Source organism: Mauremys reevesii, linkage group 1, assembly GCF_016161935.1.
Source record: "Mauremys reevesii isolate NIE-2019 linkage group 1, ASM1616193v1, whole genome shotgun sequence".
NCBI lineage: Eukaryota > Metazoa > Chordata > Testudines > Geoemydidae > Mauremys > Mauremys reevesii.
The window spans coordinates 270,917,674-271,059,572 of record NC_052623.1 but is presented as its reverse complement, the minus strand read 5'-3'; the positions used below and the strand labels follow the sequence as shown (position 1 = coordinate 271,059,572).

At 50.3% G+C, this 141,899-nt stretch overlaps 3 protein-coding genes across 7 annotated transcripts; 1 reads left to right on the top strand and 2 right to left on the bottom strand.

Moving 5' to 3' along the window:
- Positions 1–35,804: 35,804 nt before the first annotated feature.
- On the top strand, positions 35,805–63,363 carry SHISA8 (shisa family member 8). Of its 2 annotated transcripts, none has more exons than XM_039523477.1 (4): positions 35,805–36,367; positions 57,791–57,918; positions 60,284–60,433; positions 60,984–63,363. In XM_039523477.1, exons 1-4 carry the CDS (start codon positions 35,805–35,807, stop codon positions 61,364–61,366), a joined length of 1,224 nt encoding a protein of 407 aa, XP_039379411.1. In that variant the 3' UTR covers positions 61,367–63,363. The 2 variants fall into 2 exon arrangements, with proteins under 2 accessions (XP_039379411.1, XP_039379403.1); XM_039523469.1 differs by having other exon boundaries at positions 60,263–60,433.
- Positions 63,364–75,883: 12,520 nt separating this feature from the next.
- Positions 75,884–111,323, bottom strand: SREBF2 (sterol regulatory element binding transcription factor 2). 2 transcript variants are annotated; one of them, XM_039491517.1, is made up of 19 exons: positions 111,257–111,323; positions 105,450–105,833; positions 104,146–104,327; positions 98,996–99,136; positions 97,533–97,754; positions 96,043–96,157; positions 95,661–95,842; positions 94,635–94,827; positions 93,573–93,754; positions 92,153–92,426; positions 90,313–90,482; positions 88,623–88,791; positions 87,856–87,976; positions 85,367–85,476; positions 84,318–84,450; positions 83,111–83,279; positions 81,265–81,450; positions 79,891–80,002; positions 75,884–79,045 (listed from the first exon to the last, which is right to left on the bottom strand). In XM_039491517.1, the coding sequence occupies exons 2-19, from the start codon at positions 105,829–105,831 to the stop codon at positions 78,825–78,827; spliced, it is 3,264 nt and encodes a 1,087-aa protein (XP_039347451.1). In that variant the 5' UTR covers positions 105,832–105,833; positions 111,257–111,323; the 3' UTR covers positions 75,884–78,824. The 2 variants fall into 2 exon arrangements, with proteins under 2 accessions (XP_039347451.1, XP_039347444.1); XM_039491510.1 differs by lacking the exon at positions 111,257–111,323 and adding an exon at positions 111,050–111,205.
- Positions 111,324–121,852: 10,529 nt separating this feature from the next.
- On the bottom strand, positions 121,853–137,379 carry CCDC134 (coiled-coil domain containing 134). Of its 3 annotated transcripts, none has more exons than XM_039506960.1 (7): positions 137,147–137,379; positions 131,404–131,516; positions 128,865–128,986; positions 128,349–128,433; positions 126,537–126,718; positions 126,204–126,275; positions 121,853–124,279 (listed from the first exon to the last, which is right to left on the bottom strand). In XM_039506960.1, exons 2-7 carry the CDS (start codon positions 131,504–131,506, stop codon positions 124,154–124,156), a joined length of 690 nt encoding a protein of 229 aa, XP_039362894.1. In that variant the 5' UTR covers positions 131,507–131,516; positions 137,147–137,379; the 3' UTR covers positions 121,853–124,153. The 3 variants fall into 3 exon arrangements, with proteins under 3 accessions (XP_039362894.1, XP_039362910.1, XP_039362903.1); XM_039506976.1 differs by lacking the exon at positions 137,147–137,379 and adding an exon at positions 136,739–136,897; XM_039506969.1 differs by lacking the exon at positions 137,147–137,379 and adding an exon at positions 134,658–134,678.
- Between the last annotated feature and the right edge of the window lie 4,520 nt (positions 137,380–141,899).

Genomic DNA, 141,899 nt, shown 5'->3' with positions numbered 1-141,899 from the left:
AAAATCAAAGCACATGAGTGAATCTGATCCTAAAAGTTAAAATTAAAAAAAGAAGAGCGATTTCAGTTTGATACTACATATCTTTAACTCATTAGAAATATTCCACGGTAACATTCTTTTTGGGTTTCTTATTTACTGTTCATATATTAAGTGGTTAATAATTAATTAAAAAAAACAAGGAAACAACCTGAACTCTGCCCTGTAGTGATACTATAAAGAGGGGAAAAATGGGGTGGGGGGGTGGGATCAGTTTAGTCTAATCTGAGACCTTATGCACTAATCACAATCACATGGTTATTGCATGATGTCACTAGAGAGCAGAGTTAAGGATATTTGGGAGCCCAGACTGTGTTTTTCTCATCTTAATGTGATTGGCTCTCTTAAGTATACCCTTAACTCTGAATTTCCTGGGTTTATAACTTGGTTTGGGGATGATTACAAGACCCCCGTAAATGTGTTTTACCTAAATTACTCATAAATTCTCTCAACCTTCACTCCATCTTACTGCAGCATCTGTCTGGGAATAGCATTAAATGTCAGGCACTGAAATGCTGGCAATGGCAAGCGCTGGGGGCTCTGGCCCTGATGGTAGGCAGAGCGGGGATGGTCCTAGTCGTGTTTTGCTTTTTGAATCTCTGCTGTCAGGTGGATCCTACATTCTAGCTCTTCCAGAGCAGTGGGGGACTGATCCTGTCCCTGCTGAGGGGCTGGAGCTAGTGCCTCTTTCCCCTAGGGTTCTGCTGGCTCCCGCGTGGGTGTTGCAAGACCTGCAGGATGCATAGTTAGTTTCCCAACGCTGCCTGGTTGTTGTTTCTGCCTGGTTGGCTCTGACTGTGTGGCACTCCACGTGCTCAGCGTATAGGGGGTGTGTGTTTATATATGTGCGGTTGTGTGTGTTCCTTTTGCCACAGGCAACATCGGAAACTGGCTCCAGTGACTTGGAAAGAAGCATGACATTCTCCGGGAGGATTTGTTGGGCGCCGGGGGAAGGGAGCCCCTCTCTGCCCCCACCCCACGTCTCGAGCCCCTCCTCCCTGCTCTCCCCTGCCGTCCCAAGTTCCCATCCAAACACCACGCAGGCTCCACACAAGATCCAAAATGGCAACTGGAACAACAGTAAAGAGAAGCCCCCCTCTCCAAAGTGGCAGGTCTCCGTGTGCACCAAACGGGTTCTGACAGCTCGCCGAGGAGAGAGATCCCGTTGCCTGGTAACGGCAACAGGGCCACAGCAGCCAGTCGGAAGACAGGAGCCACCAGCCTTCCCCATTGCTCTGGAGCATCCCCCCAAGGGCATGGGTGGCTTTACATGGGGGTGAAGGAGGATTCCCCAATGGACAAGGCTCATTTCTGTGGTACACCCTCTCCTCCCCATCAGAAGCACTCAGCCCCACATCTAGAACCTTCCACAATCCCCTCTGCAAAATGGACCCAACTTCTCTGTATCACCTGGGGTCCACTCACAACCTCTGAGGGGCACAGACCGCGCTTCCTGTGTTTGTGCAGCACCTGGCATATGGTGGCTGCTGCTGGAATACGAACAATAGACACCCACCACCACTAACAACAACAACAAAAAGTATCTTGGCTTTCCAAGAACGCTTCTCACCTTCTGACTCCATGTGCTACTGCCCCACCAGCGCCCAGGCCTAGGGTGACCAGACAGCAAGTGTGAAAAATTGGGATGGGGTTGGGGGGTAATAGGAGCCCATATTAAAAAAAAAGCCCCAAATATCAGGACTGTCCCTATAAAATTGGGACATCTGGTCACCCTACCCAGGCCTGACCCCTTCCTAGCCGCCAGAAACCTCCCAGAAATCCCCTCCAGCCGATGTCCCTGCTATAGCATCACTCATCATGTTCCCAGTCACCCCTTTCAACTGCTGACCTGTCCTGCTACCCTCTGCCCCCCAGCCCCAGGCACCCAGTCACAACCCTGCCCTCCGTCCAGCTGTGGAATGTATGTAGCCATTAACTCCAGAGTGCCAGACCTGGCTTTATAATTCACCCACCTCCAGCTGAGAACTAGAGTATCCTAATGGTCCACTACCCCTTCCAGATTCACCATCTGCTGCTGCTCTCCCTGAGATACTAGGGAGAGGAACATCTTGAATGGGTGGGGCACCATTTCCCTGTCAGAAGCCAAAAGTACCCTCCTTTTGGATGGTAGCAAATGTCCCCTCTGGATCCTGGAATCGGGTGTCCAGACTCTTCTGGGCTGGGATAGGATGACAGTTTAATTTAGTTGAGCAGATTCAGCTTATACTGACAAAAAGCCTGGTCTACAGGGGGGAGCCCAGGGCTGGGCACCAGGGACTCCAGAGTTCTAATCCTGCAGCTGCCACTGATTCCGTGTGACCCTGGGCAAGTCACTTAAACACTCTGTGCCTCAGTTTCCTTATCTGCAGAATGGAGGTAACACGACTGACCTCACTGGGTGAATGTCTGTGACATGCTACTGAAATAGTGAGTATTACTGCTGGAGCAGGGATGTTCTATGGACAGGAAACCCCTGTCTAGCTGAGGTTTGTACATAGGGCCTAACCCCGTGGTCCTTCAGCCCGAATCTCTAACCATGTGCTCAGTTGCAGAGCAGCTGTGCACAGGCGCTACAAGAGGATACATTTCTGCCCATGTAACAACATGCTGCTCTTCTGCTTTAACTTGGGGATTGGGGTGGGAGCGCTGTTTTTGGAGAGTTCTCAGCTCCTCCAGTCCTAGCAGGAAGTGGTGGAAGAAAGGTATCGGGGGGTGCTGGCTGTTGGGGAGAGCTCCCTGAACGAGGCACTGTCAGGAATGGCACAGGAGCACTAGATGGGAGGGTGGGAGGGAGCGCTCGCTGTAGGAGGCACTGGAAATAGGGCATGAGCACTGGAAGTGGGAGCTACCAGACCCCTCCAGCCCCAGCCGGCATTGCTCCCCGTGGCTTAGTTGGGAACAGGCTGTGGGAGGCATTTTCACACTACTGCTATCTCCCTCCGTCACTGATCCCTGCTCTAAATGGGTCAAGAGGCAATAGAGATGCTGCAGCTCTGACTGTCTCTCGGAGCACATTTACCCATCGTGTTGACTTTCGCTCCTTCTCTCCTTTGTCACTGCTGATTTGCTCTAGTGTTGCCATGGACCCAGGCCGTTAGAGACACCAGAGCCATCTCCCCTGGATGGGCAGTGTCAGCAGCAATTAACTTCTAATTAAAAGGCCAGTCTCTGAGCAGCCACTGCAGAGCAGCCTGTCCCCTGTGAGCCCTGGCAAGGGACATGGCAGCCACTATGCAGAGAGCGGCTGCCAGCTGAGCTGGGCTCAGTGCCCCCCTCCCCCCAGCTTCGGCAGGTGCAGGCACAGTTTCAGCTCCTCTGCTAAAGCCTCTGTCTGTGAACTTTGCATGAGTCCTAGGTTCAAATCTCAGGCATAGGCATGCGGGAGACACACCACACTGGCAGTGAGTCTAACTGCCTGCCTGGGAGGTGGGGGGAGAAAGGAGCCCCCTAATAACTGGTTATGTCTGCTATTCTGATGCATGGATTGGTGCACACGGGGAAGACAGCAAAATGACTGTCTGCTTAAGGCGCTCATGGGTCCGGGTAAAAATATGTCTACCCATCCACTTCACAGCCTCCGTGAGCTGTGCCTGGATCCCACTAGAAATACATGCATGGTCTTAGCTAGATGGCAGAGCATAGCAGAGCCTATGTCAAACAATACTGCAGCATTTTACATTAACCAACAGGTAATGATCTTACCGAAGTACAGATTCACTCATCCAAATGGATCCCCAAGCGCTTTGCTCACTGACTGTGCCGACTCACTGGATCTATAAGGCTCACCTCACCCACTACTAAAATGCAGCTTCTTCGAGGATGAAACACATGGGAACTGTTTAACAGTGCACAACTCCACCCAGCTGTTTAGGACAAGAAGTGAAGAAGAATCCTAATGGCCCTGCAGGGTGAATTTAGGAAGTCAGAAAATAATTACCCACGTGGGACTTGATTTTATCTAGAGCTCCATGTGTTACGGCCCTACTCCTGCAAAGATCCCCGTGGGATTTTAATGCCCATGAGTGGTCAAGTATTCATTTTCACATCTTATCTGAGAAACAGCACCTCAGCCCCCCCCCACACACACACACAGACACATCAAATGGGGGCATTGGTCCAATATTGAGTCAGAGGGAAAAGAGAACCACCTACTGAGTCATCAGCATTATCCTCCCATCTATGTACTGGAGCTCTGATAAGAAAAGGGTGATTTGAGGACAGATGGACATGTGGCTCTCAAACTGTGGTCCACAGAGCTCTCCCAGGTGGTGCACAGACCTGTTTTGGTAAAATAGAGGAGGAAGCACCTGACAGTCTCCGAGCAGTGACACTAAGGGTGATCCACATCAGGACTTTTTGGCTTCGCCAACTCTAAATAACAAACCTCTCTCTGCCCGCTGAGTGGGAGCATCAGCTCTCTCATGGACTAGCGTTTCTTTGGTGTAAATTCAACTGTGATCACATTTGCAGATGACACTCAATTTGGAGGGGACAGAACCAAAGTGCAGAGTGACCTTGAGAGATTAGCACAATGGGAGCTGCAAGCATCAAGGGGAGATTTGGTCCCAATAAATGTGACATCTTACACCCAGGGAGAGGAAACAAACAGCACAGAGACAAACTGGGGGAGGGGGGGGCATAACTAGGCAGCTGCCGCCCCCATCACATTAAAGGGAGTTCATTTTCATCTTGTCTCCTTAAATCTGTCCTAATGCTACATTTCCATGTAAGCAAGCAGTACAGTTGCCCGAGGGAAGATGTGAGGTTAGGATCGGATTGGCTGGTTGGAAGAGGTCCATGAGAGCTCTAGCTTGAGAACCACAGTGCTTCACACACACAAGCTGTATTTTGGAGATACAAACCCGTAAGCTGGTTCCCAGCCGTCTTGGAAAGACCATTGCTTAAAGCCTCTTTCCAGTCACTCCAACAGGCCCGAAAGGGGAAGTATCCCGCAGCCACGAGCAAAGCAAGCAGCTGCTGGGGGCCTACAGTTCTGGGGACCCTGCAGCAAATGGAAGCTCCGTAGCTAATGCACTGGGCAGATCTCCCTCTCTGGCAGCAGCATCGGTTGGAGAAGAAACAATCAACTGGCAGCAGATCCTCCTCCAGCAGCAAAACGATGGGGGGGGGGGAATTGGCTCATGGCATCATCATCCTCTGGCAGTTTGGGGCCCCACAAATTTCAAGACTGGGCTGCCTCAGGACAGACACCCATCACCCTGAGGGAGAGTGGGGGAAAGGGATGGATTTGGGGATTTTAGCAAGCAGCCCAGGATGTCCCTCTTACCTCATGTGGCAGCACTTCCTTCACCCCACCAATGCCCTTGTTAAAGCCAAACCCAAGGGACCAGGCAGCGAAGAGAAGGAAGGTGAGCCTGGCATCTGCTGAGCAGCAACCCACATTCCCACTGTATTGTCTGTTTTCCTTTTTCCTGGCAGCCGGTGTCACAGCGTGTTCGTCTCCCCAGTCACAGGTGGAGGATAATGAGCCCTGACAGCACAGACAACCTGCCAAATCCCTCCGAGGAGGCATCTCTCTCTCTCTCCTTGTTTGTGATGTGTGGGCTCAGGAAGGTGAGCGTGAGCAGGGTAGGGGGGCAGGCAGGAGCTCACAACCATCCCTGCTCCTCTCCTGCCCGTTAATAGCTCTGACAGTGCATCTCGATCCTAAACTGCTCCCCTGCTATTCCAATGCTAGGCTTGCCACACGGTCCTGCATCTCCACCCTGCCCTACAGCATCCTCCTGTTATTCTAGTCCTCCCCTGCAGCTCTGCTAATGCCCCTCGTTTCTGGCCTGCAGCATCACCTCTGCTGTCCCAGCCCTGGACTTCCCCCACTCACTCTGCCAGTGCACAACCACCCTAAACCATCCTCCGCAACACCCCTGCTCTTTTATTCCTGTCTTTCCCTACCCCCTCACAGCTCTGCCAATGCAGTGCAGTCCCGACCCGTGGCATCTTCTGCTACTGCAGGCCTGGACTCCCCCCACACAGCTCTGCCAATGTGTCTCATTCCTGCTCTTCTAGTCAGGAGGCCCCACCCGATTGTAGGGCCAAAATCTGCTCTCGTTTCCACTAAGCTACTCATGTAATTAAGATCAGAATCTGGTTCCCAGTATACTGCCAGGGAGGGGGAGTTGGCAGGAAGTTGGCACAGTTTAGCCCCTAGGACCATGTCTCTTTTCCCCTTAGTGTCTGCCTGTCCTCTGTAGAGCGGGGAATAGCTTTGGGGAGGCGTGTTAATGTTAAAACCTGTGAACACCGGGTGAAAAAACAACACATAAATCCCAAATCAATTAAAGCACCACATTTTTGTCAGTTCATTTGCAGGTTTACACTCCCCTCCCCCCCCAACCTGAGCTAAGGCTGCTGCTAAGTTCCAGTGTGGAAAAGGAGAGGTAAAGGGATGTTAAAGACCTCACAACTAATCAGAACGTCCTCTCCTGCGGGCAGGGGCTGAGCCTGGAGTAAGCTGTGAACTTCCTCCAGCACCACCTGCCCTAAGCACTCAAAAATCATGAGCCAGGCCCCCCAAAATCAAGAGATTGGCTTAAAAATCATGAGGTATTTTTAATATAAGAGGCTTGGGGTTCTTTTTATTTGTCTTCTGGTTTCTGAGCCTTTGGGGTTCACTTGGGTCCCATTTTCAAGCTTTTATCTGCAACTGTGAGGGCTGCAAACCTGCTTCCTTTGAATGAAAACTCAGATTCTCCTGCAATCTCTTGCTTCCAGCAGCTGGGGCTTTAGGAAAAAACATCAAACATCATGATGAATTGTGAGAGCCGGCAACACTGTCCCTCACAGCTCTTGCACCTTTCCTTACAGGAACTTCTTCTAGGCCTGATGTCGACTGTGCAGAACTCAAACCTGATGCTGCTCGCTAGATGGTTTCTTATATTGCCTCCTGTTGGGCGAGGCCTGGACTGCAGCACTGAGCTGTGAACTGCCCTGCACTGGCCTTGCTGGGAGAGGTACCCCTACAGCCAATGTCCCTGCAGCATTCCCTACAGCACCTGGTACTGGACCTGGCACGGCTGTGAAGGGCTCATAGCCAGTGCTGCCAGTGATTCTTGCTGAAAACATCTGGTGCTCCAGCAACTGTGAATTCCACAACACTCCACGTCCTTGTGCCATTCCCCTCTCTCCCCCATTTCCTGTTGGGAGCAGCTGGGATTGCAGTAGCTGCTCCCCGAAGCCCAGCACTCCTGCACCATCTCCTATTTTGACTTTAAGGGGTTGTCACTTGTGCCATCTCACCATACTGGGAAACTCACACTGGGCTTTTTCCCCCTCAGCCAGTAACAAATTCTGCTCCCTCTCAGTGGAGTCTTTTTGTTTTCTCCTTTCGAAGGAGGGACCAAAAAACAAAAAAGTGTCTCAAGAGCCTCCAAACAGCTTCATCCCATTAAGCCTCCCATTCAAAAGCCACTGAAGCTGTATTGTGTGAGTGTGTGTGTGGCGGGGGGGGACGACAGGCAGGAGGGGAAGCTGCATTAGACAGGGAGCGAGCTCACTGCAGCCTGCTGTGCCGTCTTGTCCCCCCGAGGTAAAAGAATCAGAAGAAAAACGCAATGAGAAAACGTCTCTTGCAATGATGTGGAAGACGGCAGAGGGGCCGGTCAGGTGTTGCTAATTTTTGTCTTTATCAAGCCAGCAGAGAAAATGAATTTACCTTGTTCACCAAAGCGTGTGCTCTCCCCCCAGCCCCAGGTCTCCTCCCCTGCACAGCGGCTTCCCCTCACCCACCAAGCCCTGCCACCGGCTGACTGGGGGAGCCTAAGCAGGCGTCTCCATAGGCAGGAGGGCTGGAAGGCCCCTGAGTTGGCTAGAAAAGGAATATGGAAAGAGAGACTAGCTAAGAAAATACCCCACCAGGGCTACCTGTCTGAGGTAACCCCCAGGCACTCCTCACTTGGGCATCACAGGGTAACAGCACTTTCCACTACTGTCGCCCCTTCCATCTCAGGATCGCAAATGGTTGTACAGAGATTAATTAAAGCCCGACAGCCCACACTGTGAAGTATTGTTATCACCATCTTACAGGCAGGGGCGGCTCTAGGCACCAGCTAACCAAGCTGTTGCCTGGGGTGGAGCTCCGCAGTCATGCCTGCTGCCTGGGGCAGCCTATTTTCTAGAGCCGCCCCTGCTTACAGGTGGGGAAACTGAAGCAAAACAAAGGCGAAGGCCCACATTTTCAACTGTGTCCCCTTAATGTAGGGTTCCTCCATTATTGGGTGCCCAATTTAAGGTATTCAGGGGCTTGATTTTTCAAGAGGTGCTGAGCTGTTGTGTGTGTGCTCAGCACCTCTGAAAAGTAGGGGTTAGGGAGCCTCAGGCTGGACACCCGAAAGCTAAGGCAATAGGCATTTTTGCAAGGGTTGCCCTAAGTGATTTGCCTACGGTCCCCCAGGAAGCCTGAGGCCAGACTAGAGCTCTCATCTTCTTACAGTCAGCCCTGTGCTTTAGTCACTAGACATCACTCCCTTCCGTGCACTAATATGGACATGGTTTGTGTCAGGGTGGGAGAGGGGGCGAGATCTAGGTTAGGCCCAACATTTAAGTTTTCTTTTTAAAAAAATGTTTTATGCACCTGCAAGGAATAAAAATGTTTTCATTATGTTCTTGTAAATAACAAATGTTTTTCTTTCTGTTTTGGGTTTAAATGTTGCCCTCCAGTGTCAGACAGCAAAACACAACAACACAGTGTGTGAGAACCGGAAAGGAAACCAGCCAGAAACTGAAACAAAGCTGTCTGCTTCCAGCATCCAAGCTAAAGCCTTGAGCCTACAGTGAACTCAATGCAGGTCCATCTCTGCACCCAGGCCGAGCCACACTGAAACCAATGAGCCCCACACTGAATTCACTGCAGGATCAGCGTCAGCATGAAGCGGCGTAGCCAGTTTTTGCTATTTTATCATGAAGGTCAGAGTATATTGGGTGTTTTTCTTAAAACCCCAGTGCCTGGAGTCAGGAGAATCTGAGCTTTCATTTCACACCTGCTGATTTCTAGACTTCATGCTTGCAACGAAAAACTGGAAAATATCACCCAAGTGTAACGTAAAGGCTCAAAAACCCAAGGCAAAGAAAAAGAGTAAAAAATTATTATTTTTAAAAAGGCTCATGGTTTTAAGCCAGGTTCATGACTTCTGAGTGTTTAGGGCTGATAGCGCTGATGAAGTACAATAAAAGGCACAAAACCCATCATTACTGAAAAGTAAATACATTTTAAAATTACTTCATTTTAAGAAGCTCTCTTTATAGTAAAACAAATCAGTGCATTTTAAAACCAGGTAGCTACAGACCGCCAGCATGGCCCGTGGTCTGCCACCATCCTTAGGGCACCTATGTTCTAGCCCTCCTGCTCAGCCACTGATCAGCAGGGTGACCTTAGACAAATCACGTCCCCAGTCGCTCCATCCATTTTTGGTCTTGTCTGTTTAGACTGTAAACTCTTTGGGGCTGGGCCCCTCTCTTACTATGTGTTTGGGCAGTGCCTTGCTCAGTAGGATCAGACACAGCTGCAGCCTTTAGGCACTACTGTAATGCAATTTTTTTTTTTAAACTCGACAGCGTCACTGCAGCATGCTACAGGACTGTGACACGACCAAGTGGCAAGACCAAGCCAATGCACTTCATACTGTGCATCATGACATTGGTTCATGGGGCAAGGACGTGACAGTCCCTTTCCAAGTAGCACTGCTGAGACCCTGCCCAAGCATATTGTACTCAGCTCTGGGAAGCTCAGTACCAATTGTTGGGCAGTGGTGGGGGGGAGGGATGGGAATTCATAGGAGAGCGAGGATGAAGAGCAAAGGGGAAATTTGAGAGAACAATCAGGGAAACCCGAATACTGAGAATAGGACCCAGTGGAAGCCATATCAGTTTAAATGAAACAGCCATGGAGAGCATGGGAAACAACCCTGCACTGGGTGCGGGGTGGACCAGGTGATCTAATTGATCTTTTCTGGCACTAACTATAACTGGCTGACTGCCGCACCCCGTCCAATAGATACTATCGCAGGCTGTTTGCCATAGACTGCAATGTCATTTTGGACCTTTTTTTCTTTTTAGCTTTGATGCGAATGGGGCAGATCCTCAACTGGTGTAAAGTGTCATCACTCCATTGTGGTGTGGTGATAATTTATACCAGCTGAGGATCTGCCCCAGTGAATCTTAGCACTGGTGAAAGCTCTGGAGAGGGAAGTCTCCTGTTTATCTCCAGACCAGTTGCAGCACAGGTCATTAAACAATTAACCACTGGAACAATTTACCAAGACTGGTTGTGGATCCTCCGCCACTGGCAATTTTTAGGTCAAGATTGTATTTTGTTTTTTAAGTTGTGCTTTAGTTCAAAAGGAACTATGGTGGGGAAGTTCTCTGGCCTGTGTTAGAGATGGTCAGACCAGATCATCACAGTGCCTCCTTCTGTACCTCTGCTGTGCCCTGGAGAGGGCAGAATAGCATTCACTCTCCTTGGCCTATTCCAGCCTCAGCCTCTCCGTTGAGCTCACCAATCACGGGGCCAGCTGGTGCCAGCTGGAGGGGGAACAGGGTGTTTGTTGGATGCTGCAGGTCAGACATTCTGGCTGCCTCTAAAATCTTCCTACAGATTCAGCTGGGAAGAGGCTCTTCACTTCCCATCTCACACAAGGTTATGCCGAGTGGAATGGCAGCTGTGCTCCTGCAACCCTGCAAGCGGCTCTTTGGCAGTGGTGAGTGAAGTGGTTGCTGTGTATTTTTGCGGCGCCTTAGGATGAAAGATGCCATGGAAATGGAAGTTAGCATTAGGGAGGTGGGAAGGATAGTGGGGCGGATGTGAAAGGGGAGAAGATGTATCCAGAATCTCACAGGCTCCCGTTTCTCCCCCTCCCACAGTTCTATGGGAGCTGGCAATGGTTCCCTGTGGCCATTTTGGAAGAAACAAAGTGGAGCTGCCTTAGTACATTAACCAAAGTGTTTCTCAAACTACACTTCCATTAGTTCTATCCTCACCCAACTGATTTCTCCCTGCTCTGCATTCCCTCTCCTGGGGCCTGCTCCACAGAGCCTGAGTTTAAGGCAGCTGTGATGACTTGGGGACTCTGTCTGTACAATTTACGAATTCTGTGTGAGATTGTGAACTCTGTATATGTCTGTGTCAGACTACAGACTCCATTTTGATCGTAAGACTGGTCTTTACCTTCCTACTGTCCTTTGACCTCCATCTTGAACTAAAATGCCAGAGGGGTGCTGGCACTGGGTCAACAAAAGAGGATCATTGACTTAAAGTGCTCTCCCACTGAAATGGAATAACTCTAAACGATAGGAGCCCCTGCCCAGGAGAACTGGTTTAGCAGTGGAGAAGTTGCTAGCAATGGAGTCACCTGGTAGGGGTGTCAGATCACTGAGGAGGCTGAGTACATCACCTGACAAAGGGGGCTACAAGTTATAAACGGACTCTTTACTGGGTGGAGGGGAGGGGAGATTTTTCTCCATCTCAAGAGGAGAAAGACGCAACCCCTGATGAGGCAGGGGACCCTTCCTACTTTCCTGAACACAGATGGTCCTCAAGGGAAGGGTGAGCTAGTAAGGGGCATTGCATGTAGGATGTCTGTTGTTTTCTAAATGATCTGTACTTTCTTGTGCTTTCTCGGCTAAGTAACGGAGCAATGCTGTTAGATCCCATACAAGTATGTGTGTGTGATGTGCTTTACACTTCCCATGGGTCTCCTGAGAGAGTTAAACGGTAACCCAGGAGGCTCACACCTTAGGGGTTGAAGGGGCATCCTTGGAGAGGGAGTGTTTTAAGTACAGGGGAGTCTTGAATGGTCAAAACTGAGTCCAGGAGCTAGGCAACTGGACAGCAGGTTCCCACCCTCATGAAGGGGTGTTAGCCAGAGGTCCATGCTCCAAGATTGTGCCTCAGGACCACAGTAGGGTGACCAGATAGCAAGTGTGAAAAATTGGGACATGGGGTTGGGGGTAATAGGCACCTATATAAGACAAAGCCCCAATATCAGGACTGTCCCTAGAAAATCAGGACATCTGGTCACCCTAGATCCCAGACTGGGGCAGTGGCTGGGCTCCATTCAGGCTCCAGAGGGTTAAATCACTCAGGGACCTAGCATCGGGGTTTCCTCACAGCAGTCTATTGAGTGGCCAGGAGGGGGACTCAGTTGGGATCTGTGACAGCAGGTTATTCCTTTTATACATCTTAAAAGCCAGTTCTGCAGCCGGCCTGCAGCTTCTCCACCAGCAGCTGGTGTGTTCACCTTAGGAACAATAGCCAAAGGATGTAAACTTCACAGGGGGGAGAGGAATTGTTCAGGATGGTCCAAGGGGGTATAATTATGAGATGAAACTCAGGCTGAATATCGGGGAACACTTCCTGCAAGGTCTATTAGATTGTGAAGTAATCTCCCATGACAAGTGATGGAGGGGCATTTAAAGACAAGGCCTTGGAGAATGTATTGGAGACACCAATCCAGATTTGGCCGGCGTAGCTGTCTTTCTCGTCTCCAATTCCTGTGCTTCTAGTTCATTTTTAATAATCCTTTTATTAACACTAACATTATCCAGCATTATATAAGAGCATGCAGAGTGGATTTAACATTCACATCCACATTCATCACATCAGTGGCCCAGTGCGTAGGCGTTCCCAGAGCAGGGCACGTGCAGAAATGCACTACACATGAACAGCTGATCACAGGAGCTAGAGAGAGACCAGCCCTATCAGATCTTCCAGTCCATGCCAGCCAAAGCAGGATTGTTCCCTATGGTACATTTCTATAGTGTTTTGTCCATTCTAGTTTGAGACTATTCCACAGCCAGACACATCTCACCATCAGGAAATGTTTACTGCCTTTCACCCTAACTTTTCCCTTTCATCATTTCATCCTCCTGCTCTTCATTATATCCGTATACCACATTAAATAATCCCCCCCTCCTTCATGTTTACATCCGTCAGAGATTTGCAGACTGTTATCACAGCCCTTCTTTGTTCTCAGCGCTTAGCCAAGCTGTACACATGTAGCTCTTTTAATCTCTTCTTGGAAGTCAAACCCTCCATCCCGGCTGACAATTCTACGCTGCTCTTCTTTGAATTCTCTCCAGTTTGTCAATATCTTTCTGGTAACACAATGCCCAGAATGGAATGAGACATTCCCTCAAATGCATATTCCACCTTCCATGAGGTGGCACCTCTGCGTATGCAGTGAAGAACTGCATCTGCCGTAGTGGCAGGGGCGGCTGAAGGCCCCAGCACACCAAGCGCATGCTTGGGGCGGCAAGCCGCGGGGGGTGCTCTGCCGGCGCCACGAGGGCGACAGGCTGCCTTCGGCGGCTTGCCTGCGGCGGGTCCGCTGGTCCCATGGCTTCGAAGGACCTCCCACAGGCACGCCTGCGGGAGGTCCGCCGAAGCCGCGGGACCAGCGGACCCTCCGCAGGCAAGCTGCCGAAGGCAGCCTGCCTGCCGTGCTTGGGGCGGCAAAATGCCTAGAGCCGCCCCTGCGTAGTGGCTATATGCTATTGGAAGCTGCTATCTAATTTGCTGTCCACACTTACCCCTAGATTTCGATGAGCATCCCCAGGTTTCTCCTATGCCTCAATCAACATGACTGTTGGACTGTTTTTCCCCAGTGATATTAGCTTAATTTTTTCCTAGCTGAATATTATTTTATTTTCTCCTTAGGTTCCTACATTTCTCTGTTGTTATTTATTTGAATTATAGTCACACCAAGAGGCCCTAAGGAAGGCCAGGACCTGCTATGTTGGGCCCTTTGTACTAGAACTGAGCGAATAATTAGTTTTTCAGTTCAGTGGTGGAACTGAAAAATCTGAAGACAAATTTGGTTAATTTTGGACCAAAACAGAAATGTTTCAGTTTTTCTTGACAAAGCAAAAACGAAAGTGATTTGCTTGAGTCCAAGGAAACATTTCAAATGTCACCAAAAGGGACGTTTGCAGAACAAAACACTGATATTTTTAAAATAAAATGTTTCAACATTTCCAATTATTTTTCCAGATAAAATTATTCGTGGAATCTGATGTGAATTCACAAATAGTTTGGAGCCTTGAAAAATGCACTTTTGGGCAAAATTTCTATTCACTGAACCAATTTTGCTAAGCTCTGTTTCATATATACACAGTGAGAGACAGTCTCTGCTCCAGAGAGTTTACAATCTGAAGAGACAGAGGGAAAAGAAGGAAGTGAAGGGGAAGTTAGGGCAACAAATCACAACCAGACACTGATTGAGCCAGGAATAGAACCTAGCTCTCCAGAGTCCGCCTCTGTTTCCCTGCCCACTAGACTACACTGCCTTTCTAGCTCTGAGTTTTCTATTCTATATAGGCTTTATATCATGCTCATCTCCATAGTATCCAGTGGTGCATTAAGCGACAGGACTGCACATCTGTCATGTATTGTTTGTTCTCTCATCCTCTCCCCAGCAGGAGATGTACATGCAGCAGAATGTCTTGTTTTGGTAGTGTGTGGGGTTTTTTTTTAATTGACTTATGTAAATAATATACCTGTGGCTGTGTGTTGATGTTGGAGAAGGTGAGGTCAAAGCAATGTGCCTTGCATTTGGAGCAGAGGAAAGTGAGGTTTGTGATGGTCTTTAGTTCCTGTGGGAGTTCATTCCACAGTCTTGGATTAGCCCTGGAGAAAGTTCTTTCTCCCTCACAGATGAGCTTTACTCTTATTGCTGAGAGTTCTGTTGTGCCAGAGGAGCAAAGCTGTCAACCAAGGTCTTTGTCCCGCAGCTTTAGATGATCTTCTAGACATCCTGGGCCCAGGCCATGGAGCACTTTGAACATAAGGACCAAGATCTTGAACTTGATTTGCTAGTCAGCGGGAAGCCAGCGTAGAGAGCAGAGGGCAGGTGTGATGTTCTCACAATAGCCTGTGTTGCTGAGGACATGCGCTGCAGTGTTCGGTACTAGATGGAGTTTCCTAAGTGCCTAAGGCTTCGTATGTTGTGTTGCTGTAATCCAGTCAGGACGTGGCAAAGGCATGAATAGCTGAGGCCAGGTCTTCATCCACCAGCACGGGACAGAGTTTCCTGGCCAAGCGGAGGTGGTAGAAAGCATTACTTGCAGATGCTGCTGTGTGACTGCTCAGTGTAGGCGAGGAATCTAAGAGCACTCCTGGATTATGGACTCTGTAGGCCCCTGTGTCTTATTTCTCTGAGGTGACTGGCATTTGAAACTCCTCTCAGTTCAGTGTCATCTATGAATGTAACTAATGTGCCGTGTTCCAGACAATTAACGAAGGTGTCACGTGAGACCTGTGCTAAAACTGAGCCCTGCAGTACCCTGCTAGACACCACTCCCCAGCTCAATACTGGCCATGAGTAGGCAGGAACTAGGTTTTACATCTTCTATGAAAGGCAGCACCTCCACAGCACAGCAAGCTGGGCCTGGATTAGCAGTGACTCAGAGGAGAGTCCCCTTACTGAATCACCACTTTGGTTTCCCTAATAATTCTCCCAACCAAAGGCTGACCAGGCCTCAACTTGCTTAACTTGCGAACTGACACAGTCCAGTGGGAGGGTCTGTCTGTACTAGGGTGACCAGACAGCAAGTGTGAAAAATCGGGATTGGGGTGGGAGGTAATAGGAGCCTATATAAGAAAAAGACCCCAAAATCGGAACTGTCCCTATAAAATCGGGACATCTGGTGACCCTAGTCTGTACCCAGCCCTCCTGTACAGAAGCCCCCTCCCTCCCCTGTGATTCATAAAGCCAAAGGAAAGTAAGACACAAAACAACAAATGCCTCCCACAGCTGAGAGTGGCCCTTCATGAGCCAAGGGCAAACAGAGCCTGGGCTGGGTAGCAAAACAGAGAAGGAGACAGCTCTGGGTGTGCATGGCACAGAGCAGGGAGAGGCAAAGCATTGTGGGCCATGTGCACAGCCGATTTAAGCTGGGGCTGGTGGCAGGTTAAGGCACCGATGGAGGCATCTGTCACATTCCACCATGCAGCCAGGCAGAAAAGTAACACGTAACAGGCATCCAGGCCACTCAAGCTTTGTAAGAGTCATTGGGGCTGCAGAACAAAGGATTCCCCACCCAGATCCCGTCACTCTTCCCGGCAGGGTTCTGCTTGCTCTCGCTCTCCTACAACACGGCAGGGGCAGCCGTGTCGCCCCACGTGCCATAGCCACCTCTGCCTGGCGTGCCACAGAGCTGGGGGCTCATCACACTCACTGCTTATGCTACCCAAGTGCCTTATCGAGCTCCTAAGTGCACACGGTTCTGGCTCCAAATGAGCTTGGCACAGCTTCTCTTCCTGAAGAGAGGCTCTGCCTCCTGCTGCCGGTCTGCCACAGCGAAGGCACGCCACACACTGTTCCGGCCCATATGCTCTCATCCGAGCGACTCTGCCTAGCCAGACACAAGCGCTCAGAAAATCACCACCCAGCAATGCAAAACGTCTCTCCGCTGCAGCTGTTTCCCCAGTCCCCAAGCCTGGCAAATCTCAGCATGGGGACCGGTCGTTTCTGTACCAGCGGGAACGCTGCTGTTTAACTGCCGTGACTCTCACTTACGTGAACAGGGTGAAACCGATCGCAAGATGTAGAGTCAGAAAAGACTGCTCTTCCTCTTGTGGCAGTTCCCCTCTCTCTGCATGGGGCTACTTGTTAGGATCCAGTCTGCAGTGCCCAGATGGGCAAGTCCCAGTGAGTGCAGGGGACAGCAGACATTTGAGGGGCTCAGACCTTCCTGTCTTTTCTGGCTGGTTTTATACCTATTTTTTATATTCCCAGTAATGCTGAGTGCCCTAAGATCAGGGCCCTGTTGTGCTATGGGCTGTACAAACCTAGAGTGAGAGTTTCTGCCCCAAGAAAGCTTGCAGTCTAATAGACAAGGCAAAGGGTGGGAGGGAAAGCAGAGAGGTGACATGTCTTGCCCATAGCCACAGCAAGGATCAGAACCCATTCTTTGAAGTGCCTGGCCAGCACCCTCTCTGGGAACAAAGCCCTGCTATACAAATTCCTTCCTGTGCAGGCTGTTGCCTTCACTGGGTCTGTGTGCACTCGGTCAGTGTGAGAGGCAGCCCCTCGGAGCTAGCTTTTGCCTTCTGGGTGTCCTTCAGCAGCCCCAGCTCACCTTGTTTTCATCCCACCCAGCATGAGCTGTAGATTCTGGGGGAGGATGACGCAGACGGTTGTCACAGGGATTGCTGTCCCCCCACCCCTTGGTCTGAGGCCCCCGTACTTGAACACTTCAATCAGATCCAGCAGCTGCCTCTGTGCTGGGCCCCTTGTGTCACTGCCGGCTGCCTCTCCATTGCATCCAGCTATGTAGCTTCAGCATCTTGCAGTACCACATGGCAGCCTTGGAGATGGCCTGGCATCGGGTCCAGCACAGAGACAGCTGCTGGGCCAGAGGGCAGCTGAAAAGAGGATGGGCAGAGGGGCTATCCATCAGCTGGCTCTAGAGAAACTGGGGCAAATCTCTGGCTTCATGAGAGCCAGCCAGATCATGGAGACTGACCTGTTCTAAAAACAAAAACACACGGACCGGTCCCACTAACCCGGTTCAACTGGTCTGGATACCCTGCACCACAGTGCTGTACTGAGGGGGTATACGAAGCACAGCCGCCCCATTCTGCACCGCCAGCCCCACACAATAATTCTCCGAGGGAAGGAGAGTGAAGAGTAACTTCTCCGAGTGAAAAGGCCTGGGGAGTTGCAGGTCTGCAGAACGTAATGAAACGAGGCCTATTAAACCTCACGCTTCAGGGCATAAACCAATCACCAGCTGGAGGCAGGAGGAAATGTCCCCCCGTGGTACCACCATGCACAATGAGGTGAGGAAGATCAGGTTTTCGCCTCCCATCGACGCTTCAGGAACAGACGGCTGAGAAATACAGGATACCAGCATAGATGGACCATTGGTCTCTTCTGCTGTTGCAATCTCTGTTTCAATGACATAGCTGGAATTGGCCAAGACTCACAGCACAACAGTTGCATCGCTACACTGGCAAAACACACCCCGGGGTCTTTAATGGCCACCAGTGGTCAAGACCTTGGTTATAGGGTTCCTCTGGAAGATGTCCCTTCCCGCAGCACAGCACTGCGGGACTGACTCACTATTGATGCAGAGAGGAGAACATCCCCTACTGGACCATCCTGCACTGCCCTGGGGATCCTTGGGCCTAGCCTGGCCCTGCTTCACCTGAAAGACATAACAAGCACAGGCCAACGTGGCGTCATTGAGTGGCAACGGAGCAGGGGTCGGAAGGCAGGGAAACGGAAGGACTGCAGGAAACACGGGAGGTCTCCTCGGCTCTGTCTGGGAGTTTTCCCACCTGGGCAAGTGCTGAATTCCACCATCCTGACTAGGAATTGCACAGGCGCTCCGAGGGAGAGGCAAGGCTGGCCTGGTGCCTGCCTGACCCTCTCTTGTGTGGGCTCCAGTGTACCTGCAGCAGCCTTCCCCCAGGCCCCTGAGACTCGAGGTGGGGCACTGTTATTCGCTTCCTCCTTGTGCTCTCTCCTTTTGGAGGTCTCTTGCCCTGAATTATTCAGCATTTCTTAACAGCTCCAGCTGCTGACATTCACAGGAGTGTTTTAGCACTTGGTCTTTTTCAGGAGCTCCGGTGCTTGGAGCTAGGATTTTTGTGTTGGGAGGGGAATGGGGAACAGACTCCTCTTCCCGCCTCCAGCAAAGGTATCTTATTGGCAGAGCTCCAGCAACTGGCTTCCCACTGCCCAACAACTCACGTGCCGCTGACTGATCCGGCCGGCAGTGGTAGGGGGGACAGCAGCCCCTTGCACACCCAAATGCACGTGAGTCTTGCTGTGTCATCCTTTGGAGCCCAGGCTGTGGGTCAGGTGGGCAGCTGAGCAGTGGCAACTCCTCTGCAGAAATGGGTGCGGTGGCGGTTTGACTGCCTGAGGTGTTCCGTCTGCACTGGGAATGAGGGTGAGATCCCATGAGGGGCTGAGTGGTCTCAGGTCCCATTGAAGGCCCTGGTTCTGCTCCCATTGACTTCAGTGGGAGCAGAATTAAGTCTCAGTCCAGCCCTTCACGCCAGATGCTCAGCACCTCCCAGGATCAGTAAGGACCTCAGCAGTTGTCCCTTTTACACTCTTTGGGATGTGAGAGCATTGCACCACTCAGGATGGGACCCAAAGAAGCCAGAGTCTGTGCTGCATTGCTGTGCAGGGCATCAGCCAGTGCAGGGGTTAGCTGGGGATGTGGGTTCAATTCCCTGCTCTGACACAGGCTTCCTGTGTGACCTCACCTTGGGCAAGTCATTCTGTGCGACAGAGTTATTAGCAGCCCCTACTTCACAGGGGTGTTGTGAGGGGCTCAGATACCCCAGCAATGAGGGCCAGATCAGGGCCTTCAATTGAGGTGGGTGGGGCATTTGTGGAGGCAGTGTCAGGACATTACAGCAGCTACGGCTGTAGGTGAAGTGATGGTCAGTCTAAGCCTCTTCCTGTCTTCACATTTTCTGAAAGCCAGTTCTGTTGGGTGGGACTGAAAAGCCGTTTTGCATTGTGCCCTGTGTGACATTTCCAGACCCTTTGGCGTAAAGTGCTATCTCCTGATCGAAGCAACCACGTAAACGGGGCTAAACCCTGCTGGCAGCTCCGCTGCTGTCTACTCCAGTCACTCCCCTGGCTTCTGTCTGGTCCCTTGGGATTTACACCTGTGACAGAGAGCACGGTTAGCCCAGCAGTGCCGGAGTGAGCTGCGTAGCTGTGGCTTTGTGCTGCTATTGCTCCATGGAGCCCACAATGGAGTTATTTCTGCTGCACCATATATTCCTGCCACACACACACACACACCGCTCTCTCCCTGCTAGGTGCTCATATAGCACAGAACAAAAGGGGGCTTTTGTTGCTGTTTATCTTTATAATTTGATCCAAAGTCTTCTCAGGGCTGGTGCACACTAAGAAGCGGGGTCGAACTAGGGTACGCAAATTCAGCTACGTGAATAGCGTAGCTGAATTCAAAGTACCCTAGTTCGAACTACTCACCCGTCCAGACGCCGCGGAATCGAAGTCCGTGGCTCCAAGGTCGACTTCGCCACCGCCGTTTGCAGTGGTGGAGTACCGGAGTCGACCGCGGCGCTTCCGGAGTTCGAACTATCGCGTCCACATTAGACGCGATAGTTCGAACTCCGAGAAGTCGAACTCACCGCGTCGACCCGGCTGGTAAGTGTAGACTAGCCCTTAGACTCTTCAATGTAAGGGGATAAGTTTGGGACGCTGCTTCCTCCAGAAAAAGAGTGGTGCCATGGAGACCTTGCCAGGACTCGGCGGGGCATGGACTCCAGCAGCCCTCGGAAGGAATGCAGGAGACTGCACTGTCTGCTTGTGTCTGAGCACTGAGACACTTGCACAGGAAACGTGGGGGAGCAGCATAACTTAGCCATGCAGCGAGTTGCCCCGAGGTGCTGTGATGCCACCGCCGTCTGAGCATAAAGGTCAGTACCCAAGATCATGCACCTATTTGCATTTATCTTACTCCCATGTTCCGACTAGGCCACCCCTGCTTCCCCTCTAGTGACCAGAGGTGCGTCTGCCACACTTGCATGACCGGTGACTTGTGGCTGCATGCGGGGTATGCTCTCCAGGCACTCTCACCTGGAGCGCTTAACATATCCTAGTGTAATCCTGGACACCACCAGTGAACATGGGCCCTTTGGAATATTTGGGATTATAAATAATACTGTGAAATGTAAACTTAATATGCTACAAGCCCAATTGTGCCTCTGGTGGTCTCACGCAGCTCCGAATGACTTCAGCAGGAGCTGCACAGATGTATCTGCGGGCAAGACGGGTTCCTGCATTTGCCATGTGGATTTAAGGTTATTGGGCTAGATTCTGATCTCAGATCCAGCAGTGTAAATCCAGAATAACTCCACTGGTTTGAGGGGATTTTCTGCAGCTGTAACTAAAAGATCAGAATCTGGCCTCCTCTGGGAACCTTAAATCTTGCATTTCCTGACTTTGAGGTATTTAAAATTGTAATCTTACTGTTAAATGAACCTCAGTTTCTGTATTTCATCTCATTAACATACGGGTTTAGAAATCCTACATCAGGGCACCTCCACAACCAGAACACAAAACCCGGCAAGAGGAATAACGGCCTTGTGGTTAAGGCAATGGAGTGAGCCTTGGGAGACCTAGGTGTGATTCCTGCTTCTGCCACAGACTTCCTGTGTGACCTTGGACAAGTCACCTAACTGCTCCGGGCTGCAGCTGTCCAGTGTGGCTGCTAATACTTCCTGCATTTGTCCTGTCAACCTAGTTCATAAGTTCTTTACGACAAGGGCTCTCTCTTCCTGCATGTTTGTGGAGCACCTAGCAGAATGGGGCTCCGATCTTGGCCTCGATGCACTACTGTAATATAAATAACACGAATGGATCCAGGGTAACTAGGAAAAAGCTACATTTTAAGTCTGACTTGGAAAATCACCACTAGTGCAAACATCATTCCTCTGATATGGAGCCAAAAGCAGGAAACACCTCTCCTTCTTTACACCAGTCTTACTCCGTGCAACTCTGACTTGCACTTACACCAGTGTAAGGAACACACATGGCACAGATGTTCCCTTTGGCGTGACCAGGAATGTAGATGTGGAGCGCAAATTAGAGAGAAAAAAAATCCCAGTGCATCACAGTTTCTAAAAAGAAGGGGTGAGGGGGCTCCCTTTTACAGACATCCAGCCAGCCAATAGCTATAAAATCCCTATTAATAGCTGCTCTCTAATTGCCCTACCTGTAAAGAGTTAAAAAGTCTCACTGCTATGCAAAGGTAAAAGGAAGTGAGTGGGCACCTGGCCAAAAGAGCCAGTGGGAAGGCTAGAACTTTTTAAAATTGAAACAAGACTCCTCTTTTGTCTGTCTGTATTGTTCTCCTGGAGAGCAGCGACAGAGCTGGAACTATGCTGTAAGAGCTTGCGCCAGGTATGAAAAATAATCAAATCATACCTAGAAACTACTCATTTAGAACCCCAGATATGTAACAGGAAATGTTTAGGAAGCTGCAATTAGGTTTGTCTCTTTTATTTCTTTATGGCTTGTGGATTCCTCTGCGCTAACCCCAGGTGCATTTGTTTTGCTTGTAACCTTTAAACTGGACCTCAAGAGCGCTATCTTGATTCTTAATCCTTGTAAGTGTTTTTTTTTTATCTAGAAAAAAGCCTAAGTTCCAGATGTTTTTTCTTTCTTTTGTTTTTAATAAAATTTACCTTTTTTAAGAACAGGATTGGATTTTGTGTCCTAAGAGGTTTGTGTACCTGTTGTTTAATTAGCTGGTGGCAACAGCTGATTTCCTTTGTTTTCTTTCTCAGCTCTTCCCTGGAGGGGGCGTGAAAGGCTTGAAGGTACCCCACAGGAAGGAATTCCCAGGTGCGCCTTCCTGGGTTCTCAAAGGGGTTTTTGCACTTGGGTGGTGGCAGCATCTACCCATCCAAGGTCAGAGAGAAGCTGTAACCTTGGGAGTTTAATACCAGCCTGGAGTAGTCAGTATTAATTTTTAGAATCTTTGCGGGTCCCCACCTTCTGCACTCGAAGCGCCAGAGTGGGGAATCAGCCTTCACACTATGCCATCCATTAAATGGATCTTATAAGACTATAATAGTACCATCTGGTGACTCCTAATGCTTCTGAGAGAAGAAAAAAAATTATCAAGTTTACTATTATCATAGACTTCACCTTTGCTGAACACCACTTTTTAATATTTAAAAAAAACATTGTACCCAAGTATACCTTCAGAAAACTATTTGACTTCAAATTGCATTATTCAGAGGTTAACTCTGTCTCAAATGTTGGTAGAGTTGGATTTCCCAGGTGATTTTGCTATACAACCATCACAGGTAAAATGATTGTCCATGTCTTTTAGGTGGCAACCGAAAGTTTGGTTTGTGGCAACCAAACTTCAGGTGCGGTCAGAGGTAGTGTGAAGTCCTCCTGGAGAACAAATCTGCCTTGTGGGCTGAACAGAGACCTTCTTGAATAAAAATTAGAGCCAACTGGGTTAAAGTTAAATTCCTCCTCTGTCCGTTGGTACCAGATGGGCTTTGAAAGTGCCGGCTGCCTCTGACCATCAGGGTTCTGCACGTGCACCCTCTCTCTCCTTCCTGGAGAAGAGGTATGGCTCTGCAGTTCCTAGTGTTGTATCTGTCTGTCAGGCTTCTCTAGCCTTCAACTTTTCCTGAGCTTTATCTGGACTGATGACTTCTGGTTTTCACTGACAAAGCGAATTAGGAGTTTGGCAGAAGATCCCATGCCATCAGTCGGTGTGCTCCGTAACTCCAGCAGAGCAAAGCATTGGGCTCCTTGGCTCTGTTCTATCTGGCCCAGTAAGCAGTATTTTATCTGTCCCAGTAAGCAGTTCGCAGTCTGTGCTGCTGTTTCTGTTTGCCCGTTGGATTGTGACTAATGGGAGCTTGATATGCTTTGACAAAAATCACGACTACGGGCAAGCTGTTGGAATTCTCATGAGTGGGGCAAGGCAGGGCCCATCTGATAGCAACTCCGCAGATATTCCTTGCCAGGCAAAGAGGCTTCTGTGCTTGACAATCATTGGGGAGGGTTTTGTTTCTCAGTGTCTCTAGTTCACTACCACCACCTAGTTTTCACTATCCAGTGGGGAAAGATCTGCTGCCCCCTTTAGTCACAGTCAGGATGGTATGTCCTGGATTAGGAGCTCCTTCAAATTTGAGGTGTGATGCTGGAGGCAAACTGGCCAGCTTGAAAGCACTGTTTGATTTGTGCGTTCGTGCCACAATACATGTGGCTATGCACTTCTCCACTCTCAAGTGTCCCCAGTGGATGGCCCAACTCCTGGCACCACAAGTCTTTCACATGTAAAGAGCCGCTCATCCCCAGCCGTTAGCTCCTCATGCAATGTTTTAAATGCATCACCATTATTTGTAGCACCTCGCCACCCCAACTGAGATCAGGGCCCCATTGTGGTAGGTGCTGTACAAAGACAGTCCACAGCCTGAAGAACTTCCAGTCACAATAGACAAGACAAACAGGAACAGACGAAAGGTGGTAGAAAGACAAGCGGAAGGCACCAGACAAACAACAAATCAGTGAACTCGGCAGAAGTTCAGAGCGGGCGAGCTGCAATTTCTCCTCGCTTTATTCACCACCTCCCCCTCTGCTGTAACGCTCCACCCCGCCCCCCATCGCCCCGCATGGCTCAGCCACAGCACTGGCCTTCCTTCCAGCCCAGCCCACAGGAACGGATGCCGCTGCAGTTGGGGAGAGCAGGGGAAGAAAGAAATGGAAATAAAACCCTCACAACCTGGCCCACAGTGTCGAAAGGCTGGCTTGTGCCAGCGTCTCCCTGCCAGGGGAGGGAGGAGGTGACTCTGTGCTTATTCCTTGGGAAGGGGGTGGATGGCCCCTGTGGCAGGTCCCTGCCCTCTCATGTGTCTGTTGACAGCGGTGGTTCCCAGCTGCTTTGCTTCATGATCTTATGCTGGTGCTGGCAACACACAGTTCTCTTTTGGCTGGGCAATGACGATTGTTTCCAGCAACGCAGCTCACTGAGGCTCTTACTTAGCTGCAGCCCTTAGTTTGGTTGATTTTCTTGTCTGACTCGGTTTAACCAGCTGTGACTAAAAGGACTAAGGCCTCGAATGACTCCTCCATATTGTCATGCCCTGCCACAAAGGATCTGCTTACAGTGTCAGCGATTGGTATTGCCTCCTCTAGCCTGCGTTTAACCACAGGATCATATTTCTGCAGGTACAACATCACTCTTCTGTAGCCTTGGTGGTGCAGCCACATATTGATTATGTTGTTTAGCCAGTTAGTCGACTATACCTGTGGTTTGTTATGAAAAATATTCAAGAGACCAAATAACTAAAGTATCAGAGGGGTAACCGTGTTAGTCTGGAGCTGTAAAAGCAGCCAAGAGTCCTGTGGCACTGTAACCGGGTCCTTTCCTGGGCCGCCCCCCTTGCTGAGCTCTGTGCTCCCTCAATAAAGCACTGTGAGGCTTTTCTTTCACTGCAGCACCCGTGGCTTTTATTTACAAACAGTTCCCACCACCAGCGATACTATGTACAAACTTACAAGGCTTTTTGTCTCCTCTTTACAGGACGGGTCTCCCTTTAGCCTGGAGACTACCCCTTCCCTGGCCATTCCCCCCTTTGCACTGGCTGCTAGCCAGCCTTTATAGCTCTTCAACAAGCAGGCCCCCCAGGTGCGGCCAGTTCCAAAGGCCAGGCACCAGCATTTTCCCCAGCCCCAATCTAGTTCTCCTGATTGGGGCTGGCTGAGCAGGGGCTAATTAGGGGCTTTTGCACCAGCACCCTGCTACAGGCACCTTATAGACTAACAGACGTATTGGAGCATGAGCTTTCGTGGGTGAATACCCACTTCGTCGCATGCATGTCATCCGACGACATGCATGCGACGAAGTGGGTATTCACCCATGAAAGCTCATGCTCCAATATGTCTGTTAGTCTATAAGGTGCCACAGGACTCTTTGAAAATAACTAAAGTTAGCCAACTTCTTGTCTAAGACAAACTAGCACAATATAAAAGGGAGACCTATATACCCCTCCTTTTGGGCAGCAATCCTCATCTCCCAGTATGTTCACCTCACACAGTAGGTGTGCTTTGGAGATACGTCCCCAGAACCACTTGTATTTACAAGGCGATTGCTTACAAATTAGGTGATGTATAAAGTGTTTTCTAAGATCCAACCCCTTAGTTTGTACCAGTTCCTTAACTTGTTCTGTACCATTCTTATTGTTTTCGATACTAGAGTTCCAGGTACTGGTCTGCGAAGGTACCGCCCCAGCTTTCATTGGGGCAGAATATTAATTTGATCTTTGACCATTTTCCTATTGGCTTATGCCAAATGTTGAGTTTTCCTGTTCCAAGGCATTGTGGGATATACTAGTGAACAAGAGTGAACAGCATTTTGGGAAAAACAACACATTTCAGTTGGCAGAACTGCCCAATACCTACAATATTCACATCATATGCTTAAATTGTGGTGCAAGTTATATGTATAATATATACGCTGGCTAACACACATGAGGAATTATTAGCATGATGGCCTCTAATGCATATGGCCAGAGTCCACTGTAATGCTTCTCCTGTGCACCTATTCATGAAAGGACTCACACAAGACAACTGCACACACTGCTTTTTCAGTCTGTGCACACTTTATTTGCATGCAAGTGAGAGTCTTGAATGCACGAACCACCGGCTTTCCTTCATGCAGTAGCACAGCCCCTCCAAGCTGGATGTAAAAGCTAGAATTGACGCGTTTTGACTTATATCACAGTACGCCTGAACTGGTGATTAGTTGCCTCATTCTGGTAAACACAGAACCATGCTGGGCATCTCGTTAGGGCACAGGCCAGATTCTGGTTGTGGTTCCCTGACTTTGAGCTGGTTCTGTGCTGACACCAGCCTCAACCTACTTTGGAGCAGGGGTTCCAAACAGGAGCAATACATGAGCTTGTTGGAAGTGGGATGCCAAAAAACGTAAACATCTTTCAGTCTCAAACAAACACTTGGCTCATGCACTGTGGCAGGCCAGAAAATGCCTCAGAATCAAAATGCGCTTTCCTGGTTCCTTTCAGCCATACTGGTGGCTAACACTCACCAACCCTACTGGCATCGTTTTATTAAGCGGTGTGCCGTGCGCTGTGGCTGTGCAGATGGGCACTGTCCTCTTCTCCAGCATCCAGCTGGCTTTCTGCTAGTCCTACCTTCAGCTTGCCCCGAGCCAGACAGTTTGCGCTACTGAGGCAGACGTGCATAGTTCTGTGTAATTCTCCCAGAGCCCCCCTCACCTGAAAAAACCACACTACTGCATTGATAAAAACCTGCAATGTTTAAAAAGGATGTTATAAGCCAATGTTTTAGGGTTCCTTAGGTACTTATGTTGCTACAGAGTCCAGAAATACTTAAAATAAATATACAAAGTAGAAGATATTTGCATGTGGTATTTCAAACATCCATTTTTTTTTGAAGAAAAAGAAGGTGGAATGTGAAGCAATAAGATTGAGCAACCACAGCTTCAGAGCATCCATATCAGTGACTGCACAGTCTCCAGATAGAAACATTAATTCTGTGATACGCTCATCTATGGGTCTACTTGGACCTTGTATTTGTATAACGTGCAAACAATTGGGTTAGCTTAGGTGGATATATGAATCAAATATAGTCTGCTGTGCCTGCAGGTCATTTTTCTCCTCTTCAGACTTCAGGGGACCCTTGAAGACAAGTGCTTCCTGCTGCGTGAACTTCATCCAGCCTTCAGGAAGGTTCTTTCTTTCCCAGTTCCTCATGGGCAACTAGACTCCAGTAAGCTCTCTAACTTTGGTCAATTCCTTTCTTAGGCTGCTTCTGCACTCACAGGCCTTCTGAGCTCTGGAATGTTTTTACTTCATACACAACTGTGAGCAGCATCTCTGCACCTAAGAGATTATTCAGGTTGGCACTCAGGCAGGGAACAAACTTTACTGGTGACTAACTTCTAGAAAGTATTGTATGTATCACAACTAACAACAAGCTCGTCTCCGAGATCTAACTGCCTCTACATTCAGTTAATCAGACCTTGTAAGACTATACACAATAGTGCCATCTGGTAACTGCTAATAATATTACATGTAATTTTTTTGTCATTTTGTGAAGGCGGCGAGAGTAGAGTTAATTTGCAAAACGGATCTCAGGCAGGGCTTCAGCGGGAACTGGGTGATCTGACTGGTTAAAGCAGGGGTAGGCAACCTATGGCACATGTGCCGAAGGCGGCACGCAAGCTGATTTTCAGCGGCACTCACACTGCCTGGATCCTGGCCACTGGTCCGGGGAGATCTGCATTTTAATTTAATTTTAAATGAAGCTTCTTAAACATTTTGAAAACCTTATTTATTTTACATACAACAATAGTTTAGTTATATATTATAGACTTATAGAAAGAGACCTTCTAAAACCGTTAAAATGTATTAACAGCACACACAACCTTAAATTAGAGTGAATAAATGAAGACTCGGCACATTACTTCTGAAAAGTTGCTGACCCCTGGGTTAAAGGGTTTGACTGCTGCTGAGATTTATAGTAACTTGGGCTGAAATCCTCTCAGTTCTAACAAGCAACATTGGCCCTTGTCAGTACTTGGATGGGAGAACTAAGGGTGCTGCAGGAAGTGATGTGGGTGACTCAGTAAGGGGCACTCTGCCTGCAGGGTCAGTCAGCCATGAACCAGTGCTCCTGTATAGCACTTGCAGGGGCTGCTAGAGGTGCCATCTTCTTCAGGGGTCAAAAAAATTAGCCCCTGACCTCTTGTGATCTGGTGACAGCGCCTCCCTTCCCCCCTCCCCGCTAGACACTGCAGTGTCTTTATCTGAAGTCCAGTTGGACAGTAGGTAATCAGTCACAGGTGCACTGGATCCTGCTCCCTCTTAAAAGGGCCAGTCATCCTGTAATAAGGAGTCACCTCTAGGAGGGGGTTGAATCTCTATGACCCGTTCAATGGTTTGTTTCTCTGTTGTTGTTATTATTAGTATGTATGTTACAGTAGTGCCTGGAGGCTCTGGGGGCTCCATTGTGCTGGGCACTGTAAAACTTGGTAAGAGACAGTCCCTGCCCTGAGAAACTAATGCCACGTCGATACTACAAACTCTTGCCAATGCAAATTATGTCAGTACAAAGCCACCACAGTTAGTATTTCGCTTGTGAGCGTGCATATTTGGCTCCTTGCATCAGTGCTGCAGGTACTCACCAGGAGTGCTTGTGTCAATGCACAGTGCAGTGCATCATGGGTAGGGATCCCAGTGTGCAACCCGCCACCATCCAGTGCACTGGCTTTTGGGAAGTTTTGGCAGCGCATGGTGGGGCAGAAATGAGTTGTGTAGGGGTGTCTGGGAGCAAGGGGTCAACTTCCCAGGGTGCAACTGTCTTCATCCTATAATGTCAGCTATAGCCCATCATTTTTGCACCTTTTTAAAAAAAAAATCCTATGAACCTGTGTGGCCCTCCTCACTGCTCGCCATCTCTGACAGAAGCATGGAGCCTGCACAGCTCTGCACTATTTTAAGTTCTGCAAGCACAGGATGCACAATCCTCCAGTATTTGCAGAGCTGCAAGAAGAGAACCAAATCAGCAGGGAACATGGTCGTTTCATGGAGAACAGATGGCTGGGGTACACAGCGAGAACCAGTTCACGGTTGTTGGTGGTGTTCACGGAGCAGCTGCAGAGGGTGGAGTGCCATTTCTGGGCCTGAGAAATCGGGGGACCATTGTAATGCAAGTGTGTAGGGCTATTAATTGTCTCCTGATATGCAGGACTGTGGCTCTCATCAATGTGCAGGACATAGAGGCTAGATTTGCAGCAATGCAATTGCCGAACTGCGGTGGTACAACAAGCAGCACACATATCCCTATTTTGGCACTAGACCACCTTGCCACAGGGTATGTCAACAGAAAGGTCTGCTTTTCTATGGTTATGCCAGTGCCGGTGGATCATCAGGGATACTTCACTGACATCAGTGTTGGCTCATCAGGGAAGGTGCATAACACTCACATCTTTCAGAACACAGGACTGTTCAGAAAGCTACAAGCAGGGCTCTTTCTCAACCAATGGATTACCATTGGTGATGTTGAAATGCCAGTAGTGATCTTGAGGGACCCAGCCTACCCCTTGCTCCTTGGCTCATGAAGCCACCTCAACTGCACCAAACAAAGATTCACCGACCAGCTCAACAGGTGTAGAATGACAGTTGAATGTGCTTTTGGTAGTCTGAAGGGATGCTGGCATTGTTTACTCATAAGAGTGGATCTCAATGGAAAAAAACATCCCAATGGCTATAGCTGCCTGCTGTGTCCTGCATCATATCTGTGAAGCAAAGTTGCTGCCGGGGTGCAGGTGGAGCAGCTGTCTGCTGTGTTTGAACACAGGGGCTATTAGAAGAGCTCAGTGGATCAAGGAGGCTTTGAAAGAGCACTTTAACAGTGAGGCGCAGTGATGCATTGTGATGTACTGTGCTCTACGTTGTCCTGCTGTTTCAGAGCCTGTTAGAAATTGTGCAGTGCTTGGTGTACATCTCTGAATATAACACTGACAATGCACCTACTAACTGTGTGGTGCTTGCTGTACGTTTATGATTATTACACCGTTCTTCACTGATCCTACGAGTCGTCGCGCTATACAACAGCAAGGAAGCGGGTGCTTTCAGAACTGCTAGGCGCTCTGCAGCATATGTTGTGAACTAATAAAGATGAATTATTTTCCAAATAATAGAATTTTATTGAGCAACAAAACCAGTGCAAATTAACATCTGTGCACTTTAAAAGCAAATACACTAAAAACTTAATGAAGGAATGGAACAGAACTTAACTAGGGGAAAGAACATGTCTTTCCATTTTAGCTACACAGACAGCAACCGTGGCTTTCACAGGTCAGTGTATATAAAGCTGGGGTTGTCCTCTAATGTCCTCGCACCCGGGGGTGGAGTGGGAGGGCTAGAGATGCGGTTCCTGATGCCATGTGGAATGTTGAGAGGGGCCAGGGAGGTGCTGGAAATAGGGTTGCCATCATTGTATTTCAAAAATATACAGAATTGTTTTCTTAGCATGGGGGAGGAGTACCCTGCACCCAGGGGGGCTCCCGATGTCACAAAGGATGGGGAGCACTAATCATGGGGCAGATGAGGAAACCTTCTGCTCCCTGCAGCAGTCTTGGCTGCCGGGACCCAGCTCTGGAAGTGAACAGGGCAGCACTGCAGGGGCGGGGGAGGGAGGGGAGTGGAAAGATGCACCCCTGAGTATTGGTCCCCTGCTGGACAGGGCCCCCTGCTGACTCCAGCTCTTGAGCATGGCCCCATCTGCTTTCCCTGGGCAGGCTCCATCTGGCAGAGCAAGTGGATGGGGCCGTGTGCCCTGGAACTGCACCGAAGGGCCAGGGACAGGGACAGGAAGGGGCTCTGTCTGGCAGGGGGGTCAGCACTCCTGGGGTATAACCTTCCATTCCCTGCTCACAGAGTCTCTGCCAACATCCCTAGCAGAGGAGCATAACTGCTGGTTGGTGGCTGCTGCAGTAGTGGGGGAGTGAGGCAGGCAGGGAGCCTGGTCCTCGCAGCCGAAACCACCTGCACAGAGCTCTGTTTGCTTCCCCTGACGGACAGACCCCCCTCCGGACTCCAGCCTTTCAGTATGGCCTCATCAGGTCTTGATGCCCTCCTGATAACCTTTTCAACCCCCCCACCCCCATGAGGCCATGCCCCACAGTTTGTGAACCTTTGCACTACAGGTAAATCATGGGACCAATTCTAAATTGTCTAATTTTACAAACTTTATATAATTGGAAAGTGAGGTAATAATAAAACTGGCTTTGCATAATGAGAATATGTTTAACACGTTGAAATACGGGCTAAAAGGCATCCTGTACGACAGGCAATTTTCTATTTAAATAAGTGTAAGCAGGGTTTGAATGAGCTCTCCCCTGACATCTAGTGATGAGCTGGGGAAGAACACTTCAGGAGCCAACCTTGTTTACATGGACACACTCACCCTGCCTAGGTGCTCAGCATGATGGGGTTGTTGGATCACAAGTCACTTTCTTATTGGGGGCAGGGGTAATAAAGGGTCATTATCCTTGTTGTGTGAACCAAGAGGTGGGCAGAACTGTGCTTAGCATGCCCTGACTGAGGGGTTCACCCTCAACTGAACTGCGCTTGCTAGTTAGGGGACAGAGGTGCCAAACTCCAGTAGAGTTGAGGAAGGGTGGGGGATGAGTACGTGTATCTGGACAATGGAGCAAGTAAGATGCCTTCTCGCCTTCCTCACCCGTACCAGGGTGGGAGGTGAACTTGCACAGATGCACCTCTGAACTCCGGGTCTTCACTGACCAAGAACAACCACTGTGAGTGGGGCACATTGGAGGGTGGAGGGAGGGGCATGTTAAAGGAATTTTTGGGTTTTGGACTTAAGAACCTGATGCAAAAGGACACTGCCCAACATGTTCTTGGGTGCCGGTTTTGTTCATGGTTTAATGCTTCTGAATCCTGCATGTGGCATTTTCCCAAGTTAATGCTGAGTTACTTTCCCCCTTTTTATTATGTTTCTTTTCTAGGCTCAGACTCTGTGCTTGTGAGAGGGGAAGTGTTGCCTCTAGAGGTGCCCAAGGGATGATGTGTGATTGTCCCAGGGCACTGGGTGGGGCTACAGATAGTTCTTTGTTGCACTGTTGAAAAGGAACTCCTAGATATTGAACCTAGCCCTTGTTGCTGCTGACTTCAACTGGCAGAAGGGTTACATAAGGGACATCCCTTGTAATACAGGACTGTTGGCAACCCTAGCTGTAGTAGAGTTCCCCATGGACTGCAAGGGGACATGAGCCCATGCTGTTGAACCTGGAGGTCTACAAGAGTCTGCAGCATCTGTGTCAAGTATCAGAGGGGTAGCCGTGTTAGTCTGGATCTGTAAAAGCAACAAAGAGTCCTGTGGCACCTTATAGACTAACAGACGTTTTGCAGCATGAGCTTTCGTGGGTGAATACCCACTTCTTCGGATGCGAGCTCATGCTGCAAAACGTTTGTTAGTCTATAAGGTGCCACAGGATTCTTTGTTGCTTTTGCAGCATCTGTGTTTGTTTCTGAAGAAGCCTCATTATGTCCTGGTGCATCTCCCTCTCCTCTTCCTGCTGGGACTCCTGGACCTTTCTCCTGTGTGCTCTTTCCTTCTCCAAGCTGTCTTCAGTGTTCACTCTCCAGGCCCTTTGCTCATAGCCTGATGCAGCACTGGCTTGCAGGATCTTAGTGAACATGTCATCCTCAGTCTTCTTCTTTCTTCTCATCTGGCTCAGGCGTTCCATGGGTGTGGCGGGGGAACCCCTCAGGACCGCAACAGCAGCAGTTGCAGATACCACACCCAGAGGTACCATTGTCAGTATAGTCACACTGGAAAGTGAAAGTTAAGATTGAGAACTCCCTTCCCTCAGTCCCCCATTTTAAACAAGACGTGCTTATTGTTGTTCTGCTTCTGAGTGCTTGTGCATGGTGCCACTCACAACATCAGCCATGGTGAGAATGGCCTGTCAGGGGTGAGGAAAATGAGGGAACTGTGCCGTTGCATGACACTATGAATATAGGGCCCTGGCACTGAATACGGGCACCATTTTCCACAGGTAGTCGTGGTTTTGGCTGCTATCTCATGCCTGAGGGTGACAAAGGCACAGAGAGCACAGCTGCTGCAGATGTCCCAAAGCTGCCCAGGCCTGTATGCTGCTAGTCTGTGCTCTGCAATGGTGCCTGCCAAAGTGATCACTGACCGGCATGGGAACATGTCCCACCGCAGAGGAAGAAATAAGGCTGCCGTCCCTAGAAACCTTCGGGAGGGGATTGCAGAGTAGCTCCAGGGAAGTTTCATGGAGATCTCTCAGGAGGATTCAGGGGACATACCTGTGTGCATGAGCGGCTCCTCATGCCCCCACCTCACTGTACAGGGGAATGAGCAGCAGCCAACGCCACCTCTCTCCATCATTCCTAGTATGAGTAAGTGCCTGAAAAGTCGATAGCTGTGTCCTGCAAGGTCAGGGGCGCCATCAGTACATCACTGCAATGGGAAATACATTTACACACTTACATTGGGCTCCTTCTCCTGCATCGGGCTCACCTGTGCTCAGCTGCCGGAACTGACTGGCCTGCAGTGCAGTCCTAAACAGGTCCTGGCAGGTGACCTAGCTGGATCACCACCCCCCGTTTGCACGGCCCCCATTGTCCTCTTCCATCTCCTCCTTGTCCTTGCTGTTCACGCTGGGGTGTGTGACTGGAGCTCCTTGCAGGTATCCATGGTGGTGTGTGGGGTGGTTATGCACATTGCACCAGAGGCTAATATATTTGCTTTATGTGTTGCTGGAAGGTGTTCAGCCCAGAGTGGTGGGCACCATGTAAGAGCTGGTTGAGCGTCCAATAAAGGGCATTTGGTCATCAGCCACCTGAGTCTGGACTGGAACCATGTAGAGGCGGACGGCTCCATGTCACATGCCACATGCTCAACCTCTGGAGCCAGCGCAGCCCCCTTGGCCCATTAACTAGGGCCAAGATTTTCAGAACCAAGAGCCTCTACTTCGGTGACTCAGTATGGACGTAGATTCCAAAATAAGGGACCTGCTTTCGCAACTCCCGGCAGCGCCCACTGAACTCAGCACTTCACTGGGTGCTCAGAACTCCTGGCAAGCAGCCCATTTATCTAGGTGCCTATATCTGGACTTGGGAGCCTAATGTCATGCACCCCTGTTTGATGGCTGGTTGTATGGGCAAGGCTGGGGGGATGTGTTGATCCTGCAGTCCTCCCGCTGGCAAAACTCCCCACTGAAGTCAATAGGGAGCTTTGCCCAAGTTGGAGCTGCAAAAGCTTGCGCCAGAGGGTTATTCTTATAAACGGTGTCATGTATTAGCCTTCCAAGCTCCTCAGAGCGGTGCCCTCCCCCCGCACCCGCCCACCTGGTTGGAAGGTCTAACTTCAGGTGGGTGGGGATAAGGGTGATGGTGACAGCACTGTATGGGCACCTTAGGAAATGCACTGCAGTCATGGGCCCAGACATGCTGGCCTGAAACCGGGTTACTGCAGGGCTGGGGCTCTCACTGTAGTGGGCTCTTATGGGGTGGTAGTGCTTTGCCAGAGGAGGGAGAGTGTGTGTGTGTGGAGGGGGGGTAGCCCTGCAGAGAAAGAGAGAGAGAGAGAGAGAGAGTGTGTGTGTGTGTGTGTGTGTGTGTGTGTGTGTGTGTGTGTGTGTGTGTGTGTGTGTGTGTGTGTAGGGGGGGTAACCCTGCAGTGTGTGTGTGTAGCGGGGGGTAGCCCTGCAGAGGTCCAGGCACTTTCAATCCCTCCCTTGACAGGTGTGTGTTTGTGGGTGTCTGTATTGTTCATGCCACTTGTGCACCAGTGCCTGTGGCTACAGTCGACAAGGAGCCGCTAGTGTCCTCTTGTATCCCCTCTGGCCTGGTGACAGCCTGGCTCTGGCTGCCAGCCAAGGCTCTGCACGAGGACAGTGGCTGTGCAGCTAGAGGACTTGGCTAAGGTTCTTCCCTGGTTTCCTTTGGTAACTGTCAGACAATTGTGGCGCAGGAGCCCGCTCAGTTTAGGAAGGAATAAGGGCTATTTCGCCTTCTTTCCCCTTCCTTGATCTCCCTCCCGCGCTCTCAGTTGCTCCCTCCCTCGCTCCCTCCCTCTCTGGTGTGAAGGTTGTGTGTGTGTGTTGTTTTTTTCAGAAAGCTCAGTGTCTCCGAGGAAGGGGGAGAGAGACAGAGCTGCGCTGGCTGCCTCCAGGATCCTCTCCCAGCTTCTAGCCCCCGAGATGGGAACAGCCCTCGCCGTTTCCAGGGCAGCCTTTCGACTGACACTACAGAGATACAAAATTCACTCCTGAAGGACAAGGAGCAGAGGGGGGTCTGCAGCTCCTGCCTCCTTGCACCCAGGTTCTCGCTAGGAATTTCAGGGGTTGCCCTGCTGCCAGGCTGACACTCCCCATACTGTTGTTTTATCTTTAATATTTTCCTCTTCTCCTTTTTTTTCCTTCCCCTGCCCCACACCCCACCCTAAGCCCTTGGCTCAGCCGATGGTTCGTTCTAGTTGTGGGGTTTGCTGGGGGGAGCTGTTTAGTGAGGTGGGGGTGACTCGTCTTTTCCCGCCGGCTGACGGAGTGATACAGCTTGTGTCCTAGCATCTGGCTGGGAATTTTTGAACACCCTCCTGGCTGTGTCTCCGGAGGAGAGGAGCTTTTCTCCCTCGAGAAGGCGGGTGAGGCGCTAACCAGCCTCCGTCCCCATTGACGAGGCGACTGCGATGGCAAGCGGGAGTGGCGCACGGATGGAGCGGGGTTACGTCTTCGGAGTCTGTTGCCTGGTTCTGTTGGACCCAGGGCGGGTTTGGACCAGAGCGCCCAGCACCCAGGATCCTGAGCTGGAGGGACAGGTGGAGAGTCATGGTAACACCAGCTGGGCTCCCACCTTGGAGGACACCGTGGTGGCCCCTACTGAGGCTGTGCCAGGTGGGGACAGGTGCCGTGGTTACTACGATGTCATGGGGCAATGGGACCCTCCATTCAGTTGCAACTCAGGGATCTACCGGTACTGCTGTGGCACCTGCGGGTACCGCTTCTGCTGCCAGTTCAACCATGGGCGGCTGGACCAAAGTGGATGCTCCAATTACGACACCCCCAACTGGGTCAACACGGGCCAGCCGCCGGCCCGGGTGGATGAGACCCCCGAGGATCCTACCCGAGACAAGACCAACATGATTGTATATATCATCTGTGGCGTGGTGGCCATCATGGTGCTGGTGGGCATCTTCACCAAGCTGGGCCTGGAGAAATCACGGAGCCCCCCCACGGAGATGACCATGTCCAGGTAAAAGGGACCTCACTCCTTCCCTTCCTCTCTGTCTCTGTCCCAGCTCCCTCTGTCTCCCTCCACAGCAGATAGATGATACTTCCAGACTTCCCTCTTGGCTGCATTTTCACCTTCCCTTCCAGAGGGCAAGACCCAGTCCAACCCCAGATCCCCACAGTGACCTGCCACCCCTCAAACCCTCCTTGATGTGGCTCTGGACCCCGAGAAGAGAATTTACAGGGGAGCCAGGTGTCTGAAACACCGAGGCGGGAGAGGAATGAGTTGAGGGGGTAGAAATCAGAGCTGTTGGGTGAAGCTGAGCAACGGGAAATTTAGGCTGGAGATCAGGAACCCTTTCCTACCAGTGAGGCCTGCTGGACTATGGAATAGTCCCCCAAAGGGTGTCGGGGGATGGAAGCCCCATCACTTGGGTCATTTAACAGTGGACTGGTCAGATCCTGGGAACAGTCCTCAGGGGATGGACAAGGTGTGTCCTACGCTAACCGGTCTTCTCCAGCCCTGATTTCTGTGATTCTGAGTGTAAGGCTCATAGTTTTGCCATATTTTTGGGGGCATTTCAGAGTTAGAGTCTATACAGGACGATTACTTACAATGAACGTCTTAGCTTTCCTGCAGCATCCTGCTTTGGGAGAGACCTCGCGGAGCAGCTTCATTAGTTTCTGTCTTGTCAAAGGGTGTGTGTGTGTGTGTGTGTGTGTGTGTGTATGTGTTTACCATATGACCCTCTCCCCTCCTTGCCAGCAGGTTGCCAGAGAACCGCAGCATTATCCCGACTGGTTTTGATCGTGCTGTGGGCAGAAAGTTCAGCCAGGGCACCTCCTCTCTCCGGCGGGGTGGCTTTGCTACCATGTGGGTGCCAGGAGGGAGTAGGCAGCCAGCTAAAGGGATGGGTGGGGGAACGAGGGATCAGGATGGCACTGCTGGGACTCTGCTCAACCTCTGTGTCTCCTCTCTTTTGTCCAGCAAGTCTGAGAGGCTGGACTTCCCAGCAGTGAGAGAGTAACAGGGACCGGGAAGGTTACAGGATTCCCTCCCGCCCCCGCCCCTGCTTTCTCCCTCTTTCCTTCTCTCTCACTCTCTCATCGTCTCTGTATTGCTGTCTGTCCCTCCCTCCCTGTGTGTGCCGCCTGCTCTCTCTTTTCTTCTCTGGTGTGCGCTCTCTTAATATGCGCTCTCTTAATATGTCAGTTCTTCACTTCAAATAAATGTTGTTCTTGTTGTGTTCCCAGAAGCCGACTAAGGAATTGCTCAGGGCCCCAAGCAGCTTGGGGGGGGACAATTCACATTTTATTATGTGTTCGAGAGGGCCCCCCAAAATATTCTGCTTAGGGCCCCCAATGGGCTAGCATCGCCTCTGCGTGTCCCCCCGACCCATCCCCACTACACACAAACACGCGCTTCCTTTTTTATTAGCTCTCTGCACTCAGCCTCCCTCTCCCCGTCCCGGAACGTCTCGCCCTCCCGCCCCCCGCAGCACTCTGGGAAGGTTCAGTCCCAGCTCGGGGCAGAGGTACGTCACCCCCAGCCACGCCACTTTGCCCCAGCGATGGCCCCCAGAGGTCCTACGTCCTTTCAAGCACGTTCAGTTGTTATCAGTTTTCTGTCAGGGCAGTGGGTGGTTCAGGGGCTTGTCCATGAGGAAAGGCAGCGTGTGTGTGTGTGTGTGTGTGTGTGTGTGTGTGTGTGTGTGTGTGTGCGTAGGCAGGTGTGGGGAGACAGTGGCACCTGAGATGCCAGCTTCTTAAAATGCCAGGGCCTCCCCTCCTCATAGCCTCCTGCTATGGCAGGACAGGAGAACATGAGACCTCACCTGACTCATGACGCTAGTGGAGCTGGGGGGGTGGGGGCAGCCAGCGAGGTGTCATGGTGCTTCGGTGGGGGGACAGATTCAAGGCGAGAGTGTGTCACCCACTGACAGACTCACTGGGGCAGCCAGAGAGTCCAGCTCACATGGCTGGGGGAACTCGCTCAGCCTTGTGCCTGCAACCAGCTGCTCCACTGACCCCTGTTGAGTGGCAGGCGGGGAGAGAGCCGCTAACGAGCTGCAGCCAGGAGGAGTGACTCCAGAGCCAAACTCCTTAGGAAAGTCCTGACTTCCATGCACCAGGTCTCTAGGGCTGGCTGGCATGTTGTGATGCCACAGACTGGGGCTATGCCAAGTGCCCAGCGCTGGCCACAGGGTGCCTGACACAAAGCAGGTGTGTTGTGCCATTCGGAGTGGTCCCCTGACGCCGCACTCTGAACGGTCCCGCGCTGGGATCATGGAATTGGTGCTATCTCTCAGGGGCACCGCAAATGCTGCCTTGGCCCCTCGTGGGGGCCGGATCCTCCACTGGTGTCAATGTACACCATCCTGAGGAGCAGGCATGTGGTCTTTAAAAGCCCCACGGCACTTTTTGCCAGAGAATGGGGGTTAAAACTGGCATCTCAGTCAAATCCACCCTAGGTAACTGCAGTGCACCTCCCAAATTCCTGCTCACATTTCAAAGGAGAGGATTATCCTAATTTATCCAGCCTATGGCATGGCTGGATTGTTCTGCTGGGTGAGCATAGCCATGGCATTCCACCCCAGAGATGGTTGCATTTCCTGGCCGTGTGAGTGATCCCCAAACATTCATTCTGTACAGCACTTTGCTATGAAAAGGAAACCAGTAATGTAGCCTCTTGCTATTCATATATCTTGGCTCTGGCTTTGGTCACCAGTGTGGTGAGTTGGGTTGGGGTTTTGTCCTAGGTCCTTGTAGACAAAGCCCTATGTGGTGACATTGTCTCCTAGGGGCTGTCAAACAGCTGATGGGGACTGTTGCTCCAAGGGCAGCAGAGGGCCCCCCAGCTGGAACACCATGGAGTGGTGCAAGACAGAGGTGAGGCACAATGGCAAAGGGCCTGCAATAAAAATGCGTGCTTTATGCCAGGATGGAGGGGCATTGGCACAGCGCTTGGCGGGGGGCTAGCACTGGAGTAGCTGGGTGATGGGGGTCAGGATGGAGGGGCACTGGCAGTGCTGGGGTGCTGGGAGTGGATGCGTTGGCAGTGCTGGGGGGGCTCGGAGTGGAGTAGCTGGGTGCTGGGGGTCAGGGCGGGGGGCCGTTGGCAGTGCTGGGCAGGGCTGGGAGTGGAGTGCCAGGTACTGAGGGTCAGGATGGGGGCATTGGCAGTGCAGGGGCTGGAGGAGTGCCAGGTGCTGGAGGTCAGGACGGGCGGGGCATTGGCAGTGCTGGGGTCAGGGCAGGGGGGCGTTGGCAGTGCTAGGGGGCTGGGAGTGGAGTGCTGGGTGCTGGGGGTCAGGGTTGGGGGGCGTTGGCAGTACTGGGAGGCTGGGAGTGGAGGGTCGTTGGCAGGGCTGGGGGTCAGGACGGGGGGAGCTTTGGCAGTGCTGGGGGTCAGGGAAGGGGGGATTTAGCAGTGCTGGGGGACTGGGAATGGAGGGTCATTGGCAGTGCTGGGGGTCAGGACAGAGGGTGTTGTCAGCGGGGAGGAAGGGCAGCAGCAGCACAATCGACACAGATTTGTTGCTTTTACTTTTTTGCAGCTTCTCTCTTAGGCTGATTTATTTTTTTTAGCGAGTTTTATGCTACGCAGTGAGGTGCTAACAAGAGCCAGTGGAGCCAGGCAGGGCGCAAGGTTCCCATGCAGAGCTCTGCCAATGCACCTCAGTGCTGCCCCCGAGCTGCCCCTCCTAAGCCAGCCATGGAGGCTCCACATGTAGCCCTGCCAGTGCCCAGGACTCGTCATCTCCAGCACCTCCTGTTAGCCCAGCCTTCCCCTACCCTGACCGACGGCAACCACAGCTCTGCCAGGGCATCTCCCTCCGGATCAGCAGCACCAGAGATCCCTTGGTCGCAGAACACAGCACTTGTGCAGAAGTAAGGAAGTTGGATGATCTAAAACAAAGGGGGAGAGGACGATAGGGACAAGAGGGATGGGGAAAGGCACAGACAGAGGGGAGGGGGAGAGGGCAGGGGACAAAGAGGGCGGAGCGTAGACATGATTCCATCAAGCACCTGGGTGAGTTTCTAATCGGTGAGGTGCATGTTCTAGCTTGCAGATTGTCGGCCAGGGGGGATAGATCTGGTGATGACTCCGTTATATGGGGCCGTGTTAGGGGGTCTATTAGAAAGGCAGCGCCTGAGGAAATGCCTGCCCAGGACAGATAATGACCAGGAGAGAATCTCAAAATATCTACATCCCCTGAAATGGCTGGGCCTTAGCACTCGTCCCCATTGCTTTGTTATACAATTTTGTAGCAGCTAAATGCCCTGAGTTTGGTCTCCAAACGGGTAGCAGCCTCTGCTCTCCCGTCGCTGGCAGCCACTGAGTCAGCACTGGGAGAAGCCCCACCTCCCGCCAGTCACTGACATGAAAGCTCCGCCCCCCCAAGGGCTGACTCAGCCGAGCAGCTGGGTGTGACGGGTGTAGAGGAGAAGGCTGGGGTGGGTGGCAGGGTGATTACAGAATCCCTTGAAAGGCAGCTGCCACTCAGGGCTGGGATGGGGGAGGAGGAATGAGAGCGCAGAGGAGGCGATGACAGGAACAGATGAAGGCAAGATTCAGCCCCATGCTCCGAGGGGACTCACTCTTCCAGGAGAGTAGCAAACAGCAGTGCCATGCACGGTGATCGCTAGTAGCCAGCTGCCTGCTGAGCTGGGGGCTGCCTGACTTTGGCAGAGGGCTCAGGAGGAAGCCAAGTGTCCATCTGGGAGCAGGCAGGACTAGGAGGCCCAACATTTTGGTGAATCCAGGTTCAATTAAGTCTCAGTCCGTCTATGAGATGAAGCCTAGTCCTCTCTGTCTCTGTGTCTGCCTCCATCCCTTCCACCTCCTCCCTGTTCCTCGTTTGCCTGGCAGGTCTACCGAATCGATTCAAACTCCCCCAGCCTCCCTCCGCCCCAACTCCTCTGCCACTAGCCTGCTCCTGGGAAGTGCTCTCTGCACTCTTGGGGTGTGCATGCGCCCAAGAGTGCGTGTGTGCGCGTATGCGCACGCTTGTTTTCCTGGCTGGGACAACTGGAGGAAGGACGTTACATCCCCAGGGATGCTGCGATGACTCCTGGCATAACACACCTCTCTCAGCTCCGCTGGCGCGTACCCAGAAGGCCTGTTGCCTTTTCTGCGACGGGAGGGTTTGGTGGGGCTGGGGCGGGGTATGAAGACTGTGTTGTGTGAGCAAGGGGAATGTTCTAACCCTGCTCTCTCCAAGAGAAACCAATGAGAAAAGAGGGGAGGGAAAATATTGTCTGGTGGCCATTAGCTATAGTTCCTCTCTGGCCAGCAATGTGAGCTCCCTCCCGGCAGTGCCTACCTACACGCTTGAACTAGGACTCAATTGGTGCCCTACCAACCTCATCAGCAAGATCCCCAGGAGCTGTCGGCTGCCAGATCTAGCTGCTGGAATCTCAGTAACATCTGCTTTTCCCTCGCCTGGTCCTGGCCATGCCTGGGGCTGTGCTTAGTCATATGATGTCAGGGTGGGGGGTAAGTTCCCATTTCATGTGTGTGGGTAATAGGAAGAGAGATAGACTTTCCATGAAACTGGTAGTGCCTAGCAGTGATACACAGATACACCAGTACCCCAAAAGCTTAGCCCACTGTTGGGAATCACGTCTTCTTAGGCCAATAATGAGAACCAACAGGTCTTTCTTCAGGACACGTGTGGTTGGGTTCCATTTATTCTCCTGCATTTCTTGCCATCAGGGATTAACGTGTGAGCTGTCCTCTTGGCAGATTGTGTTAACCAGAGGAAACCTGTTTTTTTACTCTCCAATTATAACCAATCTCCTATTGCGTTTCTGGCTGCACTTTTCCCCCCACCTCCTTCTCCATGCACTCCCTATCCGTGGCCCCACAAAGTTGCGAGACCTCCTGGTCAACCTCCTCCTCGCCCTGGCAAAAATGGCCATCTACATGACCAGGGAGAGGCGGTTGGCCAATGGAGACTCCTGCGACTGTGGGGCTTGTTTCCGATCCTTAGTCCGTTCACGTCTCCGGGCGGAGTTCCTCTGGGTGGCGTCCGCTGGCTCCCTTGACACCTTCGAGGAGCAGTGGGCGCTGTCCGGGGTTCTCTGCTCTGTGTCCCCGTCAGGCTCCCTTCTTATGAACCTTTGACCGCACTCCTGTCCCTGTTCTTTTATTAGTTGTCCCCCGCAATTAGTGGGTTTCTGAGGCCCTGTGGAACCTCCCCTTAGGCTGGGGGGGGATCCGTTAGCATGGGGCGGGCTCTGCCCACCCCGTTTCCCAGAAACCCAATAGATACTTGTAGCCTGGATTCTGTGGTGCCAGATCTGAGCATTCGATTTTTTTCCCTTCGCTAGTGCAAGTCACAGCGCTCCCTGTTTAACCAAGCTGGTAATGTATTCTGCTCCCCCTCAGGTCTAGCTCCCCATAAACATACGTTCCAATCACATGGGACGGTACTTTGAAATATGTGGGTCATCACTGAACAGATCTCTTCCCCAGAAGCTGCGTATTTTTGGACATGAGCATATGGAGTGGGAAAAGGCAGGTTTTTCTTGCATGCCTTTGCACTTCTTCCATGTGACAAAAGTAGGACCCCACACCAGCCCATTCTCCGTATGGAGTATGGTAGCTAATCTCTGGCCACCTACCAGAGCACTTAATGGCTGTTGCTGTGCTGAGCACGCATGTTCTTTCTGAACTTCACAGCAAAAGCAGGTGAACTTGCATCCTCTGGCTTCTACCACGTGAGCTAAAAGACTCTCTCTGTTAGCAGCATAGGCTCTATGACACACACTTGAGGAGTTCTGACACTCTCCAGCAGAGGGCAGTAGCATGGGTACGCTCTATCCAGTTTATTATGAAATATATTGTCTATGATCCTGATAGTTTCCTTTGACACAAAATGTCCTGGAAAGGCGAAAGCTGTGCTTATACAGTGCTAATAGCAGGGAGATGTTACGCGCCAGCATTCTCCACTGAAATGCACTGGAGACTTATGTGCATGCAGAGGCAGGAGTGGGGCGTGTCTCACAACATATGCAAGTGCACAGAAGCAGTAATGCAACTGTGACAAATCCAGGTGGCCTGGTGATGCAGGCCAGCAACCCCAGCAGCAAGAGGTGTCGAAGCTGGTAACCTGTGCCCGGACAGATGGCCTCTAACAAGACCGCACCAGAGGGGGAAGATAACAACAGATGCATTAGCTGCCTGGGCCAGGAGAGGATGCATGAAGTGTCTGTGCAGCGGTAGCACAGGGTCTGCGCTGATTTCAGAAATCTCTTGATGTAGAGGGAGCAATGGCCTCAGTGTCAAAATGTGTCACAGTCCTGACTCTGGTACAATGGGGTCTGCGCTGCACGAGGAAAGCAGAGGACAGCCCATGGGTCTGAAGAGATCATAGAATCATAGAGTATCAGAGTTGGAAGGGACCTCAGGAGGTCATCTAATCCAGATTCTAGAAGACAGTGCCACTGACTGCAACAACGATCACATGGTTCATGCTTGGCAGAGGTTGTGGGTAGCCTCTTCTGGAGAGGATGTTGGCCGCAATCACTGTAAAAACAGGCAGCATGTGATCGGAAACACACTCAGCGTATCTGTGCACCCTCACTACAGCCCCTGCAGGCTATTGGTGGAGGCTCCCCATGGCTCCCGCTTTAACTGGTCTTGTTTTACACTGGTGTTGCTCAGTGGAGTGCCATGTGATCGACACTCAGGTGAGAGAAGAATCAGGCTCCTGGGTGAAGAGCTGCAGCAGAAGTCTTTAAATCCCACATGTTGAAGAGGGAGCAGGCAGTGCAGGCAGGCAGGATGGCCTGGTCTCAATCTGCATGCAGCAGGCCTAGGTTCCAGTGGGCTGGATCCATGCTCGTGCTCGCCACAAACACGCAGGGTGATGGAACATCACTGCCTTCTTTGTGTAGCTGGCGCAAAGGGTGGCTGGTAGCACCTTGTACCCTTTACGGTATGTACTGGCCGTGTATCATGGCAGCCAGTCAGGCTCACTTCATATTGACGCAGTGGTTCCTGGAGCACTTCCAAGGTGGTCTCTGTCACAATGGCAGAAATTCCACCCGTCAGTAAGTGAATTGTGGCCTAGTCCTGCTGTCATAAGCTTCTAGAAGCTTTTTTGATCAAGTGACATTATAAAAGTCAGCTCTGCTCGGCGCTCTGTGGGGCTGCTTTACGTCTGTCTGGGGCGGGTGTTTCTTTGGTGTGGATTCAGCTGCGATGGGACTTGCGGCTGAAAGCATGGTCAGAGCGGGGACAAAGCCCCAGGAGGCAGAACCAAACTGCAGCGAGATCTGGGGAGATTGGAGCAGGGCTGGGGAGGTTGCAGGCTACGAGGAAAGGGTTGGTCCTAGGATCTCTAAAGTCCTAGATCTGGGGGGAGAGAACAAACTGGCAGAGAAGTACAGGGTTGGGGGAGATGTATTATTTCCTTATTTGCATTATGATAGTACCAGGGACCCCAGTCAGGATCAGGATGTGCTCGGTGCTGTACAGAAAAAGAGGGACCGATTGCGCTGCCTTTATTTGCGCTTGTACCTTCCTGCACCGTGGTGGTCCCCTGAAGCCAATAGAGCAAGGTACTCTCTGGTGTGAGGAAGGGCATCACACCTGACCCAGAAGTAAATACAGCCCGTGCCCCTAACAGCTTCCAGTCGACATCTCCAAGCCCGCCACCTTGCCTCACATGGGCTAAGACCCTGTTCTGCTAGGAACACTATTAGCGGCGGTGGTGCTACTCGCTGAGAGTAAGGACAGCAGCATCGTAGCCTTCTGCAAGTGCAGAAACCTGAGCAGCAGCTGCCTTGTCACATTAAAGGGAGTTCCTTTTCATCTTACCTCCTTAAATCTGTCCTAAAGCAACCAAGCAGTAGAAGAGAAGGGTGGAAGCTGCAGAGAAGGGGGCCTGAATGGCTATTGGGAGATATGCATGACAAGATTGGAGTGGTCACACCACAGACTAAAGTGCTGTATTAGAAGATCCTTTCCCTCTTGCATGCACCTGGCTGATGCTGCTGTGAACTCCACTGACCTCAATGGAGGCGTTTACTCCTGGGGGAATTCTGTGCCACTGCGCATGTGCAGAATTTATGTCCCCCACAGATTTCTTTGCTTCCCTACAGAAAAATGACTTTCTGACAAGGATGCAAAGGGAAGCCACAAGAGCTGTCATGCGACCCTCCCAAGCAGTATGTTCTGGGGGCCCAGGAAGAGAGGTAAATCACTGTGGGTTGGGGGCAGGACTGGGGAAGACCCAGCTGGTGGCTCCTACCCTGTGCCGGGCTCAGCTGCTAGTCCCAGCTGGGCTGGGGAGGATGGGACTTCCTCTTCCCTTGCACAGCATCTGGGGCCGGGTCAGACCCACCCCCAGATTTCTGCCCCAGCTGAAGGAAACTCTGCAAGCCCCCCCCTCTGCCTCCCCTGGGCAACTGAACAGTAATCCCCAACTCTGTGCAGCCAGTGGCCTGTGCTCACCAATGCCATGCTGGAGCCTCCACATTTATTTGACAAATAAAATTTGCAGAATTTTAAAATATAGTGCGCAGAATTTTTATTTTTTTGGTGCAGAATTTTTAATTTTTTGGCACAGAATGCGCTCAGGAGTAGGAGTTGTGCCTCACTGGCCCTGGAGTGAGAGCAGGATCGGGCCCTTTCTCTTTATCTCTCTCCACCTCCCGCTTCTGTCTGTCCGTCTCTCTCCATAAGTGTGGGATGGGTGCACCAAATACTGCCCCTCTGCTCCTTTCCAAAGGCCAAAAGGGGCAGCCTGCTATTTCCAGGTGTGAATTTAGCCCCTGGCGTTTGCGGTGATAACAGACCCAGGGCTGTGGGGAGCTGGGCGAAGGGGGTAGAATTCTGCTCATTTGTTTGATTTGCAGAGCAAGGTCCCAGTGGGAAGGGACAAAAATGAGCTTTTTAATCCTTTCTGGCTAAGTTGAACGCTCACCTGAATGAGTCAGTAGAGGAGTCAGGACTCTGACACATTTCGACACTGAGGCCATGGCAACTTGCTCCCTCTGGATTGAAGGAATCTTTGAAACCTGCCCAGAGAGCGAGGAGCCCCTACAGCCAGTGAAAAGAACAGAACAGAGGTGCTCTGGGGCTAGTGCATTCTGGTGTAGCTGAAAGTCTTAGCAGGAATCCTAGTCCCATTGTTTCACAGCGGTTGCTGAGCCATTGCCCCGATATGGGACAGCTTGAGAATGCTAGACAAGGTTATGGCTCTTTGACATCCGTCATGTCTCCTTAGATCTGCCCTAATAGCATATTTCCTATCGTGTAGCACAGCAGTACCGTTGCCTCAGGGAAGGGACCTGTCTGATTGGTAGGGAGATGGTCACGTGAATTGGGAGGCAGTGGATATGCGACTCAGGAGACCTGGGCCTGGCTCAGCCACTGATCAGCAATGTGGCCTGGGCAAATCTGCTTCCCTTGCCAGTCCTTCAATTATAAACTCTTTGGAGCAGGGACTGTCTCAGAGGGTACCTCTGGCTCTGCGGGCTGGAGGTGTCATTTCCAGTCCAGTTAGTCACATGTGCACTAGCTTTGATCAAACTAGTACACTAAAAATAGAAGGGTGGTCATGGGCGGCAGGACAGCACAGCTGCCTTAGGAAGTACCTAGGGTCCCGGGTGGGACTTCTCGGGGCAGACAGCCCAGGCCGCTGCAGCTATATTTCTATGTTTAGCTTGCTAGCTCAGTTGGACCTCGTGTGCTGTGTCTACACCAGGAGTGGGCAAACTATGGCCCACGGGCCACATCCGGCCCACCAGCCAATTTAATCCGGTCCGCGAGCTCCCACTGGGGAGCAGGGTCACCAGCTGCTCCAAGCACCTGTGCTGTAGCTCCATGCAGCTCCCGGAAGAAGCGGCATGTCCCCACTCTGGCTCCTACGTTTAGGGGCAGCCAGGGGGCTCCGCGCAGTGTACTCACCCCAAGCTCCACCCCCAGAGCTCCCATTGGTCGGGAGCTGTGGCCAATGGGAGCTGCAGGAGCGGTGCCTACGGACATAGGAGCCAGAGGGAGGACATGCCGCTGCTTCCAGGAGCTGCCTGAGGAAAGCGCTGCCTGGAGCCTGCACCCCTGAGCCTCTCCTGCGCCCCAACCCTCTGCCCCAGCCCTGATCCTCCTCCCATCCTCCGAACCCCTCAGTCCCAGCCTGAAGCACCCTCCTGCACCCCAAACCCCACATCCCCAGCCTCACCCCAGAGCCTGCACCCCCAGCCAGAGCCCTCACACACACACCCCACACTCCAACCCCCTGCCCCAGCCCAGAACCCTGAACTCCTCATTTCTGGCCCCACACCAGAGCCCGCACCCCCAGCCAGAGCACTGAGCCCCTCCTGGACCCCAACCCCAATTTCATGAGCATTCATGGCCCACCATACAATTTCCATACCGAGATGTGGCCCTCGAGACAAAAAGTTTGCCCACACGTGGTCTACATAATGGGGCCCTGATCTTGGATCTAGATAGTTCCTGTCTAACATTAAGGAGTGTTAAACAAGGTTCATGGTTTGGTGTGCACAAATATCCACTTGCTTAGTACTATGGAAAACACATTAATGAAAATCTTAACTTTTTATTAAAGGGACAAAAACAATGAAAGCATCCGAGATGTAAAGCATTAAGTGAGGCTTTCATTTTAACAGCATCCCTTGTTCCCTTTCTCTTCGGCTAGACAGAGTTTTTAGAAGGAAACCCCCCTTGTTTGACAGTCTCTGAGGTGGTGTCAAAGATGATAATAACTGTCCTTTTTGGGGAAAAGAGAAGAAGTTAGTTGAGATGAGCTGGACCTATTGTCGTTGCTGTTGTTCGATTCCTTTTTATTCAGGTGGCATTTGGGATTCAGTTGGAGCCAGTAGAGGTGGCGATTGTCATTTGGGTCCCTCTATCTGGCCTGCTCTGGTCAGGACATCTCTCAGGGTTAGGACGAAGAAGATCAAGGGTCACACAAGATGATAGCGGTGGCAGCCATCATGGGGAAGCTCACTCCAATAGCCTCTGTCTGTTTTGTTTTTCTATATTTCCCCACACTAAATCTCTTTCTTTAAGGACCCAAAAAGGGAGTGATGGGTGGAATAGCCCATCCCCCTCTTACTTTGTTCACTAATTCGGCTGAATGTTTTACCCACCAGTTTTGGTTAATTGATTTCTGGACCCACACTTTCTTGTTTGCCAGGCATGATCTTAACACAGTCCTTGAGTTATATCAGTAGACCTTTTTGGTTGGACTAATTCCGTAGCACTATCGTGTCTGCGTACACCAGTCATTCTGTCTGCGTTTCATACCTTTTCCCCCATCAGCATGTGTTGGGACAGGTTATTGTGACATCTTAGGAACCTTCACACACTTTTTACAGTTGAGCTTACAATTAGGGTAAATTTGCAGGCCCAATTATCACAGTGGACCTCTATTTGCTACCAGAATACAAATAATAGTCTAGCAGCAACAACGCATTCATAACACTCCAATATCATGATCCTGACCTGCCTCTCCCCCTATTTCAGTCCAAGGGCCAAACCTCCTCCTCCCACTGCTTTGCCAGGTCTCCTCAATCCTTACCATTAGCACCCCCTGCTATTCCAGGCCCAGTCTAGCCAATGCACCTTGATCTTGATCTACAACCTCTCCTGCCACTCCTGTAGTGGGCCTCTCTTCAGCGGCTGATTGCCATTCTTGATGAATTATGTGGTCCATATGTGGTGGTGATGATGGCTGCTTTATTGTTTGTATTGGGGCAGTGCCTAGGAGTCCCAGTTATGGACCTCAACCCCAGTGTGCCAGGTGCTGTACAAACAGAGCAAGACAGTCCCTGCCCCAAAGAGCTTACAATCTAAGTCATGCTGACACAGTTCCACTGGAGACTAAGCTGAGACTCCGAAGCTTATCTCACGTGTTGCTTTAGCTAATGATTTGAACTTCAGTGTGGGAGGCCAGTTCAGTAACCCAACTTGGCCCTGAGGTAGGTACCCTGCAGCACCCCCACTGAGCTGCCACATTTCTACTCACTCAGTGATTCACTGGTTTCCCCTCTCCTCCTTCCCAGTCACCAGTCTGAGACCTTCAGCTTCCCTCTGAGTGCAGAGGTGAAGAATTCATCCTGGCTTTGGGCAATGTCACCCGTCACTTTCACTAATTTGCTTCTCCGCTTCTTGGATGGCCACACTGTCTCCTTCACCCTGCTCTGGGTCCTCTTGCTGATGGGTTGGAAAAGAATTGCCAGTGGGTCCCTCCAGAGATGGGCCTCAACTGCAGTCGGGGTTGGATCCAAAGTATCCAGAAGCTGGGGGTTAGTCAGACCTGGGAGCTTGGTTGGATCATCAGGCTCTAGCTCTCCAGCTTGATCTCTCCGTCTTTACTAACATACTTCCATCATTGCACATGCCTGGCGATCGTTTTAGGGTTGCTGAAGAACACTGGGCAGTGTATGTTTGTTGTCAGAGGGCTGTTGCTGAGTGATAGGCCGTGACACTTTTGTTACTGTAGGGTTTTTTCTGAGCACTGGTTTGTGCACATGGGTTTCTGATTTCTGGCTTGCTAACAACCCCGGGGGTGCTCACACCAGTCTGTCATTGGAGGGATTCTCATTGGGTTGGGTTACGCTCATTGGTTGCTTGTTTGGGCTGTTCACAATGCCCTATTGAAGGGGGTTTTGCTAGTGTAAGACATGCCCACTCAGTGGTGGTTAGGCCACATAAAAGTTGATAGCCCGTCCTGTAGCAAGCTTAGCAGCCCTGGGTCTTAGCTCAAGCAGTAGAGGCTTGTGCATTACGCTCCAGAGGTTCCACACTCAAGCCCTGCTGCTAATGACCCCCTCAGCGTTACACTAGCAGTGCACGGCACACACAGATTTGTTGTGGTGTTGCTCTAGTGCAGTGCTTCTCAACCCTTCCAGACTACTGTGCCCCTTTCACGAGTCTGATTTGTCTTACATACCCACAAGTTTCACCTCACTTAAAAATGACTTGCTTACAAAATCAGATATAAGAACACAGCAACACCGTTACTGATAATTGCTGACTTTCTCATTTTTACCATATAATTATAAAATAAATCAACTGGAATATAAATCTTGTACTTACATTTCAGTGTATAGTATAAACTATACTATAGTATAAACTATAGTATAAATAGAGCAGTATAAACAAGTCATTGTCTGTATGAAATTTTAGTTTGTACTGACTTTGCTAGGGCTTTTTATGTAGCCTATTGTAAAACTAGGCAAATCTCTAGATGAGCTGCGGTACCCCCAGGAAGACCTGTGTGTATCCCCAGGGGTACATGTGCCCCTGACTGAGAACCATTGCTCTAGACAGTGACTGTGGAGGTTGGTGAAATCTAATATTTTTGGATACTTTAACGAGTTTGTCACACTGTCTCTATCTAAGAGTTCTCTTGGCTATTGTAGCAGTTCCTGGTATATTCTTTGTGTTGGTTGGGAGTGGGGGAGGTTTGCTTGAAGCTGTGAGCTTCGATTGTTGTTGTAGGGTTGCTTATGCACATAGAGCTTTGCAAACTTTCATTGTGTTTATAGGGTTGCTGCTTACTGTTGGTCTTTGCACTCTGTTTTTATTATAGCATAGATTCTTATTGACAACTGTCTACACTGTTTTGATATTGTAAGGTTGCTTTGGATTGCTGGTATTGATGTTCTTTTTATTTCAAGGGGAAAAGTCACGTATAAAGAATTACCAGACTTCACAAAGAGGCCCAAGAAAATGTAGGTCAAATAACATTGAACTTCCTGATGCAACAGGCCCGTTTGAGTGCCGATAAAGGAAGTTGCCTCGGGTAGTATGGTCTTCAGTGACAGAGATGTCCTTCCACTGCCAGAGACAAAAGATAAAAGCCTAGCCTACCAGTTTCCAGCCTGCTGAAACTGACTCATAGCTATGGCTGTAAAAAGGTGAAAAATTAGTATTTTCAGTGGGGGGGACACAGAGTGAGGAGGAGTGTGAATCAGTTCCTATAAAAGAAAACCAAGTTCAAATCCTCACCCCAAAATACAAATCAAACCAAAACTCTGTGGTGCCTTCAAGATCCCTCTTGGATTGGGGGGCGGGGGAGGAAGAGGGCTAAAGCTACTTCCCTTTGGGATTGCCTCAGCCCCTGAGCTGTATTAATGTGTCCTGTCCTAGATCTTTGAGGATCTGGATGAGGTGGAAGTAATTATTGTTGATGATCTGCTGATTTAGAACGAAACCAATCCCGCAGCATGCCAGAGATCAAACTGGAACAAATGCCAGGTCAGGCTGAGTGAGGGCAGTTATGTGGGACATGGACTCAGCAACAAAGACTGGACCCAAGAAAAGTGGAGTCAATTGTGCAAATAGAAAGACTCCAAATCAAGGAGCACTTATGGAGCTTCGTGGCCATGTTAGTCAACCTAAGCAAATTATCCCTCATTTGTCACAGGCAGAATGCTCTTGGAGACTAATACAGAATGGTACAGCAATGGCTGGCAAAAGAAAAATGTTGAGGAATTAAACAAAGGTTGCCATCAAAAGACCAGCACTGAAATATTCTGAGATTAACAAAAAGCCCAAGATCTCAGTTGGTGCGAATTCTCAGAGAATGATACAAGATGATCACCCAATGGCAATTGCTTTCTAAGCACTGTCCCCAGTGGCTACTATTAGAGTTAGCTTATGATGTTCACCAAGTTGCAGCGCTGGTAGAGGCATAAGGTCCTGGGAACAGCCCTTCCACATTCCTGCACTGGGATCTGGAACAACCAGCGCTGGCCTCAGAGAATCCATCTCTGGTTTACTGCAGCACTGTGAATGCTAGTCCAGGACAGGTTTGGTGAAAGCTGTGAGATTGCAGTGCAGGTGAAACAGTGTGCTCATGGTTATGTGGACACAGTACTGAGTCTGAGTTCTTTGGCCTCCGGGACACAATTAAGGAGATATCCCAGAATGCTTTTAACTAAAATTACTCCTTTGTTTTGTTATGCAGCCTGTCTTTTTTGTTAGTAACCTCCATTTTGGAGCTAGGATATTCTTTTGTTTTAGGAGCTGCTAATCAGCTCCTGTTTGCTGTGATCAATCTGTGAACAATCAAATGAGATCCTCCCTGTCCCTGTGAACAGCTCTGTGGAGCTCCTCCGTTGCCGCTGCTGCTATCTAAAAACAAACATAGCTCCTGTTTGCTGTGATCATCTGTACCTGGCTGTAAACAATCAAATGAGAGGCAGGCAGGGAACAGGGGAGTCAGTGCAGCTGTTTGCAATTAAGAGTTAAGACTAAGGGGTCGGAAACATGTTCTGATTTTTCAAGGCAGGAAGCTAAACACAGTGTTGGCTCCAAAACTCCCCCCTCTCTTTCCCTCCGCTCCCTGTCATACTAGACCCCACTCCACCTCCCTCTTTTGAAAAGCACGTTGTGGCCACTTGAATGCTGGGATAGCTGCCCATAATGCATCACTCCCAACAGCGCTGGAAATGCTGCAAATGTGGCCACACACCAGCGCTGGTAGCTGTGAGTGTGGCCACACACCAGCGCTGCTCCTACACAGCTGGATGACCAGCGCTGCAAACTACCAGCGCTGCAAACTGTAAGTGTAGCCAAGCCCTTAGAGTTAGCTTATGATGTTCACCAATCGCTGACAGGGGCCTGAGTGAAACATAAAGGTCCTGGGAACAGCCCTTCCATATTCCAGACTGGGATCTGGAACAACTGACAAAGGGACTGGCCTCAGAGAATCCATCTCTGGTTTTACATTCAGCACTGTGAATGCTAGTCCAGGACTTTAGAGGTTTGGTGAAAGCTGTGAGAATTCCCTTGCAGTGCAGGGGAAACTAGTGTAAAGTTCATGGTTATGTACTTCAGTACTGAGTCTGAGTTCTTTGTCCAGATGCCAAGACACAATTAAACGTGATACAGGAATGACCCGTGTATAGAAGCTGTGACAAAGTAGGCTATGTCTGTATCAAATTGCAAACTCCATTTTGGATGGTAACCTCCATTTTGGAGTAGGATATCCTTTTGTTTTAGGAGCTGAACCCGGGTCTCACCTTGTCCAGGGTCAGGTTATTATGCTGCATCCCACACACTGCCCTTCCCAGGAGCAGTGTGGTGGGGCCTTGCTGAAAGACTGTGACTAAGAAGCCATCACAAAACAAACTAGAGTCATCAGCTCTGTCTCTCAACTAGTGGCCATCCATGTGGAACACAAGCTCACTACACAGAAGGGAAAGGGGCTGGAGATTCTCCGCCTGGGAACATGGGCACAAGGGGTCAGAGATGGTATTTGAGGAGGATGATCTCTGTGAGGGGGGCTGGCCACTGCCACATGCCAGGAGACCAGGCTGGAGAGAGAGAAGGCAGAAGGCACTCTGCCTGTCCTGAGATGCTGACCAGACTTTGGCCTCACAGAAAGGGTGAGAGCAGACTAGGATGGATATGTCTCAGAACTCTTATTTTGCAAAGCTCTGTAACTCTTTAGTGCTTTGCTTGCTTGCTTGCCATGTTGTCCCTGAAAGGGTTAATCAAGAAGCTCAGAGGACTCACAGCAAGGTGGAATGTTAGAAAAGTGTCTCTGAGCAACTGGAGGCTCAGGAGGGCTGGGGCACTGGTTCTGGGGTCTAAGGTGGCTGGGCTGCAGAGTCTACTTCACAAGGAAGGGTAGCAGTGTGATGCTGTATGAAATCTGGGGACACTTTAGACTATTATGAAGACCAATATTGTAAAATGTAAATAAGTTGTGCTAGATATGTCAAGTGAGGTATCTGCAAAAATGTTATAATTTGCCCAGTACAGTAATTCCTCACTTAACATTGTAGTTATGTTCCTGAAAAATGCGACTTTAAGCGAAACGATGTTAAGCAAATCCAATTTCCCCATAAGAATTAATGTAAATGTGGGGGTTAGGTTCCAGGGAAATTTCTTTCACCAGACAAAAGACTATATATATATATATATACACACACAGTATAAGTTTTAAACAAACAATTTAATACTGGTACACAGTGATGATGATTGTGAAGTTTGGTTGAGGTGAAGGAGTCAGAGGGTGGGATATTTCCCAGGGAATGCCTTACTGCTAAATGAACTAGCAATTGGCTGAGCCCTCAAGGGTTAACTTTCACACTCTACTGTACAAGGCAGCAGGAAAGGAGGGACGGCAGACAGAGACACACACCCTGTGTGTGTGTGTGAGTGAGAGAGAGAGAGATGCGCATTTCCCCCTTAAGTATGAAGTGGGGTCAGAAGTACACTGCCTTGTTAATTAGATCAGAAAGCTGAGACCAGACCGCAGCTGCAGCTGCTGCTGCCTGGAAGCTCCCTCTGTCGTGTGTCTCCCCTACTCTATAGAAGATGGGGTAAGCGGGGTGCAGGAGCAGGGGGGAGGGGGACACCCTGACATTAGCCCCTCTCTTCCTCCCCCCCCCCCACAGCAAGCAGGAGTCTCGGGGAGCAACTCCAAGGCAGAGGCCAGGAGCAGCATATGGCAGTCGGGGGAGAGACAGCTGCAATTGATAGCCTGCTGGGAACTTAGGGGGGTGGGGAGCTGATAGCGGGCTCCACCCTGGTTCCAAGCCCCCACCAGCTAGCTCCACTGGGCTGCTCTCCCTGCAAGCAGTGGACAAAGCAGGTGGCTGCCAAACGATGTTAGAAGGGAGCATCGCAGAACTTTAACCGAGCATGTTCCCTAATTGATCAGCAACATAACAACGAAACAACATTAACCGGGATGACTTCAAGTGAGGAGTTACTGTATGCTAATCTTTTTATTATGAGTTATAGATATGTAGGGTGTATCTGTATTTCAAACTTGTGCTGTGCATCTGGATGACACCCCCAGGCAGATTGGCATCAGCACTGCCTAGTCTGCTTGATGGCCCATCAAGGGACATCAGCTGCACAATGAACCCATTGGAAGGGTCAGAGATACACCTTATGACTCAGCAAGGCATGCAGGGGTGTGCCTACAGACAGGCCATGGGCTGGGCAGCTTGTGTTTGAAATACAAGCGGCCTGGTAAAAGACTATAAAAGGCAGCTTCATCTTCTTCATTTTGTCTTCAGTCCTGTCTCTTGTCTTCATTCCCGCTTCTTACCTCTGGAGTAACCTTCCTACACAGGAAGCTCTGAACAAAGCTGTGGATGTGTCCAGAGGCACTTACAACCCAGCAAACTCACCAATACTGCTAAGAAACAGCTATATGGACTCTGAATCTTTGTTTGTATGTGTCTGTTTTACCATTTAACATCTCGCTACTTATTCTTTCTTTTTTCTTTATAATAAGCCTTTAGTTTTAGATGCTTAAGGACTGGCTGGCAGCGTGGTATTTTGGGTAAGAGCCAAACTCATATTGACCTGGTAACACGACTGACCCTTTGGGGTCAGAAGAACATTTTGTATGTGTGAGCCAAGTTTAAAATAACTTCTCACTGTACTGGACCTATGTGCTGACTGGGAGCCAGAGAACTGGAATGAAATAAAGGGGGCTGTGAGATTTATTTTTTTGCTTCTTGATAACCAGTGTGTGGAGCAGAAGCACCATTTGTGACTGGTTGGGGAGTTTAACTTCAGTGTTACCCACCAGTCTTGGGAATATCTGCTCTCCCTTTTGCAGCCTGCCCTGACCTTGGCATTTCCAGTGAGGGCTGCCCTGGGCACACAGGGTCACAGACAGATACCTGGGAGTGAGTCTGAGAAACCCAGAGCTAGGACCAATGACCAGGCTCTGCCCAGACCTGATTGGCTTAGGAGCTTGTGGGATCCAATGGTTGGGTCCACTCACAACAGACTGGTGTCTGTCCAGATGGGGGGACAGGGACAGGTTGTGACAGAAGCATCCTCAGTGGAATATGTGATAAATATGGAGTAAAAGGAGCGAATCTGTGCTCAGAAGGAAAGTGGGGGCAGGGGTGGAGAATGATCGTACGGATTGGAGGCAGAAAAAAATCTATCTGGACGCTCCTTGCGTGGTCTTTCCTTGCAGGACAGGCTTGGGTTTTATGCTAATTTTTATGCAAATGGCACCATGGGTATCTGATCCTGGGACTTGCTGTCCCTGGCTGTTCTGGTTTCTGAGCGTATATGTTGCTCTGGGAGCTTCCGTGCACCATGGAATTTCTGGGATGTCTTCAGACATGAATGTTAAACAAATGATGCTTATGTAATGTTCTTTAATGTCATTATTAATAAAGGGATGATTAAAAATGGACAGAACAGCCAAGAAAGGTCACATCTGGCTCATCCACATCCCTGCTGATGCCGGATCTTTCCCTACAGTCTCTTCTGCAGGGCTTTCTCCACATCCGTTTGAAATGACTCAAGCCCTGGGGTTTCCATTGCTTCCCTCAGCAGACAATTCCGCACTTTGGTAGTTCTAGCTCTTGGGAAACCTCTCCTGTTATTCAGCCAGAGTTTTCTGCCTCTGTTTCACCCCATTACACCTAGTTATACACCTTTGGTTCACCTGGAACAATTCCTCTCCCTCGCTGCTTTGACACCCATTAGGTATTGTGCCCCCAAGCCCATAACCATGGCCAAGCCTCATGTCTTTCTTTATTTTAATCTAGTCATGCAAATGGGTCTCTCCAGCTTCTGGATGTGCAGGACGGGGAAGAGGGCAGTGTGATGAGCACAAAGATTTCACTAGTTCATTCTCCTGCCCCCTGACCCCACCCCCTTTAACATTAGCAACAACTGACGATTTACTAGGAGGCAGGGGCCTCCCTTGTAATATTGACAAAGTGCCCCACAGTGTTCACGCTTTTCAAGAGGAAGTGGATCATGCTACAAGGCTGAGCATGCTGGGGGGGCGTGGCTAGGTGGGGTTGGCCTTTCCTTCTAGCCTTGGCTAGCACAGAGTTCAGATCCCACCTTGGTTGGCAGGTGAGTTTGGTGTTTGGCCACCATGGCTTTTGGTTTGTTCGGCCATTGTTGCATAGGACTGGAAAGCGGCTGTGTAAGAGGCACTGGGAGACCCATGTAGTGGCCCAGCACTGGAATAGCAGCGGGATCTACGGGCAGAGTGGAGGTGCATTGGCATTGCTATATTGAGCCCTAGGCTGGAATAACCAGGGTTTCTGTGGGGAGGTCTACACTACAGAATTACTTCAGTATAATGTGACTAATCCACCCCTTGAGCGACGTAGTTACACCAACCTAGAGTGCTGGTGCAGACAGCGCTATCATGGCAGGACAGCTTCTCCCACCAACACAGCTACCGCCTCTCAGGGAGGTGGATTAACTACGCCGACGGGAGAGCTCTCCCCCGTCGGCGTCATCCATCTTCATTAAAACACTGCAGCAGTGCAGCTGCACCAATGCAGCATATGAAGTGTAGGCCTGCCCTCTGGGTCTGAACTGAGGTGCATTGGCAGAGTGATAGCATGTCTGCACCAAGTGGCTGTGTCACACACCCGTGAGGCAGGGAGATGTGGAGACTCCCCTCACGTGACGCTGCTTTCCTGCTTTCCTTTCTGCCTTCTCCAGAACGCTCACAGACTTACTGAAACAGCCGGGCCATGGCCCCTCGGACCACATGACTGACGGCCACGTGGGCAGCATCCAGGTCCAGATGGGTGACGGGCTTGCCCGGAGCTCCCCCAGAAATGGCACAGGTAAGAGCATCGCCTCCTGTCCCCCTCACAGTCCCAGCTGTGCTGGGCAGGGACCGGGTTGTGGGCAGCAGAGGGTCTCCCGGGCTCCTTCCATTTCTGTGAATGAAGTTTGAGGGGGGCAGGATGGGAGCTGATTTGGATGTGTGGCGGCTGCGGCTGCCCCTGCCGTGGGGTGGCAGATTTCGAGGCTTGCATAAGTTGCATGTGTGCCTTCTGCCCCTTCTCCAGTGCACTCCCTGCTGCCTCTGGGGGGGAGGCTCCCCCTCCGGGCTGACAGTCCCCTGCTTGCTTCTCTGAAAGATCGGAAATGACATTTGCCCTGGCAGCAGTCAGCATGTGTTTGCAGCTCACAGGTCAGAGCACAGTGCAGTCATCCGGCTAGGACAAGCTGCAGGAGCCCCCAAGGCTGGGGGTTACTAGCTGCACCCGGACTAGCGGGTGGGAGCATGGAGGAGGGAGGAAAACTATCCTAGCTGTGAGGTGTGTTAGGTGGTGGAACAGTCCCGTGGTGCTGGGGAAAGGCCCATCACTTGGGTTCTTTAAAGCTGGGCTGTGCAAAGCACTGCAGAATACGGTGTAGGTCAGCGTCCGGCACTGCCAGAGTGTACCCGGGGTGGGTGGGATCCATTCTATATCTCATCCTTCTAGAGCAGGGATTTCCCCCCCTCAGAGCTGGAGCTAGTCCCAGTGCTGGTGAATGGCGACAGTGAGGTCATCTAGCGTGTGGAGGGGGGATGTCCTCACAGGGGATCTGCTTTTGGGGTGGGTGTGGGGAAGTGTTTCTCCTCTGCTGAAGGATGGGCTGATCGCTATCCCATGCTGTCCCCTTGGCACTCCCCTGGATGGTAGCAATGGGAGGATTGGTGGGGCCAGGAGTCACTGGTACCACTGCGGTCCCCAGCTGTGTAACACAGGGAAATCGGCTGCTAATCCAATGGTTTTAAGTTTGGTTCAGCTCTGCTCTGCCCAGGGAAGATGGGGAGGACTCTGTTTTCTCTTTCATTTGGCAGTGACACTTATTAAAGGGGGCCAGGGGAATTTGCATTGAAACGCTTTGATCTGAAGTTACCACTGGTGAATGTCTCCCAACCAAGAGCCTGGAGACTGAAGTCTAACAGGTGGATGGGCAGCCACTCTCCTAGCTTTGCACTCACATGGCCCACAGCAAGGGACTGTTGCTAGGAGTGACGGGAGGTCAGGTCCTGTGGCCCATTCAGCCACTGGTCTCTCTGCTGAGGGGGCCAGCTAGTGCTGCCGGGAATGGCGGTGTCAGGGCTGTGGGTGTCCCAATGGAATGGGAACTCGCCCTTCACACCAGCCACCCAACAGCTGTCGGTTACAAAGGGCTTTTGGCCTCTCCTGATCTGGGGACAGAGTGTCACCAGAGCCACAGCCATGGAAGGTTCCCTGAGCAATCCTCCCAGGTGTCCAGTCCCACGAGGCAGGTGGTGATGTTTGCTCTCAGCACAGATGTCTGACTGCTCAGGGGAGACTGTGGGGACGCATGGGGGAAGGGTGTCCAAACCTGAGGCCAGGGTGGGGGAAGGGTGAGCTTGTTAACATTAAAATGCATTTTTATGCAGCTAAATGCAAATATATATAACTAGAACCAAGGAAGGCAGGCCAGCCACTCTATCTTGGAAATCAGTGACTCGCAAAAGGAGTGAGGAGTCCACGTGAGCCCCCGGTGCGATGCTGTGGCAAAAAGAGCTATTACGCTCCTTTGGTGTATAAACGGGGTGGGATGAGTTTACCTCTGTGTATGTCCCTGGTGAGACTGACTCTGGCATACCGCATCCAGTTCTGGGGTCGGCAGTTTAAAAAGAATGTTTAAAAGTTGGAGAAGGTGCAGAAAAGAGCAACAACCAAGGATTGACAGGCGGGAGGAGATGTCTTGCAGTGAGCCACTTAACGAGTGCCATCTGCGTAGCCTCGCCAAAAGAAGATGTAACTTGATTAGTGCACAAGCACCTTCACAGGGAGAACACACGGGCTTTTTAATGTGGTGGAGAAAGATATAACAAGAACCAATGGCTAGACGCTGAAGCCAGACAAATTCAGATTAAAATTAAGGCACAGATTTTTATCAGTGAGGGGGAATGAAACCATTGGGACAATCTACCAAGGGAAGTGGTTGATTCTCAGGCTCTTGCTGCTTTCAGATCAATACTGGAGGCCTCTCTCGAAGCTGTGCTGTAGCCATGCACATGTTCCTGGGCTCAGTACTGGGGTAGCCAAGTGAAATGGAGTGACCTGTGGTGAACAGGAGGACAGGCTAGATGATCTAATGGTCCTCTCTGGCCTTAGACTCTGACTCTCTGACCCCTTAAACCTTCCCTCCCAGAATCTTTCTTTGCATTTCCAGACAATATGCACTTGAATAATGCTGTGGTCAGCACCCCCATCACCCCCCAAATGGGGCTGCCACGTGCTCACAGCAACCGGCTGCAGATGACGAGCACCATGCCCCACCAAGCTCCGGACTACGCCAAGTATGCCACGCTCAAGGCCGTAGGTATGTGCTGCCACCGCATCGCTGGCCCAGGGGCTGGACAGGGCTGCTTCACCAGCAGGTGCTTCCTCTGTCTTTGCTTCAGCTCCTCCCTCCCCTGATCCCATGGCAGGAGTGACTGTGATTTCCCCAAGGCCAGAGGGAAGGAAATGGGACACCATTGCTGCTGTTAGGGAGAGCAGCGCAGCCCCCTCTTCTGGCAGTTCTGCAGGCCTGGAGAGAGAGGCAGAGCCTGCAAGTGTCTTGTGTGCTGAGTTCGAGCAAAGCTTCGCTCAGGGGTGGGGGTTCAGCACAGGCGTCAGTGAAGGAAAGGGGCCTGGAGCAGGCTGAGCAAGGGAAGCTGCTGCATTCATGGAGCAGGGGCCAGAGATTGAGATGGCCAAGGTTCTTTCCCTCGCAGCAGAGCTGAAGCCCAGGTAGGGAGAGGCGGGGCCATGCATGGCGGAGAGCCATCCTGGCAGGCAGAGACGTGGAAGGCTCCTGTACAGCTCAGGAAGGTGTGTGTGTTCCCTGTCTGTCTGACTTCCTCCCTTTGCTTTGCTTTCCCCTGCAGAGAGCGCGCCCGAAGAATTCTACAAGCGGTTTCCCATGGTGGACATGCCTCCGCCTGGTCCTCTGTCCTTCCCACCCATGGGGCTGCATCAGAAAGACGTGCCTCCCCTGCACGACAGCTGCGCCTTGGTTGGCTTGGCTACACCCGGGCAGAAGGCCAAAGTGGTGAAAACCAACGCCCACCCACTGGTGGCCAGCCCTGCCTTCAAGGGAGGCTGGGACCCCAGCCATCACCACCCCCCTGATGTCCGCCGACAGATCTATGCCAACAAGCGCCAGTTCAGCGTCGAGAAGCTGCCGGAGGTCTTCAGCCAGACGCCCACCCACTATGTCCAGCCCTCGCGGCCCTTCTCCACCAATAGCAAGACTGAGGTCACTGTCTAAAAAGAACCTCCATCTTTTCTTTTTATGTCCCAGCAGCCTCTGGTGCTAACGGTCTTGCCAGCCCAGACCACCAGCTAGCGAAGTACCAGAGGTGCTTCCCCATTATAGCTGATGGCACTAGGCTGGGTGTCAGGAGGGGCGAGGAAGGTGGGGGAAATACCCACCAGCACAGGTGCCCACACCTCCTGAGAGTACGCGGATAACGTGCATGGTGAAACAGGCATGCATGTTGCCCTGTGATTGATGCACGGCTGTTGTTTCCAGTTCACCTGTCCATCACATCACACTTGTACCAGAACGGTCAATGTTGACAGGAGCAAGGGGAAAGGCACCCCCTCCCCACCTCCCCCCCGAGAGGAAGGACAACAGGTGGGAGATGTGAGACAAGCAATTGCAATAACCATTAAGGCCCATTGGGTTCGCACGTGTAACCCGTCCCCTCCCTCTGCCCCGCCACGTGGGTTTTAAACAAGGGCCCACAACCACCAGTCATGCCAGTATAAATGAACTGTACAAAAGGGCAGCTGGCAAGGGCTCACAAGGAGTTTGACGGTTCCCTTCACTGCCAGCTCAGCTCGCTCCCCTGCACACGCTAGGCACCAGCGCTGAGTGGGGGTGGGGATTTTTCTTACACCCATTTTTGAATGTTTCGAATGAAGGCCTAGCTGACCCTACAGTTCTTGTTGCATTTAGCTCCCGCAGGCCAGGGCTGTGGGTCAGTAGGTGAATGCAGGGCTGCCCCTGCTGGATGCACAGTAGCAAAATATAGGTCCTATGTAAACAGTGACTGCTGGCTGAGGTTGCAGGGGGTGCTGACCATTATTTTTAGTTTCTGTGGGACATTTCTGCCAGCAGGGGCAAGGCTGAGCACTGGCTTTGGCAGCTCAGGTCGGGGCTGATGGGGGGATACTGGTTTAAAGGGGGTGCAAAGCTGTCTCAGTGAGTAGGCTCCATGGCCTGGCTGCATCGCATTTTCCATGGAGCCTTTCTGGCTGCAGCTACTGCCCAGCACCAGGCCCTGACGGTTGCTCCTGCCAGGTTACAGCCCAGCAGAGCGTGTGGGGCTTGGGATGGAGTTGTGGCTCCAGAGCAGAGCCTGACCTCTCCCACCGCGCTGGGTGTGATGGCCATAGGTGTCATGCGCTTCACTCCTTCCCCCTCAACCTTGGGTCGTTTCCCCCCACGCCCCTGCCCCGGGCCCAGCCGTGTTCCCCTCTCCACTCGTACAAGTTCCACAGCAGGCAGCAGTGCCAAGCTGGCCGCTGGGCTTGCTGCTAGCGCTGGAGCTGCTGGGCTTCAGTCACACCCCTACCAGCTGTTATTGCACACGCCGGCTACCTGGGTCACAGCCTCACCCAGCAGCCACTGCCCAGCCCCATGGAACTGTATCCAGAGGGTCTCGGGCTGGGTCAGCCCATGTCTCCCTGACCATGTTCAACCACTCATTGTGGTCCACCATGGAGGTGGTCAATCTCCTTTGTGCCCAAGCCATTTAGACCCACCCCCGGCATAGGTTTGAAAAGCCACGGCAGCTGTCAGCCTGGGGAAACAGCCACATTGCTCGTCCCTTTGCAGGGGCTGGGCTTTTCTAGTCACCTGTGTGTGTGTCACTCACTTGCTGCCCTTGTCGATCTTTGTTTCCTTAATTCTGCTCCGTTCCTTTTCAAAGGGGCTTTGTACCACGGCCACGTGTGTGGCTAATGTCTGCCCGGTGGAGTGCTAGTGCCATTCCCCTGAGCAGTCCCTCTCTGCAGCTGTATTTCTACTACCTGGGCAAGAAGCACATGCTTGGCCATTGGCAGGGCCAAACCACAGATACAGCTTGCAGGGTGGGCACAGGTGACGCTGCTGAGGTCAGGTGTGAACGGGGGACCTTCAGCACCAGAATAATAAGCCACTAATGCTTGAGCTAGAGGACAGCGCCTCTGATGAGCAGCAACACCTCTTAGCTGGACCAGCTACTAAAGGTAGTGGGGAGGGATAGCTCAGTGGTTTGAGCATTGCCCTGCTAAACGCAGGCTTGTGAGCTCAATCCCTGAGAGGGCCACTTAGGGATCTGGGGCAAAAATCAGTACTTGGTCCTGCTAGTGAAGGCAGGGGGCTGGACTCAATGACTTTTCAAGGTCTCTTCCAGTTCCAGGAGATGGGTTTATCTCCAGTTACTATTTTTTTATTTTATTTTGTTTAAGGTGAACATGCCACACTCGGTTACCTTTTTACCCCCATCACTCCCCCCCACCCCTTCATCTGTCCACAAGGCAACAGCGAGCTGCAGAGAGACAAGCGGGAAGGAAAATGGAACAAAATGTTCTATTAGTCCCGGCTTGCCTCCCCCCCTGCTGATTTGATGTTCACACAAAGTTTAGGGCCTTGCAGGAGCTGACAAAGAGCTGCCAGTTTTCCTTCCTGCTGAGCTCTGGTTGCTGCACGGTGGCACATGCCCTTTGCACAATGCACTGAACAGCCTCCAATAGGCATGGACCTCTGCTCAATCCTGCGGGGGGCGGAGGCGTGTTAGCACCATGGGCTGCATCCTCTGGCACCAGCCCATGCGGTGGGCCCATGTGCACCCCCAATGACAGCCAGTGCAGACCCCCACCAAGGGCTGCATACCCACTTCATGCTGAGGCCAGGCCAGGTTCCCACCTTCCTCCCCTTGGTGAACTAGGGCTTCCATATTGTTTCTGATGCCTGGATATTAAGTGACTTTAGGCCTTGTGCCAGCCCAAGCCCTGCAGTGGGTGAGGCTGGGCTTAGCCCTGCAGCGCAGGCGACCACACCACACTCTCCCTCCCAGCCCAAACTGGCCTGTTTTGTAAACCAAGGGGCTTTGCCGCATCAAGGCCCCTTTGGCTCTTGGCCTCTGCTGAGGCTGCGAACAAGGAGGCCAATCAGTGCCAATTGCCAGGTGTGTGAGGCAGAGCGCGCTGCAGCCACCTGGCCCCTCCGGCAGATGCTGGAATAAAGCCACCACGCAGCAATCAGCTGGCAAAGCTGCCAAGTGGGGGCTGGGGGTTGGACTGACACCCCAAAGGGGAAAGACTCTTCTCCCCCCATTCTCTTCATTCCAGCCCTGAGTCCTTTGAGCCGCTGGACCCCTTAGCAATAAATACCACCCCCAGACGCCTGAGCCGTGCAACTGGCTGTGACGGGGCAACGCGAGAGAGGGCTGGGTAGGACAGCCCGGCCACAGACAGCCAGAGCAGAACCAGGGCACTGGCTGCACGAGGGGCAGGGCCGCATGCCAGGACCACGGCCACGGGGGCTCAACCCTTGTGTCCTGCCAGCCCTGGGTCATTTTTGTTTGTAAGTCCTACTTTCTGCCCCCGCCTCCTACAGAAATAAAAGTGCCCCTGTTGCCAGCCTGAGTGTGTGTCCAGTGGCTGTTGTGCATGTGCAGACCTGTGCTCCCAGGTCGGGGGGTGTTCGCAGCGTTTCTGAGGGCCTCTCTTTCAGCTAGACACATCCAGCCGCCCCTTTGCCTCTGGCAGCGTTAGGCCCCAGGGCTCAGGAAGAGCTACACCAGCATTGAAGCCTTGTGGGCTTTCGTAAGGGGCTGAACAGGACTTCCCTGCCCCACAAGGGCTTGTGACATAGGGCCACGCGGCCTCCCCTCCACCCTACTGGCTTGGGGGCGGAGGCACATAAGTAACTGCAGCCCTTCAGCCCAGCTGTGCTTCATTCAGCGTCTCTCAGCACCAGGCACCAGCCCGTCACAGCAGCACGTGAGCAGCCTGAGGCTGAGGGGTAATGGAGCTGGGTCAGTGGGTGGGGTTGGGACACTTCCCCCACACTGATTGCTGTGGGGAAGTGAGACCATGTCAGTGACTAAGGGTAGAGCTGTCCCCACTGAGAGCCTGCGCTGCCCCCCCCCCCCCATTGTGTACAGGGAGGGTGGTGCATGCCCAGCCTATTAGGAAGGTTGTGGCATGGGTCAAGGCAGAGATTTGCACTCTGGTCTCCCATAGGGCAAGGGAGTCGTGGGCCTTATGCTGTTCCCAGCAGCAGAAAGTTTGAAGAAGGGCGCATTGGGCCTTTGTCTCAGCCCTGGGACGGAAGAAGGCGAGTAGGCCAGGAAGCCCCATCCCCCAGAGCCCTGCCCAGAGGAGCGCTATGGGTCTGGGTGGCAATCAACGCCCGACTTCCCCCAGCACCGGCTGCTTTACACACCCCATAACTCTGCTTCCCCAGTGCAGCACGTGCTCAGCTGAGAGAGCTCCCACCCACTTGGGGCACCCAGGATTAATCATGTCCCCTAGAGGGTGGGTCTGTTCTTTCTCCGCTTGTGACAAATGGAGCAACGCCCGCAGGGAAAGCATTCTGCATTTTAAACACATTCCTGCCAGCGCCAGCAGCCCTTGAACAGATGCCTTCAAAGTCCCCACCCCCACACCGCAGCCAGCCATGGCCACATCAGCCCCCCTCCGAAGGAGCTCTGACCATGGGTAGGAGCCGACGCTTGGTCAAGCTGCAGCAGCTTTAAGTTCCAAACACAGAGAAGGGCAAACGCGGGTTTGCGGCTAATGGGAATGGACGGAGCAGTGCAGAGTTTGTATGTCCTGGTCGCGTTGTGCAGGAGGTCAGACTAGACGATCATAATGGGCCCTTCTGACCTTAAAGTCTATGAGTCACACAGGTGCAGCTACACTTATCACATAGCCCCACTTCAGCCACGCCCGCACCTAGCCCTCCAGGGCCCTTGGCCACACCTGGCCCCTGGATACTGTCAATCTGAGCAAGGTGTTTCCAGCTGATTGGCTGGGGGCAGGTTCCTGCTACGAGGTCCAAGCAGCAGCCAGGCACACGACAGCATGCAAGGGTCAGGGGCCAGCTGGCTGCAAATAGTGTAGTCAGCTATTCCGGCGCTGTATCAAACCCCGTGTGCTTTTCAGTCCCCATCTCCCGCTCCAGCGGGGCCGGCTGGCGGGAGCAGGAGCGGTGGGGTGACAGCAGCGACAGATTGGCTGGACTCAGGAGCCATCCTTAGCAACGTGGGAGGATGCAGCCTCTGCTCGGTGCCATATGTAAAGCTACACAGGCTACAGCAGGACATGGAGCAGCTGTGAATGTTCATCTCAGGCCCAGCTCACCCCTGAGGCCAGCACCAGCTTGGAGCCCAACCCCTGGCCATAGGACCAGCTCACACCCTGCCCCACGGCCAGCCCAGCACCTGCTCACGCCCTGCCCCACGGCCAGCCCAGCACCTGCTCACGCCCTGCCCTGCCGCCATGCGGGCCCCTTGCCTGGGCCCCTGAGATCACAGGCATCTAAGGCCCAGCTCCTGCCTCTACCAGGGACAGCCTGAGCCCAGCTCACACCCCGAGCCAGGCCTAGCCCAGTGCCAGCCTGGCACTAGCTCACCCCCACCACAGCCTGACTGGTCCTATTGGACCTGGGGTCCCTCACTCCTCGCCCTCCAACCAGCAGCTGCCCCTGCCTTTGTTAACACACCGGTTCTCCAGGGAGGAGACAGCCGCTTGGGCCCTTTGCAGCACAACAGCTTCCTCGTAAACCATGGCAGGTACAGAGCGCCTGACCCTGGGGCACCTGGGAGCACTTCACCCGCCCTGGCTGAGCCCTTCACGATGCTCTGCAAGGGACAGTCAGACCCACTTGTGGCAGGCAAGAAGTTACGTGCTACGGTCACGCAGTGAATCACTCTCAGGACGGGAATAGAGCCCTGCTCCCCCCACTAGGCTGCAGAGCCTTTGATGGAGAAAAGGCCCGGGGGGTGGGGGGGATTCTTCAACTCCCCGCCCCCACGGTTTGTGAGAGGCATCGGTATTGCACCGTGCCATACAAAGCATGTCCCAGGAGCAAGGAGCCATGGGGAAGGTACGTGCTGCTCCAATCAGTCATTTCTCCCTCCTTCCCCATCCGTCCCCTGCCAATTTGTGGTGGCAGAAATCAAAGGCTGGCATTGGCACCGGGCCAGCGCAGCGTTCAGGCCTCCCAGGAGCGGCTCAGTGCCCCTCACCCACACGTACCAGCTGCCAGGCAACTGCTACCCTGAGGGTGACAGCAGGCCCCTGCCCCATCAGCTCTCTCAGGGCAGCTGCACCTTGCTGGTGGTTTCCTGCACAGCTGAGACGAGGGAGCAGCAATGAATCACCCCCCACCCACCCCCGCCAAAAAAAATCCCAGCAACAAAACCGAAGTCAGAGCGCTGCAAGCGCCCAGAGCAGCCTGTCCTCATTCTAACATCTTACACCAGGGAGTCCCCCCGGAGTATTAATCTTTAATAGCGGAACAGGCGCAGACCCTCCGAACAAAGAGCGACACTCCGCCAACCTGATTTCGCTTCCTGAGCGGGGGAAAGGGGGTGGGGGGGCTCTCAGTGGAATCTCACAAGAACGCTCCCGTCATTTTTTAATGAGAACGGCTTACAGTTCAACGGCGCTTTCCATCCCACAGTGCCCGACCCACTGTGCAGAGTAGGCCGGCATCCCGAGATGCAGCCACCTCTGGGGGAGCAGGCTGCCGCCCTGTCCTGTGGGTGACGCTGCACAGCACTTTGGAGCAGGAAGTGAGGTCTCCAAGAGAGGTTAGCTGAGGGGCTCTAGGCAGACAATGGAATTATCAGAGCGAGGGGCCGATGGCCAGTTCTGCAGGGCTAACACACCAGCCTGGTGAAAGTGCCATAAAATCTTTACTGGCAAGCCAGGGTCAGCGGCTGAGTCCCAGCTCGTCTGACACACAGCACTGCTGGGAGCAGCGCCCCTGAATGAGCGACCTCCTGCCTCAGCACGCCTGAGCATGAATTGCCACCACCGCTTAGGAAGTACTTGGTTTGCAGCACAGCTCTCCCAAGCAAGAGCTAACCAGGCACCACCCTTCTTAACTTGAGAGTCCACAATCAGAGCACAGAGGGTAGGCCCTGGGCAGTCACCAGTTAGAATAAATGGCTACACACAGAAATCTGGTGACCGGGGCTCTCCTACCATAACGATGAGTGCAACATAAAACTCAACTTGCACAGCTGAAGAGTTATTCTGCACCCGACAGCAGAGGCCCCAGCTATATCAGCCTCCTTGGAGACCGCCTCCACTCCTCCCAAGCCTTTGCTAGTGTCCTGATCATTACTGCTCAGAAAGCCCAAGGGAGACCAGACTTCCATGCTGGTGCAGCTCCAACCCCAGCTGTGTAGATCATCACTGATCCATTGCGAACAAGTTGGCCACTGCTGCAGGGCGTTCAGACATGCCTGTTACAACGTACAGCACTGTAGTAATCAGAAACACTGAGATGGGCAGAGGCAAAAGCCCAGCTTTGCTCAACCCATCAGCACACACCGGTACCCAGGCACCACTGCATTCTTATGTCCCTCAAAACCATCCCCAGAGAAACCCATCAGATGTAGCACAAGCTCTTCCTTTCATGGTAGTAGCACTGGAAGTCTTTAGTAGACCTGAGTAGGAAACTTTTCCCACACTGAACCAGGACAAAAAAAATCAAGAGCTCAATTTTCTTGACCTCCCCCCAGAAAAATTGGTTTGGGTCAAAGTGTTTCGGCTTGATTTAATCACTTCTGTTTAATGGTACTAGAATTAGCTTAAATAGATACACAAAACGTAGTTTTTAACTAGAAGACAGCTTTTGAAATGAAAAGCTCCAGTTAAAACTAAACAGACAGTTGCAAAAAAAATTTCAAAATGTTTTCAAGTTGAGAAATTCATCAAAACCAGCAAATCAGTGTCGACTGATGAAAAAAAAATTAGTTGGTGAAAAATTCCCAGCTAGCTGCAGTCCTTCCTTTGCAGTGGTCACATGCTATTTCTTTGCTAGATTTCTACTGCCCTCTCGTGGCCGCAGGCATAGCAAATGTAATTAACTTTGATCCTCCCCTCTCTTGCTGCGTTTGTCTTATAACAGGAGCGAGGCTTTTTCAGAGTGGCCCCTTTACCAGTACTGTGTGTTAGGGATGGTCTCTGCTGAACTAAATGCCTGGTGGATTACGTACTACAGCAGAGAGAAGTACTCTGTGTTGACCAATATATGCTGGGCTTATATATGTATTATTAATATATTAAAAAAAACAAAAACAAACAGAAGAGTGGGACTGGAAGGGACCTCGAGAGGTCATCTAGTCTAGTCCCCTGCACTCAAGGCAGCACCAATAACTACTAAACCATAACTTGACAGGTGTTTGTCTAACCTGTTCTTAAAAACCACCAATGACAGAGATTCTACAACCTCCCTTGGCAATTTGTTCCAGTGCTTAACTACCGTGACATGTAAGAAGTTTTTCCTAATGTCCAACTCAAACCTCCCTTGCTGCAATTTAAACTCATTGCTTCTTGTCCTATTCTCAGAGGTTAATTAGAACCATTTTTCACTCTCATAGGTCATGTTTTCTAGACCTTTAATCATTTTTGTTCCTCTCCTTGCGGACAAATTGGAGAAAGTCAAATCTTTTCTGAAATGTGATGCCCAGAACTGGATACAGTACTCCAGCTGAGGCCTTATCAGGACAGAGTAGAGTGGAAGAATTACTTCTCCTGTGTCACTTACAATACTCCTGCTGATGCAAACATCATTCTGGGATGTTTGCTTTTTTTGCAACAGGGTTACACTGTTTACTCATATTTAGCGATCGATGCACTATAACCCCCCAGATCCTTCTCTGCCGTACTCCTTCCTAGGCAGTCATTTCCCTTTTTGAATACATGCAACTGATTGTTCCTTCCTAAGTGGAGTACTTTGTATTTGTCGTTATTGAATTTCATCCTATCTACATCACACCATTTATCCAGTTCGTCCAGATCATTTTGCATTTCAATCCTATCCTCCAAAGCAGTTGCATTCCCTCCAAGCTTGGGATCATCCACAAACTTTATAAGTGTATTCTCTATGCCATTATCTAAATCATTTAAGAAGATGTTGAACAGAACCAGACCGCACTCCATATGCTCTACCAGCTTGACTGTGAATCACTGATAACTACTCTCTGAGAACAGTTTTCCAGCCAGTTATGCACCCCCCTTATAGTAGCTCCATGTAGACTAGTTTTCCCTAGTTTGTTTATGAGAAAGTCATGAGAGACAGTATCAAAAGCTTTACTAAAGTCAAGATAATACATCTACCACTTCCTCCTCAGTAACAAGGCTTGTTACCCTGTCAGTGGTTACCAAACAATAAAAGTCAGTCAACCTTTCTCTAGGAAAATAACTAAAATGTATAAGCACAAAAAACAATTTAAATCAAGGTTTCCTGCTTGCTGACCTAAATCATGAATAAACTGGGTGATGCTGAGTTATTTTTATTTCAATCAATGCATCTGGCTCTATGGGTATGTCTACACTGCAGTGTAAGCCTGTGCTTGAGCCCGAGTTTAAGCTTAAGCCCCTCCTTCCCTTGCATCTACACTACAATTGTGCTAACCCAGGGCTCAGAACCAGGGTTCCAGGACCCTGCAGGGCTGGAGGGCGCGAGCTCGAGTTAAGCTGGGACCCAGGGTATGAGCCCTATTGCTTTGCAGCATAGACAGTGTGACAGATTTCTGTTACCAAGCTGCCCAGGGCATCAGGTGATCAGGCTGAGGCCACAGGATCTTTAGGGGAGGAGATGACGGAGCACACCAAGTGTCTAAGTTTTAAAGCTTTATTAATAAAAAAATAAAACAACAGCGGTGAGTGTTGGGACTGCTCCCCCGTCACTCAAAGGAAGCAAGAAAGCGTTAGCACCCCAGCCCTAACCCACTTTCATACTCACACCCAAGGCTCGTCCGAATTGGCCTGTGGCTTCTTATAACCCTTTTCACTTATGCCAAGTATCCCATAACACCTTGCATTAGCTGAAGTAAGTTTTGGCTTAAGTAGATAGTAAGACTGTCCGCATCAGGACATAGGAGTGTTTTACCATAGCAACAGATAAGGAGTTATTCTCACAGGCCAGTACTGGAACCTCCCAAAGGACAAGTCATAAGTGTTCTACCCTGGTTCAAACCTGGGAGGTACTTTTACCCCCGCTTGGTACGGGGAACGTATGTGTTCAGAACCAAGGTATACGCGGTACAGCCTGGGACCAGAAAAACAACATAGAAAGCTGATTGGTTAAATCTCATTTCAGCTAATGCACACCATAGCTTTTACTGTAAACAGATTGGTTATAAAAAGAAGAGCTTTTAGGCATGTAACTTTGGGAGCCTATCTTCTCTTTAAGGTGAATTCAACAACACTGCACAAGATAGCTTCCTGAAAACGGTCTCATATTCAGCCCTCCTCATTGGTGGTGGGTATAATAGGCCAGGGGAGGCCACTGCCACAGGATCCCTGGTTGCAGAGCTTTTTTGGTCGTTTGGTTTTTTTGGGGTGGGGGGGGAAATTTTGCTTTATTATGCTCCATGCAGGTTTCGAGGTGGCTGAGGAGGCGGTATGTGCTATTTCACGTACTGGGTTTATCAGCAGTCTCTCTGGACTCCAGGGACATTACTGATGGACCCAGGAAGCTGAGTAGCAAGTACTGCCTCCTCAGCAGCCCTGGAAGCTGTATGGGGCATATCAAAAGCTTCTTCTGACACGAGTGAGAGGCAACTGCATGTGAGAAGGGACAGGGCTTTTCCCAGGGCTGTTGTTGCCCTGGGAAAGGAGAAGAGAGCAAGGGGTGTTGGTGCCCAGTGAGGCCCTTGATGCTGTGTAAGCTGGCCACAGCTGGCCTGTAAGAGTTCTGTGGAGAGAAAGGTTCTGCCCTGTTCCTTGTTAGTATAGTGGTGAATATCCCCACCTGTCATGTGGGAGATGGGAATTTGATTCTGATGGGGAGGATGTTGCCTTTAAAATGAAGAGAAAGAAATGCCTTGTCTGCCAGCACTATGGCAACCTCCATTCACACCCCACTGCAGTGTTGATTTTCACCTCCAAAGAGATAGCCTGCAAGACTACCCCTGCCTGCTTGCCCTGCCCTAGCAAAAGCCTCTACATCACCCCCTGCCCCTGAGCCCAGCTTTTTCAAGACCTGCACGTCAGGGCACGCTTCAGAGTCGCAAAGGGAAATACTCTGGCCAAGGGCATGAGGACCATCGCCCAGCCTAAGGTGGTGGCAGCTGGTGAAGGGGCGAGGAAGAGAGAAAAGCGGACAGGCAGCAGGCTGGCCTCCTGTCTTTTTTCCTTTTGTTGCAATTTTAACTATGACAGTAATAGGGAGACTTCAAAAACAGCTGTGGCCTTAGGTGAGGTAGGTGGCCACCCCAAGAGCACAGAACTGAGCATTTCCCCCTCTGTTGCTTCATCAGTTGAAAGCTGGCAATGATTGTATAGTGGTTAGTACTCTGTGCCATGGCTGCAGCAACCTCGGTTCAAATCCGAGTCACAGCATTGCTTTTGGGTGGGGGATCTGTTGACGAGCACCGAGTGGCTCAGCCTGATTGCGTCCGTTTGCAAAGAGAGCCAGCAGCTGGTGCATAGTTTCTGCTTGGTAAAGGAATGTCAATGAGGTAAATCCATCAGGAAAATAGTAGCAGGGAAGAGTAACAGGAATTCTTCCTGGGCACTAATGTCCAGAAGCAGCGTATTCCCTCCTGGAAAGGGCTGAGTTTGGAATGTCTGGCCCCTGCACGTTGAAAGGATCTACGGGCCTGAGAAGCTGCAGCCCTGCAGAGGCGCTTTGAAAGCCAAAGCGGCCTTGGGTGAGTTTGTGAAGGTGTGACTTTGAGGAGCATGTGGAAGGGGGAGGGTAGAAAGAAAGGGCTGAGAGGGGAAGGTGCTGAGCAGCCCATCGGTGAGGGAAAGGTCCCAGGCAGGTGTGGTGGGGGGAGCTGTGTAGCCCCCCACAGGCAGCCTGCTGAGACTTTTCCCTGCAGTGGCTTGGGATCTGGGGAGGGGAGGTGTGGCACAGCTGCTGCTGGCCCAGGACTCCTCTGGCTGAGGGGGGGTGCGCTTGGGACTCCTCCAAGCAGGGGTGACTCATGGCCCCAGCCACAGGAGAGGGGCACGGGTCTTGAGTCCTGGCCCCGCCCTGCAGCTGAGAGATTTCAGAGAGGAAGTCCTGGGTTGCAACCAAGGACTAGGCTGGAGCTCATTTCACCAGGGAAGAGAAGAGCCTAGAGAGAGCAAATGCTAATTATTACCGTGTCTGGCTGCAGTTCAGAAACCTGCAAGAAATGCAGAGGTCTCTGTCCAGCTTTAGTGTGGAGCTTTTCCCACCACCCACACAGCACCAGTGCAACTGACGACAGCCCCCAGAATAAACTGCTATTGGAGCTACAGCGGGTTTCTGAAGGATAGAGGCACATTGACAGGGGCACATGTACAGGTTGCACCTGAGGTTTGTACAAGTAGAATCAGATATCAACTGCTGTAAAGCTGCAGAGTTAGCAAACGACTCAGTTTTGGGTGAAATCTTGGGTTGGATTTTTACCTAGACTAGCTCCTTCTTTGATGTTTTGGAGGGGGGGGGGAGAGTTAGCTACTGTCCTAAGAGCCCTCTCTCACCAACCACCTGCCACCTTATTTTCCATTTACACAGGTCCCAAGAGGCCCCAGCACTTGATGAAACAAGGTTCATGAGGGAAAGGAAATGCTGTAGTAGCTGCCTGGCTACAGACTCCAAAAAGAGCACAAACAGGCTAGGAGGGTTATATCACTACCTACGCAGGACAAGGATAGCAGGTGCACCTTGTTAAGATTGATTGACAAAGGAACTAAGTCAAACATAACAATGGGCAACCCCAGTGAGCTGCTCATAAGTGGTTAAAGCTCCCAGCCAGCCAAAGGCTAGAAAAGCCATTTCCCAATGGTTTCTGGAACAGCTAGTTCTAAAGCACCCAAGAGCAGAAGTTACTCTTGAGTTGGTCCTAACACAGGAGTTGGTTTACAAACAGCAAACCCACTAAGGAATAGTGATCACAAAGGCTCACTTCCCCAAAGGCATTTAGGCTCTTAACTTTCATTGATTTCATTGGAAGTTAGGAAACTAAATACCTGTGTGAATCTGGGCCTATTTAATTAAGTTCAACACTCGTAGGGAAGGAATTAGACAAACCATAGCACAGACACAGCTTTAGAAGTTTTTCCATTTTATTTTTTTAAATGAGGAAGCTAGTCAAAGACACACAAAAAGGAAATTAAGACACCTGGGGTCTGCATGGAGGCTAGATCAGCAACTCTAACTGAGTCACAGAAGTTAGGCATACCCCTAACCAAACAAGGAAATAGGAAGGCAAGGAGAATAAAACCAGTATGGCTAAATGGCAAGCTTCAAGAGGTTATTTGAGTCAAACAAGCAGCTTTCAGAGAATGGAAATCCAGCCCTAGTGAAGCCAATAACCAGACAAACAATGGCAGGTAAAATGGAAATCAGGTGGGTTACAAGAGAAATTTGAAGAATAACTGACAACATTAAAATGAGAGAAGTGTGTGTGTGTGTGTGTGTGTGTGTGTGTGTGTGTGTGTGTGTGTGTGTGTGTGTGTGTGTGTGTGTGTGTGTGTGTGTGTGTGTCTCTGATCCTCAGGCTTCCTGCTTCAATCTGCTTGACTCCCAAAACATAAAAGGAGAAATGGAGACTAAAGCATTTCTTTGCATCAGTCCAACACTTAGAGGAGGTTGGGGGAGATGTCTATCCCAAACTGCTCTTCATGTGGCTAAGATGAAGCACAAGATATCCAAGGAGAAGAAGCCAGAACAATGGCTAGATTCAAGACCACCAATTCATGAGCTCCAGAGGATACACACTGTATTTAAAAGGTATTTAAGACTGAAGTAGATGAGCTGCAAACAAAAACCTCCACTTGTTAAGATCAGCTACTATAGCAAATGCTGTGCCTGCCTTAAGCACTGAGGTGATCCTAGGAGTTTCAGACCACCAGGACAACTAGTTGAAAGCTATAATTACAAGTAAAATGAAGCCGTAGATTTATGTGATGGGACAAGCCAGCAGGGCTTTCAAAAAGGAAAGTACAGCCCTCGTCAACTAGGATTCTTTGAGCATGTGGACAAAACAGTGGATAAAGGAGAAGGCATTGTTCTAATTTGGATTTTTAAAAGCTTTGTCAGAAGCCCTTCACAAGGGGCTATATAAGAAACTAAGGGATCAAAGAGCAGGAATAATGGGGGGGAAGCAAAAGTTTCCCCTATGAGCATGTTATTTCATAATTGTCCATTACAGGGTTTTACACCTACCCCTGAAGCATTTGGTGATGACCACTGGCAGAGACAAGATCCTGGACCAGACAGACCACTAGTGCAATCTGGTGTGCTGTACGGGCAGGTTCCACAAGAAGCAAGAACCCCAAACTACCAGGAAATGCTGCTCTTGCTTCCATTCCTGGTGTGGTGAGCAGTAGGAAGTCCTTCAGAGCAAGATTTCCAGCCTAGTTTAGCAGACAAGATGTCTAGATAAGCACTGGGGCTTGCATATACTTCTATGAAGCGACTCCCCTTTAAGAACTTTGGTGGTTTGGCCATTTCTAGTCCAACCCCTTTCACTGCCGAGTTTAAAAGCTATTCAGTCTTACCACTGCTAAAAGCAGCATGGATTGGGGAGGGGGGGCGCTATTAATAAATACGCCATACACAGGGCCAGGTGGTACCACGGGTCTTTATTAGGCAACAGTTGCTCTCTAGCACTGGGACAGGGTACATAACTGGGCACCTCTCAAAGAGCAGAAATGGTTCCCTAGAGCCATCACCAGCTATATCTTTTACAGCAAAGTGTCCCTACTCCTAATATCCGTTGGATAGACAGACAGTTTTTCACATCCATAAACACCTCCCACCCCCCATCCCGCCCCAAGTATTACAGTGTATACACGGAAAAAGATTGGAGGGGGAATAGACAGACAGCGGGTCCATAAATAACAGCACACAAACAGGCACAGAGAGGAACCTCACACCTGAAGAAGTGCCACAGGTGTAAAGAACAAACATCATGCATGGTCCATTTGCACAAGGGCAGCCTGCACTGTCCTTAAGCTATCAGTACTGCCCTCAACGTCTCCTAGGAGCCCATCCCACCTCCCCCAGCTAACACTCCAGTACAGGGTTCTGTTCACCTTTACATGAAGTGACCAAGGGAGGAGACGGGTCACCACTTCCCATGAGTGCCTGGACAAACAGGGATGGGTGCAGAACTCCTCCCCTCCCTAGTATACTACTGTTGCGTTGCAGACTGACCAGTGGAGGTTTGAAATGACATGGACGATGCCATGGGTAGATACATTCCTGGGCAGATTAAAAAGCCTGGGGCTTTAAAGCAAGAAGCCTTTATGGGAGCAGTTTGTTTGGAAACCAGGGTCTTAGTTTCATCCTGCCTTGAAGGGGGGGTGGGCATGAGGCTCTCCACAAACAAGCTGTATCTCTGTCCCATTTGATGAGCCAAGAAGCTGTGGTCCCGAGCCATAAAAAGCAGCATCTGTTCTTGTGCCAAACTACCAGGGTACTCGTATCACCACGTTATTGTTCTCATGTGCGTTTAACACAGAAGCAGCCAACGTGATCAACACATAGGACATCTCACGTACACTGATCTACCGAGATATCAGGAGCCAGAAACCAGAAGAAAGAAAACCACTCCTGAGTGTCCCACTTATCATGGGCTGCTGACGCCAATGCGAAGCAGGAGTTCTAAGTGGAGCCTTTGAACGCATCCACCCACACACTGGGAAGACACAAAGGACATTTTCTTTTGAGGAAATGATTACAATTATGACTCTTCCATTAAATGCCCCCCAAAAGGGGTGGGAGAGATGCGGGGGCAGGGGGAGGCATTTCACTGCAGAATGCCCAGCAGTTCAATAACAGGGAGCATGGAACCAGTGTGAACGTGTGGTTTGATGGCAGGCGAAATTACATCAGTAAGGTTTACATCTTAGCAAAGCAGTGGTGGACAACATTCCCAGGGTGTTTAGTTCTGTGGCATTTGAAAACCTTCACCAGGAGCTCGCTGCAAAACAGAGGCAGAAGGTCCCACGTGTATTGTAACAGCCTTTTCTTTGCAGTAACTGAAGCTCCAACGGTGGTTGCTGCAGAAAACCGAATAATCTAGACAGGTTTAACAAAAATTTGAGTTCTGCAATGAGAGACAGTGCTGGGTAACGAAGGGCTGCAGGCACCTGCTCGGGATAGGACTGTACCTAGTACCAGCGTAGTTCTAGCTACACACATACACACAGCACACGCACACTCAGAGCAGCAGCAATGCATTCCTGCCAAGCGCTAGCTTCCATATTGCAGGTGTGAACAGGAATGATTTCACACACAGTCTTTGGACAGAGGCAATGTGAAGGGTGGAACAAAAGGGAAAACTGGGTTACTCCCCCTCTTTCAAAGTCACATGACTTGGCATTAGTACACAGAGGATCCAGCCAGCTCCAGGATCCTCCAAACCATGGCAGACACCAGGTTTATGTAGGCTCCCTCCCGAGGGGGCACATCCTGCCATGCAGATCAGACTGACAGGTGTGGACAAAGGGGCCTGGAGCAGGGGGGAACCACCAGGTCTAGGATTTTGAGTAATGAAGTATCAGACCGTCTCTTTTTAAAAACCCGTTTTAATCTGTGCCAATGAAGGGAACCCAACAGGGACAGTTCTCTCCCTTCGCCTCAGCCCAGGTCTCTGCACATCCTAGGTCTCTCACCATGTGCGCAGCCCAGAGAAAGGTGCCCTTGTGCCCTCACTATGGACGCTGCTGAGGATTTACACTAGAACTCTGCCCTCTCCCAACCCCAACAGAGGCAGGAGGTAGCTCTGTGAGGGGGGAAGCACATGGGGCAGGGGGTACTGAGAAGAGAAATCTACTCAAACTGTTCCCGACATCTTGTAAAGACACAAACAAACATCGCTATAAAAAACTGTATAAAAACCACAGGGAGATTTCCTGGGTGGGGTGGGCTGGCCCCAAGCACCACCCCTCCCCCAGAGCTCCCCACACACGCAGAGTCTATAGAAAAAGGGTCCCATAAAAACAGTGTAGTGAGCCCCACCTTGAGGAGAGAGCACTAGTGCTCTCCCCTCCCCATCCCAGCCAGCCCGGAGCAGGCAGGCGGGCAGCCAGCCTGCAGGTAGAGAGTTGCCTGAGATGCTGGTTTTGCCTCGGAGGGGGTTCCGGGTGGCTCCCCTGCCCTCCCCTGAGGGGTCTGGGAGAGGAGAGCAGCCCCCGGAACACAGACCCACCCAGCACCAGGAAATGGCACTTTTGTCCTCAGGGCTTGCTGAGCCCTCCTCCTGAGCCGGCATCGCCTCTAACCCCAGCGAGGGGCAAGGGAGTGGGGGAGCTGCTAGCAGCCGCTGGCCTGGTTACACAAACGAGAACAGCACTAGCCAGATTCCAGTCCTGCCACCAGGCCTGAACGCAGCCAATGGCTAGGAAAGCTAACCCTGGGCTAGTCCAGAGCCCTCCCCAGCCCAAGTGATTCCACTCGCAGGGCCCTAATCTAGAACGGTCTGCTCCAAAGAGGGACTCGAATGGGGGGAGAGTCCAGTCTGACGGCTCACAAGGCTGGCTTGGGCCGCACGGCCCCTGGGCTAGGAGGCGGCAATAGCAGTGCCCCCGCTCAGTTTGACGATCATTTGCTGGCAGTCGTTGCAGGAGCGCCTGTCCCCCACTTTCTCCAGTGTGCGGGCTGCTTCCGCCAGCAGGACTGCGCGCTGGCCCGGGGACGAGAGGAAGGAGAGGGGGAGGTGGCGGCAGGCCAGGAGAATCGCCGTGGCTCGCTCTCTCTGTCCTGGCAGCGTGTCCAGCTCACCTGCACAGGAGAAGAAATGTCACTGCGACCAAGCCCGACACAGGGGATCCTGTCGGTCACCATGAAACGCAGCCTTCTCCGGGCTGGCTGACAGCTGCGCAGGTCAATACACCACGCCCGAGTGTGATGGGACGAAGCCTTCAGGGCGGTATGTTAAGGCAGCGAGGCGAGGTGGCCCGAGCTGCAGTTTGGCCAGGATTGCAGGATTAACACCCAGATCCCAGGGAAAACACAGACTGGATCTATAACCAGGGGCCAGGCCCTCGGTTCCAAATGTAACTCGTGCCAGTATTAGTCATCTCGGATGTTCACTGTGACCTGAGCAAAGGCATTTGCTTACTAAGAGGATTTTTTTTTTTTTAAAAAGCTGATGGCTTTTCTTTAGGAGATCAGCACTTTAAACTTCACCCTGATCTGTGAATTCCCTGCTTCCTATGGGTAGTTCGCTCCCCTTAAATTCAGCTTAATGATGGTTTTTAAGAAGCATTTTAAGGCTTGCCCTGTGACCTGAAGCCCCGGGTCCTGGTTTCCTTTGCTAGAATATAGGAGTCTCCAGTGAGATGCCATCTTCTGCTGGAGTCTGTGTAAGGATCCCAGGCTCCGCTGGGATCTATTTCCCTGAACCAGAGCACCAAAGCCCCACAAACCCCAGCGACGGACTTCAGGCAGACCTATCTCCAACCCCTGCACCGTTCAGCAAGGTCACTGCTAACACGCACCATGCCGGGCAGCTCAGTTCCAGACACTAAGCCCTTGCCAAATAACTCCCTGCTTGCCAAAGAGCCCACGGCACAAAAGAATGCTACAGATCCCTCTCCCAGCAGGGAGCCTGTTCCCACACCCACCTTGTTTGCCGCTCTGGGGGGTGCGTCGCCTCAAGCTGTGCTCCAGCAGCTGGTGAGTGCGGGTGGGGCTGGCGCCTGCCATCAAGCGCACAGTAGCCTCGTGCAGGAACACCTGGGGGAGGAGAGCAGAAGGCCACGATGGGCAGCCTCACACTGGGAAGATCCTACGTCCATACTGCGTATCCCATGCTGCTGCCACGTGAGACAGAGCTCCCAGCTCACAAGCAGGGACACGGTTTCCCCTCGCGCCTCGCCTCTGGCACGCCCTACTGAGTGGTCCCAAAATGGGGGCAAGAAAGGAGTGAGAAGCAAAGCTGTTACATTGCCAAGGTACGGGAGGGCGAGGAAGGGGCTGGGTGGAAGAGGCTGGCAGGAGTAAATCAGGGCAGAAAATGGAAGAGGTGTGGCCCCAGCCCTAGGCTTCCTTATCTCCGAGAACAGGTCTGATGTCCCCATAAGAACCAGGCCAGTGGGGTTAGCTGTTTAACACACACTGTTTACACACATTTAGAACCAGACAGGAGAAAGCTCTGTAGGTTAGACCATAAGGAGTAACCCTGCACTGACAAGGGACGTGGAGTGGGAAGAGAGGGAGGACCCCGGATGAGACACGAGGGTTAGCCTCGTACTACTCAGCCACCGTTTAGCACATGGGTAAACGGAGTCCTACATTGCACAGACTCTTCCCCCACCCGGCTCCCCAGTGGTCCAGCCTGAGCTGGGAGATCACAGGGATTATAGATGAAAGAAACCCCAGGCCTTCACCTCCATCCCTTCCACATGGTGCACACATCCCCTCAGGACACTACAGGACTGTGTTCACAGGATGCTCCCTGGTGCTTTGTCCAATCAGTGAAAAGCAACCAAATGACAGAACCCAAGTCCTCCATTTAGCCACAGAGCAGGAGCAGCATGGACAGACAGGGCATGGTTCCCTGTCCTACCCTCTGCCAATGGCCTCAATCCTAACTTGCAGTCACCTCTAGGGACAGGAGGGGTGGTCTCTCATTGGCAATCTCAGCAGTCTATACCACAAAGGAGGCCAATTAACTAATATAGACACCTGCCCATTGGGAACAGGACTAATATTGCCAGTTCCCCACCCAGCTGTCGGAGGGGAGTGGCTCTCGCTCACTAAGTGCCTGGGGAGAGACTGAATACTGTTGGAGATGTGAGAACTCCATGCGCCGTCTCCAGCCCCAGGCCATTCTGTCCTCTTCTGCACTTCAGATTTACAAACTCAAGTGACGAAGCTTCTTTGGGGCAACTATTTGGAAGTGTGGTGCTGCGCAGAGCAGGCTGAAAACCAACATGGCTTGCTCTGTGGGACTGAAGGGAAGGCAGATGGGAATGAGAAAAGAGGCAGGACTTTACCTTGCGATAAGCGGGCCTGAAGCCATGGGCCAGTTTGCGCAAGCTGCCGAGGTCTCGCTGGAAACCCGTCAGCTCAGAGGCCGAGGCGTGGTAGGTCTCACCCAGGGCCTGGCTGGAGTTTGCCTGCTTCTGCCACAGCGTGGTGCGGAGTGAGAGCAGTAAGTCACAGGTCAGCAGCTGGATCATCTGCAAGGAGCCCCCACAAGAGAGGACGGAGAAGGTAAGTGACCCAACAGCTTCCCACTGCAGAGTGGCCAGGATTCTTCATGGCTGGGAGCAGCAGTGCCCTCTAGCAGCAAGCAGGCAGAGTGACCAACCCACCTGAGCAGAACCATTTTGCTAAATGCCTTGAGTAATTCTGAAGGGGAATTTACTGCTGCCGAGAGGTGCCCAAATCAATGGCTCTGGGGACCAAAGTCCGCTCCTTCATTTCAGAACAGGGACGGTGGGGCAGGCCCTGCCCAGGAGGGACCATTTCTAGAGGGCGAGTGCTGCTGACACGGTGTTATGGCTCTGCGATGTGGTGCCGGCTCAGCAGGAAGTGGCTGGAGAGCTCCAAACACACTGCAGACCAGCCACCAAAAATCCAAAATAACCTTCAGTGACTATCAAGCTGAGCTGGATTCAAACCACCAGCCTCGAGGCAAAAGGCTCCACATTTGACCAGTCACCTGGAACCATCCTGCCCCAGAGAGTTAGTTACCCCCGAGCCAGGCGGGGGTAACCGGAGACCCTGCAGGACAGCATGCCTAAAGCAAACAAGCACTTGATGTGCCCTCCCCTCCTTCAGCACACCACAACCTGCTCTGTATTGTTACACAAACACAGAAAGGAAATTTTGACTAGCACATTTGGCTTGATCCATTAATCACATCAAAGCAAAGTGCGCTCCACAGCTGCACAGTGACAAGCCGGCCCGTTTGCGGATGGCTATGTCAGAGCCATCAGCCCACCTCAGAGCTCCATGGCGTCACCGCCCTTAAACACACACTAGTTATACACCACGAGGCTGTTCCAAATGGAATCAGCAGCACCAGTGTCTTCCTTGGAAGTCTTCCCATCCAATACTGACCAGGCCCTAGCTTACTGAGATCTACCAAGATCCTCGCCAGAAGTAGAAGGCTACGGGCCATAGAGAGCTCTACCGCACACAGAAAAGGGAGGCCTTGTCCCCGCCCAAGCTCCCTGAATCCCACCCGTTGCTGCTCCCAGGCAGGGGAGATGGGATGTTATCCTAGTCATCCTTCGGAGAGCCTACCTGCGCTGCAGAAGTGGAGAGTGCCTCTGTACTGCACTGCAGAAACATTGCACAAGTACTGCCAGAACATGCAATGCAACTACAATGCACTACAGCTGCCCCCAGGAATAACAGAGTGGGCCAGAGCCCAGCATCCCATGTCCTGCAGGGAAGCCCGCGCTTTGCGGTGCTCTGAAAAGTAAAGGTATGAGAGATGCACTGATGCAGAGTGACTAAGGGAACAAGGAAAGGGTGGCAACAGGCAAGATGACACAGCCAAGCACTCAGCTGCGACCATGTGCCCCCAGCATGGCATTACAACAGAGAGTCACCTCCACACCAAGCAAGAGGGGCGGAAAGGCTGGATGAGGAGCCCATCTCTCCCTCTTCTCCAGTCATAAGCATGAGATACTGGGGGGAGGGAAATCCTCTCCAGCCTGGAGCAGAGCAGAAAGGGGGGGAAAGGGGGGGGGGAAGTGAGACATGCCTTGAACTCCTCCACAAGGGGAGACCAGAGCGACATTCCGGCCTTAGTGAAAACTACATGGTAGTTCCTTGCAGGAATCAGGAAGGAAGCACAAGCTTGCAGAGGGCACCCTGGACCCTTACATTGTTGAGGCCAGTGTTAGAGACACCACTGCTCATGTTAAGGTTGTTCCACAGGTGGCTGCTGGCCCTCTCGCAGTGACCAAAGGAGCTCTGCTGCCCATCTGCCTTCCCCGACAGGGAGGCCTGCATGGCTTTGCATACATGGAAGATCGCTTTCACCAGGGCGTTCCTGAAAGACAGAGACAGGGCAACGCTTTCAAACATTGCTTTGTCCAGGCCTCTCCAGCAGCTGCTCTAAAGCACCTTCCAGTTCTAACCAAACAAGCCTTTAGCCTTCAAGGACCTTTACTGAACTGACCTTAAGTTCTAAGGGAAATGAATTCAGTGGTCTCAGCCTTCTCCCCATCCCAATTGGTTCAGACCACAAAAGACACCACATAATCTGGCATAAGAGCACTGCCAACCCGGAGAAGCTGCAGACTGGTATAGACACACGTGCAGCACTGGCAGATCCAAGGGCATCGGGGGAACCAATAACAAAGCCTGTGTCTGTACACGTGCTAGTAGGGCTTGTCTACACTTAAAGCAGTGCAGCTGGGCTGCCATAGCACTTAGCGAAAACACTATCTACACTGACAGGAGAGCTTCTCTCATCAGCCTAGGTAATCCACCTCCCCGAGACGTGGTAGCAATGTCCACAGGAGAAGCTCTCCATAGCACTGTCTACACCTGAGCAACATAGTTATACCAACATATGTTTGTAGTGTAGACCAAGTCTGAGTTTCTGTCTACAGGAGCCCACATGCAGCTGGACGAAGGGGCTTTCAGTGATGGGCACTGATGTTGCTTTCAGTGTTACTAGGAAAGGTTTACATGCTTTCCCCTCACACAGGGCATCAGCCTAGGGTACTCAGAGAGAAAGGACCCAGATGAGGATAACCTTCCCCCACAATTTTTCGTTTAGATAGCCCGTACAGGGCTGTTACATTCCCATGGGACGTTCCCCAACCCACTGCCCAGGCGCTGATCAACATGACAATGAACACTCCTACGCATTGGACATTTCCACATCATGCCATTGCAAGTACTGAAGCAATCTCCCAGCGAGACACTGCAACTACCTTCAGATGCAGCACCAATAGGGGTAGCCCACAGAACAAGTGCCAAGACGTGCCCGCCCCACAGAACATCTGCTTTCAAATGGGCCATTGATATAGTCATTTCTGGAAAGATACGGTGTTTTGAAAAAGGTAAAAGGCCCACGCACTCTGACATCTCCAGGGATTTGGGCATCCGCTCCACTTCTGTGAAACGTGACTTCACGCCTGCATCGTCCCCTCTGAGCCAACTGATTGCCATGCCGATTGCCGCTGACCACCATCTGCACACCAAATCAGGGCCTATGGAAACAGTAAGACGACACTGCAGCCAGGGAAAGCATAAAAACCTGTGCCAAGATCAGATACGTAGAAGGATAATGCCTGATATTTCTAGTGCCTTCCACTTTGATGAATCCAGAAGAGCTTTAGGGAATGTATGGACAGACGTTATTTCACCCAGCACTGAAATGCAGCTGTCTCTAGGGCGAAATGCTGCAACCTCTTGACAGCACAAAACAGGCTAGGACAAGGTGTGCAGAACAGTGTACTCACTCAAAACTGCAAGGGGAATTTTAGGCCTTCAGAACGTAGTTGGCCTAGCCAGACTCTCTCCCTTGCTCTAGTGAAGAGGGGCATGGGATCTTCAGACGACAAGCTGTTAAGATCTCAGTTTTCCTCTCTCATCCAAAGAGCAGCTGCTGCAGCAGCACACAGAATGCTCGCGCGCTGCGTCCCGCTGACTGAGTGAAGTTTACTGAATCATCTCACTTTGCCTTGAAGGTCTTTCCAGCTTCAGTGACTCTATCACTAGCCAATCCTATTCCTGGGGGGCACGAGGCCTGCCCACTGCACTTCTGTCTGTATGCTGCACCCCTTTGCCCTGCGCCCGTTTGCTCGTTAATTTTCCTCGAGTGCAGGAGTGGTCCTTCCGAGGGCTTGGAAAGTGCCTAACACATTTTGGGCACTGCAGCAACATACACAGCCACCACAATCCACTCCGTCCACCTGAAGTTACCAGTGGAGTTTCTATTCCATGGAGCTGAACTGCTGTAGCTGATGTGCTGTTGAATAGCTCTGTCCCAGCCCACAAGGGGCTACACATCAGCAGAGGCTGATTCCCCTGTAGTTAGTAAACCCCAAAGATGAAGGGTGCCGCAGAAGCTGGGCTACCATTAAGACTCCCAGAGGTGGAGCGGCTTTGAACCATGACACTCACCCAGGGCTGACTTCAGCACGGAACTGCTATTGAAAGGTGGAGTCCCGCTTCCCATCGAGTCCACAAAGGAGTTGACTAATTTCAGGTACTCCAAAGCACTGGAGAATTCGCTGCAAGCACAAGCGAGACAACAACATTCACTAGGCAGCAAGACACGAGATGCCACATTTGCAGCGTGTGACAATATAATCTGGATGAGCCGCATTTATAAGCTCCACTGACCCACTAGGTTAGTGAGTTAGGGGGCAGATACAAGAGTTCGAGCTCTGAGTAGTGCTGCTTTGCTACGAGCAACCTTCCCCCAGCCTGGAAGAATACGACTGCGTCAAGAGGAAGCCCTGCTGGGTATGTCTACACTGCAGCTGGGCGTGTGCCTCCCTGCACAGGTAAACAGACTGATGCTAGCTCGGGCAGTGTGGACATTGCAGCTCCGGCAGAGACTGTGACTAGCCACTCGAGCTCAGACCCAGGGCTTGGATTCAGGTGGCTAACCTGAGCGTTCACCAGAGCCACAGCCGCCACACTTCTCTTTTTAGTGCACTAGCTCGAGTGAAGCTAGCCAGCTGCAGTGTAGACAGACCCATCCAGGTTGTACTGGGCAGAGGAAGAGAGGCCAGGTTTAGGATTCACCCAGAGCAGTGAATTAACCTCTGGTGTAACTGCAGAGATGTTTGCACTCAGGGTCTGTCTGGACTTCAAGCTGGGGGGAGGGGAGTGTTAAACGTCCAGCTCAAGGAGACATAGCCATGCCAGCTCTGATGGAGCAAGCACACGGCATGCAAGGGGTTTCCTACCCTGAGTATGATCCTGACTGAGACCCGGGTGGCTAGCCCCTCCCGCCGCTGCAGCTCCCATTCGGTTTCAGCACGCTAGCTCAACCAGAGCCGGTTCAGGTAGCATTCCTCAAACTGGGAATTACTCCTTCCGGCTTCTGTGTAGGCGGCTCCTCAGTCTCCAGGGGGCAGTGTTAGCTAGTGCTTCACTGTCAGCGTAATCATGGCCAGGAGTACACTCAGTGCTAGCCCCCAGGTCACAACAAACATGCTCTACCTGCTCTGTAAGCAGGGTGACCAGATAGCCAGGGTGAATAAACGGGACAGGGGGTGGGGCATAATAGGCACCTATATAAGAAAAAGCCCCAAATATTGGGACTGTCCCTATAAAATGGGGACATCTGGTTACCTATCTGTAAGCCAGTTGATAGGTGGAAAAACACAAACCCTAAAACAGGCTATTTATTATGGGAAGGACTAGTTGGAATGAACAGAGGAGAATTACTGGGTGTAACCAGCGACGTTTTCAGGAAAGGCAACATTTGCTCTAACATTTTAATTAGCACTTTAAATTGTATAGATGCTGTCTGGAAGCTGCCAGCCTTCTCTCCAGTGTCTGACACCCGCTGACATTAGGTGAGACAGTATTACGAGTCCTTTATAGGCTCCTTTCCACGCGCGGCTTCCAAGACAATCTGAACTACATTTCAGCAAGTCACAAAAGCTATCAAATGTTCTCAACCTTGGCCAAAGACAACAGCACATGTTGGACTTATCCAGTTCCTCTGCGTCTGTCACAGAGGATGTGGGGATCCTGTCCATGGAAAATGTATTACTATTAAAAGAGACCCCTGCCAGTTAGAGACACAGGGCTACCTTCCCACAGCAGTCCACGCATGGTGTACAACACCTTGCAACCTTTATGCTTCATTAGCAACAGCAGTAGCTTGTCGGACATCGATTTCAATGAGCTTGTTTGTCACCCACTGGGACTATACCAGTACTTAGATGTACAAACAAAAATGTAACTACACCTGCACTATAATAAAAACTATACTATTTCCTAACTGATCGGGGAGGGGAGAAGTGTGGTGTCCTCTTGGACCAAAGCCCTCTTTTGGGGGGGCAGATCACTACAGAACTTCACAGGTTTGAGAGAGACAATTAGGACTGGTCTAGGACAAGGCATGACCATAGTTCAGTCCTAAACCAGACAGCTCAGAGAATAAAAAGCAAGTCTTTGCTTTCCCTCCATTTCCTTCAGATATGGTGACAGAGACCAATGACAAAGACTGCAGCCAAAGCCTGCTCTGCCACTCACACATCTATATATTTTGGTTTGGTTTACACTGCTGGTAAATGCAACCTAACGTTTTTTATTTCACTATCAAGATACCACAAACAAATGTTAGGCATGGAGCTGCTGTATGTGGCCAGGTCCCTCTCCAAGTGTCTGGGCCCAAAACTGTTATAGCTAAGATTTCTCCTTCAAATTCAAGTGTGTGTGGGGGGGGGGGGGGAGGTTGGCAGGTCCTGAGTTCAATCCCTGCTGCTGATCAGTGGCCCCTATTAGTTACATTAGGGTGGTAAGTTTGATTGAAAAGATGTAAGTTATTGTCCTCAGGGCTCCTAGTAAATTATGAATGCAGCCCTTGATGCCTCAGAGTACTGGGTCCCCGTCATCTAGACAGTAATAACCTAAGCACTGAAACTTACCAGGGCTCCTCCTCCTCCTGTCCCGTGGCCCCTTTCCTGGCCTGAGGCTTCACGAGGGAATCCACAGCTCTCTCCAACAGATTCTCACAGAAGGCCTGGTGAACCTGGGCAATGGGATCAGCTGGAAAGAAGAGAACAAGAGTCTTGCTCTTCTCTTATTCACAAACCCAAGCATCTCCCGACACAACAAGACCAGCTGGAGGAGGGACGCAGACTCCATGACAGAAACAGTAGGAGCCAGCAAGAGGGATGTTTGTGAGGGACCGGTGCAGGGACCTAAAAGATCCCAAAAATTCCAACTTTTGACATATTCGAAGTGACTCTCCACACCTCTGCTGGTTTCTTCATTATTAGTGATCTAGCTCTGCACAGCTAGCCCACAGATCCCAATCAGAAGCGCCACTTCACCTATGCAAAAGAATAGTATGATACTGTTCCAAAGAGAAAGGACCGTGGTTTTACCCCTCTTAGTCACTCAGCCCCACACCTGAGGGAATGTTGCTCTGTTATGTGATTGGAGAACAAAGGCGGGACTAGGTGCAGAAACACAGCACACGATAGGAAACGAAGGGATTAAACTTGCCCTCTCAGCTGCTAGCAATGGAGGAAGTCAAGTGATCTTGACTTGTGGGGTGTGCAGGAATTGGAGAATTTTCTGGGATCAGGTACTGTAAGCTGTCCCAGATATTAGAGGGCAGAAAAGAATCCCTGTGCAGGGTGTTGGACAGTCATGCATTCAAGGGTGTCAGACACACAGTGGCTCTTACCTGGGTTCCTCGGGGCACAGTACAGACTCTCCTTTGTAGCAGATTTCACTGTCCAGCTCCGTTCCACAAAAAACCTTTGTCCCAGCGGGTGACACAGCCAGCGCAGGGAGTCGGGAATGGCACTCCGCTCTGAGCTACACAGGCTCTGGGCCTTATTTAAAAAATAACCCTGGGGAGAAAGGAGAAGGGTGCCAAGAAGAGGGAGAAACACATGCAAACATCATGCATATGGCCCAGTGACTGTAAGGACCAGGTTCATTACAGACCAGCTCATAAGGTAATTCCAATTCAGTGGAATTGTTGGGCACCACTGTAAAAATCAGGGGCCAGACATACCAGGGGGAAAACAGAGGGGTCTAAACCCCAATGAACAAGTAATTAAATCAGCTGATTGTATACAGTATTACTGTACTATAAGAGCATAGAGTAACATCTTTTATGAAAGCAGGTCACACTGGTGATTAATATTGCACAATGTGTAATATTAACACTGTATGAGGAATTATGGATCCTCGCGGATATTATGTTTTACAGTCTGTGTGACCAAACAAAGGGAGAAACCAGTTTTCTCCCAGACAGGAGGAAAGGCAGCTACCTGTCTCCAGTGTAATTTAAGCAGTGTGGAATCAAAACAATGGAAGCCCCATTGACATACAAATCAGCGGGGGATGGGAAGTGCACAGGAAGGGAAGAACAGCAGGAAGCCCTAGCGGCTTTTGATAACAGACAATGAACATTGGGGGAGGGGAGGGGGCAAAAAGGCATTTGAGTTATCCATCCCTTGGGCTTCAAGGGCATCAGAGCTCTTGAAAACACAGAACATTGGATCCTTCATGCAAAGGGGTTGAAGTCTTTGGGAACTGCGTTTAGGTAAGGATTGTAACTTGCTGAAGTTAAATTTTAGTCTTAGAAGCGTATTTTACTTTTGTTTGCTTGTAACCCTCTCTCTTTGTGCCATATATTTGGTAACACTTAAACTTGTGTCCTTTCAGTAAACAAACTTCGATTTACTTTTACTATAACCCTTTCCAGTGCACTGATTGAAATAAGAGTGTTTGTCAAACCCCAGTTAAATTAATGAGCTGCAGTGTATTGTCTTGCTAAAGGAGCAACGAACTGAAGCTTTGAGAGTGTTCAGTAAAGGGGGAAGACGTCTCTGGGGAAACTCAGGAGTTGGGGTTCACTGTTATCTGCAAGGCAAGCTTTGGACTGGCGGAGTCCCGAAGAGTTTGCTGGCAAGGCAGACAAGCTGGTGCATCAGGGAGCTGTCACACAGCTTAGCTATAGCAAAGCTCTCACTTGCTGAGGCTGAGAGGGGGAACATAGTAACTCTCAGTTCTGGAAACCCCAGCAGTATGTCACAGGGAGACGGTTTGGGGGAAATTCAGGACTGGAAGGGTGTTGGGGTCACTCTGAAAAAAGTAACCGGGTGGTAAAAGACAGGGTGTGTGACCTGCATGCTTGTAGGCTGGCTGTGGTGTCAGGCTGTGAGCCATGGCAGCATAGCCCTGAAGGCACCCAGAGCCACAGGGCAGGTGGTGACAACCCCTCACTGGTCTGGGTTGAACCCCCGAAGTGTCACAACCACCAAGACCTAACTATGCGCCCTTTGGCTAAACAGTGACTGACTGGAGATACGCAGGCTTCCCTGCTCAGAGCTCTGCTGGGAGGCACTGGGGGACGCACTCACCGCCAGGAAGCCCAGCTTGCCTCCGCAGCGGGTTTTCAGGCCGACAGCAGCAGTCAGGTGGATCTCTGCCATCATGCTGGGTGGGATCTTCTCCTCTGCGCATTCAGCCAGATTCACAGCGCACAGGGCCATGTGCAAACCTGAGTAGGCTGAGCTGGATGGAAGTTTACCTGTGCCAGGGAGAGACGAGAAGAATTCACCTCTCCTATACAGTCACCATGCAAAACAGATCCTAGTGCAACTAATACAATTACCATGCGTCTCTCAGCCTGCATCCTACACAGGCTGGACCATTTTGGCAGAAAAAGTTTATCGTGTCATAGGCATCATGACCCAGTGCTCTGTGTACAGAGCAGCTGCACCGGAACTTCTCTCCCTGGACTCTGTGAGCTGCAGCCACAGCTCTGTGCTTTCCCTGCTTCCCCACCCCAGCTCTCCAAGAGCCAAACAACCACGGAAGGAATGAGATCGAGTCTTGTGCTGCTGCACGCATCCTCACTGGACTAGCCAGCTTCCTTTGGGGCCCAGAACTGCACAGGTATTTGAATAGCATGATCAAGAAGGCTGGAGAATTGCTCAGGGTGGTCCAAGCTGGCTTAACTAGCATTAATGGGAGAAAATTGGCAAAGGGCAGTTTAGGCTACACATCAGGATGTGTCAGTGGTTTGTTAGACTGAATCATTCTACCAAAAGGAAGTGGTGAAAGCTCCACTCATCACGTAACAATCCCCAAAAGCTTGCCAGTGTGTGTGTACATACATGTAAGCAGAGCTTCAGAGGTGTACCACACCACACTTCAGAGGTGTACCACACCACACTCCAGAGGTGTACACAAGCCTGAGTGTGTTGGTGGTGGTCTCTGCTAATCTACTCCTCCCTCCGTCTCTGATTTTAGGGTCTTCTTCCAGCGATTAGCTCGGCACCTGATTCCACTTCCCCTGCTTAAGTGACATGAGTGAATTTGACCCTCAGGAACCCCACTAACAGCAGTGAACACTGATGAGATTCCGGTCCGTTCTCAATCTGCTGCTGCCTGGGAAAGCTCCGAGAGCAAAGACTCCCAAGCTGTCTTTCTGCAGACGGCACGGCATCGGTCCCTGCTGTTCACAACCGGAAGGGCTAGAAACAATGTTTATCATTTCAATGAAAGCTTAGATTCTATAGCAGTTATTGGCAGCCACCTGGGAAAGCCTCTTTTTCAAGCCAAATGCACATGGATCACTTACCACTGAAACCTGCCAGGTGGACTGCATCAGCTGTGTAACAGCATACAGCACTGCCACCCAGCAGTTCAGGGGAGGAGAGTCAGAGAAACCCCAGGTTTTTTTTTTTTTTTTTTTAAATAAAACATGAATTTTAGGGTGGCATAACCAATCTGGAATTTGCCCAGGGCACCTACTAACAGCTTACTCTTGCAAAATGTGCCACGGGGAATTCTGGAACCCATCCACGGTACAATTATAACTGAGTAAGGCAATCAGGTTACTATGTGGTTAACCCCCAACTCAGCTCGACACACTTCCATTTTGTGGTGTGGACAGGACCTTATAACAGTGTTCAATCATGCCAACTAAAACCCTGGAGGTGCCTTCCAGATCACAGCACCCCAGAGGGGATACTATTGCCCCAGGAGAGGTGACGCTTACTGAGACGTTCTTCTGAATGGTGTTGTTCCTTTGTGACATTTCAAGTCAGTCTGTGTGTAACTTGCCCCTTGAGCTAGTAGCAGATTTGGGGACAGCAGGACAAGGAGCCCTGCCAAGGACCCAATGAAAAGGGCAGCTACGAGCATCCTCATTCTATCAGGGGAAGACAGTTCTGTTGCAACCTCTGCCCTTACCTGTGATGTGGAGCTGATGGAGCTTGTGATATGCCAGAGCTGCATCCCGAGCACTGGTCTTGGCCTCGTCCTCAAAACCGGCAGCAGCCTCTCTTGCTCGCTGTCGCTGTGAAGTCCTCTTCAGTAGCCAGCGAACCAGCCCCAGCTTCTGCAGACTGTAGCGGATCACGTTCCAGGACAAGCTGCAGGCCAAGTCCAAGCGGGACGCAGGCAGCGCTCGGCCCAGAACTGACAGGCAGATCTGCAGATTTGATGCAGCAGCTGCAAAATCCCCCTGCAAACGCAATGGTGAATGGTTAAACAAAGACCATTTAAGCTGCTGAACGGGGCTGCATTGACAGCCCTTGACCACAGGGCTCTATTTACCCTCAGAACACGTACAGTCTGAGCAGAGGCAGTGCAAGCTACATCCATGCACCTCCACACCCATTTACACCCTATTCCCCTCCCAAGCCCTGGAGCCCCACCTCCAGGAACCAGGAGGGTTAAGTCTCCATGGTCCATGCAATCTGACACCTCTCAGCCGAGTGCCAGTGTAGTGACTTGTATACACTACTAAGTTTTGTTGGCAAAAGTTATGCCGCTTTAATTAAAATCACTGTTGCATGTCCACACTAGCTCCTATGTCAGCAGAGTGCATCCACACTAGCAACTCTTGCGTCGTCACAGAGAGAAGTGCACTATGGGTAGCTATCCCATTGTGCAACTGGCCACAGGGTGCTTTGGGAAGGGTTTGCAATGCATCATGGGGCAGATACAGCATTACATGATGCAGGTTTCTCAATCCCATTATTCCAGGGAGATCCTAGTAGATTGTCAGCCTCTTTTTCAACTGGTGTGTGTGGTGGGAGGGAGAGGAGAGTGGTGTGTCTGGGGCAGGGGAGACAGCAGGTTGACCGACCTATCCTGAGGAAGGGAGAGGGGAATACCCCTCCCCCACGTCAGCCCCCAGCTCTGCTCGGCACAGCACTCTCCCCCAAAGCAGCCCGCTCTGCCTGCCTGCTTATGATTCTGTGATTCCCTCTGAGCTCTCCCACAGCCTCCTCAGCCCAGGAGCGGCATCCTGAGCAGCTGCTTGTGCTGAGGAATGTCCTTGCTGCCTAGGATTGAGCGGGAATGAAGACTGAACTCCCCTCCCCCAGGCTGCCCTGCAAGGCAAGAGTGAGGCACTATGCAGGGACTGTAGATGGGAGGCTTACAGCGCTGCTGTCTGTGCCGTACATGTTTAGTTGTTTGATGTCTCGTGCAGACTGGTGTCCTTTATCTGGCACCAATTCTCTCCATGTTTTCCACTTCAAACTGCACAGGAAGGTTAACCCTAGAAATGCTGGCATTCTCCCAAGTGCCAGCCATCGGGACCGCCAAAGAAGTCACTGGGGGAAGGGCAGGATTTGCTCTGCATAGTGAGGGGTTGCTTTACCCTTGCCAAATCCAGGTCAGCCTGCTTGCGATGCCGCCAGAACATTACAGACGAGCGGGAGTGCAGCCGGGTCACTGGCTCCCCGTGCACAAGGAGCTTTATACACACACTCAGGACAATTACACCATTCACCAGCCACAGCAGCAAAGTGGGCATCATCCAGCCAAACCAGCCGCCAGCACCTGGCAAAAAGAGAAATACAGAGAAGTCAGCCTGGATAGCACAAGCTCAGCAGGCAACATGTCACTGTGACCCCATTTAACACGTCCTGAATCTGGGAAAGATTTGATTTTCTTCAACTGACTGTAGTTATTGATTTCTTGACATCTGAACACTGACGTAGAAGCTTGCAACGTTAAAATAATCTCATTTTACAAAATTAATTTTAAAAAGCTAAACTTCCCCTTGAGGGGAGGTCAGCGCAAGTGGCTCTAGTGAAAAACTGGGCATCCCAGGATGCTTGATGCCTGAAAGGGACACAGTAAGATATTAATTAAATGCACAAAGGTAAGCTAGTGCAGCATGAACGCTGCACAGTTACAAGTCAGGAAACTGCAGAGGTCACTATAGGCTTCCTGGTCCTTGTTAAAAGTGTAATTTAACCACATCTGTGTAGGCTGTTAAACACACACCATAAACCACAGAGTCTGGGAAGCATGGCCAAGTTAACATTGTGGCAGGAGCCATGATTTCTGCACTGATTTTCACAAATGGCTTGATTTGTAAATTATGAAAAATGACCAGAGAAATAGCTCTTTGAACTTCATTAGAAAGTTCACCCTTATGGAAATAGAAAAAAGTGACCTATTTCAAAACTCCACAGCATCTGTCCAACCAGGGTAGCTTGTGGTGATGGGCTACGTATAGGTACCTTCTGGTAGCCCACTGGATTTGATTTTACCACCCCTAGTTTTCCTCTTGTAAGTACTAATCATGCTTAAGCACTCACTAGTCCATTCAGGTCTCTGACCTCCCCTTTGCCAGGGTTCTAGCTCACTACTACAACACTTTGTAAACAAAGGAGGCTGGATGCACTCTGTAAGTCTGTTTTTAAATGGTTACCTGACTCGATGGCCAGTACATTCCTTCCAAAGCCATGATGTACAGGGCTGTCTGATTCGGGCATCCCTCGCCCCTCCAGGAGGGATGTCAGAGGGTTGAAGGAGAGGCAGAGGAATGTGAGAGCACAGAGAAGTATTCGAGAGCGATCCACCATGCCAAGGGCCACAGGGGGAGAGTCGGGTTCGTCTTTAACCTTCACAAAGGGCAGGGATGGAGAGGAAGAGCAGGAAGAGACATAACTTTAAACACACTGTGAAACAGCAAGTGGGTGTGTGCACACGTGCGCGCTCACATACACATGACGGGAAGAGCATGAGTTTCAACATATTTGACTAATGCCACCAAGAACTCTGGGGCAGCCTTTCCTGGCTCAGTAAGAGGGACCTGGAGCAGCAAAGTGACTAACCTTCACTCTGGCCCCCATCATTTCAGTTTCTTGGATTCCTTATTTTAGGCCAGCACTAAGCTTCCATCAAAGCCACATGTAGCCACCTTGCCCACCTTGATTATGATGCCTACAAAATCCTTTTATCTGATAATAACTAGGCAGGTGGTGAGTTAATATTTCAACTACTCATGGGCTTATTGCCTGTAGAAATTAGGCACACAGCTAGTGTGTGTAAATACATGCTATTACTATTAACCCATCCTCCCTTCCTTCATCTCCTATTTCATCCATGTCATGTGTCTTGTCTTCAAGACTAAAAACTCTTTGAGGCAGGGTCTTTTACGACATAGATATCTGTACAGAGCTTAGCATGATGCAGCCTGGCTTGGCTGGAGTCTGTATGTGCCATTGCAATACAAACAAACAAGAGCAAACATTTGGCTCTCCCCCTGAAGTAGAGCCCTTTTAGGTGAGAGTCATGTCTCCGTTCCCTGCAGCCCTACCCTTCAGAGCTCTGTCAGCACTGCTCCTGAATGACAAGCAGCTGGCACTGTTGAGACTCACAAGGATCTGAAGTCCTGGCCATGATGTACCCCTGGAAAGGCTAGCCACCTTGCTCTCCTTTTAACTACAATTACCTTTGCATCGTCCAGGAGCGGGCTTCCCGGCTCAGAGTCAATGGAATAGGGGGAGAAGCCCTCCTGTGACCCCGAGTCAGAGGCCGGGGGAGACATCAAGAGAACGTTTTGGTTGAAGTCATCCATCTTCAGGTCCACATCGTTGTCCACGAGACTGCTCAGGTCAATGCCCTTCAGCAGCTCTGCAAAGATCAGAGATTCCATTTACTACACACCTCTCAACCATGCCCTGTGCCCTGCCCACTCTGCTCAGCTGGCCACAGAGATATGGGCCAACACTGGTGTGATTTCACATGCAATCTTTCACCACTGGCACAAATGGGTAGGAGGAAGCACATGCTCCTGCTTCCTGACCCACTCCTGCCTGGCGCTGATAACTTACTGTTTTTCTGGTTAGCCAGCTTCAGAACCATGTTCTCCTGTCTCAGCTTATGATTGACCTGCTGTAGGTATTTAATGTAATCAATGGCCTTCCTCAGTACTCCAGATTTGTGCATCTGCATGGAAGCAACACGTATGGAAAGCAGTTTATAAGAGCAATCACATAACCAGAGGCCCATCCACCCTAAGCAGTGCCACCCTCTTCACCATGTGATATACAGAGAGGGTGGAAAAATGACCATCCAGTATCACCAACACAGCCACTGAAAGTGTCAGCGCTGAGGTCAGGAAAGATTACACCTTGAAAAGTGCAGAGTGATTTGCTAACTAGAGGGGGAGTTACTGTGCCTGGGAACCACAGGGGTGAATATTTATTGGAAACAAACATTAAAAACAGTTTAAGAACCCCAATCGGAGTAACAGAATTCAGGTCTAGCCTTAACCAGAAAGGATACAAGTGCATAGCTAGAGTAAGTAAAAGGGGCTCTTTTCAGGAGGAACAAGCTTTTATGGGTTAACACAATGACCATTTCTCACTCTTCCCTTGGCTCACTAGGAGATCCTGAGCCAGTCCCATAACTTTTGTGCCTCAGACCTCCTACCTTCATCAGTAGAGTGAAAACATTTGCCTCCTAGGAGATGCTGCTAGGTTTAGCTTGTAAAGCACATGGAGCCACTCAGACACAAAGAGCTATGGAAGCACTGTTTTGTGCCTGGTTCTTCAAAACTCAAGTTTCCCATTTCCCCAGGCCTCACTAACACCAGAAGCAATGTTAAGAATTGCAGCTCCCTGATCTGCAACAGTGATGTCAGCAAATAGCACGAATGAAAGGGCACAACCTTGAACTCAGGTCTTGTTATGGTGGCAAAGCCTTTCACAGCACACCTTTAGCATTTGAACCAATATTAGTTCTCACAAACCAAAGCAACAAGGAATCAAATTGCCCAGTTCCATGTAAAAAATAGTTTTATATTTCTACAACTTTCATTCCAAAGCTCTTTTGAGACAGTTTATAGGATTCATTTACCCATCATGGAAATGCAGCCACTTCCAGGCAGCTACTTAACAGTACAGTTAAGAAAGGAAGCAAAGAACACTATTGAAACTACTGGGGAACGGTGTAACACTGTAGTTAACTAGGTTGGAATTTGACCAGAGAGTTATTTAACACAACTCTTACAAAAGGCCCAGAGGATCTTTAACCACCAAGACAGGTTAGGTCATGTGTTTTGTTACCTCAGTCTCCAGCAACAGTGCCCCTAGCATCACCGTGGAACACTGAGCCAGCAGTATTCTTATTCATGCATTTTCCTTGGCAGTCTACCATCCCACAATTAAATAATTATTAAAAACTACCACCACTAACAGCTTGCACCAGCTACGGTCTCACCAACAAAGCAGTTAGGCAGGATTCTTCTTATCTAACATATCTGGAGGTGAGAGGGCTGCAGACCACACAAGCTTAATGACAGCAGCTTTCATCTCTTTACCTTAGCATCTGTTCCCATGACCAGGTCCTTCAGCTCAATGATCTTGTCATTTATAGATGACCGATATCGCTTCTCAATGATGTTATGGGTCGTCCTCCTTTCTCCTTCTTTGGGCGGTTCCAGCTGCTTGACCCCACCAGGCACCTGTTTGATGGGCATCTTTTCCTGTCCCATCATCATGGGCATCGTGGTCAAAATGGTCCCATTGCTGCCAACCAAGGTCTAAAAAGGCAGAGAACACACAGCATTACTAGTAACAGTTACATGAGATGTGTGCCACATGAGAAAAAGGAGTCTGAAAAATGAAGTGTGGAATCAGGAAATAAAAGGGTTACAGAGACCAAGGAAATACACCCCCTCACCTCAATACACACCCCAAGTCGAGGATAAGACACATTAGTTAGAGCAATGCCATCGGCCATGCCAATATCTGTATGGAGAGAAAGTACTTCATTCTCTAGGATTGCTGACCTAAGACTTTTCATCAGTGTTGAGTCACTTTCATTTGAACATGTGAAAAACAAACCCAGGATCCTGCTGGCTCCCAAAATCCTCTGTACTAACCAATGGATCTCCAAAGCTACCTTTATACAATGAGAAATAAAGCTCTTTGAGAATCCCTTTGTGAGGGAAGTGAAAAAAACGCATAATTCCACCAGCTAACAAGTATGGCCCAAGGCTTCTATTCTACTACCCCTTCAAATCTTTGCGCTGCTTGGCCAGATGGTCTTTGCAAGCTAGGATAGCAACTCCTTTCTTAAAAGGGAGCCAATATTTTGACACTTCTATTTACAGTTTGCTCACAACTACCCAATAAGCCCAGCTACCATGCCAGAACAAGCCAATGGTTAATCTAGGCTTGAAAATTTGTCTCCAACTGTGGATGCTTTGGGAGAAAAAGAAACCCTCTCATCATGAACCAGTCTATGCAATACTAGAACCTTTCCAGGAGATTTTCTTTGAGTCAGTGATCTGTTCATGCCATGAAGCATGTCTGACAGTTCCTGTAATCACTATTACAGTCAAGTGCCACTGAGGATGCTGTTCATATAGACATCTGTTTTTGAAATTTACCATGCCATCTGCCTCAATAATATCTAGTAGTAGCACGTTTCACAGAGCATGCATTAAGGTTTCTTTGAGCTATTTTAAGTTTGCTACCTTGTAATTATGAGTGCTCTCCTGTTCCAAAAAGCTTTAAAATGGCAGTGGATTATTAGGCCATGTTCCTCTCTGGCTAATGCAGCAAAAAGATAAACAGGAGTCTACCCTTGGTCTTTGCTCTCTGGTCAGCAGACACTGCCAAAAATGCACAAACTGCATCTGTAGCCTTGGTGGAAGAGAGGCTATTCCTCATCTCGGGCATGACCAGGGCAGCACTCCAACTCCCTCCCATTGTCACTCATGGAGAGCACCAAACACTTAACAAAATAGAGGCAATAATTTAGAGGAAAGGTTCATACCTGCAGTGCTGTTGTCTGAATAGGGGTGGTCAGTGTAGTGAGGGCTGGATTATGAACTGCAGCCATAACTGGATTACCATCTGCCTTCAAAGTTGTCAAGACAAGAGAATCTGTCTTTATGATCTGAGGTTGGACCAGGACCTAGGGATTACAGAATATGGGAACACAGCAGGTGAGCATCAGGAAATATAGCTCTGTCTCCAGTAACCACAAACCTGTCACATAACAGACCTATCCGACTGCATAAAGAGTTGGTAAGTAGCAAAAACCCGAGGTCTGGAAACCCTATTTCCCTCACCCCACACCACCAGGACTTTCTCCGAACGTCAGAAGTCAACGCAAACTCCACAATGAGACAACCTGTACGCAAGGCTGGAAGATGGGAAAGGAAGGAACAAGATAGACATGACTTGAAAACCAGTTGCTATTTCTATGGGGAAATTAACATGCAAAAATAAAAGGGTGGGTTTAAGTCTCCCCTCTGCAGTGGTTGCACCTATAACTGGCTCCCCTGAGAACACACCCTATTTTACTGGAGTGAGCACTCAGTACTTAACAGGGCTAGACAGCCTCTGGCAGCCATTCAAATGCTGGTTTGAACACAGCATTGCTGGCGGTATTATAGATCACCAAGTCAGGAGGATGCAATGGTGGTGGTGAACAAACAGAAATCTCCAAAACACAAGCCTGACAGTAATGGAGGTCTTTTCCAATATATGTTTGGGTAGTTAAAAGTAATACAGCAACACACAAAATCTATAGTAAGTTCCTGGAACATACTGGGGACAACTTTTTATTTCAGAAAGTGGAGGACATAACAGGGGCAGCCATTTTAGATTTGATTCTCGGCAACAGGGAAGGTTTGATTGTGGGGCTAAAGGTGGAAGGTAATTTGGGTGAAAAGTGATCATGAAATGAGAGATTCATGAGTCTAAGGAAAGGAAGGAATGACAGCAGCAGAACAAGGACAATGGACTTGAAAGCAGCAGATTTTAACGAACTGGTAGGTAAGGTCCCATGGGAAGACAATCTAAGGGATAAAGGAGTTCAAGTGATATGGCAGTTTCTCAAGGAGACAATATTAAAGTCACAATTGCAAACTATCCCAATGCAAAGGAAAGATAGGAAGAATAGCGAGAGGCCAATATGGCCCACCAGGAGCTCTTTAATTACCTGAAAAATCAAAAAGGAATCCTAAAAAATCTGGAAACGTGGACAAAGTGCTAAGGAAGAGTACAAAGAAAGTACAGGCATGTAGAGACAAAATCAGAATGGTCAAGTCACCAAATGAATTCCACTAGCAAGGAACATAAAAGGCAGTAAGAAGAGGTTCTTCAGACACAGTAGGAGCAAGAGACAAAGGAAAATATAGGTCCTCTTCTTAACAGGGAAGGAGAGCTAATAAGTGATGACATCAAGAAAGCGGAGGAGTTTAATGCCAATTTTGCTTCAATCTTCACTAAAAAGTTAATGGTGAACAGATACTCAACATAATATTGACAACAAGGGGGAAGGAAAGCAAGCCAAAATAGGGAAAGAACAGGCTCAAGAATATTTAGACCAGTTAGATGTGTTCAAGTCAGCAGGGCCTGATGAAATTCATCCTACTGTCCTTAAAGAACTAGCTGAATCAATTTCTGAACAGTTACCAACCATCTCCAAGAATTCATGGAGTATGAGTGAGATCCCAGTGGACTGGAGAAGGACAAACATAGTACCTATCATTAAAAAGAGGAACAAAGAGGTCTTGGGGAATTATAGACCAATCAGCCTAACTGATCCCTGGCAAGATCTAGAACAAATTATTAAACAATAACTGTGTAAGCATCTAAAGGACAATAGGGTTATAAGTATACCCAGCATGGATTTGTTAAGAACAAATCATGCCAAACCAACCTAATTTTCTTCTTTGACAGGGTTACTGGACTAAGAGATAGGGGAAAACCGTAGACATGGTATGGCTTGATTTTAGTAAGGCATTTGACACAGTCTAACATTACATTCTCATGAGCAAACTAGGGAAAATTACTCTAGGGTGGGCACACAACTGGTTGTAAGACTGTACTCAGAAAGTAATCATCAACCATTTGGTGTGAAAATAAAGTGGTGTACCTAGTGGGGTGCCACAGGGGGGCAGTCCTGAGTCCAACACAATTCAGTATTTTCAATTAATGACTTGGATAATGGTGTAGAAAGTACACTTATAAAATCTGCAGATGACACCAAGGTGGGAGTGGCTGCAAATGCTTTTGGTTTACAGGATTAGAGTTCAAAACAACCTTGACAAATTAGATAACTGTTTTGAAATCAACACGATGAAATTCAATAAAAACAAGTGCAAATTATTACACTGAAGGAAAAAATCAAATGCACAACTACTGGGTGGTAGTACTTCTGATAAGGATCTGGACGGTATAATGGATCACATAATGGAATAGGAATCAACAATGTGGTGCAATTGTGAAAAAGTCTAATAGCATTCGGTAACTGTTCTGCTCTACTTGGCAGTGGTGAGGTCTCAGCTGGAGTACTGCATTCAGCTCTGGGTGCCATACTTTAGGAAAGATGTGGACGAAGTCCAGAGGAGAGCAACAAAAATGATAAAAGGCTTAGAAAACTTGACCTATGAGGAAAGGTTCAAAAACTGGGCACATTTAGTCTTGAGAAAAGATGACTGAGGAGATCCTGATGATAGCCTTCCAGTAAGTTAAATGCTGTTATAAAGAGGATGGTGGTCAATTGTTCTCCATGTCCTCTGAAAGTAGGACAAGAAGTAATGGGCTTAATTTGCAGCAAGAGAGATTTACATTAGATACTAAGAAAAACTTCCTAACTATAAGGGTAATTAAGCTCTGTAATAGGCTTCCAAGGGAGGTTGTGGAATCCCCATCATGGGAAGTTTAAGAACAGATTGTACAGATACCTGTCCAGGATTGTCTAGATGTACTTGGTCCTGCAGGGGGCTGGACTCAATGACCTCAAGGTCTCTTCCAGCCCTACATTTCTAGGATTCCATCATTCTCATCTATGGCCTGAGAATTAAGGTCAGGTTTTACCTCATTTGGCTGAAATAATCAGTTAACCCAAACTTCACTCAAACTGAAGCCAACAGTAAAGGCTGGTTACCCTTTACCCTAAAATATTCTTCCTTGCTTTTCCATTTTTGCAGCTACTTCACCATTCCTGATCCTGGGTGGGATAATAAGGGACATGTTACTGTTTTGCTTAACCTCAGTAATCTCTTTCATACAGAGTGTATACCCTACGGTGAAGCACTTCACATAATAGCAAAGGGAGAAAACAGATCCCTTTACTTCTGTGAGCATATTTTCAAAAGAGATTTGATAGGAGACGAAGCAGCAGAGAAATACTGGATGATGTTCCATATAGCAGACGTTCACAGGGGAAAATGCTCTAATAGCTGCATTGGTGAAATTCTAACAGGAATAGAAAAAGTAGACAGGTTATTGGCAGCCTAACCAAAAGTAGGAACAATTAGAAATCTACCATAAAAGACTGCTAGCATGAGATTTCAAGTCTGGTTTGGCTGACCAAAGCAACTTAGACACACAGGATAACGTATAACTATGCAGCCAGACTTTTGATGCTTAGTCAAACAGAAACTTGAAGTTTGCCCAGTGCTACATTTAATCATGCTATGTGACATGACAGATATTCATAGAATCATAGAATATCAGGATTGGAAGGGACCTCAGGAGGTCATCTAGTCCAACCCCCTGCTCAAAGCAGGACCAATCCCCAACTAAATCATCCCAGCCAGGGCTTTGTCAAACCTGACCTTAAAAACCTCTAAGGAAGGAGATTCCACCATTTCCCTAGGTAACCCATTCCAGTGCTTCACCAACCTCCTAGTGAAAAAGTTTTTCCTAATATTTGACCTAAACCTCCCGCACTGCAACTTGAGACCATTACTCCTTATTCTGTCATCTGGTACCACTGAGAACAGTCTAGATCCATCCTCTTTGGAACCCCCTTTCAGGTAGTTGAAAGGAGCTATCAAATCCCCCCTCATCTGCAGACTAAACAATCTCAGTTCCCTCAGCCTCTCCTCATAAGTCATGTGCTCCAATCCCCTAATCATTTTTGTTGCCCTCCACTGGACTCTTTCCAATTTTTCCACATCCTTCTTGTAGTGTGGGGCCCAAAACTGGACACAGTACTGCAGATGAGGCCTCACCAATGTCAAAGAGGGGAATGATCACATCCCTCGATCTGCCCTATACAGTCCAAAATGCCGTTAGCCTTCTTGGCAACAAGGGCACACTGTTGACTCATATCCAGTTTCTCATCCACTGTAACCCCTAGGACCTTCTCTGCAGAACTGCTGCCTAGTCATTTGGTCCCTAGTCTGTAGCAGTGCATAGGATTCTTCCATCCTAAGTGTAGGACTCTGCACTTGTCCTTGTTGAACCTCAGATTTCTTTTGTCCCAATCCTCTAATTTGTTTAGGCTCCTCTGTATCCTATCCCTACCCTCCAGCATATCTACCACGCCTCCCAGTTTAGTGTCATCTGCAAACTTGCTGAGGGTGAAGTGCAAAACATTCCAAGTGGTATGTTCACAGTAAGGAGCTCTTTTGCCTGGGTTAAATAAAGCAAGATGTTTTTGGAAGGTAGAAAGATTTGTTAGAATCACTTTCCACACCCAACAACTCAGGATCCCCGAGTAAACCCAGCACCAATCAAGCAACTAAGCCTCAGCCAGTCCCACCCACCAGACCCCATTCCTGGATCAATCAAGCAACCAAGGCGGCTCCTGCAATATCCTCCCCGATGGACAGCGCCGGCTCCAGCTTTTTTGCCGCCCCAATAGGCGAAGGGGGAAAAAAAAAGCCGCTATCAGCAGCACTTCGGCAGTGGCTCTACCGCACCGCTTAATTCTTCGGCAGCAATTCAGCAACAAGCCCTTCACTCCAAGAGGGACTGAGGGATCCGCCGCTGAATTGCCACCGAAGACCCGAACATGCCGCCCCTTTCCACTGGCCGCGCCAAGCACCTGCTTCCTTCGCTGGTGCCTGGAGCCGGCCCTGCGGATGGATCCTGGGGAGTTCTGCGAATTGTACCCTCCACACTGCATTTGCTGAGGGCACTAGGCACTCCCTTCTTTGCATATTCCATATTTTTACTTACTGGAACTTGCTGGACCTGAGGAGCAGCTACTGTCTGGACTGTGGCAGGGGTTAGTGTTTGGATGGTGCCATTGGCAGCCTGTGTGAACACTCTCTGAGCCTGCACAGTCTGCACCTGCTGCTGGATGGTGACTGGTTGAACTTGGGAGGACGTCACGAGACTCTGAACTTGAGGCTGAAGCACTGAAAAGGAGAAAAAGATGTGAGGGACAGCACAGCAGAGAGGCTCTCAGTCTGGGGGTTATGATACCCCGGAAGATTGTAAATGGCTGAGTAGGTAACTCATGGCACCACCACTACCTTGTGAACGATCATACAAATTCCCTTGATGGCACTGGGCCTAGCACAAAAGAATCTGGGATGCACTGCGGACCAGCTGGGAGCAGCTGAATGGCAAGAGCATGGGAGGAAGAGGTTGGACACACTTTTATCTGCTAAACGTTTTAATTATACCAGAGTCTCTGGCCCGGCCTTCCCTACAATGCTGCCATTAGTACCTCCTGTGACTTATCCCTTGCATCAGCTCTTAGCACCTGAAATGAGAACAGAATCCGATGCCTAAGCAATAGAGAACTGTGATGACTGACCTTAATGAGAGCTCATTATTTTTATTAGTTTAGCCCCTAGGGGCAGGGGCTGTGTTTGTACAGCACCTAGCTCAGGTGAGTCCTGGTCCACAACGAGGGCTCCCAGGCACTAAGGTCAGATGATTTCTAATTGAACCTTCTGGGAAGTGCCCCTACTCACCAAATGCATTAACTCTGAGTACCTGAACCCTCGTACCACATGCCGTAGTCCCTTATCTTATTGCCTTGGATGCAGTGTCACAGTGGGAAGACAGCCCAACCTTCTAGTGGAAAAACACACTGCCATGTGGGAGAGAATGAGAGTTCCAGCGCTGGGTTTATCCTTTGCTCCCACAGCTAGAAGCACTACACAAGTAAACTGTGACACAATTTCTAAAGCACCATCTACAAAGCCCCGTCAAGAAGCCAATGCAAAGGATTGTGGGGCCACATTTGAGGCGAGCAAGTATAAATGAGTCACACGTAGATCATATGAAGAGTTAGAAACCCATACACTAGAGTTTTCCTGTCTTGCCCATTGAATCTGAGTGAAAGTACATTTCATTTAGATTGAAACTCTTCATGCAGTACCAGTGATTTCCCAAAGACCAGGTCATAAATTAGAATTATTGGGCAAACGGCATCCTCTAGAGCCATCATGCCTAAAGGTTTCTTTGAAAAGTAGCTTTTTTTCGTGACTACAATACAAAAAACAGTGTTCTGAGCCCCCAGGCACTACCTTGAAAACTCGTGGCTGCATTCTGGTATATTAGCGGTTGCTGAATGAACCTGGTCTGGGGAGTAGAGCTGAAAGTTGGAGTAATCATCACAGTCTGCTGCTGGAGCTGGGGCTGGAGCTGGGGACGAGGCTGAAGGAGGGGTGCAGACCGCTGAGGGGCAGGTGCTGTTGCCTGGGGCACTTTGACTTGCACAGCCTGGAGCTGGGGAGAGGCGGTGGTGGATGGGAAGGACTGCAGCTGTGCCTGGCTGTATGAGCTCTGCAGCGGATGGTCCAAGGTTCCACCAGTGCTACCTCCACCACTGCTCTGGAAGGTGCCACATAACTGCTCTGAAAACAGATCTGGAAACTCCCCCACCTGGTTGCTGACGAACTGCAGCATCTCTGAAAAGAATAAGAAAAATTTGTAAGTGCTATCCTCATACTGCTCCATTCCTCCACCATCATTAGGTCAGGACTCAGAAGCTTATGTGAGCATGGGAGGGAGTGGGGGGAGGTTCAGGATGATCCAGGACTGGAATAGGAGAGAAGCTACATAACACACATTTAGTAGTATTTGCAGACAGCAAGGGGTCACATCTGGAACAGTGGTGGGGAAAAGGTTGCGACAGTCAGGAGTGAGATGCGGAAGAGCTGCAGAAGAAGTCTGCACCTACCCATGCTGAGTCTGATGGCAGCCTGTTCCGCAACTCCCACGCAAACAAGAATTAATAAAGCCATCTCCAAAATGAGCACAGACATTACAAAACCTACATTTTAACACAGCTGCCTTCCGAGACACTCAGATGGCATATAGGAACAAAACAATCGCAGAGCCCCACCCAACAGTTACTTTCCCACCAAGCTTTTAGGGAAGCGTAAGGGAATAAATGGCAGCTGTCTCAATAAGCTCCTCAGAAGTGGGGAAATTTAGACAAGAATTCAGCTTAAGTTAAAGTTTAAACCTAAGGGAAAAACAAAAACCTAGCGGACCCATCATCCTACAGGGCTTTGGTGAGAGGAAGCAATGCCCACATTTAGTTCTTAGATTATTTTTTAAACAAACACCACTAAAAAAAAAAAATCAAACATCCCTCATGATCTCCTGCAATACATGTCCCTTCTAAACAGGCTACAGTTCTACAGCAACTGTTAATTTAATGCAAGCATTGATCCATTAAAAATGAAAACAAAGAATAAGACTTTAGAAATGAAAGCATCACTGCTCCCTAAAAGGATCTAACCTAGAGATCCTTCCATTTTATCCTGCAGAGTGCAACAAACGCAAAAGGCTGCCTTGGTGGCTAGGTAGGGCTGTAGGGAGGAAAAAAAGAGCTTTTCATAAGAGGTTGGCTCAGTTTGTACAGACACAGCAGAAGAGCTCTTAATACTTCGCATTTATATAAGACTTTACTCCAAAATGCCATGTACGTATTAACTAATTCATTTTCACAGCCTCCATGACAGAAAAGCAAGTAAATATTATCCTGCATCTTTGCATCCTCTATGCCTTGTACCATATTAATCTCTCTCACTTTCCTCACTTCTACCCAACGGGCATATCAGTAAATAGATGGGATAAATCCCCAAGAGTGAGGATAATCTATTTTAAAGAAAAAAACCCTGTCAAGTCTGGGAGGCCCAAATGGATTCTTTTTCCCCCTCTCAGCTTAGTTATACACTGAGAATAAGTTGCTGTTACTTTGGCTGCAAGAGGCCCAATAATTTACTTTCCATCTGCACATCAGCTATCTGAGGGAAACAGCTACCAGATGGGGCAAAAGACTAATAAAACTGACTGCGGTTTTGGCCAGATGAATGAAGGCCATACATTTTTGTGCAGCATCCAATGAACCTGTCGCAAAATACTATTGAAGCACGTAGGAAAATGTCAAGAGAATTAAACATTTGTAAATAAGGAGAACATCTACAGCAGTGCTAACGTGGATAAAATGACAAAGGATATTTATCTGCATAACCTGTCAAACTGATCACCCGCTGGGGTCAGGAATAAAATACCCACCATGCTTATCACTGTAGTCTTACACAACAAGGCTTTTCAGTTTCCTCTGAAGAATCCATCGGTGGCTATTATTAGAGGCAGGAAACAGGTCTAAATTGGACAAGGTTTTGTTCTGGCACAGTAGTTCCTATTTAGGAGCTGATTTTCAACTATTTTGTATTAAAGAGCATTTATTCACAATTCTGAAGTTACTGACTTGGAATCTTAGGAAGTCTTTTTTTCTTTTTAAATATATTGCTTCATCAACAAGTCAAATCCCACTTTTATCAGTAACTGAGTGTTGTTTAACCTGAATTTGACCAAAAAGTCAAAAACGAAAAAGCCCCAAAGGATGAATTTCAGGACATTAGGCTGCATATGGAACAAACACATTTTCCAAAAACTATATAGCTTTGCTAGCAAAAGTACAATAAGGAGAATAAAATACAAAGAATTGTAAGAAACACAAAGCCAGATGACAACTCTCCTTCCTAAAACCTATTTGCCAAAGCAAAGGAGGAGAGGAAACCTGCAAAATAACCACACAAACTGCATAAGCCAGAAAATAAGATTTCAGGAATATGGAAGGCTGCCAACAGCTAGCAACTAAATGATGAACCTATTATTTTGCAAAGATTATATAGGCCCTTATGTGTTTGAAAGGAGTGAGCCACTAAAGAGGAACAAGACAAGTTACTACAGAACACAGTTCTACGTAACCCAGTACCAGTAAAATGTCAACAAAATGTTGTATCAAACTCACATCAGTGAAGAAGCTGAGTTCTTTACCAATTAAACAAATGCAAAGAACTAGTCCAACGCTTGAATTATAGTTCTCACTCCTCCTTGGATGGTGTCTGGAATTTGGTTTTTCTATTTAAATAAATACAGGTTTATTTTTAAAAATAAATCTGCCAATTTCAAATTTAATTTTAAATAATCTATTCAAATGATTTCTATTAAATACAAAAAAATTAACATTAAACAGCACCTTTGCTGCCAAGTTTTAAAGAAAGTCAAACCACTGAGCTGGTGGAAATCAGTGGCTTAACACCTAGAACCACAATTTCTTGGAGGAAGAAAGGCTCCTGGGCTTCCCTTCCCTCCCTCCATGATCAGCTTCTCCTTTTCTAACAGTAAGGTACATGATCTGTAGAATAACCTCTCATAGCAATTAGTGGAAACTTAATCACCTGAGTCATTTGAAACGGACTTTGAAAAAGCCCTGGGGAATATGCTGTTGGAAACAGCCAAGCCTTGATATTAGCAAGGGTGGTGCTGAAAAAAAAGATGTGACTTTATTGGGCTCTTCCATCTCTAATTTCTTTGATTCTAAGAAAGATATTTTTAATCCCTATTACTGCAGGGTAGTACTGGCAAGAAGCTAAAAGCAAGAACTAGAAAAAAGGGACGGAACCTACTAGACCTGGGACTGAGCACCTGTCCTAGAATGAAAGGGCACTATTCTAATATCTTCCATATAAGTTCCTATACCACACTCACCACCAGGGTATCTAAGTGCCACCCACAGTGAGTCAGTCCCTCTGAAAACATTTAAAAAAACCACAATGGATACAAGTTAAACAAGATTGTTCATCAAGTGACAGGACTGCTCCCACACATCAAAGTAGCAGCATTTTTAGACAGACTTTCACATTGTAAACTCTTAAATAAAGTGTCTTAAACTGCCAGAGTGGTATACATGCTGCTCTGAGAGACAGTCTACACACCCATAATACAACAATGTAGTCAGTAGGGATACAAGAAGGAAGCAAGCAGGCACATCTTTATCCCCTAAGGAAGTCCCCTAACACTAACAGAAAGCAGGTTTCTAGGGTGCAGCTACCATGCTAGCCATACCACGTCAGTGCTGTTTCACAGGGAGGCACACAGGATGCTGCAGGCACATCATGGGAAGACCAGTGAATAGGACACACATGTTGCATGCCTGCCTGGGGTGGGATGGGGACCGTTTCATCACATGACTCATATCTATAACAGGCAGACATTCCCAGGTGGGCACATAAATGTTGTCTAGGCAGGCACATGTATCCAGGACTACAGAGGTGGCCTCACATCATACACATATCATAACAGGAAGTGACATATCTAAAGGAGCAAGTTTTACCACACACACTGCAAGTCTACTGAATGATTTTGCCCCCCTAGATACTGCGCGGGTGATCACAGGCTTGCCACATATACGTCACACCTATGCTACACACTCCCGAGTGGATGGGCACAGAATGGCCACATGTGCGTTAGTGAACCCCACACATTTCATTCCCTTGCCAGCTACTCTGTGGAGGAAGACACAGGCTTAAGCTGCCACACACATCACTCTCCCCATCAGAGAAAGGGGGGCCACAAGCTGGCCATACACCCACTACATACTTTAGAGGCGAGTGGGCAAAACTTGAAGTCATACATGCCGAGGCCACCACTAGAAGCAACCACAGCCCAATCACACATCAGCACCTCTCTCCACACACATGGTAGTGCCCCCTGGTATGCCCCCCAGGGAGGTGACACAGCCTGGGCATATGTCAGTGCCCCCCCCCATGCACCGACATGTAAGAACAAGAGAGATACCATGCTGGGTCAGACCAATGATCCAGCTAGACCAGTAGCCTGTCTTCTGACAGCAGCCGGTACCAGAGCACCAAGAGACACATACAGAACAAGGCAATTACGTAGTGACCCATCCCTGTCATCCAGTCCCAGCTTCTGGCAGTCAGAGGTTTAGGGTCGCCCAATGCATGGGGTTACATCCCTGTCCACCCTGCCTAATAAGCATTGATGGACCTATCCTCCATTAACTTACCTAGGTTTTTTTTAAACCTCCTTACACTTTTGGCCTTCACAACATCCCCTGGCAATGAGTTAGCTCCACAGGTGATTTATGCAGTGTGTGCACCACCCCAGGCACACTCCAGAGGAGCAGGCAGAGCCCGGACTCCCCTATGTCAGTGCCCCTGGGCACCCCCCAAGGAGGCAGGCACAGCAGGGGCTCCCCTATGCCAGTACCTCCGGGCAGCCCTCTCCCCCCCAGAGGGGCTGGCACAGCCCAGACTCCCCTATGTCAGTGCCCCCAGGCACACACCCCCCAGAGGGGCAGATTTAGCCGGAGCTCCCCTATGTCAGTGCCCCCAGGCACCCCCCTCCCCAGAGGGGCAGATGTATCTGGGGTTCCCCTATGTCAGTGCCCACAGGCACCCCCCCTCCCCAGAGGGGCAGATGTAGCCGGAGCTCCCCTATGTCAGTGCCCCCAGGCACCCCCCTCCCCAGAGGGGCAGATGTAGCCGGAGCTCCCCTATGTCAGTGCCCCCAGGCACCCTCCCAGAGGAGCAGATGTAGCCGGAGCTCTCCTATGTCAGTGCCCCCGGGCACCCCCCCCCCAGAGGGGCAGATGTAGCCGGAGCTCCCCTATGTCAGTGCCCCCGGGCACACCCCCCACAGGGGCAGATGTAGCCGGAGCTCCCCTATGTCAGTGCCCCCGGGCACACCCCCCACAGGGGCAGATGTAGCCGGAGCTCCCCTATGTCAGTGCCCCCGGGCACCCCCCCCCATAGGGGCGGGCACAGCCGGGCTCCCTGCCCTGCGGACTCCCCGCTCTCACCGTCGATGTCCCCCAGGGTGAGCTCGTCCCCCAGCTCGGTCAGGGTCTCCATGGCCTCCATGCCCAGCTCGCGGCTCTCCATCCCGGCTCCGCACACGGGCCCGCCCCCGCCGTGCGCCTCAACCCTCCCCCGGCCGGGCACCGCCTCAGCCCAGGCTCCCAGCACCCGCCGCTGCCGCCGCCATGTTGGGCCAGCCCCGCCCCCACCTGCGTGCCAGGAGCCAGGGCCGCGCGTTTCCTCGGCTTGTTGTCAATGAGACCAGGTCTCCCCCGGCCAATCAGCGGGCGAGGCGGCTCGTGGTGTGATTGCGCGTCAGCGATCAGCAGCTGCGATTAGCATACGGGGCCGAGCCCCGCCTCCTTCCCAGGTGGAATATTCATGAGGGGGCGGGGACAGAACGCTGATTAGTCATTGGCCCGAAGTAGGATTTAAAGAGACAGGACGAGTCAAGAAGGACTAGGGCGAAGTGGCCTAGGGTGGGCAGCGGGTGTGGTGATGCTGCGGGCATAGGCGGCAGGTTTGTATAATTTTTGGTGGGGCCCAAAATGGTGGTGCCCCCCCCCCGCTCCCGCCCTGTAAGCTGATATAAAATGAAGCTACAACGCATCAGTGCCACAAGATTACAAGGGTCAATTAAAAGTGGAAAGTCAGAAGCAGCACTTGCCTACTTCAATATACAGTATTATATTTTGTTGCACCTGTTGTGATGAAGTGGGAATGTCCTTAATATTTTCTCTGAATACTGTGTGGGTGCCTCAGTTTCCCCTGCAAGATGCCAACTGAAGGTGTTGGGGACAAAGAGATCAGGTGGCCTCCTTGTCCAGAAGAGATACAGAGGCCAAAGGAGGGGGTGTCAGTTTGGAGCTGGCTGGGGAAATGGGGAGAGACCCAGAACTTGGTTCTGGGCTCCCCACCCACCAAGATGGACCTGACAGAGGGGTTCTGTTTTCTGTACCAACAAGCTCTGTTTAAACTGTGTTCCCGTCATCTAATAAACCTTCTGTTTTACTGTCTGGCTGAGAGTCACATCTGACTGCGGAGTTGGGGTGCAGGGCCCTCTGGTTGCCCCAGGACCCGCCTGGGCAGACTCGCTGTGGAAAGTGCATGGTGTGGAAGGGCATGCTGAATGCTCCGAGGTCAGACCCAGGAAGGTGTAAGCTTCTTGCCCTGGAGACAGTATGCTCCGAGAGAGGAGGCTCCCCCAGAGTCCTGACTGGCTTTGTATGGAGTTGTTCCAAAGCATCACAGCATCCCCTTCCACACCGTGCACTTCTCAGAAGTCCGCACAGGCACTGACACTCCCTCCTCCGGCCTTTGTCTCTTTTCCAGGCATTAGGAGGAAACACCTTCAGTTGGCACCTTGCAGGGGAAACTGATTTGGGAGAAATGAAGTAAAAGCTGCCCAAACCGAGCTTGAGCACTCCTGAATTTTGAGGTGTTCAAATCTGGAAGGCAGGTGCTGGGGGTGGGAGAGGGCTGTGGGCTCCATGGGGGAGCATGGCAGCAACTGTCTGGAGCTGCACGGAGCCAGACACGCTAGTCTGAGTGGCACAGTAAGCAGTTTGGGGGTTGGAGAAGGGGTAGGGGGTTCCGGGGGGCAGTCAAGGGACAAGGAGCAGGGGGGGTTGGATGGGGCAGAGGTTCGGAGGGGCAGTCAGGGGGCAGGCAGCAATTGGATAGGCATGGGAGTCCAGGAGGTTTATCAGGGGACAGGTAGAGGGGTTCTGGGGGGAAGTTGGGTGGGGTCTTAGGAGGGGGCAGTTGGGGACAAGGAGAAGGGAGGCTTAGATAGGGGCTGGGGTCTCAGGAAGGGGTAATCAGGGGACAAGGACCGGTGGTGCTTAGATAGGGGGTGGGCGTCCTGGGGGGCAGTTGGGGCAAGGGTCTGGGGAGGGGGCAATCAGCGGCCAGGGGCTGGGATTCAAAGGGCTCTGGGCTGCTGGCAGCTGCGGGGAGCCCTGAGCCCTTTAAATTCCAGCCGCCTCCCCGGCTGGGATTCAAAGGGCACTGGGCTCCCTGAGCTTGCAGGCAGTGCAGAACCCTCTGACTCCCGGCCGCGGCTGAGATTTAAAAGGCTCTGGGCTCCCTGCGCTTGCAGGCAGCCCAGAGCCTCTGATTCCCGGCCGCGGCTGGGATTCAAAGGGCACTGGGCTCCCTGCGCTTGCAGGCAGTGCAGAGCCCTCTGACTCCCGGCCGCGGCTGGGATTTAAAGGGCTCTGGGCTCCCCGCGCTTGCAGGCAGCCCAGAGCCTCTGACTCCCGGCCGTGGCTGGGATTTAAAAGGCTCTGGGCTCCCCGCACTTGCAGGCAGCCCAGAGCCCTCTGACTCCCGGCGGCGGCTGGGATTTAAAAGGGGCGAAACCTAGCTCCAACTATTGGTGGAGCAGAGCCCCTGACTGTAAATATTCCTGGGGCTAAAGCCCCAGGAGCCCATATAAGTCGGCGCCCATGGCTGCGGGGAGGGGTGGGCTGCGGGTGTGGTGACAGGGGGAGATGAGCCGGTTGGCCACGGGTGTGATAATGGGGAGGGAGCGGGCAGCACATCTGCTGATGGCAAGAGGGGGGGGAAAAACAGCAGGTGTGATGGCAAGAGGGGGGTGAACAGCAGGTGTGGTGATGGCAAGGGACAGGGAAGGTGAAGGGATAGATGGGGGAATGGCGAGGCAGGCAAGAGGCACGGATGTATTGCTAATCTGAAGCATTAAAAAATCTCAAGTCAGGCCTCCAGTATAAATCAGGACCAGCTTTAGGAACTGCGGGGCCCGATTCGAATACCCAGCAGCAGTCTGGGTCTTTGGCAGCACTTCAGCGGTGGGGGGTGCCTCACTCACTCCGGGTCTTCCACGGCACTGAGGGACCCTCTGATGCCGAAGACCTGGCCTGCTGCCAGGTGAGTAAAAAATAAAAAATTTAAAAGGCGCCTAAGGCACGAGGCCCTCTTAGGCACGGGGCCCAATTCGGGGGAATTGGCCTAAAGCTGGCCCTGATGACAACAGGGTAATTGTGGCCCAGTAGCTTGCTCTCATGGCAAGAGCTACCACTGTGCAGCACCAGTAAGGACACAGTAGCTTGGATATGGTTTTTCAGCATGGCTGCTCATGCCTGGGCTAGGCTAATTCAGGTGCCAATCACCCAAGTTAATGTGGCAGTGAAAACTACCCGAAATGAAGAGTAATTCTAGTGAAGTCAGAGGTCTTGTTGTTGCCAATTTTCTCGATTTTTATCATGAGTCTCCTAATATTTGGTGTTTTACTTACTGCCCCAGATCCTGGAGGCAAGTGATTATGTGAGACTCTCGGCTTTCATATAAAAAGGGTAAATTTCTAGCCCTCCTGGTAGCAGAGAAAATATTGCAAATGTGACCTGAGTGCATAGGTGTTGACTCCATGAGTACTCTGAGATTAGAGAACCCCTGGGGAAAAAATAGTGGGGGTTCAGCACCCACTGGCGGCCCTGCCAATCAGCTCCTCCTCCCACCCCGCACCTCCCGAACAGCGGTGTGCAGGATACGCTAGAGGGGAGGAGGTGGAGCGGGGGTGGGAGGAGGTGGGGCAGGCAGGGGTGGATCTTTCCCTCCTGAGGGAAATGAGGAAGCTGGCACCTGTGCCTGAGTGCTCCTAAAGGCTCTGAAACCAGCAGTCAAATTTAATTATTGGCTTTAAAATCATGAGAATTAAAAAAAATAATCTCCATGATTTTTTGGGACCTGACTCACGATCTTTGAATGCCTGAGGCTGGCAATAGTACATTGGGGTTTCACTAGAGTAAAATAAGAAGAACATTAAGCCCTCTAGCTGGTTAAGGTTAAGCCAGCTTCATGCAGCTGCCTTTGCCTCACCTGGTCATGGTGCATTCCACATGAGCCTCCCATAGGTCCTGAAATACACACAGTCTCTATATAGTTAAAAACCTCTTTCCAGGCTCACTGCAGCCTTTGTATTCTGAATCACTCCATTCTCCTGGCTCTCCAGTCATCCCTTGTTCCCTTCTGTCACAGCTCCTCTTCTATCTAATTCAGCGCTCTCATGCTGGATCAGCTTCGCTAAGACCCCTTTTTCTGTGGAGTCTAACCACATTCAGTTCACTGCCTCTGATCTTTTCTAACCTGCCTTTTCCCTCATGTTCCCAGGAACACACCCACCGCTTAGGCTCTCGCTAAGTCCTGTTTCTTTATCCTCTTATCACCTGAATCCACCCTTTCCTTCCTGTTCCCACCATTAAAACCATGGTCAGTTCTTGCTCTTATTGTTGTAACCTTCTCCTCTTCAACCTGTCCAAAATACCACTAGTAATGTCATCTGTCTCCTTCTGCTCCATAGTGATGCCTTCATATGCTTGTGGCTTTCTGCCTCAACACATCCAATTCAAGCTCTTGTTAATATGCAAGGCCTTATGTAATTCTCCACCTACACCTCTGCTCTCACTTTCCCATAGCAACTCCCCACCCACCCACCATCTAAACTCTTCCCAGTCCTCTTTCTTTACTGTTCCTTTTTTCTGCATTTCCCCCTCCCCCAGCTCTATATCTTTCTTTCCTACTATCTCCCTGTCGGCATCTGTCAGGTATCCTCCTCCAAATCTTTATCCAGCCATCTCTCCTCCCTCTTTTCCTCATTAATAATCCCCACATCCTTCCCGTCCTGAATCGATGCCTGTGCCTTGTGTTGGTCATAGTTTGAGAGTCAGTTCTGTGGGGTAGAAAACATAGATCTAGAAGTAAAGTGCTGCATAAGCTTATAGCACTATATGAAAAAATAGTAACAATAATTAGAAGTGAAATAGAGCAGGCATTTAACAGCAGCTTTACACAACAGTTCAGGACAAGGAGTGAAGACAATAGCATCCAATTGAAATTTCAGGAGGAGCTTTGATCCGCAGAATGTAACTTCTCAATTAATATGCAGCCCCAATGTTCTGGCTGACACCCCTACTTTTATGGAAAGTGCCATGGGCTGTGTTTAGAGTTCTGATGATCATTAGAATTTAGAGCCTCTCTGTTTGTGTGCCATCTGAAAGACAACCACAACACTGCTCTTCTAGCACTATTCTAGGGCACTGGTTTAGTGTAGACCCTAAAAGATGACCACCATCAGTTACAAATAATACTTTCTGCAGCACCCTGGATTTTCCTGGGAGGTCTCCCATCCAACTACTTTCCAAACCAGACCCAACTCTGCTTAATATAAGATGTGAGGTGATCACACCACCAGGTGGCACAGCCACCCCTTTCCCTGTATATGACGCAGCTGAAATTTAATCCTGCAAGACGAGCTGTTAGCACAAGACATGTGAATGGAGACATTTCCAAAATGAATTCCTACCCATGGATTCTCAGCAGTGCAGATGGACCATGTTTGACCAGAGCAAGGAGACAGAAATCTTATCAGGCAAACCCCTTCCCTTGCAGAGTGGAGCAACCACTCTGTAACATGAGTAGCTATGCAAAAATGAGACCCTCTAAGACAGAGGGGCTGAATGTTTTTCAAAGAGTGATCCTGTATTCAGTCATTTGCAACTGCTCCTTCCCATCTGTCTTCCCAACTCCTCTGCATCATGTCCCAGGAGGCAAAAAGAACATAAGAACGGCCATACTGGGTCAGACCAAAGGTCCATCTAGCCCAGTATCCTGTCTTCCAACAGTGGCCAATGCCAGGTGCCCCAGAGGGAATGAACAGGTAATCATCAAGTGATCCATTCCCTGTCGCCCAGTCCCAGCTTCTGGCAAACAGAGGCTAGGGACACCATTCCTGCCCATCCTGGCTAATAGCCATTGATGGATCTATCCATTAATTTATCTAGTTCTTTTTTAAACTCTGTTATGGTCTTGGCCTTCACAACATCCTCTGGCAAAGAGTTCCACAGGTTGACTGTGTGTTGTGTGAAAAAATACTTCCTTTTGTTTGTTTTAAACTTGCTGCCTATCAATTTCATTTGGTGACCCCTAGTTCTTGTGTTATGAGGAGTAAATAACACTTCCTTTTTTACTTTTTTCACACCAGTCATGATTTTATAGACCTCTATCATATCCCCACTTAGTCGTCTCTTTTCCAAGCTGAAAAGTCCCAGACTTATTAATCTCTCCTCATATGGCAGACGCTCCATACCCCTAATCATTTTTGTTGCCCTTTTCTGAACCTTTTCCAATTCCAATATATCTTTTTTTAGATGGGGGGGATCACATCTGCACACAGTGCTCAAGATGTGGCAGTACCATGGATTTATACAGAGGCAATATATTTTCTGTTTTATCTATCCCTTAGTGATTCCCAACATTCTGTTCGCTTTTTTGACTGATGCTGCACATTGAGTGGATGTTTTCAGAGAACTATTCACAATGACTCCAAGATCTCTTTTTTGAGTGGAAACCACTAATTTAGGCCTCATCATTTGATATGTATAGTTGGGATTATGTGCATTACTTTGCATTTATCAAACTGAATTTCAGCTGCCATTTTATTGCCCAGTCACCCAGTTTTGTGAGATCCTTTTGTAGCTCTTCACAATCTGCCTGGGACTTGAGTAATTTTGTATCATCTACAAATTTTGCCACCTCATTGTTTACCCCTTTTTCCAGATCATTTATGAATGTTGAATAGGACTGGTCCCAGTACAGATCCCTGGGGGACACCACTATTTACCTCTCTCCATTCTGAAAACTGACCATTTATACCTACCCTTTGTTTCCTATCTTGTAATCAGTTACCAACCGATAAGAGATTGGATTCCACTGAGGGAATAGGTGCAATGATTTGTGGAATGCTGCTCATGGCATCCTCTGAGCAAACGCATGTTGGTGGAAAGTCAGATACAGACGCCTGGGTCTACACTATGGGGTTAGGTAGAATGTAGCCGTGTTAGGTCGATTTTATAATGAATGCATCCACACAACCAACCCCATTCCGTCGACCCAAAGGGCTCTTAAAATCGACTTCCGGCAAGGAGAGTAGCGCTAAAATTGACTTTGCTGGGTTGAATTTGGGGTAGTGCGGATGCAAATCGATGGTATTGGCCTCCGGGAGTTATCCCGGAGTGCTCCACTGTGACCATTCTGGACAGCACTTTGAACTCCGATGCACTAGCCAGGTAAACAGGAAAAGCCCCGGGAACTTTTGAATTTAATTTCCTGTTTGGTCAGTGTGACGAACTCAGCAGCACAGGTGACCATGCAGGCTCCCGAGAATCGTAGAGCGTAGAATGTTTCTATGCTCCCTCTATCATCTCCGTCCCTGAGGTTATCACAAATTAGAAGGCAAAAAAAACACACTTGCGATGACATGATTTCCCAGCTCATGCAGTCCTCCCGCACTGATAGGGAATAGCTTAATGCATGGAGGTATTTAGTGGCAAAGACCAGGAAAGAATTGAGTGAGTGCAAAGAGCGGAGGCAGGATGCGATGCTGAGGCTAATGGGGGAGCAAACGGACATGATGAAGCATCTGTTGGAGCTGCAGGAAAGCCAATAAGAGCACAGACCCCCGCTGCATCCATTGTATAAACATGCACAACTGTCACTCCGAAGCCTGGCCAGTCATGAAACTGGTTTTCAAAGCCTCTCTGATGTGCGCTCTTCTAATCACCCTGGTGTCTGGCTGCTCAAAATCGGATGCCAGGCCATTTGCCTCAACCTCCCACCCCGCCATAAACATCTCCCCCTTACTCACACAGATATTATGGAGCACACAGCAAGCAGCAGTAACAATGGGAATGTTGGTTGTGCTGAGGTCTGACCAACAGCGCCAGCGCTTTTAAATGTCCAAAGGCACATTCTACTACCATTCTGCGCTTGCTCAGCCTATAGTTGAACTGCTCCTTACTATTGTCCAGCTTCATGAATGGATCCCCTGAGCTCATCGCTGGGGAGCAGGAGAGCAGTTGCAGGGGAAGTAATGGAGCCGTACACCATGCTCTGGTGGTTGCTAGGAGCTGGGCAGGGACGGTGTTCCCAGAACCCCCAGCCAAGCTACATGTCCGACGAGGACGGTTACCAGTCCTACTGCACCATCTGCTGCCAGCAGCACTCAGGAGGACCAATTCGGATCCCCCGACCTTGTCGCTGGGAAGCAGGAGAGGAGAGTTGCAGTGGAAGTGGTGGATGACGATAGTTAGCAGTCCTACTGCACCATCTGCTGCAAAGGCAAGGAGCTGCTGTTGTGTAGCAATGCCAGCTGCTGTAGGTGCTTCTGTGTCGAATGCTTGGAGGTCTGGGTAGGGCAAGGTACCTCGGCCAAGGCAAAAGAGAAAGAACCTTGGAGCTGTTACATGCGTCAACCACAGAAGTGCTATGGGGTGTTACAGCGCCGACCGGACTGGAATGTATGGCTGCAAGACTTCTTCACCAGCGACAAAGGACAGGAATATGATGCACCTAAAATCTAAAAAGGCCCGCACATTTCCCAGAGTCACTACCCTTGATAACAGAATGTCAATGATAGCATTGGCTTGTTGGATTACAGCAGCCCCCACAGTAGACTTGCCCACAACAGCAGCGGTGATGGTGAGCTGAGCGGGCTCCATGCTTGCCATGGTATGGCGTCTGCATGGGTAACCCAGGAAAAAAGGCGCAAAACAATTGTCTGCCGTTGCTTTCATGGAGGGAGGGGCGACTGGTGGCATGTACCCAAAACCACCCGCGACAATGTTTTTGCCCGTATCAGGCATTGGGAGCTTAACCCAGAATTCCAATGGGCAGCGGAGACTGCGGGAACTGTGGGATAGCTGACAGGATCACAACTAGCCAGCTGAGATTCAAGAATGGGGGGCTGTGCCATCACTGCTGACTGTTGGTCCTGCTCATTGCTTTGTAGCCTACATACCTTCTTGGTAAGCAAATACTCTGTCAGGCCTTCCTGCCCCCTTCCATCTCCACCTATGATAGTAGAAGAAGCAAGCAATAGAACTAGCTGACCATATCCTTGGCTGTGGGAAGAGCTGTCATTCAGAGGGCTGGCACACATGAAGCTGTCTGTTGTATCAAATCCTGCATCTTTGCTGCAGTACAGACTCTGGAGGGGACTGCAAGCAGTGGCCCACCTCACATGGGAGAGTCTTCTTCCATCCCCCTCGCACCCAGGCTCTGAAGGATCTGGCCACCTGTATCCCACTCAGATGCCAGGAGCGGCTTGAGAAGCAAACATAAATTAGCCCAAATTGAAATTTGACCAGGGATTTGTATCCCTGCTTTTGCAAGAGTATTATCAGATCTTCAGTGACCCCGCACTCAGGTCTCCGTTTCGTTATCCATTCAAAAGGTGGTGCCTCCAGCAGCACAACCAAAGCACCATGCTGGGACACAAGATCAGTACCAAGCGCGGGGAGGAGAGCACCACTTCCAACAGCTGCTTTGTTTGCCTGGTCCCAACCATAGAGGACCTGGATTTCAGAGGTGCTGAGCTCCGGTAGATTACATTGAATCAGTGCCAGTTGTGGGTATTCAGCACCTCTGACAAATCAGGCTAATAGTGATCCAGCATAGTCTTATTTCACTTGTGGGCTCTGAGGCAATCATAACCCAAGGTGCTACAGCAGCTGGGCACCATCATGATACCTTTATAGCCTATCCCCACCCTTGCTATCGCCTCTCACTCCCTACTGAGATGTCTGCTCCTGCTTCCATTCTTCCAGCCTTCATTGTCCACTTGTTTCATTTTCAAACGTTCACATCCTCGCTGTCGCCTGTGCTGCCCCTCACACTTGGGACCAGAGCCCCATAAACATCTGCAAGGTCACCTCACTGTCCACCTCCAGCTCCCTCTTGGAAACTCTTTTGCTGTGATGCCTACAAAAAACTTGCCAACAGGCTGCTGGTGAGCTGAGAACCCCTCCCGTCGTGATCACTATTGTCTCCTGGTATTCCCCTCCCTCTCTCTTTACCCATCATCTCTTGTCTTGGCTTACAATCTAAGCATCTTTGGGGTAGGGACCATCTTTTTTCTTCTGTTTGTACAATGCCTAGCTCAATGGGGTCCTGGTCTACGACTGCAGTACAAAATAATACCTGAACATTGGTTCCTGGAGCCCCATCCTTTCTTTGGGAGAGGGAGCAAAGGTATACATACGAGGGAGAAGAGAACAAGGAGAGATGCAAGCAACAAATCTCTCCCCAACTGCATGAGAAGCCAGCAAGGAGCAGGGATAAGTGCAGGCCCTGTGGGTTGTATGTCTTCCCCACGAGAGGTCTGAGGGTGCGTAACAGGAGATGGGATAGCCGTAGGGGATGGACCACTAGTCTGACCTAGCACGGCAGCCACAAGGGGCCAGATATTAGAATGTATTTAGTGCTTAAAGATGCAGGTGGTAGGCACTAATGGGATTTTCAAAAGCACCTAAGCAGGTTAGGCCCCTAAACTCCCTTTGAAATCAATGAGAGTTAGGTGACTAGCCTGCTTGGGCATTTTGAAAATCCCACTAGGCCCCTAAATACCTTTGAAAATCTAGCCCTAGATGCCAAGGAAGGTTGGAGGAGTGTGGGAAGAGAGTACCATTAAAAAGCTCGAAACTATAGTAATGCATATGTTAAATGAGACATTCCAGGGTTATTTGTGTCAATCTGAAGGAGGTGGTTGTGGGACAGGATTTTTGGAATATAGACAGTACATTTTAGAGGAAGATTAGTCTTTAAAGTGCTACAGTAACTAATTTAGCAGGTAACCAGACAGAATCAAGGGAACTCTTCCGATTGTATCTCAGCACCAATCCAGCCTCTAAAATGTAGGAGGTTCTCAACAGCCCCTGTACCCCAGAGACACCCCCAGGCATGCCCCAATTCAAAAGAGATCCCACTGAAACACTAACAAGATACAATGGTTTCATTTTAAAAATTCTGATTTATTCAAGAAAAAAAATGGCTTCCCCTTTCAATGCATGTCCAAGGAACAAAACAAATGTAACTGGCTCTTCATTTAAAAATAAACGACATTTCCCATCTCTGGCCATGTAAAATAGCCTGAAGGCAGCAAGTCAGACTACAGCGTCCCCTGACAGAGTCCCTTATTCCCCACAGAAGGATAATCCCCCAGCAAGAACAAGCTAGGGATGTGCGATTCAATCAGCGACTGAAAATACATCAAAAACAAATCTTGAGAGAGTAAATTTGAGTTCTCGTGCTCAAGACAGCGAGGGGCTGATAGCGCCAGCTGGAGCCAGGCGAATGCTGCACAACCTACTCATGCACAGCTCTGCCAACGGCCATCAATCCCGACTTGCAGCATCCCCAGCTGTTCCAGTTGTGAGCCCCTGTGCACTGAGTACCACTTGATACAAAGCCTCCACGCAATTTGGCTCACGTGCAAACATCCACTGGGGACTTGGATGAGATCCATCAAATTCATTTACTGGCAACCAGCTCCGGAGCTGGACTACAGCGTTAGCTGCACTGAGCCCAAGGCTGGATCGCTAACCTTTACCTTACTGATGAGAGTTAAAATGAACATTAGTCAGAAACCAGCATATTTCTAGTACACTTACAAGAACATGTCTGTATGGAATAGTTGCACATGCAAAAGAGAAAGCTTGTTGCTCTGAGACAGTAAGGCAGCAGGTCAGTAACAGTGCACTCACAATAACTCTGATTGGACGATTAAATCTACAGTCGGTTGCTTGGTCCAATGGAAAGAATCCATTTTTGACAGAACACATGATCAACTCTTTCTTCCCACTGTTTATGTAGTGGCAGGTCATCCTGCCACGGTGATCTAGTAGGTGGGTATCTTTTCATTTTAACACAGCAAAATAAAGGTAATTAAAAAAATCCACAACCCAAAGCACTAGGTGAATTTAGTGAGACTGAAAGTGCCAAACTGGGACCCACAGAGTTTGAGTCCCCTCTTTAGCCACAAAACAACTACAGTAAAGGTAGTCACAGCACAGGCTTCACATCCCCCCAACAACGTGCCTCAAATCTGGAGCAAGTGGGATTCTCTAGGGGGAAGGTGAAGAAGAGGAGTTCTGCCTCCATAGCTTATTCAATCCTTGGTCTTTTTGTCAAGGCTCCCACGTAGTGCCAGTGGCCATGGTGATTGTCCTGTGGGCACCTGTTTGCCAGGAACTGAGCTGAGACCAGAAACCACAAGCTCAGTTCATGCAAGCCACCAGCATAAGGAACCTTTTTTGTGGTGGTGGGGGTGGGGGGGTGTTCAGGCTGAGTCTTTACTCCAGATCCTTTGCTGGGAGGTCTTACGGTGACGTTACACTCTCTGGAGCCCGCTCAGTCTGTCCTTGCAAGCACAGCAGTCCCCCTCTCCTTCACCCCGCCCTCAAAAAACCCCCAAACACACACAACCTTCCCCCTGCAGCCCTGGGAAAGCGGGCTGCCTCCCACTACATGGGTGGGGGTTCACCCCTGTTGGCTCTCTCCAATCCAAATCAGCCAATGGTCTGTTTAGATTTAAAATCATGTTTTTTTAATAAAACAGCCATTAGAAAGGAGAGATCTGATTGGTGGATGGAGGTTCCGATAATGCAGGATTTGGTATAAGTGGCAGGGGAGGGACTAGCTGGCTAATTGAACCATACAAAAGCGCCATCCCCGTTGGAGCCACTGAGTTACACCGCCTACCCCCCATTTCCAGGGGGAAGGGAGCGTGTTCAATACATGATACATTGCATTTCTCCAGGAACTGAAGGTTCCCAAGGCCTGTGAGTATCTGGTCTAACCACACACCCTACCATGCTTTCCCTCTGACCGGTGTAACTATGCAGCTTGCAACATAGACCTGCCCAGTATAACTATGCCGTGTATCCTGCACTGTGGTTCCAGGGGGGCGGGTACCATTCTAATCCCTCCATGCAGTCTCATTGTTAGTATCAGCAAAGCCCTACAGTGCATGCACCCAATGGATGTTCTCTGCCGGACCCTCCATATGCCAATGACTATGGAGAGCTTCCCCATGGGGGGGTTGTATCCAGGAGCTGCGTCCAGTCCCTTCTCAGGATTCAATCCAGTCCTTGTCCGATACACCACAGAAAAAAGGAAAACAAAAACCATTAAACAAATTAAAGGTGACCCGCCCAGCCTTCTCCTGAGGCTGCTGAGGGAGTAGGACACTCTGCTTCCAGGCGCAGCATCTCCCAACAGCAGGGGTCTCAGTGACGAGGCAAGTGCCAGCGCTATAACTCTGACTGCGAGCGTGAGATTCGGGGCCCCTTGCGGATTTCCTTCCGTTTCTCTTCTTTCTTTCTCCGTTTCTCCTCCTCTCGCAGGGCCTTCTGGAACGTGTCTGCACTGGGGAAAAACTGAGAGCGCAAGGAGGAGTTCAGCTCCACAGGCCGCACAGGTGCAGACAGGAAAAGCAATCCCAGTGCCTTAGCAGTCTCGGGAAGCCTGACAATGTTAATTAATTAAGTCTCTTAATCCATAAAGGGGGGAGTCTCCACTCCCTTCTGCCAGCTGTAGCCTTACTGACGTCAGTGGAGAAAGCAGGTGATCCAAAGCCCATGAACAGACTTCTGATGACTCCCGTGGGCTTTAGATCAGACGCTAAGCAAGAGGCAAATCAGGCCCAATTACTTCTATGAGGCAGGTACAACTGCCCCCATCTTATCGATGGGGACATTCAGGAATAGAGAGATTAAGTGACTTGCCCACAGCAGTCCCATAAGCTCAGAGTCCCGACTCTCCTAGCCATGCAGACTGCAGAAGGGGCCCCCAACTCTGAGGCCATGCTGCGGCCAAATGTAGACTATCAGAAGGGAGAGAGGTGGGTTTGCGAGGGCAGCAGGGCCTGTTGGTAGCAGAGATGGCTCCTTGCCTTGCTGCCACGTGAGCATTCTCTGCCAGACCCGCTGTGTGCCAATAGCTATGGAGAGCTTTCCCACGGGGGGACTGAGTTGAAAGACCAGGACTCAGCAGTCAATCTGGACACAGCACCAGGCTCCAGGAAGAGCTGTGTCCAACAGGACAGACAGGCCTCGACTCGGGCCCTTTGAGGGCAAAGGGAGAGATAAACGGCAGAGTGCATGGACCTGCCTTTCCCACACTGCAATGCATCTCACGCATTGAGCAGCAAAAGGAATTCTCTCTCTGGAGCTGGAGCATTGAGACCCTCTAGGGAGGGGTCGCCGACACTGCTCCAGGGTCGGGGGGAAGAGGAAGGGAAAGGCATGACCAGACTGCTCACCAAATGGTGCCACCATCATGGACAACACGAATGGCTTGGCATGAACTTGGAATCCACCCCCACCTCCACCTCCACCTCAGGCATCGACAGCCCCAAAAGTTTGGCCTTTCCATTCCCAAACCAGCTGCCTTTAGTGCAGGTGTCAAATATAAAGGGCAGGGTAACAACCTTTATGTATGCAGTAACGTCAAATCCCTCCTAGCCAGAGGTACAGAATCACTTACCTGTAAGGGGTTAATCAGTTCAGTTAACCTAGTTGGCACCTGACCAGAAGGACCAATGGGAAAAGAAGATACTTTCAAATGGGGGGGGGGGGCTGTTTCTGCTCTTCTGTTTTGTTTTGTTTGCTCTTGGGACAAAGAGAGAGACCAAGCTGGTAACCCAGCTCCTAAAAAGATCCTGAACTGACACATTTAAAAAAACTGAAATTGTGAGTAATAGCAAGGAAATGTGTTAGATTATCTTTTGTTTTAGCTCGTGAATTTTCCCTATGCTAAGAGGTAATTTTATTCCTGTTTTGTAACTGGGAAGCAGAGTCAGAGGGGAATCCTCTGTGTTTTAAATCTTATTTACCCTGTAAAGTTATCTTCCATCCTGATCTTGCAGGTGTGATTCTTTTACTTTTTTTTTTTTTAAATAAAATTCTTCTTTTAAGAGCCTGATTGATTTTCAGTGTCCTAAAAACCAGGGGTTTGGTCTGTGCTCACTTTGTTAACGTATTGGTTGGTATATTATTCTCAAGCCTCCCCAGGAAAGGGGGTGAAGGGGCTTGGGGGGATATTTATATAGCGCTCCAAGTGGCCCCTCCCTGAATGGTTGTTTAAATCACTTGGTGGTGGCAGCAATACCATCCAAGGACAAGGAAAGGAATTTGTGCCTTGGGGAAGTTTTTAATCAAAACTGGTGGAATATAAACTTAGGGTGTCTTTCATGGGGTCCCCACATCTGTACTTCAGAGTGGGGAGGGAACCCTGACAGCAGGGGATAAAGGTGGAGGAGGAAACATGCACAGGGATTGACTCGTGGTTTTGCCATCTTACCTCAGAATGGTCAGTTTTAAAGGGATTCCGGTAATCTGGAGATTTCTCACTAATTCCCAGCTCCTGAGCCATCTGTGGATCAAAAGAAAGTCAGTGCTGGAGAGCAGCATCTCTCACCCTACTGCTCCATGCCCTGCCCCACCTCTCTTATTCCTCTCTCTCCTCCAACCCCATCTCTCCCCCTCTCGACTCTCTTCTCTCAGTTCCCTTCTCTCCCCATTTCTCCAGTCCAATAACCGCAGTCATCCCTCCCCCACCCCACCCTTCGGCCTGTCCCCTGCCTCCAGGGGGCCGGCCATGCTGGGAGTCAGGATGATAAGCGCAGAGCCTTACCAGTCCAAGCACTTGGGAGTGAGGTCCCTGATCGAACACGCCCGTCTGGTTGCAGAAGCTGATGCCCCAGCGGACCAGGTTGTTCCAGTTGGAGTTGCGGTCAAAGTAATGGTGGACGATTTTGGGGAAGCGCAGAACCACGTCTCCAAAGAAAGCCGTGTTCTCCACCACATGGGAATAGGCTAGGGGGCAGAGTCACAGGGACAGTCAGCAGAGTGTCTTGTTGCACATGCACATGTCCACTTCCTTCTGCACGTAAGCCAGCAGAGATCGCCTTCCAGCCAAGGAACTCTCGGTGTGGCCCCTACTTGCATGGCCAGGCCAGGGGGAAAGCCCGCCTCTCAAGCTGCCAAAAGGACTCCATGACAATCCCAGTTTAAGTGGTGACATGCAGGATGTGTCCTCAAACACAGCAAGCCCTAGGTGACTGGAGACTTCTAATTGTCTACGTCTGCTCCAGTCAGCAGACGTCCCAACGAGTAGGCACCCCTGGCTGGGTCTGGTTCAGCAAGGCGCTAATAAACACGGCAGAAGACTGCACTTTCCTACTGACAGAGATGAGGGATGGAAGAGCCCTAACAGGCAGCATCTTCTCCGCCCTCCTCAGACCTGGCTAATGCAGGATTATTCCTTGTGCTACCAACTCCAGGGGCCTCGTCTAGTCTAACTTTAAATAACTCAAGTGATGTGGCCCTCCAGCACTCGTTCCCCTTGGGAGACTGCTCTCCTGTATTATAGACCTAGGTGTTAGGACGTGTTTTTTTATACTCAGCCCAACTTTTCCCTTGGTCAATTTCTTGCTTTTAAGTCAGAGTTACAAACCCCCTTGGTTCACCTTCCCTCTCTGCTTGCCATTTACAGCCTACAGGTACTTTAGAAGGTTTGCATAGCCTCTCCTCACCCCCCCGCCCGCCATCATTTAGCCAAATTCTTAAAGACAATTCAGTCATCCCACAGGGCTGAATTCATCCCTCAGATACCAATCTGTGCATCTCTCTGGGTGGGAGTTGCCTGATGGTCTTTGTTTCCCTCATAAATCAATCCTCCAGCCATCATAGATACTGGCCCACAGGCTGTGGACAGAGTAAAATACAACTCTCCCCAGCCTCCATCCTTGAAGTGATTTTCTCTTCTGAAACCATTACTGGCCAGCAACTGCTTAAAGAGAGGGTAACTGACAGAGGTTCTTGTGTTCCTCTACAATGTAAGGGCTCTCAATCCTCATGCTTCAGGTCATAAACTACTCATTAGCTGGGGTCAGGAAGAAATTTCTTCCTCCACATTCTGTATAGCATTGCACAAAGAGATGCATTATGGGAGGTTTTACACCTCCCTCTGAAGCATTCAGCATTGAATACTGTTGAAGACAGGATACCAGATGAGGTGGCCCAATCAATTGTTTTGGTCTCCAGTGTCCTCCTTGTTCAGCACACTATTTTCATCAGCCATGCAGAAGAAACAGACAGATTCTGTTCTGCTTCACAGATCACTGGCAGAGTCCCCTGGCTCCACTCCCATCCCAGGATCTTCTAGATGCTGGCAACAATGACGCAGGAAGCAGGACAAAGAGCCAAGTGGATGAGAAAGGGTTCCCAGCTTGGACTGACCAGAGAGGCAGTAATGGTTTCATAGATTTTTAAGGCCAGCAGGGACCATTAGATCATCTAGTCAGACTTCCTGGACAACACAGGCCATCGAATTTCCCCCGTTACCCCTGCACTGAGCCCATTTGAAAAGGCAACTGAGAGGGAGAGAGAAGTATGAAAGAGCACTGGAAGCGGAAACTGGGATTCAAAGGAGAGGAAGTCCTACCATCCTTTAGCTTCTCATCCTGAGGGAAGGGCCCATCTGGAGGCACATCTGCGGCTATAAGGACCGCCCGGGAGTCCTCCAGCACCTGAACAGTCAGAAAGTGAACTCAGTGAATCCATCTGCCTCCCAGATCTGATGTTCCTCCTGCCTGTCCCAGGTGTCCTGCCAGCTCCAGGCTCCTCTCACTCCCCCTCCTCCTTTTTGTTGCTGCGGCAGCTTGATGGTGCAGTCTGTCCCGACTTTCCCACCCTGTTTTAAAACATAGCCCCGCCCTCTCATGCCCATAGTGACCTTGGGTCCAGTTCCGAACCCCACTGCTCATTCTTATCAACCTCCTTCTTCTCCCCTCCTCCCCCCACTCCCGTTGTCACGTTCCCATTGTGGTGCTCTGGGCTGGGACACGCCCGTAGGAACATGGGATAAAGGTAAGTTGTACTGAGCCCTCCCAAAGAGCACCCAGCGGCACCCAAAGCCCCGGAGGAGGGCTGGGGGCGGCAGTTAGTGGGTGACGCTCACTTTGAAGAGTCCCTTGAGCATGATGTCGATGATTTTATATTGTTGGTTCACGTCATTGAGCTCAATCAGGTTCTTCAGCGCGTTCATCTGGTCCTTGCGCTTCACCTCAAACAGCTTCTTATCTGCAGCTCTGTCAAGGATCGTGCCCACTGCCCAGACGTCAATGCTGGACCAGGCCCTGCCTCCTGACAGCACCGCAGCGTCCAACACTGAGGCCTCTGAGGTTACGTCTACCTTGCATCTGGGATCGAGCCTCCCAGCCCGGGTGCACACAGTTGTGTTGGCGAGGCTTGCGTTATTGTGCTCAAAACAGCTGTGCAGCACCTCCCCACCTTCCTATGCTCGAGAGCCCGAGCTGCAACATCACTGCAGCATCTACACAGCTATTTTTAGTGCACTAGCATGAGCCCTGCCAGCACACATTTGTGGACCTGGGATGGGAGGCTCACTCCCAAAGGCAGTGTAGATACACCGTTAGGAACGCCGCCCATAGTTTCCCACAGACAGGCCACTTCCCTCTTTCCCAGAGCTGGGCTCAGCCCCACGATCTCATTTTATGGGCTTGTAACAGTTTTTCCCTCCCACAACTCCAAACTCAATGATTTCCAGCTGAGATGCACTCACCCATGCAGCACTCCAGAAGGGAGACCACCCAGGCCAGTACAACCAATCATTTATGGAGCCTCCATGGTGTCTGAGGACAGGGTGTAAGTGACTGAGCCTATCCGCTCCAGCAGTTCAGAGATGGGAAACAGGAGCAGGCTTTTACCAACCCTGCAACACAGACATCTGCCAACAACCCCCTTGGGGCATTTAATAAATAACCACTTATATAAAGCTTAACATTTACAACCTACTGATATGACTGGCAGTCTGGGAACAGCCACTCTGAACTCACGTCAATTCCCAACCTCTCCTGCAATACACCAGGGGCTTTGAGCATCCTGTAACGCCAATCTGATTAACCCTTCACCAGGGGAGGCTGGCACAGACAGGAAGGATCCATGTCAGTTGCCAATGGCCAGTAAGAATGATAAACACAGAAGAGATATAGACCAGGCCGAGTGAACCAATGTACAAAGCAGCCCCTCACCAATAGCAACAGTGTCAGGCAATCACGGTGAGATAGCCCCATGCATTCGTAGTGTAACTTGGTTAAAGTTTTAAACTAAAAGTCACTTCAACTAGGCAATTATTTTGACTGGTTCCTTGAGGGTTCACTTAAAGGACGGCACTCCAGATTGTCACACTCCAGTGAAGAGAGAAGTATGGTCCAGGTCCTCAGCTGGTGTATGCTAGCATAGCTCCAGGGAAGTCAATGGAGCAGCACCAAGCTACACCAGTGCATGATCTGGCTGAAAAGTTCAGTCCGTTTACCTGCTGAAGAAGTAATCAATAGCGACTGGGTGGTGTGTGCTGATTGGTAAGAGAATTGCCCGGCTGATCTCTAAGACCTGGAAGGAATAGGACCTTTTGGCTTTGATCCCAGGCCTGTGGAAGATTTTGGATTATTTTTGGAGAATTCATATGGATTAAGACAGGACAAACCCTGACAATTCCTGCAAGAATCTCACTGAAAGTATTTGGAAGCGGGGAGAGAAAGTGTATTACGGGGTCACTGTGCTTTTCTCCCTGGGAGCACAGGACAGGTCACCACACTGCGGCGCAAACTCTTGTCTAGAATACAGTCTGTACCTACTCTGCACCAAGCTGAGAGTCTGCCTCTGTGCTAACCAAGGATAAAAGAATGACGCGAAATGGGTCTTATATAAGCAAACTACTGAGCCTAGATCAGGGGTCGGCAACCTTTCGGAAGTGGTGTGCCGAGTTTTCATTTATTCACTCTAATTCAAGGTTCCGCGTGCCAGTAATACATTTTAATGTTTTTGGAAGGTCTCTTTCTATAAGTCTATAATATATAACTAAACTATTGTTGTATGTAAAGTAAATAAGGTTTTTAAAATGTTTAAGAAGCTTGCATTTTAATTTCATTTTAAATGAGAGTCCCCTGGACTGGTGGCCAGGACCCAAGCAGTGTGAGTGCCACTGAAAATCAGCTCATGTGCCGCCTTTGGCACACATGCCATAGGTTGCCTACCCCTGGCCTAGATAAATCCTCCCTACAGAAGAGCGAAGACGTGGCAGCTCAGCAGTTCTGATGCTATCCCATAATCAGAGAAATCAGAGTCAGGGTCATCTAGTTCATCTCCTATCACCTGGCTAACACAGGCTTGGTCTTTGCAATTCCTCGTCTCAGCCCAGCTCCACCTGACTCAGTTAATATGGTTCCAACCACTGCCCCTGGGGACTGGTCCCCAGTGTGTTACATCTCACAGTGAGGAAATAGGTCCCAATATTCAGTCTGCATTTTCCTTAGTTCGCTTTTACATCATTATCCATAATTCTAACCCTGAGGCCCCCTCAATAACTCTTTTCCCTCTTCGGTGCTTAATCCTTCTAATACCTGTCAACTGCTCTTGCAGTTCTCCCCCAGCCCGCCCTCACTCACAGCCCAAGTGCAGCCTGGAGAGAAGGATACAGATTTCCAACCCAGAGTCTATGCTCTGTTTCTCCGTGTCTGAAGAGCTGCTCCTGGACAACGTCAGCGTGAAGAGAAAGGTGCAGACCCGGAACAGATCCATGTCTGAAGTCCTGGATCAGAACAAAACAACAACAAAGACTTCATGAGCTGGATAAGATGTACAAACCTCCCCACACATCCCAGCGCCACGTGCCACACAACCTCTGACATCCGGAGCCAAACAGCATCCCCAGGACAGATGATATGGGTTCTCGTTGAAGAGGCTCCTTTCTCAACAGTCTTATATCGATTTCTCTGTCTTCTCCCCACTGCACAACAGGTGCATTAGTAGGGGGAGGCAGGGCTGCCACTTCCTCTTACGTTTCATCCAATAGTCACTGGCAGAAGCAGGATGGTGGCCAAGATCCATCAGGAACTGCCCAGCACAAGAAACAGGGATATCAGACTATATGGGACAGGGCTCTGACCCCGTTCACCAAATCCGGTTATTCTCAATGAAGTCTGAACGCCATTTAACCTACTCTTCAAACTTGCCTTTAGCAACTGTGTTCTATGCTACTGCCTAAAGCCACTCTCCTAAGAGCTTCCAACCCAAACAGTTCTATATTTCACTGCAGGGTGTCACTCCCGTTCCTGCCTCGGCATTAGCTCCTTTGGGGTATTATCTATTCCATGCCAACCTGTTAGGATCTCCCCTCACTTAATCGCCTGAGCAGGGTTCAGGGGGTAGGGAGATACAACCAACAATTATAATTCAAAGGGGGGGAGACTCAGCTCAAAAAGTTTGAAAACTGCTCAGGGGGCAGGGAAAGGAGTAGCTAGGGCCTAGGCGCTGTGTGCACTGAGGCATGTAGCACAAGGTGCATGGAGAGGAGTAGCTAGGAGCTGTGTGCAGGCAGGGGGTTGTTCAGGGGGTAGCTAGGAGCTGTGTGCAGTGAGGCGTATAACTCAGGGTACACAGAGAGGGGTACCTAATTGCTGTGTACAGGCAGGGGGTAGCTCAGAGAGCAGGGTAGCTAGGAGCCGTGTGCAGGCAGGGGGTGGCTAGGAGCCGTGTGCAGGCAGGGGGTGGCTAGGAGCCGTGTGCAGTGAGGCATGTAGTGCAGGGAGAGGAGTAGCTGGAGCTGTGTGCAGGCAGGGGGTAGCTCAGAGAGCAGGGTAGCTAGGAGCTGTGTGCAGGCAGGGGGTGGCTAGGAGCCGTGTGCAGTGAGGCATGTAGCTCAGGGTGCAGGGAGAGGAGCTGTGTGCTGGGCGGGCACACCTTGTTGCAGTCGCTGCTCATGAGGGCTCTGCTGGCCCTGGAGCCAGGACCCTCGCCTGGGCAGGTCTTACCAGCTGCCCGAGAAGTCAAAGGGGGCTGGGAGCTGAGAAGCAGCCACAACTCTGGTGACCAGCAGCAGCAGAACCCAGCTCCAGCCTCCAACCTGGCTAGGAGGCAGGGTCTAGGGGTACTGAGGGAGAGAAAGAAGTGTGTATGTGTATGTGTGGGGGGGAGGGGGGGAGCTGCCCTCTGGATTGCCCCACTCTGGATAAGTCACTGCAGTTTGAAGGGGGGGACAACGCCCTCCAAGGCCCCTCCCCCCCAAATCTGCCCCTGGTCTTCCGGCTTCAGCCCTACAGGGAGTGCCACGGCTCCTGGCTTCAGCCCTGCAGGGGGCACCAGCGCTTGTGGTTTTAGCCCCACGGGGGGCACCAGGGCTCGGTTTAAGCTCCTGCAGCTCCCGGCTTCAGTCTCGTGGGGGACTCGGGCTCATGGCTCCAGGCTTCCTCCCCGTGGCTCCCAGCTTTAGCCCCCCCGGGGGCACCAAGGCTCCAGACTTCAGCCGTGGCCCCTGCAGCCCCCCTGAAAACAGCCTGTGGCCCCCCAGTTAAGAACCACGGCACTAGCGTATGTGGTAAGTAAAGACAGGCACTGTAGGGTCTGCATAACAGAACTCGCTCTGCCTGGGGGATCCAGTCCCTGAGCAAGAAAAGAGAATGTCGTCAGATCAGGTAGAAGTGGTCCTGCCTGGAGTGCTAGATTTACAGTAATCCCTCAGGTGGGGGATGAGAGACACATCAAGGAGGGTCAGAGAGGTCCACATATAAGTCAACATGTGCCTTCTCTCCGGGCACAGATTTCTTGGCACATATCAGGATAAATAAGGTCTACAAAGAAAAACAGCCCCTGGTTATTCAGGTGCTGGGATTGAGAGCTCTCTCAAGAGTCTATTCTGCTTCTCCAAGGGAAAAGAACATTATGGAGAGCAGCAGAGCCAACCAAACCACCCCCCTCTGGGCCGCTCCCTCCAGGGACAAAGGCTGATAGTTGACAGGACTAAACTTTTTATTGCAATGTAACAAACACTGCAAGTCAATTCTTTCCGAATAGGTAATTTGTCCAACTGAAACAGGGGATCTGCACTGGTAGCTGCAAATCCCAGAACATGAATCATCAGGTAAACCTCTCTCCCATAGGAGTCAGAGTCCCACCACGCCAGACTACCAGGTTCAGGCCACTGGTTTACAGGGCTTGGGGTGGAAATTTTCAGGTGATGCTCTTCTGTGTTTTCTCTAGGAAAAAATTCCCCTTGGAAGTTGGAATCCTTGCCTCAGCCTTCATCATCTTAGGGATCATATGAGAGGGAGAAATTTGAAATATACATTCCCCACCTCCCACTGAAACAATCTTTGCTCAGGCAGAGTTGTTGCCACAACCTCAGGCAGAGAGAACGTTGGGAAGCAAAGGCCTATGATGTTCCAGATGGGAAGCAGTTGCCACTAATATTCTCTGCCAGCTCTGTCCAGCTGGTTGGTTCAGCAGAAAATCCATTTGTCTGAATTGGTTGCTTGAATCTCCCAATGTAGATTGTGTTTAAACAGCCAGTATGAATAGCCTGGCTGTGAGAATGGTTACCATTTTCAATTCAATTAGAAGGGGGCAGTAAGCTTTAAATATTCTCCTGCAGTAACTCAAAATCCACAGCATCTGGCTAGTGCACGAGAAGAAAATCTGCAATCTACCTCTATCTTCCAGGATTCGTGTCTCCTTGGTATCTGTGCTCCTAACGAGCGGTTAGGGATTTATTCTCACAACAACTCCAGGAGTTAGAGATGTATCATTATCCCCACTTGAATTTAAAATATACACACACACACAAGGCACTGGGCAGAGAAATTAAATCACTCGTCCCAGGTCTACAGAGAGTCTGTGGCAAAGAAGTGAATGGGATCGTCAATTCTCTTGCTAGCCCTCTGCTTTAACCACAAACCTCTTTAGTGAAATGGATCGATTAGGTGCCTTGTCCGAGCTGAACGAAATGTAAAAAACAAACAGCATCAGTGGTGGAAACAATACAAGATATTCTCACTTCTTTACATCTGAACAGCGTGAGATATTAGTAACACAGGTATGGAATAATTAAATACAATGACCTCAGTGGTCCCTTAAAATGCAGATTAGATAGATTAAATATTCTGGGGCAGATCATCACATGGTGTTCAATAGGAGTGATGCCACTTAAGTCGATGGAGCCCCCATGATTTATGCCAGCTATGGATCCGGCCCCAGCATATTTAATTTTAGTGGCTTGTGTTCACTTGAGGGAAATCAGCAGCACCTTAAAAGGCTCATGTGTGGTACGGTTGTACCATGGAGCTTCCCTTTAAGCACTGCGGGAGCCAGTCTTTATCACACAGGGTGGTAATGGTGTGGAAATTGGATTAGCTCTCATTTCCCCAGCAGCTTTCTGAAAAACCCAGCCATCTGATTGTCATCCACACATCAATTACAGAACAGCAAGCATCACACAAGTAGGACATAATTCTGTCACAATGTAGGCTGTGAAAAATCTTGAAAGCTATCTGTCCTTTTTAAGGACTGCTTTTTAATTACCAGAATGGGAGCATGGGGAGGTGTGGGGGGGAGAATGAGACCATGATGTGACAGAGGAGAGAGTCCCTCTATGGAATGCACATACTCCCTGTAATTGTTGTCGAGCACATAGATGATATGAGGATAGGTGCCATGTGTGGGTGGGTATGAAGGAGAGATCCAAGTACAGAAAATTTCAGTGTTTGACAGCAAGAGAGCCTTTTATAAAAGTGACATGCTTCCAACAATGGAAAAAGGGAAAAGAAAATTACCTCTCCTAAGCATGTCAGAGGGATTATCTATTGAGATATATCGAAGAGTAACTGCAGGAAAGATCAAAGTGATTTACAGACATTAATTAAAGCATCACAAACAACCCATGTGAATTCCACCTTTCTATGAGGCATTCAGCTGAGATCATCTGTTGGAGTCTAGCAGGCGTATCCTATACCAGAGGCCATAGGTGCCATGAACAGGGGGGAAGAAGGTCTGGTGGCCTTCAGTCCCTCATGTCTTTTTCTTGCACTACTCTGCTCCAGAGAGATGCTGAGAAGCAGACCTTCAGAGGGAGGTGTATAAGGTCAGAAAGAAGCTTCCTCCTTTGTGGTATAATAATGCAAAGTCAGAGGCATTATGGGGAGTTTAAGCCTTCCTCTGAAACATCTAGATTTGGCTGCTATCAGAGACACAGAATAATAGATCAGCAAGGTCATTGGGCTGATCTAATATCACAATTCCTTCCATAGTTATAAAGAGGACACCATTTTTTGCACACGACATCTCAGACTAACATCCAATCAGAAAGTTACCCTCTTGGGCAGGAACAAAACTGTACCAGGTACCGGCCAGACTCCTCAACTAAGTATTGCTAGTAGTGTGAGCAAGGAACTGAAAGACAACGGGGATCTATGCAGTGCTTAATTTGCATCATGGCTGAGCACTGGTGCTTCTAGGCTTGGCAGCTCATAGGCCCAGCACCTCTGGGCTTGCCCCATCAGTTATGAAAGTAAAAACAAAAAAATTTGAGCCCTGGCACCTGTTTGAGCCCGAAACCTCTTTCATTACAAAATTAAGCACTAGATCTATGCCTAGCTCTGCCTATGACTCATGGCCTGCATGACCACTCAACTTAGCCGTGCTGCAGTTTACCCATCTGTAAAATGGGCATAACAACACAGCTGTCTCACAGGGTGTTGTGAGGCTGGTCTATGAAGCACTCTGAGACACTTCAACGAAAGATGCTCTAAGCGACATGGAGAAGCCCATCCAGCCCAGTGATTTGCTTGCATTTTATTAGCTTGATCTTGAAATAGCCCCCTGCACACCACAGGTCCTCTGCATTGCCTAGTCTAGGAGGGTGGGTATGGCTTGTGGCCAGCCTGAAATTAGGCTACCATCGTTCTCCAGCGATCCACCCCCTCCTCTCCGTTAACCCCCTCTGTGCCTAGCCATGAAGAACAAGTCATCACGGGAACTTACGGTGGTGCCCCCGGAAAGTCAGGCACAGGCTCCTGCTCCTTCCACCGCAGGCGGCTTGTTAAGCAGGAGCCGGCAGTAAGAGCAGCGCTGCGGGGCTGGCGCAGGGCCCCAGGGCAGCTCAGCGCCAGGCGGGCGGGCTACAGCAGAAAGCCACGTTCCGGTCTCCCCCTGCCCACGAGAGAGCCACGAGCCTCCCCGGCGCCGGGGGCTGGTGCCACTGCACCCTGCCGGCCTGGCCGCTGGGCGAGCCGGTCTCTCCCCACCGGCCGGGGCTGAGCAGCCCGCGGCGGGCAGCAGCTGGCCCCGCGCCCGGCACGTGCGGGCAGCGCTCAGCCCGCGCTCCCCCGGGACCGGGCTGCGCCGCGATCGCACCTGCCGAGCAGCGCCGGCCCCCGGCCGCGCCCTCACCTGCCGCCGCCGGGGAGGCTCCAGCCTGCGGGGCCGCCGCTCACTGGCACCGGGCTGTCATGCCGCCGCCGCCGCTCTTCTGCTGCCCGGGAGCGGGCGGTGCGGGCCGGCTGCGCGAAGCACGATCCAGCATGCACCGCTCGGCGATGTCACTTCCTGAGCCGGGCCGGTGCGGGGCGCTCGGGCCGCGGCGGAGCAGCAGGGGCAGCGACCGGTGCTGCCTGGGCCCGGTTCACTGCACAGCTACAGTCACGCCGTTCGGAGCACAACGTGACTCCAGTCGCCTTCTGGACTTCAACCTGGTGACAACACAGGCCGCTGAACCTGGTCAACAATTTGGTGTCTCACGCACACACACACACACACAGAGCAGGTGTCTCGATTTTAAAAGGACCAGCCCGATTTTAGGGTCTTTGCCCTATATAGGATCAGTGCTTAATTTGTAATGAAAGAGGTGCTGGGGCTCAAACAATTTTTTTACTTTAATAACTGACTGGGCAAACCCAGACGTGCTGGGGCTCTGAACTGCAAAGCTGAGAGGTGCCGTGGCTGCCTCAGCACAAATTAAGCACTGTGTAGGACCCTATTACCCTCCCCTCTTGATTTTTCACACTTCTTGTCGAGTCACCCTAGCACACACGTACAAGGCAATCTAGGGTGACCAGATGTCCCAATTTTATAGGGACAGTCCCGATTTTGGGGTCTTTTTCTTATATAGGCTTCTATTAACCCCCACCCCGGTCTCAATTTTTCGCATTTGCTGTCTGGTCACCCTATGGCAATCTCAATAACACAGATGCACCATAGGATGCCAGCCCAGCAAGGGCTGCATTTCGGGGGCAGAGGAATATCTGCTGTATATTCAATCTGTAAAATCTTTTGGATCCTTCAGGCGGAAAGACCCTAGAAATGTAAGGTGATGACTAAGAGGATTTTTTAAAAACAAAATGTCTTTGAACCATACAGAACATGGAGTGGAAATAGATCAAAACTAAATGACGAAAATGAAAAGATAACCTTCAAAATAAAATGTATAGATTTAAAGTGTTAAATATGCAGAGGCAAAAGGCTAGCTCAGGCCAGTGCTTGCATATGTGCCTTTGCTCATTCCAGTGTTCCCACTGAGGTCAGTAAGACTGCTCACATGGATAAAATTGGGTCACCTCATCTGCATAAATATTAGCAGGATTAAGACCTTGAAGTGTGAACGCCTGCAGCCGCACCACCAAGTGCTGTGATCCATCAGCTAAGCAGGGCCAGTACTTAGGCCTGGTCTACACTAGCCTGTTATTTCAGAATTAGTCAAGTTATTCCATCCACATGACCAAATTTTTTTTTTCCGATTTAAAGCATTCTTTAATTCGATTTCTGTACTCCACCTTGGCAAGTGGAGTAGCGCTTAAATCGAGATCGCAATCCCAGGTTAAAGGTATTGTGGACACAATTCGACGTTATTGGTCTCCGGGAGCTATCCCAGGATGCTCCCTTGTGACCGCTCTGGTCAACACTCTCAACTCCAATGCACTAGCCAGGTGGAGAAGAAAAGCCCTGGGAACTTTTGAATTTCATTTCCTTTGGTCACCAGCAGCACAGTTGACCATCAGCACAGTCCACCATCACAGGCGACCATCTAGAGTCCACCATCGCAGGAGATCACGCAGTCCCAGATTTGCAGACGAGCCCAGCATGGTCCAAACGGGAGGTACTGGATCTCATCACATGTTGGAGAGACGAGTCTGTTATGGCAGAACTACGTTCCAAAAAAAGGAACGCAAATACCTACACTAAAGTCTCCAGGGCCATGATGGAAAGAGGCTACTCCAGGGACACAGAGCAGTATCATACAAAAATCAAGGCGCTCAGGCAAGCGTACCAAAAAGTCAGGGAGGCAAACGGGTGCTCTGGGTCACAGCCCCATACATTCCGCTTTTACCGTGAGCTCCATGCAATTATGGGGGCTGATGCCACCATACCCCATCACTGTCCATGGACACCTGCAAGGGGGGAGTTGCACAGAGCGAGGAGGAAGAGACATTGGAGGACGAAGAGGAGGACAACAGTGCACAGGCGGCAAGTGGGGAATCCTTCCCCCCCCCATAGCCAGGAACTAATCTTAACGCTGGAGCCAATAGCCTCCCCTCACTCCCAGTGCGGACTCCTGTTCCATGACCCTGGAGATGGTACTTCTGGTGAGTGAGAGCCTGCTCGGAGCCACGCGGTGGGGGGTGGGAATCCAGCTGCACTGGGTTGTTCGCGTTTAGAGTAAACAGCTCATCCCTGCTCTGAGCCTGACCGGAGTCATGTGGTCGGGGGTGGGGGTTGTTGTTGTGTGCAGTGATCATCCCAGAGAGCCCACAGGCCCTCCTTTTATATGGCAAACCCACCAGGCGTTGCTTGCTGTGGGAAAGGGAGTCCAGCAGTTTGAAAGCATTGAAATGAATGTAGAAGCAGCAGAATCCCGCATGCCCCTGCCTAGGGCCTGCCTGCAAGATGAACTCTGTTGCCCGGCCCTGTGTGATGACTTACTCATACCAAAGTGCCCCCTTTGTTCTCTGCAATGTATTTTTTAAAATACTACCCTCCCTTTTTCTCCTCCCGCAGGTGCAAATGTTTCAACAGGGCCCCTATCTACTGTCCCAGAGGCTGGTCCAGGTTAGAAGGTGGAAAAAGCGAACTCGGGACGACATGTTCGCCGAGCGCATGCAGTCCTCCCGCACTGATAGGGCCCAGCTGAATGCATGGAGGCAAACAATTGTGGAGTCCCGTAAAGCATTACAGGAACATGGAGAGGAGGGAGGCATGCAATGAGAGCAGGCAGGACGCTATGGTCAAGCTCATGGGGGGAGCAACCTGACATGCTCTGCTGTATGGTGGATCTAATGCGGGAAAGGCAGCAAGACCACAGACTGCCGCTGCTGCCCCTGTATAACCGCCCTCCCTCCTCCCCAAGTTCCATAGCCTCCTCACCCAGATGCCCAAGAACACGAGGGGGGAGGCTACGGGGACTCACACACTCAACCCCAGAGGATCGCCCAAGCACCAGAAAGCTGGCATATGCAAACTTTTGGTTTCTGGACTTGTCTTTCCTTCCTGCTCCACAACCCAACCCCCCCCCCCTCAGTCTACCTTCTAATTTCTCTCAGTGTGTTGTGCATCAAATAATAAAGAACAGTTTTTAAACAATTTTGACTTTATTTCCTTTCATATATATAGGGTGTGGGTAACTTCAAGAGAAACAAACACAACTGTCACACCATACCCTGGCGAGTCATGAAACTAGCTTCCAAAGCTTCTCTGATGCGCAGTGCGCCCTGCTGCGCTCTTCTAATCGCCCTGTTGTCTGGCTGTGCGAAATTGGCAGCCAAGTGAGTTGCCTCAACCTCCCACTCCACCATAAAAGTCCCCCCCTTACTCTCACAGATACTGTGGAGCACACAACAAGCCGCAATTACAATTGGAATATTGGTTGTGCTGAGATCTAACCGAGCCAGTAAACTGCGCCAGCAGCCTTTCAAACGTCCAAAAGCACATTCTACCACCATTCTGCACTTGCTCGGCCTATAGTTGAACTGCTCCTTACTACTGTCCAGGGTGCCTGTGTATGGCTTCATGAGCCATGGCATTAAGGGGTAGGCTGGGTCCCTGAGGATAATTATAGGCATTTCAACATCCCCAATAGTAATTTTCTGGTCTGGGAAGTAAGTCCCTTCCTGCAGCTGTTCAAACAGACCAGAGTTCCTGAAGATGAAAGCGTCGTGCACCTTTCCTGGCCATCCCATGTTGATGTCAGTGAAATGTCCCTTGTGATCCACCAGTGCTTGCAGCACCACAGAAAAGTACCCCTTGCGGTTTATGTACTGGCCGCCACGGTGGGCCGGGGCCAAGATGGGGATATGCGTTCCGTCTATCGCCCCGCCGCAGTTAGGGAACCCCAGTGCATTAAAGCCATCCACAGTGGTCTGCACATTTCCCAAAGTCACTACCCTTGATAGCAGCTGCTCAATGACTGCGTTGGCTACTTGCAGCACAGCAGCCCCTACAGTAGATTTGCCCACTCCAAACTGATTCCCGACTGACCGGTAGCTGTCAGGCATTGCAAGCTTCCACAGTGCTATGGCCACTCGCTTCTCAAGGGTGAAGGCTGCTGTCATTTTGGTGTCTTTGCACTTCAGGGCAGGAGACAGCAAGTCACAAAGTTCCATGAAAGTGGCCCTACGCATATGAAAGTTTCACAGCCACTGGGAATCATCCCAGACCTGCAACACTATGCGGTCCCACCAGTCTGTGCTCATTTCTCGGGCCCAGAATCGGCGTTCCACCGCATGAACCTGGCCCAATGCCACCATGATCTCCCAATCACCACATGCTGTGCATCTAGGAACGTCTGTGTCCATGTCCTCATCAGTATAGTAATCACACTGCCGTCGCTTCCTCACCCGGTTTTGCAGGTACTGAACATACTGCTGGATAATGTGCGAGGTATTTACAATGGTCAAAACTGCAGCACAGATCTGAGTGGGCTCCATGTTTGCCACGCAATGGCGCCTGCATGGGTAATCCTTGAAAAAGGGCGCGAAATGAGCTGTTTGGTTCAAGATGGAGTCCAGACCAGCTTCCACCACTTTCTCCAGATTGTCTGTGCGGCTCTGTTCACGATGGGCGAGAAACAGTAGGGAATTGTTGCCTTCTGTAGCTTCCACAGGAGCCCAGGACAGACAACATGGAAAAAGCGGCAGAAGCTGTGTGGCTCTGT

Coding starts and splice junctions, on each gene's coding strand:
- SHISA8 (XM_039523469.1), top strand. CDS start 35,805: ATGGCAAGCGGGAGTGGCGCACGGATGGAGCGGGGTTACGTCTTCGGA. Junction 36,368..57,790: donor ACGGAGATGACCATGTCCAG/GTAAAAGGGACC, acceptor TGCCTTCTCCAG/AACGCTCACAGACTTACTGA. Junction 57,919..60,262: donor CTCCCCCAGAAATGGCACAG/GTAAGAGCATCG, acceptor CTTCCCTCCCAG/AATCTTTCTTTGCATTTCCA.
- SREBF2 (XM_039491510.1), bottom strand. CDS start 111,131: ATGGAGAGCCGCGAGCTGGGCATGGAGGCCATGGAGACCCTGACCGAG. Junction 104,328..105,449: donor TGCAGCCACGAGTTTTCAAG/GTAGTGCCTGGG, acceptor TCTCCTTTTCAG/TGCTTCAGCCTCAAGTTCAG. Junction 79,046..79,890: donor CCCCCAGAGCGGCAAACAAG/GTGGGTGTGGGA, acceptor TCTCCTGTGCAG/GTGAGCTGGACACGCTGCCA.
- CCDC134 (XM_039506960.1), bottom strand. CDS start 131,506: ATGGATCTGTTCCGGGTCTGCACCTTTCTCTTCACGCTGACGTTGTCC. Junction 126,276..126,536: donor ACTCCCAAGTGCTTGGACTG/GTAAGGCTCTGC, acceptor TTTGATCCACAG/ATGGCTCAGGAGCTGGGAAT. Junction 124,280..126,203: donor TTAAAACTGACCATTCTGAG/GTAAGATGGCAA, acceptor TTGCGCTCTCAG/TTTTTCCCCAGTGCAGACAC.